General features: G+C 42.4%; 1 protein-coding gene across 1 annotated transcript; it reads left to right on the forward strand.

Moving 5' to 3' along the window:
- The first annotated feature begins 54,276 nt into the window (after positions 1–54,276).
- LOC126180409 (lazarillo protein) lies at positions 54,277–102,676 on the forward strand. Its single transcript, XM_049924691.1, has 5 exons — positions 54,277–54,411; positions 80,048–80,178; positions 94,949–95,180; positions 99,204–99,290; positions 100,202–102,676. Exons 2-5 carry the CDS (start codon positions 80,056–80,058, stop codon positions 100,402–100,404), a joined length of 645 nt encoding a protein of 214 aa, XP_049780648.1. The 5' UTR covers positions 54,277–54,411; positions 80,048–80,055; the 3' UTR covers positions 100,405–102,676.
- Positions 102,677–144,179: the final 41,503 nt, after the last annotated feature.

The following is a 144,179-nucleotide window of genomic DNA, read 5'->3' on the forward strand; positions in this document are numbered from 1 at the left end:
CTGGATATACCCTAGAGCATAACGGAGCCACCGCCAGCTTCTCTCCGTTCCTCAGTGCAACTGTAAAGAGCTATTCCCACGGAACACGAATTCCCGCCTTCCCATGGGCATGATGAAGAATGTATCGAGATTCATCAGGCCATGCAACGCTCTGGCACATCACCAACGCCCAGCGCCGATGGTCACGTGCCCATTTCAGTCGTAGTTGTCGATGTCGTGGTGTTAACAATAGCACATACCCTCCTGGAAATTGAAATAAGAACACCGTGAATTCATTGTCCCAGGAAGGGGAAACTTTATTGACACATTCCTGGGGTCAGATACATCACATGATCACACTGACAGAACCACAGGCACATAGACACAGGCAACAGAGCATGCACAATGTCGGCACTAGTACAGTGTATATCCACCTTTCGCAGCAATGCAGGCTGCTATTCTCCCATGGAGACGATCGTAGAGATGCTGGATGTAGTCCTGTGGAACGGCTTGCCATGCCATTTCCACCTGGCGCCTCAGTTGGACCAGCGTTCGTGCTGGACGTGCAGACCGCGTGAGACGACGCTTCATCCAGTCCCAAACATGCTCAATGGGGGACAGATCCGGAGATCTTGCTGGCCAGGGTAGTTGACTTACACCTTCTAGAGCACGTTGGGTGGCACGGGATACATGCGGACGTGCATTGTCCTGTTGGAACAGCAAGTTCCCTTGCCGGTCTAGGAATGGTAGAACGATGGGTTCGATGACGGTTTGGATGTACCGTGCACTATTCAGTGTCCCCTCGACGATCACCAGTGGTGTACGACCAGTGTAGGAGATCGCTCCCCACACCATGATGCCGGGTGTTGGCCCTGTGTGCCTCGGTCGTATGCAGTCCTGATTGTGGCGCTCACCTGCACGGCGCCAAACACGCATACGACCATCATTGGCACCAAGGCAGAAGCGACTCTCATCGCTGAAGACGACACGTCTCCATTCGTCCCTCCATTCACGCCTGTCGCGACACCACTCAAGGCGGGCTGCACGATGTTGGGGCGTGAGCGGAAGACGGCCTAACGGTGTGTGGGACCGTAGCCCAGCTTCATGGAGACGGTTGCGAATGGTCCTCGCCGATACCCCAGGAGCAACAGTGTCCCTAATTTTCTGGGAAGTGGCGGTGCGGTCCCCTACGGCACTGCGTAGGATCATACGGTCTTGGCGTGCATCCGTGCGTCGCTGCGGTCCGGTCCCAGGTCGACGGGCACGTGCACCTTCCGCCGACCACTGGCGACAACATCGAAGTACTGTGGAGACCTCACGCCCCACGTGTTGAGCAATTCGGCGGTACGTCCACCCGGCCTCCCGCATGCCCACTATACGCCCTCGCTCAAAGTCCGTCAACTGCACATACGGTTCACGTCCACGCTGTCGCGGCATGCTACCAGTGTTAAAGACTGCGATGGAGCTCCGTATGCCACGGCAAACTGGCTGACACTGACGGCGGCGGTGCACAAATGCTGCGCAGCTAGCGCCATTCGACGGCCAACACCGCGGTTCCTGGTGTGTCCGCTGTGCCGTGCGTGTGATCATTGCCTGTACAGCCCTCTCGCAGTGTCCGGAGCAAGTATGGTGGGTCTGACACACCGGTGTCAATGTGTTCTTTTTTCCATTTCCAGGAGTGTATATGGTTAGTCGGCTGTGGAGGCCCATCGTTATGAGTATTCGGTGCACTCTGTGTTCAGACACACCTGTATTCTGTCTAGCATTAAAGTCTGATGTTAGTTTCCCCACAGTCCGCCGCCTGTTCTGTTTTACCAGTCTGCCCAGTCTACAACGTCCGACATCAATAATGAGGGGTGCCCGCCCAACCCCACGGCGTCTGGACGTGGTTTCGCCACTTGCTGAAGCTACTCGCCACACCGCACTCCTCAAACAGCCGACAAGTCGCGCAGTTTCCAAAATGCTCATACCGAGCTTCCGTGCCATCACAGTCTGCCCTCGTTCAAACTCAGACAGATCGTGCCCCTTCCGCATTCTACACACCGACATCACGCCCGCTGATACTACACACACCCTGCGTGTGTTTGACAAAGGAATCTCACCATCGCAACTCCCTGAGATTTAGTGGTAAGATGGCCGAGAGGATAGCCCGTCAAAAACTGAACAGAGATCAGGCATGAAAACAGGAAGTAGGTGTACTGAACAGTGAGAAAAAGCAAAACAAAAACAGTGAACGGTCCACGCCTAACAAGTGCAATTATGGTTAAGTAGTCACGGTCTTAGACTAACAAGTGGTCGAGTTGTGTTCATAACTCTCTTGTGCAATTTATTTTTTATTTCACAACGTTATGCACTGTCCGTCCGGTCATTGAAATGTTTGTTCTCTTTCTGTAATCTTGCCAGTTGTCATATACTATACATTGGTTATATAATATGAATCATGTGGTAAGAATACAGTACGTTTCTGCCACATGTAAATGCGACGAATAGTGAGAGCAGTCGAGATACCAAATAAACGTCTGACAGACAGGGGCGATTCTAGAAGTCGGTCAAGGGGGGGTAAAGTGGGGGGGAGGGGGTTTGGATGAATGGAATATTGCTTAACAAAAGGAGAGTTTGGGTCCTCTGCCGGCAAACTGGTAGAATTAAGTGCTGCTTAAACTAGTTTTTGGTAACTGTTTTGGAATTCAGGGTAAAAAATGTGTATCAATAAATAATAAGGCGCCGATTTTAAGTTAAATGATATTTATTGGTTTAGGGAGTAAGATATTTTCCACTTTTATTCTTTTGTTAAAATGTGTTTGAAATACATTGTAACCTACATTGCTAAATGATTGAATCTGTTGGAGTAATATACACTCCTGGAAATGGAAAAAAGAACACATTGACACCGGTGTGTCAGACCCACCATACTTGCTCCGGACACTGCGAGAGGGCTGTACAAGCAATGATCACACGCACGGCACAGCGGACACACCAGGAACCGCGGTGTTGGCCGTCGAATGGCGCTAGCTGCGCAGCATTTGTGCACCGCCGCCGTCAGTGTCAGCCAGTTTGCCGTGGCATACGGAGCTCCATCGCAGTCTTTAACATTGGTAGCATGCCGCGACAGCGTGGACATGAACCGTATGTGCAGTTGACGGACTTTGAGCGAGGGCGTATAGTGGGCATGCGGGAGGCCGGGTGGACGTACCGCCGAATTGCTCAACACGTGGGGCGTGAGGTCTCCACAGTACTTCGATGTTGTCGCCAGTGGTCGGCGGAAGGTGCACGTGCCCGTCGACCTGGGACCGGACCGCAGCGACGCACGGATGCACGCCAAGACCGTAGGATCCTACGCAGTGCCGTAGGGGACCGCACCGCCACTTCCCAGAAAATTAGGGACACTGTTGCTCCTGGGGTATCGGCGAGGACCATTCGCAACCGTCTCCATGAAGCTGGGCTACGGTCCCGCACACCGTTAGGCCGTCTTCCGATCACGCCCCAACATCGTGCAGCCCGCCTCCAGTGGTGTCGCGACAGGCGTGAATGGAGGGACGAATGGAGACGTGTCGTCTTCAGCGATGAGAGTCGCTTCTGCCTTGGTGCCAATGATGGTCGTATGCGTGTTTGGCGCCGTGCAGGTGAGCGCCACAATCAGGACTGCATACGACCGAGGCACACAGGGCCAACACCCGGCATCATGGTGTGGGGAGCGATCTCCTACACTGGCCGTACACCACTGGTGATCGTCGAGGGAACACTGAATAGTGCACGGTACATCCAAACCGTCATCGAACCCATCGTTCTACCATTCCTAGACCGGCAAGGGAACTTGCTGTTCCAACAGGACAATGCACGTCCGCATGTATCCCGTGCCACCCAACGTGCTCTAGAAGGTGTAAGTCAACTACCCTGGCCAGCAATATCTCCGGATCTGTCCCCCATTGAGCATGTTTGGGACTGGATGAAGCGTCGTCTCACGCGGTCTGCACTTCCAGCACGAACGCTGGTCCAACTGAGGCGCCAGGTGGAAATGGCATGGCAAGCCGTTCCACAGGACTACATCCAGCATCTCTACGATCGTCTCCATGGGAGAATAGCAGCCTGCATTGCTGCGAAAGGTGGATATACACTGTACTAGTGCCGACATTGTGCATGCTCTGTTGCCTGTGTCTATGTGCCTGTGGTTCTGTCAGTGTGATCATGTGATATATCTGACCCCAGGAATGTGTCAATAACGTTTCCCCTTCCTGGGACAATGAATTCACGGTGTTCTTATTTCAATTTCCAGGAGTGTATTCGCTGATGCCTGAAGTCATTTAATCCAGTGTATTATGATACTCCAAGGGGGGGGGGGGTATAGCCCCCATAGCCCTCCCCCCCTTGCCACCGCCCCTGCTCACTGAAACGAAAACAACAAATAAACGGGTGTGAACTATGTTAAACAGTCAAAACTTCCAAAACGGAGCGCAGCTTCAAAACGGTAGTTGCGTTTGTGACAAACTATTATGTTTTCATCTTTTCCTTGGGAGTGATCACATTCTCATTCATACGAATACCTAAATCGGGCAAGGAGCCATACTCACTCACTTACCAGGGGTACAAAAAAATGTTCAAATGTATGTGAAATCTTATGGGACTTAACTGCTAATGTCATCAGCCCCTAAGCTTACACACTACTTAACCTAAATTATCCTTAGGACAAACACACACACCCATGCCCGAGGGAGGACTCGAGCCTCCGTTGGAACCAGCCTCACAGTCCATGACTGCAGCGCCTAAGACCGCTCGGCTAATCCCGCGCGGCACCGGGGGTATAAATTAGGTGCATCGGTAAGAGATACCTATCATATGACACACATCCTGCCACTAATGACGTGTATGACACATCAGACGTGTTTTCCGGTTGACATGACGCCTTGTCATCAAACGTTTGCGATTCCCATTGGAAAGCTACCTCCTTTTGGATGCTAGTACAGTAGTCATGCAGAATCAACTGTCATTATAGGTCCCTACCTTACACCTCGCTGTTGTAAACGGACTTGCACCACGACACAGACACAAGTTTGAATACAACGAACAGCGTAGAAAAAAAAAGAAAAAGAAATTTGCACCGTGACGATTCATCCACGATGCCGCCGCCGCTATTGCAGCTCTTGTCCTTGTATCGTTCACCGTTTCTACTTTACTTTTTTTCCACAGTTCAGTATGTCTTCTTCCTGTTTTCATGCTTGATCTGTGTCCACTGGCCCTCTTACCACTCAATCTAAGGGGCTGCTGTGGAGAGTTTCCTTTGTGAGTAGCAGTCAGTCTTCGCCAAGCGACGTTGCTATCGTCTGGACTCATTTGTATCGATAGTAGATCGGTGGTCACAATGATCTGCCTGATCAGTGTATATCGCTTGCAAGTGTCCTTCGAAATTACTGACTCTTTCTCGCATTTAATAGGTGAGTAATAACAGTGATTGTAATGTCATATCGCCTTCTTCTTCTGTACTTAAAAATATGGGATTACGTAGAGGTTCAATTTTGCTTGTGAAACACCGTTTTTGGTTAGTGATGGGAGCAGGGGTACGAATAGCGGTACAGTCGACCATTGGCCCGTGGGCACCGAGTGCGGACGTGCGCTCTTAAAACACAGCAGCTAGGCACGGCAAATGCTTTCAGGTGTGGCGTCATCGTACCGTGAAGCTCAGATTTTGGTAGCTAAGGGATAATATTAGTAGACTCGCCCTCCAGTAAAACGAAAATGTAGCGCGTCTTCCCAGCAAAGGAGCGACCTATTTTTTCTGCACAACCCTTCTACGAAAACGTGGTGTGCTTTTTAAGCTCTGGGGATGTCCGACGAATTCGCGAAAGACGGGAATGAGAGGACCATTTCTGTAGATGCCTATCTTTTCTATGGTCTGAAAGCAAGTAAAGCGTTCCGAAAGACGTTCTTTTGGTCGTTTCCTAGCACCAGGTGCAGATGCTGCTGGCTGGCGCCAAAACAATGGAATGGAAGGAATTTCACCATCCACAGGCAGAAAGAAGCGTCCTGAGAAGTGAAACTTCCAGTATTTCTCCATGCATGACTAAAACATATACATTAATGACGGAGGTCCTATGCCCAGAATTATCGGTACAGAGCAGGCCATCGTATACCAGACTGTATGCTACGTTTTTTGCAATCTGATAATCCGATCTCCACATGCGTAGCGATGAGGCACACTATCAACGAGGTTGCATTTGCTGCAGAGGTTAGTGTCACTTAAACCGATGGCAAAGAGACGCTCATTAGTGCTGATGATGTTATTGACTACCTTGTACCACGCTGTTCTCATGTCAGACAAAAGAATATCACTCAGCTACCGGGGGCGGACATGGCTATAAAATGATAAAGATGTACCAAACTTCAACGAAATTAATGTATTACTAGTTCAGCAACCGCTGCTTCGCTGGCGTAGACGGTATGGCCTGCACAGATTTTTTTTTTTCGTTTTCACAGATACCAATACCTTCTAAACTTTTCACGCTGTTTTTAGAATGTGCTTCTGACCAAAAAGCAAATCTGATACCTGAAGTACAAGTTTTTTTGTTAATCATGCCTTTTGCGTTCTTATGGTGATATTTCCGTAGAAACTTCCATCTCCTAACACATATTTCTTTATACCTAACTGGGAAGTGAAATACTAAAACAATACACTCTCATTACTGCTTTAATCAATTGTGTTTCAGATCGAAATTCCGCGCCACATGACTCTGTTTAGGTAGAATGAAATCAGGACGGTAGCGGCAGCTGACGTCATCGCTGTGATAAAGTTCCCGCGTTTGGTGCTGCGTCGAGACCGTGGCTCCGAATAAAAGAGGAGTAACTTCCTGAAGAAAACTTCTCGCTGCTGCCTTAGACTGCGCTATTTCTGCGCGTAACAGGTTCTTCAAGGAGATAGGCCGGCCTCCCCAGCAACTTTTCCAGTAAAGCGACGCAGGATTCCAGCGCTCTGGTGCGCATTACATACAGCACCTGCGACCCGTATGTTTCTTGGCATTCTCTCAAACATAAATATATGTGATGCTTTGGAAACGTAGGATCATTACATTTTTTCGAGAGAAAAGTCCTGTAAGCATGATTCGACAAGTGAGGAGGACAGAACTTGCATTTAAAAATTTACTTTTCTGCCAAATACGTCTCGATTTCTCAAACATAACTAATATTAATTGCAGCAGAGATTTGTTTAGAACGCTGCTAAGACATGAACTTGAAGTAACTACTTGAAAAGATGACTCAGTTGTGTGTTACTATACATGTCCATTCTTTCATTCATTCACACATCGTATTCCACAAATATTCTCACGAAAGCGAGTATTCAGCGATGCGAAGCGACTCCACCAGTTGGCCAAAGTAAGCGCTGTAGACTACTTATAATAAGTAACCAACAACCAATTACAGCTAGCGTCAACCTACTCACATTGCTAATGATGTGAAAAAAGTTACAAGTCTTCCTCTTACGCTACGATAAACATATAATACTTCGAACCACGCACGTATATAAATTTGTGCAGAAAGCTGTAAGTTTCTGTATATTCGTAATATTGGCATTAGCTTTAGCCGAAATTTACATCTCCACGTTCTGGTATTCTGATAAATTAAAGTACTGGCCAATAAGGTACTCTTTTATTTCAGTTTTAAACATCTTCAGATTGCCAGTTAGATGTCTGATATCTGCCGGCCACCAACTAAAGACTGTTGCACTAGAGAATAGAACTGCATTCTCTACATATGTTTTATGCAAGTTAGTTTTAATTCTAGTGTTGTGACAGTAAATTTCACAGTTCATCCTAAATTCATTCTTATTGTCTGTTGTTCAGAACCACAGAACACATAATAGAGTAAATATACAGGCACATAAGTAAAATAATCTTAAGGCTGCTAAACAGGGTCCTGTAAAATGCTCGGTTATCAACTTCATATAATATTCTTAATGTTTCTTTCCGTAAAATAATTCTTTTGACCTCGGCTGTATTGCCCCAGGAGGTTACGCTAGGTCTATTAGCAATTCAGAGTAGTGAGAGAGGTTTCTAAATGTAAAGCAGGCAGAACTGTGGTTTCTGGTTAAAATTATCCGTGTGTGCTGATGCCGCCTCAGTTATCCGTCTAGATACCTAGAAATGTCACACACGAAGTTTCATGCAGTGTGCTAATCCACAAATAATGCGTGCGTTGTTAACACGTGACAGGTGAATACATCAAAGACTAACGCGACAGTGCATACATATTGCATGCAGATGATCAGCGGTACATGTTAAATGTTTCAGGGTTGTCAATTCATAATCAGATTATCTTCGTTGCAACCCGGTCTGTTCTTTTGTAAGTTATAGTGTGCATGATAAAGCGCACACATGCATACACATAGACAGAAGCACTTTCCTGACTATGTAACCAAGTTTATTATAAAATGTTACTCATGAGTCGTTCAAAACCCGTAATCGGTGTTAGTGAAATCCTTAAATTAATTAAATTGAGATGCAAACTTTAAGCGCTGCGTCAATCCAAAAATTTCTGAGACTGGATTAATAAATTTGATCATTTAATAACATAGAAAAGTTAAGATGGTGGTTTTAAACTTTCAAGTGTTCTATACAGTCTCCCTCCACTCGAATACAACGCACAGGACGTTCACAACAAAAGTGAAACTGTCAGAGAAGCCCTTCTTAGGGATGTTGCCCGACTCGCGCGTCAAACTGGTTTTAATGTCGATTATGTCATCAAAGCGCTGACTCTTCACGTGAATTTCCACGCTTTTTCAGTTTGTGTTAGGTTCGTTTTCGAAACACTCAATCCCTTCCACCGTGATGATGTTTTTCAGGAAAGAGGTGTCCGCGTTTTGCCTTTCATTCAAGTCGTGGCAAGTTTCCATGAGTAGCGTTCGTTTAGTAGTCGAGGCGAGCTGGATAAACTTCTTGAAAACATTCTGGGGAATGTCTGGAACGCTTGGTTTAGAGATGCTGCTTCGTTGCGACATGTACTACACACTACTGCCGCACGTTCACTGCTTAACACTAACAGCACACAACTAACAGACCGAATGCACGGCTGTTGTTTGCAGGTTCAGACTGCTATCGTATTGCTGCTCTGACTTCGAATATGCCCCAAGAAAAAACTCAATCTCGCAGCCTTTTGTTACGGGCTGTGTGAGTATGCAAGATATAGAAAGGGAAATGTTTTCTGAGGGTTTCAAACGCCGATGAATGTGCAATTAAGAAATGAACATTAGGATATAAACAAACATGTAGCCAACAAAAAGTCAGTGTGGGGACTACAAGACCCTCCCTCACCACATTCAATATGGGTTGCTGCTTTCCAATTCCTTAAGCGAGATGTGCACTTGTAGGCTACTGGATTCACGTTCGGGACGGTGGTTTTTAAAGCCCCCTGTCCATCCAGATTTACGACAGGCAGCCTTAAGAGAAATTACAGGTAACAACCGTGATGGCTTGTTATAAAGTTTTAATTATCACCTCTAAAACAAGTTGATAAAATCGATATGGGCTGCGCCATTTTGTTTTGACCAGTCTAGCGGCGTCCTGCGGTGCTATAACGCAGACATTTCAGTGTGTCCCATGACTCCCGAAGTGTACCTGGAAACAAGCAAAAAATTAATTACGTGACTTTATTTTTTCGATGTGATGATTAAAAGTTTATGACAAGCAAACGGGAGTTTCCTCGTAGTTTCGCTTAAGGCGATGAAGGGCATCGAAAAAGTTCAAAGAAAGTTAGCCCGCTTAGTACTATTGCGAAGTAGAGGTGAGAGAGCTTCACGGATATGATACCATACAAAGGCGAGAACTTTTCACGGAATTTCAACACGTAACTTTCTCAACCGAATGCAAAAATATTATACTGATGCCCAACTACATAGGGAGAAATGATCACCGTCATAAAATAAGAGAAATAATATCTCACACGGAAAGATTTAAATTTTGGTCTTTCCCGCGCGCTGCTTGAGAGTGGAGCGGTAGAGAAATAGAGTGAAAGTGGATCGGTCAATGTGCTGTCAGGCACTTGAATGCGAATTTCATAGTAGTCATGTAAATGTAGATGTGTATGTAAGCCAGAATGATCTCTTTGAAAAGACCACGACCGACTTGCATCTTGCAAATTCTTTAGAATTCTATAATCCTGGGCTCGACATATATTCGCTTTGCGTGTTTGTCATAAGCGTGACAAAAAAGGTTTCTTGAGTAGTGACCGCTAATTCTCACTGGTAACGTCGAGGTCATGCAGTAAGTCGGAAAGGAGATGGCTGATTGCCTGGCAAATATGCGGACTATAGTTTTACTGTGGTCAACAGACAGTCTATCGCTTAAAGGCGGAAAATGACGCGTTGGTAGAAGATAGTACGAAGGAGGCTGGAAAAAATTTGATGTCCCGTAAATGATCATGAGAGACGCAGTATAAGTTCAGATCGGGAATAGACGGGGATGTAATTCATCCGTGTCCTTTTCGTAGGAATTATCCCGACAGTAACATATAAGATGTCTGGAAATCAGTATTGATTCTCAGTTGATGTGGTGTGAAGATAAAAGATAGTTACAAACAGCATATCATCAGAATGTTACGTCCTTAGGGCCTATTCGTCATTGTGTAATAGCCAATGCCTTGTAGCTAAACACTATCCATATCTACACATAATTCTTAGGTTCGTAGTTCATCTTGGGGAACAAATGCACAGTTTTCAAACTACAGAAAATGTTCACAAGAATAATAACCGAAAAAAGCACGCGGGCTCATCATAAAGATCTTTTCAAGTCATCGGAATTTTACCGTATCCTGTGAACACACCTACTATTCAGTTATGCACATAAATAATAGCTTCCATAGGATTAGCCGCTCGGTCTAAGGCGCTGCAGTCATGGACTGTGCGGCTGATCCTGGCGGAGGTTCGAGTCCTCCCTCGGGCATGGGTGCGTGTGTTTGTCCATAGGATAATTTAGTTTAAGTAGTGTGTAAGCTTAGGGACTGGTGACATTAGCAGTTAAGTCTTATAAGATTTCACACACATTTGAACAAAATAGCTTCCATAATTAACGCACAAGTATTTCTGTCCATGATCATGCAACAAGATTTAAACTAAACCTATGTTTACCAACTAGAAAAACATAAAAGTCAAAACAGCATTTTCTACCAAGGAAGAAAATTGGACAATTAAAACAGTCAGTTAAAAGTATCTGATAAGAAATGCGTAATTCATAGTGTAGAATTACTGAAATAACAAAGTTTAGAAGTTTGATGAAAATGTTGCACAAGTAAATAATAGCCGAAATCTCTGTTATTTCACAATACTCTTTTGCACCACAGCATTTTTTTTTGTTTTTTTTTTTTTTGTTTTCTGGAAAACTTCATACCAAAGCTACTTATCTTTTCTGTAAAGTAAATGAGAAGTTACGGTACACAGTATGGATTAAAACATCACCGTTTTGATCCTGGTACCAGCTAACTATGAAATAGTGTACATGTAGTGTGTTTAGTCCTTGCAGTGATCGGTGTAGAGAAATGAATGATCAATGTCCATTAGCCATTTACGCTATTAATTAACTTCTGAACAAAAATGTGTATAACCAGAACAGCACTGTAACTGTCTTACTCAAACCGACCTTATGTTATGGGGGGCGGAGGCTAGGGGCTTCAGTCTTCCTCTGGCCATCCTGATGTATGTTCTCAGTGGTTTTCTTCAAGTTCTTCAGCCAAATGCCGGGTTAGTTCCTATTACAAGGCCGCTGCCGATTGTCTGTTCCATCCTTGTCAATTTAGACCTGTAAGTGTATAAATATCTGTGTACATAAATCATGTTTTATTTCTCAGACAATAACACCACGACATAAATATCCATGTGCTAATGACCCACAAATGCATAAAAATGCAGCATCTCACTGATATGAAGGCGCGTATCTATAAGACGTTACACACTGGTTAAACGGAGACAAACATGACAAGGAAAAATTTGTGTTTGTACGTCATTAATATATATAAGAGCACACACAACTAATTATTTACTCGTATCAGGAGCCTACCTTTACAGTATACATGATGATTCAGAAATGGTTCAAATGGTTGCGCGGTTCCAGACTGTAGCGCCTAGAACCGCTCGGCCACTCCGGCCGGCGATGATTCAGAAGGAAAGGTACTTGCTTTGAGGGATGACAGTGATTCTGAACAAAAAATGTCATATGGAAGTATGTCGTATTCCAAATGGTTTCCGAGATAGAACAAATTTAATGTATGTTGTTATCTATTTTCTGTATTATTCAAACATTGTCATTGTTTACAAGGTGCCACAATAGTGCAGCGGCAATTGGACAGATTGATGCGCGTCCTTCGAATCGGGAAACTACCACAGACTAGCCTAGAAAAACTACGTAAGCTACAGCGCATGCACGTCGCGCAAGATTTTTAATATTCTCGAGGTCTCTTTGCGCAAACAGTTAGTCGCAGAGACAAAATCCTGTACACACATTTACAAAAAGGAACATTCAGAAATATGATTGACGAAATTCTCAAATCAGATGACTTTTGTCCAGAGTTGAGTCACGTCTAGAGCAGTATCGTTTGCAAGAATGAAGTCCTCCACTGAACAGGTAAATGGACAAAGAGGACACTGGCGCACGTTTTCCTCAGTTCATTCTTCTCCACACACCACTTGTTGCTATCCGATGTGAAGACTATACAGGTTAAGGGAAGGATTTCACCCTACCGAACCCAGTTCCTAAGCGGTTAAGGGACCTCCTGACACCCAGCTCAACGCTGTGGACTGCCTGAGGACGTTCTCGCGGCTTCACCCAATCTTCCTCGGATTTCCATCCAAAAAGCCTTGCTTTGGCTGGAGAAAGTGTCAAAGACTCTGTTGTCCGAAGAAAACTTTTACTTGATTTTTTCGTGATTACACGTTACAATGAGCATTGCCATTAAGTTGCCGAGACCACACACATGTATCACTTCCTGTATTTTGAAACATGTTTGCCGTGGTTCCCTAGAATAACTTCGTGTGAATAATATGCCTTCTACTGCCACCTCGCTGCTCCGTTCTGCCTCCTTCCACCCACCCACCCCCGTAACTCTTAACAACACCATGAAATGTTCATTTTCTTCTCCTATTTGCGAGATATCATGAGCTCTATACTGAATGGCCCCGAACTCTACACTGGACTCACATTTGGGAGGACGATTATTCACATCCTGTTTACGTTTTTCATAATTCCCCTAGTACACTCTGACTACTCGCCGGTGTTGCTCTTTTGGAAGAAAAAACACTGATTTGCTACAGAAAAAAATCTACATGACTCTTAGTGCTGGTAAGGACAGCTCGTTCAGAGCAATATTTCTAGTACCTGTAATATTCGATGGTAATACATGTTCGGTGTACATGCGACACTGCATGGAAGGCTTTCCGTTATATACTCTGCTGTAGAATTTCTTCTAATACGAGGTATCACGATTAATTCCCGGTATATTTTACTTGACACTTGCAAGAACCCCCCACTCCAAAAATGTCTCAGCTTAGCCGGTGAGTCCGTAGATGCGCGTACAGTATAGTTGGTCACGCTTTCCCACCCGAGTTTTGCGATAATTAAGCCAGTTCGTCCTCGAGCCAACTTAGTGAGCCGCCGCTTAGGAACTGTTCCTACCTATTACGTGAAGACAGTCTCGTAGTTTTATGTCCCATTGCAGAGCACTGTCGGTTTCTGAAAGTGCGATACTGCTGTCTGTCTTTCACATAATGAAGCGGGAAGAAGATTTTTTGCGCAAATAATTATTACACAGGATGCCATTACGGTGTATTTATTTAAGAAACATCATAAAATGAACCTATTCACACTGATTATAAGCGAACGAGAGCATGGTCTACCGCGTGACTAGATCGAAAGGCATTCTATCGACGACTGCCTACTATAGGCCACAGTCTGTAACTTGAACGTACAATTGGTATAGTTCGTACAAGACTTGACATGTTAGGTTACGGCAAAGTTATTAATTTATTTGCTAATATCAGCGTTTCCTGGCATTGTAAAGTTACTGAAAGGTAGTGTTATGAGCCGTTGACTCCTCCTAATTTCTGAGTGTCAAGAGGTAATTTTTGTTAGCAAATATTTATTAATAACAATTACTTGATCCGCGCCAAATAAATGCATTTTCCCTACGTATCTCTCTACTGATGTCAAAAGCGATTTCTGCTTCGGCATCTCATCCCACTGGCTCTGAAAACGTCAGATGAGCAACCGCCTCGCTAGCCAGTGTGGGAACCTACCGATCGCTCCTTATGGCCCCCCTAAACGTTTGACAAAATCGCTCTTATCTAGCCACGAACTTTCCAAGCAAGTCCGTACATGTTCAAACAATGTTTGTCAGTTTAATCTCACTTTGAGGCAGACGCTATTCGTATTCGCGTGTACTCTGAGAATAGTGACAACGGTCAGAAATGCGGATAAGGCAGTCCTGGCATTGACTTTGGTACTGTGTTCAAAGAAGAAGAAAACAGGACTCTGGTCCAGGAAATGGCGTAAAATGAGAGATTTACCTATGAGGATACGCGTAAGGCTCAAATGGCTCTGAGCACTATGGGACTTAACATCTGAGGTCAGCAGTCCCCTAGAACGTAGAACTACTTAAACCTAACTAACCTAAGGACATCACACACATCCATGCCCGAGGCAGGATTCGAACCTGAGACCGTAGCGGTCGCGCGGTTCCAAACTGAAACGCCTATAACCACTCGGCCACACCGGCCGGCTACGCTTAAGAAAATATCCCTCACAGAACCCGTTGATTACAGGAACTTTCTTCGAATGGACAGTGAAACTTTTAAAATTTTATCAAGTCCCTCGTAAGAAATCAAACTTGCCTGTCTAGTTCGCTCTTATCTAGCCACGGATGTGTCAAACAAGATTGTACACGTACTAAGAAAGCTTGTCAAATAAACTTACTTTTGACCAGATACTTTTGGTGTATGCTGTATTTTGGGACTAGTGAGAATGGCTAAAAATGCAGACAAAGCATTTCTAACTTTACCTCTGGCACTGTGTTTAAAGAAGAAGAAAACAAGACGCTTGTCCAGGGAATGGTTTAAAATGAGAAATATACAACTGGAAACCTGTTAATGGAAATGTTTCACTTAGAACCTGATAATTACAGCGACTTTCTGCGCATACACAGTGAAGCGTTTAATAACTTGTTTAGCGTCACTTCATCCTCGCATTGAAAAAGAAGACACAAGTAGGAAAGAATTTATTCTCTTTTACTTGGTCCTCTAACGACATGTCAGCGTGGGTATATATAGCCCACATCGTCCTTGGAAGAACCGGAGGTCTTCGATTTCCTTTATTTCATTTCATTCCCCTTATATGTCTCTGTCTCAGATTTTATTCATAACCACTTCATGCGTAATATATGGCGGTAAGGGTGTGGTACCTCAATCATTTTTAGAATTGTAATGCCACTTTGTTTTTATACTTGATCTTAGTTTTCATAGTAGTGGAAACTCAAGATGTTGGGCGAAACGTCGACGCAAACAACGTCCGCCTTCTTGTCAAACTTTCCGTCAGTCAAAATTTCTCGCAATTACGTCTAACACGATCTTTGCTTGACAAACACGTCAAATTGCACCGTACACCGTCAAATATTTGGCAAGCGTAGTTACGTTTGACAAAATGTTTGATGGTTTACGGGGACCTTTACTCCGTACGTACTGCAGCAGTGAAACATTCACTTCACGTACGTGAAATAGAACAGTTGGAAATAAAGTAAAATATGCTCTTATCTGCAAATAATTGGTACCTTCCGCACTCCACATACACTATCTGACAAAACTAGTGAAGCACCCAGAAGATGTGGTGGACGTCAATGTAACTTCGTACACGTACGCTATCGGCAAGTATAGAAGTTATCAGAGTTTCAGTTCTCTGTAACAGGTAAAATGGCAATCAAAAGTGCATTAGTGTCCATCCACAACTACATATATACTCCGCTAGCCACCATGCGGTCTGTGGCGGAGGGCACAATTCGTGCCAAAGTCATGTTTCCCCCTTCTGTTCCACTCGCGGATCGAGCGAGGGAAAAACGACTGTCTGAACGCCTCAGTACGAGCTGTAATTTCCCTTATCTTTGAATGGTGATCATTGCGCGATTTGAAAGTTGTTGGTAATAATATATGCTCTACATCCTCGGCGAAGATCGGATTTTGGAATTTAGTGAGCAGCCCCTTCCGTTTAGCGCGTCGTCTAGCTGCAAGTGTGTCCCACTTCAAGCTTTATATGAGATTTGTAACGCTCTCGCGATGGATAAATGTACCAGTCACGGATCTTGCCGCTCTTCGTTGGACCTTCTCAATCTCTGGAATCAGACCCAACTGGTAAGGGTCCCATACAGACGAACAATAATCTAAGACTGGACGAACTAACGTACTGTAAGCTATTTCCTTTGTTGAAGAGCTACATCGCTTCAGGATTCTACCAATAAACCGCAATCTAGAGTTTGCCTTACCCGTTACTTGTGTAATCTGATCGTTCCATTTGAGATCATTTCGAATAGTCACACCCAGATACTTGACAGACGTTCCGCTTCCAAAGACTAGGCATTTATTTTGTACTCGTACATTAATGGAGATTTTCGCCTTGTTATACGCGGTAGCCTACACTTACTAATATTGAGAGATAACTGCCAGTCATTACACCATGCATTTATTTTCTGCAAATCCTCATTGATTTGTTCACAACTTTCGTATGATACTACTTTCCTGTAAACTACAGCATCATCAGCAAACAGTCTAATGCCGCTCTCAATACCATCATCCAGATCGTTTATGTAAATCGTAAAAAGCAGCGGACTTATTACGCTGCCCTGGGGCACACTTGTTGTAACGCTTGTTTCTGTTGAAGTCTCCCCATTCAGGACAACATACTGCTCTCTGTCTGTTAGAAAACTTTCTATCCAACCGCATATGTCATCGGATAGACTTTTTGGAGCAGCGCGGAACTGAGTCGAACGCCTTTCTAAAGTCGAGGAATATGGTATCAACCTGGGAGCCGGTATCCAGAGACTGTTGTATATCATGCACAAAGAGGGCCAGCTGTGTCTCGCATGACCGCTGTTTCCTATAACCATGCTGGTTTCTGCAGATGAGCTGCTCAGAGTCTAGAAAGGTCATTATGCCTGAACACAAATCAAATGTTTGTGAAATCTTACGGGACTTAACTGCTAAGGTCATCAGTCCCTAAGCTTAATACTATTATCCTAAGGACAAACACGCACACCCATGCCCGAGGGAGGACTCGAACCTGCGCCGGGACCAGCCGCACAGTCCATGACTGCAGCACCTGAGACCGCTCGGCTAATCCCAAATATTCTACAACAAATCGCTGTCAGTGAAATTGGCCGGTAATTACGTGCATCCGAGTTTCTACCTTTTTTATAGATTGCTATGACCTGGGCCTTCTTCCAGTCCCGTGGAAGTTTCCGCTGTTCCAATGGTCTCTGATAGATGATGGTGCTATATTTGTAGCATAGTCAACATAAAATCTTACGGGGATACCCTCTTGGACCAGATGCCTTCCTGGCTTCTAAGGGTTTTAACTGTTTTACAATCCCAGATACACTAAACACTATGTCAGCCATCCTTGCGTTTATTCGATAATTGAAAGGGGGAATGGTGCTGCAGTCCTCTACCGTAAAAGAGGTTCTGAAAGCTAGGTCTAGAATTTCGGCCTTCTGTTTATTATCATCCGTTACATTACCCGTACTGTCAGCAAGAGAAGGTATTGAATTATTTGTAGCGTTCATAGATTTTACGTACGACCAACATTTTTTGGGATTATGTTTAGAATCTGCAGATAAAATAATTCGTTAAAAGAATCTCTTATGGATCTTTTGACAGCTGCTTTCACTTCACATAATTTCTGTTTGTCATCGGGACAGTGGCTACGTTTAAAACAACTGTGCAAAATTCTCTGCTTTCTCAGCGACTTCCTAAGATTCTGCAGGCTTTCGTGGCCGTTGTCACTGAAGTTAAAATCTTCTGGGTTATTAGGCCGCGTCATATTTCTACTAAAATGATCGACGTTTCGACCCCTGTGTTGGGATCTTCCTCAGGATATTATAGTGCCCACTAGTGCTAGAACACTATCAAAGTCGAGTGTTTCGTCCTTTTGTAAAGGGGAGTTTTTACGCGTTAGTGCTGAAGCAGTGATAATATTGGTTAAAATAAAATTCATATGGCTATCATTGGTGGGCCATAGTCATAGGCTAATATTCCCGCTCTGATGCAGAAGAAGGGGCGTTATTGGCTAGTCTCCTGTGGATACCATTGGCGGCCCATCGTCATGGGATAGAAAGACACTATTCCACACTTACACTGGAAAAGGGGTATTGGTTGAAATTCCTGCTACTGCTATTGGTTGGTCGTCACCATTTGCTAGATTCGAAACGGACAGAACAAGAGAAGGGGAATGTTTACCCAAAATATTATTGTCTGCCGAGGTGACGTGCAACGCGTTGTTTACGTCGCTCGCACATCGCGGCAGCGTATTCACGTCCTTGATGGCGGGGAGCCACGATGCCGGAAACCTATAGCCGTCCTCTCTATTGAAATTACATGCATTCTTGGGAATTTCAACCGCTTCTCCGACTTTCCTTCCATAAATGCTTGTTTCTTTAGCCAGTACACGTACATTACTAAAATCGATGTCAGAGCCACAGTTTTCATGGTGTTCCACTACTACCGATTTTGCGCTTTGTTTTAGCTGCATGTGCCGTTCGTGTTCCTTAATGCGTTCCTTAACAGTTCTTCCCGTTTCACCTACATACACTTTGCCGCAGCCACACGTCACTTGATAGACGCCTGCATTGTGGAGGCAATCAGGTGCATCCTTTTTCCGTGGGAGAAAATGTTTTATTTTGTTTTCACTAAAGAAAAATGTCTGAAAACCATTTTTCTTTAGAATTCTGCTTATTTGGCCAGTGACCCCAGAAACGAACGGTAACCTAACGGAGTGAGAAGGTGGTTACTCGTCATTCTTATTAGCGTTATAAATATTTCGCCTAAAAGTCCTGTCGATTGAATAACTATCATACCCATTTGCCTTCAACGTCCTCTTTAAAAAATTCATGTTCGATTCCAATTTGTCGTCATCGCTTATACGGAAAGCACGTGAAGACAGAGTGTTGAGTACTGCTCGCTTCTGGGTTGGGTGGTGGTGCGAAGTGGCATCTAAATATCTGTTTGTGTTAGTCGGCTTTCTGCACACTCTGTGATCAAGAGTGTTATCAGAGCTTCTGTGTACCAACACATCTAGGAACGGCAGACCGACCTCACCCTCAGCCTCCAAGGTAAATTTGATTTTGGGGTGAATTCCATTTGAGAAATTGTGGAACTCATGAAGTTCTTCTTCGCTGTGTGGCCAGATAACAAAAGTATCGTCCACATAGCGGGACCAACAAGAAGGCTTCAAAGGAGCACTACTTAATGCCTGTTGCTCAAAATGTATATGTGATTTAACCAATACTATCACTTCTCCAGCACGAACGCGAGAAAACTCCCCTTTATAAGAGGATGCGACACTGTTCTCTGACAGTGTTCTAGCAGTAGTGGACACCATAAGATCCTGAGGAAGATCCCAGCACGGGATCGAAACGTCGATCATTTTAGCAGAAATATAACGCGGCCTAATAAGCCAGAAGATTTTAACTTCAACTTCCTAATATGTTTGTCGTATCAAGGTGGATCCTTTCCCTCCCCTACAGTTTTGCTAGGCACATGTTTCTGTAGCATTTTGTCTACAATACCCTTAAATTCCGACCAAAGATGCCCAATATCTTTGTGTCCCGCGGTGAATGTTTGGAGCTGACTATGAAGATATTCATTAATGACACTTTTATTTGCTTTCCCAAACTAGAAAACCCTACGCTGGTTTTTTTTCCAACTTCCACTGACATAGAAGCCAAAACGACATTATCGTCGCTAATATCTTCTTCCAGATAAACTTTCTCAAAAAGATCAGGTCTGTTTGTCGCAAAGATATCTAATATGTTCCCATCTCGAGTTGGTTTTCTAACGATTTGCTCAAGGTTGTATGTTGAGGGCGCTCCTAGAATAACTTCACACGAGTCTTTGCTTCTGTCCCCTGTGATAAACGTGTAATTTTCCCAGTCAGAAGACGCAAGATTAAAGTCTCCACCTATAACTAATGGATAATCTGGACACTTATTTGTCGGCCGCGGTGGCCGAGCTGTTCTAGGCTCTTCAGTCCGGAACCGCGCGACTGCAACGGTCGCATGTTCGAATCCTGCCTCGGACATGGATGAGTGTGATGTCTTTAGGTTAGTTAGGTTTAAGTAGTTCTAAGTTCTGGGGGGACGGATGACCTCAGATGTTAAGTCCCATAGTGCACAGAGCAATTTTTTGATACTTATTACCTATGTACTCAAGGCTTTCCTTGAAACGTTCTGCGGCGTTTGTTGCGGATGCTGGTGGTCTATAAAAAAATTCCGAATACAATGGTCACTCTTTTTCTGATTGACACCTGTATCTAGACTATTTCACAGTCCGACCCTCTATCGATCTCAACTGCGTTTAAACAGCTTTCAACTGCAATGAACACACCACCTCCCATAGCATCATTCTCATCCTTTCTAAACATTGTCCAATCCGAGTTCAAAATTTCACTGCTATTTATGTCTGGTTTCAACGAGCTTTCGGTACGTAATACAATAATGGCATTACTACTGTTTATTTCGGAGAGTAGCTCGGGGATCTTGCTACAGTCACTTCGACTATTTGCTAACATGTCATTTAGCATATTTAAATCCTTTGGAATGACCTGTTTAGGCGAACTAACAATTTTTGCAGTTGGCACACCCACTTCAGTGACATGAACTGGTAGTTTTTCAGGCCAACGGTTTGTTTCCCGTGGGGAGGAACCTAATCAAAAAAAAAAAAAAAAAAAAAAAAAAAAAAAAAAAAAAAAAAAAACATGTGCACGCCACAATTACTGTGCTACCCATTTAACTGCTTCCTGTATGTAGTGCACTCCTGATCTTTGGAGGGGAGTCCTACAACCTTCCACCCCATAGCATAGGTCGAGCAATCTACAACCACTTTCGCCACAGAGTAGACGTAGCCTCTGGTTTAGATTCTCCCCTCGACTCCAAACCAGAGGACCCCAGTCCACTCTGGGTATGATGCTGCAAATCGTTAGCTTGGCTTCCACTCCTCGAGAGATGGAGGCCGCGTTCGCCAGTTTAGCCAGCCTTCGGAAAGATTTACTCGGAACAGTCGCATCTGAGGTCGGCTCAATGACAGAGAGCTGTGACGTCCCCCCTCCCACCCCCCTCCCCGCTGCACATCTAGTACAGCGGAGGCTGCCCCAGGCAACCCATCCCCACCGCACCTCAAGGTGGCACTCTGGAGCCTGTTGACTGTGGCTAACAAAGCTTCCAGCTGCGTTTGGACTGTGGCCAACTCCTCCTGCATCCGCACACAACACAGTCCCTACCCATCTAGCTAATATGCGATTTACTATAAGAAACTTAAGGAAATCTTCTGCCACACAAGGTTAACAGCTACACTCTAGCTGGCAGAAAGGACACTCAACAATGAAAAACAATAAAAATGTATGGTAGAAGCAAGATCTGGTGCTTATTTTCCTGCTAGGGACTATCTAGTGAGGAAAAAAAAACAGCGACCTACAGTAAACTACACCTACTGATTATCCCTCGTATTTATAATGTAAACAAACGTTTACGTACACGAGAAACTGACCTAGTAATACTATAAAAACTGCTACCTTCACTGTATAGAGTCTAAATGACGCTAATAAACGTAAATACTGAGTACTGTACACTGGTAGATGCGGGTAAAAAACAAAAACCTTTAGCTAACAATAAGAGTTCAGAATGTGAAGCACAAATACGAACTCTGCTTTATAGGAACCGACGGGCTTACAGTACACGATCACTAAAGCTCACAACAAGCTAAGAAATTTAAGCAGACGGTGAGGTGAGTTTTAGCTTTCTGCTAACTAAACCGTATGTAAGAAGGGCTCAGAAGTAGTATTATAATACTGAATTACTCAGATATTGTAGTGTAAAACTAATTTACCACGTATTTTACGTTTGCTTAACCGTTAACGCTCGCAGGTTGCGCTAGTCAAACGTATACAAATGAGGTTGGAATTCACTGTCAGTATTTCTTTTCCTAGTAAAATGTATAAAAACTGCTATCTTCAATGTACCGAGTCTATATGACACTAATAAACGTGAATACTGAGTATGGTACACTAACTTAAACTGATTAACCCTCGCATTTATAATGTCAACAAACGTTTACGTTCACGTTAAAAATGACCTAATAAAACGTATAAAAACTGCTACCTTCAATGTATCGAGTCTAAAAGACACTAATAAACGTAAATACATCTACATCTACATCTACATCCATACTCCGCTAGCCACCTGACGGTGTGTGGCGGAGGGTACCTTCAGTACCTCTATCGGTTCTCCCTTCTATTCCAGTCTCGTATCGTTCGTGGAAAGAAGGATTGTCGGTATGCCTCTGTGTGGGCTCTAATCTCTCTGATTTTATCCTCATGGTCTCTTCGCGAGATATACGTAGGAGGGAGCAATATACTGCTTGACTCTTCGGTGAATGTATGTTCTCGAAACTTTGACAAAAGCCCGTACCGAGCTACTGAGCGTCTCTCCTGCAGAGTCTTCCACTGGAGTTTATCTATCATCTCCGTAACGCTTTCGCGATTACTAAATGATCCTGTAACGAAGCGCGCTGCTCTCCGTAAATACTGAGTATTGTACACTGACTTGCAGGCCGGTGTGGCCGAGCGGTTCTAGGCGCTTCAGTCCGGAACCGCGCGACCGCTACGGTCGCAGGTTCGAATCCTGCCTCGGGCATGGATGTGTGTGATGTCCTTAGGTTAGTTAGGTTTAAGTAGTTCTAAGTTCTAGGGGACTGATGACCTCAGATTTTAAGTCCCATAGTGCTCAGAGCCATTTGAACCACTTTTTGTACACCGACTTAATTGATAATCCCTCGTATTTAACGGCAGTTAAGAATGTAAACAAACGTTTACGTACTCGCGAAACTGTCTAAACAGAAACTTCGCTTTTCATATTCAGAAGTAAATAAAAACTGAAACCTTCAATTTATCAAGTCTATCTGACACTAATGCACGTAAATAATATAGAATACACAGCAAAAACAATTAATACTAGCTAAATGACTTATCTCGTAACACAGCAAGCGAAAAGCGCTCGTAGTCGGCGCAAGGGTTGGTGTTGTTCGTGTTAATTGTTGTTACGAGGCCTCGTAGGTTATGTAAGGGGAGCGACCAGCGACAGATGTTGAGTTACCACTGAGGAACACAGAGGTGATGCATAATCATTGAGAGAGCGTAATGAGCCCCTGGCGGAGTTTGAAAGTGTCTCATTGTGGGTCTCCAGTTGACTAAATGGCCCAATCGTCCAGTATTCAGATTTGTGTGGGATTCGGACCAGACAATGGCCCAAATTTGGGCCTGCCAGCTGAGAACAAATAATACTCTGTCATTAACGGCAGAGCATAAACGGCTGCGTTTGGAATGTTACCCTGATCGAGAAGGAAGGACTGCTGATGAATGGTGTCGCGTTGTTTTCAGTGATGAAACGTGATCCTCGTCTACTCCGAATGACCATCGTCGGCTAGTATGGCGGCGCCCTGGGTAGAGGTCCCAGTCTTCCAATGTTTTGCAGAGACATAATTTTGTTATTCCTGGAGTAATGGCGTGGGGAGCCATCGGTTACGACGGGTGGTAGTTACTGAGGAAACTCTGACAGCACAATGGCAACAGGACAATGCTCGTTCACACATGAAACTAGCCTCTATGAATTGGCCGCATGGAGTTGACGTACTCCGGTGTCCAGCAACATCCCCAAATCGGTCAGCTATAGAACGTTGTTGGGTCCAGTTCAGGAGTCAGGTCCTCCCAGTTTCACTACCCAGGATATGAATGAGCATTTACAACAACTGCGGGCCAGTTTGACGCAGGTGAGGATACAATGGCTTTACGAATCTCTTCCCACCAGACTTCCCTCCCACAAAATCAGAATCAGAACATGTATCCTGGCCAGAAGGGAGGCTACGTCATACTGATAAGCGGACCAATTTCTTTATAAATTTGACTCGAATTTCTAATCATTGAGATAACAGTACATACCTTCTCAATCAGAGAAGTTTCATTTCATTTAGCCCTCCACTTCTGGTGCTTCACTTTTTTCACTAGACAGCACAGTTTCCCAGCATTGAAACATTCCATTTTACATTACTCCTTAATTTACTCCACAGATGCATTTATAAAGTACGTTGTTTCATTGTAAAAAACAAGCACACGCTATAAATAAGAGATTTAGAAGCCTTGTTTGATGCAGCTCCCAAAGCTCAGTGTATCGAATACAGGTATCTCAACCTCTCCATGACTTCTGCAGCCTAACTATCCTAACCTTCCTGCTATATTTAAGGCTTCGTCTACCTCTACAGTTTTCACCCCCATACCCTACCTCCATTACCGATGTAATCGTTTGTCACACGGCTATTTTCTCCCCTGTTTGATTCAGTCTGTCTTCTTCGATCTACATCTTCACGTTTCATCTGAAACAACACAGTTCAAAAGCCTGATTTTTTTTCTGTACAATTCATCGTTCATGTTCCGCTTCCACATAAGGCACAGACAAATACTTTCAGAGAAAGACTTCGTCATACTTATTTTTTGTATTAAGCTAACGCTCATTTCCTCATCTAGTTACCTAAGCGTTACAGGATATCTCTAATGCCTGTTCTTTATTTACTAGTTGGAATGTCATTTTCTGCAGGTTCTGACTCGTATAACTGTAGTCTGAATTAACAGCTGTTTGGTTCTGGCCTTTTGGTGTACTCTTCTGACCACCAGTTACTCGTCTACTGCTCGCAGATCACGTCCTGCATATCTACACCAGCAGGTAAGTATTTTTTTACTAGTTTAACTTTGATGACTCCTTCTCCGAGAATTAATTTTATATTGTAAACATTTTAACGTTATACAATCTTCGTAGCCAGCTGGCCTTCCACTGCGAGTGCCTTTGCACGCCTGTTCAGTTGACGAGTTACTGCTTAACATATTTAAGTGTGTGTAATTGTACGTATAAGTTAATTTGATTTCTACGTTAACTCACTCATATTTTACCATCTCCATTTTATATCTTTTTAATAGATTATATTATGAAGGCTTGTTAATAAGTTGAAACCGAAAATGTTACTATTTGTTTGACTTGAAACTGAAATAAATAAGTAATGATAATAAATACTTCAAATACTTTGTTGCTTTTAAAATCTTAAAATTTTAATTTTTTAAGATTCTCTGGTTCTGAGAAGAAGCCTTATTTTGGATACAGGACGACGAAATTAACTTCCAGAGAGTCATCGGGGAAACGGTTAAAGTAATAGATTGCGAAATGCAGGAAATCCGGATTTGAGACCCAGTGTGGAACAAATATTGTATTGTATTGTCACAAAATATTAATAAAACCTTTATGATAATGTCTTCTGATAATTTTATAAAGATCTTGCTTCCAGTTATGGTTAACAACACTAATTTAAATGGTCTATTCATTGGGTAAGTTAGAGGATATCAACCAGTTTCTCGGGGTAACTGTTGCTGTTTAACTATATGTGCTGACGTTTTAGCAATGTGTGACGCCAATTGCGTTGCCGTCAGAACTGCTGCCAGTTGGCTGCAATAACGGACAATATTGCTCGATGGCTGGGCAATATTGTCGATGAGTCGGTCTGTTGCAGGTAGTTGCCTTCAGATTGCAGAGCGGCTGCCGGTGTTATATTTCGTATTGTAGGGCAATACTTACCTCTGTACTTGTTTGCAAATTGTTCCCTCTCAGCCTTGCTTCCTCTTTGTTACTCCGACATTGCTCCAGTGCCAAGTCACGTATCCTGAGCGATCAGACAATACTGTTTCACTTCACTTGAAAGGCTGACGCTCATACGTAGAGGCTCTCGATGTGCTGGAGGCCTGCTGGAGGGTAAATGCATCAATTTTAGGTAGAAGACCCTGGTCCGGAAACGTCCTAGTTGAAAGTTATAAGTATAAATCTCTCTGATGTATCTGATAGTGCACCTCTTTTACTGCAAGCTCTTTGCTTCCCATATTTTGGCAGGAGTTAGTAAGGACAAAAACAAGAAGAAAATGTAAACGTTGGCTCTAAAGTGGTTAACAGCTTTGAGCACTCGTTCGTCGTTGGTTCAGTGAAGCATATCTTTTCTACTGAGCAAACACTCATAGCTCTAAAAGTATGCATTTTAGAGCGCGAAGTATGGAAAGCAAAGAGCTTGTAGTAGTTCAGGTCAAACGTCAGACGTATCATAAGGATTTTCAATTATGACTTTTGACTCGGTCGTTTCCGAACTAGGGTCCATTACGTCAGACTGATACATTTACCCTTCTCCGTCATCACTGAAAGTCTGTAACGTCATCACGGAATTTCTCTGTATACAAGGACCGGTTCAAATGGTTCAAATGGCACTGAGCACTATGGGACTTAACATCTGAGGTCATCAGTCCCCTGGAACTTAGAACTACTTAAACCTAACTAAACTAAGGACATCACACACATCTATGCCCGAGGAAGGGTTCGAACCTCCGACCGTAGCGGCCATGTGGTTCGAGACTGAAGCGCCTAGAACCGCTCGGCCACACCGGCCGGCACAAGGACCGGAATCTGAAGGACCATGTTCCCATTACTACCGTCGTAGTAGATCTGCAGTAGTTAGCCATAATTTTGTTTTACATTGATTCTTAAGACTTGTAAAGTTTTCTGAAGCTTCACCATGTGTGTCTCCGTGTTCAAGGGAAGCGGTTTCTTAATCGTAATTTTTTATTAGGGCATGTGTATACATTATTCTAGTCGGAGATGTAACACATTTATATAATTCTGTCAGTGTTCTGCTGAACAACAATAAAATATTATCATAAACATTTGATTGTTATTTTAAATCGGTTTAATCATTTCCTTGAGACCTTCGCCGAAGTGTTGCAAACGCTTGGCACCAAGAAATTTATCAAGTGGAGGTACATCAAACTTTGGTTATGAATCACCAGTAGCCAAAACTGAAATCTCGCCAGTCTGCTTGTAACTGGTACACGTTCTTCGATATTCGTATTGGTCTTAGTAGTTCTCGGATGAATTGCTGCTAAACAGAAACTATGAATCCACCATGAGTTCACGAGTTCAAGTTTAATAAGCAGTTCGCTTACTTAAAAAAAAAGAACGCATCGATAACGCCCTATTTATCTCCTTCATGCTAACTTTCTTTCTGCGTGGAATACAAATTCAGGAGAACCGTACTCATTCACAGTTGATCGCTTTCGTAGATTTCGCGGTCACGTGAAGTCCGGCCCGGAAACGTTATGCCGCTAACGATGCCGGTGATAGTGGGTGACAATTTGGCAAACTATGTCGTCCGCAATATTGCCAGGCAAAATTGGCGATCTACATTGTCAGCAATATGACTTTTTTTTTTTGCTATGTTAATAGGAGGGTGGTTCAACACATAGTGCAAAACATTTTTTTCTGAAAGCAGATGGTTTTTGTTCAGGATTCCAATATACCATATTATTTCACACTGTTTTGGCTACAAAACCTTGTTTTTCAATATAATCTCCATTCAACGCGACGACCTTGCGCCACCTTACTAGGAGGGCCTGTTTGCCAGCTTGATACCACTCTGCTGGTCGACGTCGGATCCAACGTCTTGCTGCATCAGTAACCTCCCCATCATCCACATATGGCTTCCCGCGGAGTGCAAACAGATGGAAGTCAGAAGTACGAAATCTGGGCTGTATGGTGGATGAGGAAGAACAGTCCAGCGAAGTTTTGTGTAGCTACTCTCGGATGCACAGACTCGTGTGACTAGCAGCTGAGCAGCGAGGTGTCTGGTTGTGATCCATCGATCACCTCGAATTCTGTTCGCACATTCCAACACTGCATGAGTCACAGCTGCATGCTGCTGGGGCGACCTTGTTGCGATGAAGACAGACGCCTCGCTCAACGACTTACCGTGCTTTTCTCGCTGACAGGTCTCTGTAGACATTCTGCAAGCGCCTATGAATATCTTCAATGCTGTGGTTTTCCGCTAAGAGAAACTCAATGACAGCTCTCTGCTTGCAACGCACCTTCGTTACAGACGCCATTTTGAAGGCTACGTAGAACGCCGCCACCTAACGGAACTTTGTAAAACTATAGGGGCTGCAGCGTGAATGATCCACAATGCCCCACAACAAATTTCACAATTTTCAGCCGAAACTGGCTGAGAACAAAAAAGTGTTGCAGTATTTATTGAACGTACTTTCGTGGGTAGGAAAGTGCACAACCACGCTAAAGTTGTCGCTTTGTTTAAGCTGACGAGCAGCTGCGAATGAAATACTTTTGCCTCAGTCGATGGTAGACGCCACTGCAAACCGTTACTGCTAATTTATGAGGGGCGCTGCGGTAGTGGAGGGGTTAGCAGAGAGATAGCAGGGAAGCAGCGGTGAGTCAACCCAGCCGCGGGAGGTGCGTGTCGGCTCAGCACAGCTGCTAGGCTAATAGCCCGCAGGTGGCGCCCACCCGCTCGTGGCACGGTCACGCGATCTGCCCAGGGCGCGAAGGGGTAGCCGCTCGCCGGCAGCAGGCTACACGAAGGAGAGTCCGTCCACACTTGTTGTTCTTGTAATGTTCAACATGAAGAAAAGAGGGATGCAGCTCCTAGTGGTACGTCTTGTGTAAGTCTTTCCATTTCTGTGTAAACTATCCCCGCGTCAGGAAGAAATGCGGTAGCTGGTAGGCAGTTCAGCTGTAGAGATCAGGAAAAGAGCGAGTACCCATCTAATGTTGAGAGCTGCACACATGAGAAATCATGGCGCCTCTTTTACGTCAGGTCTGCACTGGCTTCCGTCCTTCCCGCTATACTTTCCCCCGTCGAAGGTTCGAGTCCTCCCTCTGGAATGGGTGTGTGTCATAAAATTGAGACTAGTGATGAGTAAACGAACATGTGCACTTACAGATTATATTGTTTTACGATGTTTGAATACGTGTGCTCGCACTGTGTAACAACGTCACGAATTTATTTAACAGCATTGAAAACGGCATACAACTGTGTCAGCTTACATTACGTTGACGTAGCTTAAAGCCATAATATCAGCACTTGATAATGGTCTAACGCCGAAATTGCAATGGTGTAATAAAAACTTACAACAGGCACTCGCGTAAAAATGATGTCCTCCAAAAAAAATTTTATGACTGTAAATCCCAGCCACAAAAATTTTATGTATATTATTCCTGAGGTTGAGGTTTTAGTCAACCTCTGGAATTTTCTGGTTAATGTTATCCCCTTTTGCATGTCAACTTACGCATTCTTCAAGCCTTTTATGATACATGAACCTGATACTCTCTTCTTGAAGCAAACGTACTTTAAATTTTACGTCCACATTATCTTATTTCTGTTAGGAAGCAATCTTCCATCTTTTAAGAAGTTTTATTTTTGAGAACAGCAAGAAAGTATCTGAACAGACATCTGGACCTCTGAAGACCCTTGGTCTAGCACTAAAGACCAAACCTACTCTAGCCGACCAGTTATTTTTATGGATCTGTTTATGCCTGAAGATTGTGTTCGTTATTCTTAGATCACTATTTAATGAGAACGCCTTCAATCTGTATCAATTATTGTTTTTTGTTTCCCTTCAGAACCAATATCATTTTCCACGGTGGTGTTACCAAACACTGCATTTAAATCACCTGTTATTGCCATATAATCATTTTCTCTATATTATGTGTGGTTTCTTGCAAGATATCATAGAAGTCTTCAGGATCATCATCCTGTGCCTCTTTTGGGACACATACTTCAATTACAGAAAAAAAAACCTCGTGGTATCTTTATTCTGACCACAATGGTCCTTTCGTTGATGAAGGTGTAAGAGTATAGTTTGTTTGTTGACGTCTTCTTCCACAGAACAGCAACTCCGGTAAAGGCTCTTTCATTTTGAGGGACTGCGCTGTAGATCACGTCATAACTGTTTATTGTAGTTGTTTTCCGTTATGATCGCCATTTGAATATTTTGTGAATTTAGTTCATTTTCTAGTTCTACTTCTTTATCGTTTAGACTGCGGATATTCGAAGTAGGTAATCTGAATACACCGTTTATTCTAAGTCGTTTGTTCCTGTTGTATGCCAAGGTTGTCTTAAATTTATCCGTGCGACTTGCTTTTTCTGGAGATTCCGAGTAACACTAAGAGTTCCCCATTACAGGGTACCGGTCTGTAGCCAGGGTAGCTGTTATTGTCATTATTATTTTTATCATCATTATCATCACCGTTAATTCTCCCTTAAGGAAAGCACTAAAACACAATCAATTAACATAGCATCCTTTTCTGTCTATTTATTTTTTCTTTCCAAAAACATCTCATGTATTCACTGTATTCCTTCTTCCTTTCTTTTTTCCTCTTCTTTCCTGTTTTCTTCTGTTTGGGCGTTTACTAACATTTCTGTTTTCTGACTTTTCCGCTGTATTTTTTCCCTTCTATCATGTCATCTGTGGAGATACTTAACTTCTTGAGCTATTCCATGGTTTCCTTTAGCCAGCTGGTTTTCACTGTTTAGTTGCCACGATATTAAAAACCTTCTAAGTCAGTCTGATTTCGTTCATCCTATGTACGCGTCCGCAGAGCTTTGCCCTTCTTCTCTTGATGTTATTTGTAATCGTAATTGTCTTGTTCGTACACGTTTTTTCTGTATCTTTTTACCCATGTGACCTCCTCTGCACCGCACCTCAGACCTATTTCAGTATTTACTTCCCCTGTTTTTCCATCTCCTTGATTTTTGTTCTTCCCTTCATTACTTACTGTTGTTTCTAAAGCGTACGAGGGCCATGTTAAGACTATTATATTATAGTCTCTTGACTTGAAAACGATGAAAATTCTTCTTCTCTTGTAATGGTTCCATGCTCGTCAGTATGCTTTTCGTAGTTTTGTGATCCTTTCTTCAGTGGATGTCGAGTTCAGTCCTGTTTTCTGTATAATCTCGCCCAGGTATTTGAAACTTTCTACTCGTTTTATATTCTCATAGTTTGTTTCAGCAGGTGTCTGTTCGTGGATTTTGTGTTTATATATTGCGTTTTTTGTACGAGTCTTGTAGTCCTATTTTGGCTGAGATTTCGTGTGGTGTCTCTGGGGCTTCTTTCGCGTCTTTTCTGTTATATGTTATGATGGTTATTTCATCAGCAAAGGCCAGACATCGTATGTTGACAGTTCTATCCTTGTGTCTCCCCTCATTGTGTCCCTTGTCCCGCGTACTGATTATTTTCTACAGAACAACATTAAATAGAATCGGTGACACACCATCTCCCCGTCTCACTCGTGTCTTGGTTTCGAATGGTTCCGAGACCTCTCCCACGAGCTTCGTTGCATTAGTATATAAAAACTGTCGTGCCCAACATTTGCGTATGTAGCGGAAGAGCGCCAGTCCCCGGTACTGGTGCACAGGCTCTCCTACCCACGCTGGTACAGCACACTTGCAACTTGTGCCCAGGACCGGTTCGAGAACATTCCCCCCCCCCCCCCCCCCCCCCGCACCCCGTCCCCTTTTCCCGCATGGAGTTTCATCCGTGTCAGTTTTCGCTACTAATCGTGATGGGCACTGTATGCAAATTATGTATTTGGATGCCACTGACGCCCCTCTCACCCTAGCGCCTCAAGCGGAAGCTCTTGACTGTGATACGTTCTTCTTCTTCTTCTTCCGTCATGCATTAGGCTTTCCCTCAGCCCGTTCCAGCTACATCTGGTCCTTCCATCGCTTTGCAGGTCTTCCAATGCAACTTTTACCTAGCAGAGTATATCGCCAAAAATGTAGTGGTAATCTTGATTTGTCCATTCCTAACCGATGGGATATCCATTTTTGTCGGTGCTCGTCAACCTTACTGTTTATATCGAAAATATTTAATTCTTTCCTGATGTCTGTATTTCTTTTATAGTCTAGCTTGGTGTACTCTGCTATGTACCTGAGGAATTTCATTTCATTGGCTTGTAACCTTATTTTATCTTTTTTCGTTACCCAAGATTCACTTACATGTAGTAATGTTGGTATTGACATAACTTACTTACGTTGGAGGGCTCTTCTGATAGTGCCATTTCAGTAGTTGAATTTCTCAATTTTGTCTTTTTGATCTAGGACTCGCCTGTACGACAGCATAGTTCCTAGGAAGTTCAATCCATCTAATTGCTCTATAATCTTGTTGTCTATAATTATTTTTGTTCTTACTGGATTTTTTCCACAGAAAGCCACGGCTTTTGTTTTTTGTATTGATATTGACATATTATGTATTTGGCATGTTTGGTACAGCCCGTAGGCAGCTCCCTGCAGTCCATCTTCATTATTCGAAATTAAGACTTGGTCACCTGCGAATAAGAAAGTCATAATGTAATTTTTTTGGTTTAAGCGATATGTGTAGTTCTTCAGTTTCATTCGCCATTGCCGTATAATGTCTTCAATGTATATATTAAAAAGCAGTGGAGAGATGCTGCAACCTTGTCGAACTCCTAAATTAATAACCTTTGTTGTTTCTTCATTATCCCCAATTATTTGGATTCTTGTATTAGCATAGATCTTTTGAACTACCTGTACAATGCGTATTGATATACCTCTTCTTATTAAAATTTCCCACAATAGCTGCCTGTTTACTTTATCAAAAGTCCTTACACAATCGACGAAAAGGATGGATGTTTCTTTATTGAATTCCTTAGGTTTTTATACAATTTGATGTAGCATAACTATGTTGTCTGTAGAGCTTCTCCTGTTGTGAATCCATTTTGCTCTTCTGACAGCAGGCACTCCATTATGGGTTTTAATCTTTCGGTTATTATGCTAGCCATAGATCTTATGCGCTGTATTTAATAGCGATATGCCTCTATAATTTTCGGGTTTTGATCTGCCCCCTTTTTTAAATATTGATTTCATAAGTGAGATCTTCCATTTCTATCACTGTGATACGTTCGGAACGGAAATCTTACAGTTATGGTGCCTCTCCCGGCATGGCGCCTGAAAAAGCTGCTTGTGTCGCTTGGGCTTTAAACCGGCCCTGCTTGTATCCGACAAGAGACTCAAGTGACTACTTTTCAATTAGACGGACAGTGGCACAAAGTGCGAGCCGAGTCTCCGAGCATACGGTGACGGCGAGGTCAGAGATGAGATGAGGGAGGATCCCAATGCCGAGTACAAAGCGAGTATTCATAGCTCATTCCTCATCTCTAGCTAGCTGACGTCGACATTAACACTGTGAACGACTAATATTGGCCCACTAACCAGCCTAATAGTGGGTCGGATGACGTCTGTTGATAGAATTTAACTACTCGTGGTACGCATGCGCACAGGACACTTTGGTAATCCTATGCCCTCACCTCTCCGACAGCGGACATCTCGTTGCGCGACCGTATGGTGAATGTATCTAGCTCAGAACAACAAAGTGATCGACAGTTTAACATGGAAAGAGGAGAGGACGTTGTCATTTTGCAGTTAGGCGTAAGTACAATACGGCTCCATTAGCAACAGCAGTGGAGTTCCACACTGAGTACATTCATACGGCTGGCCGTTGTGGCCGAGCGGTTCTAGGCACTTCAGTCCGGAACCACGCTGCTGCTACGGTCGCAGGTTCGAATCCTGCTTCGGGCATGGATGTGTGTGATGTCCTTAGGTTAGTTAGGTTTAAGTAGTTCTAAGTCTAGGGGACTGATGACCTCAGATGTTAAGTCCCATGTGCTCAGAGCCATTTGAACAATTTGAACATTTATACGTTTCTTGTTAACGTGCAGTACTGACTTCGCTCTACAGGAATGTAATGGTAATGGTCTTTATACTTTCCAAAGCAATCAGCTTAACACATTTCGTAAAAAAAAAAGAAAAAAAAAAGGAAACGTGTAGCACTGAGAAAGAAAGCCCTCAAGAGCAGATCATAACAATTATGTTACTGACCACAATTGTCGTCCGTAGTCGGCATCTGAGGTAACACAGCGATACGAAAACTATTCACAAGATAGAACGTGTGAAAGAAGTACTCCTATGAAACTTTTTGGCAGATCAAAACCGTGTGCGTCTAGAGTACTTGCTCCTGAAAGGCAAAAGCCTGGAGTTCGAGTCTCGGTCCGACGCACAGTTTTAATCTGACAGGAACTTTCATACCAGCGCATGCTCCGCTGCAGAGTGAAAATTTCATTCTGGAACTCGTGCTCTGACTTTTTTGTTGCCATATACAGCTGTCCTGTAAACAACTGGATATCAGTCACTATGTTGTTCTTATCCTGGAATACACATTTATATTAGGGTCTACCAATACTGATTTTTTGCAGCCTTGAGTTAAGGTTCGCAACTCATCTGTAGTTGAAACTTCCTGGCAGATTAAAACTGTGTGCCGGACAGAGACTCGAACTCGGGACCTTTGCCTTTCGCGGGCAAGTGCTCTACCAACTGAGCTACCCAAGCACGACTCACGCCCCGTCCTCACAACTTTACTTCCGCCAGTACCTCGTCTCCTGCCTTCCAAACTCTACAGAAGCTCTCCTGCGAACCATGCAGGACTAGCACTCCTGAAAGAAAGGATATTGTGGGGACATGGCTTAGCTACAGCCTAGGGGATGTTTCCAAAATGAAATTTTCACTCTGCAGCGGAGTGTGCGCTGATATGAAACTTCCTGACAGATTAAAACTGTGTGCCGGACCGAGACTCGAACTCAGGACCTTTGCCTTTTGCGGTCAGGTGCTCTACCAACTGAGCTACCCAAGCACGACTCACACCCCCTCCTCACAGCTTTACTTCTGACAGTACATCGTCTCCTACTTTCCAAACTTTACAGAAGCTCTTCGCAGGAGCCTGCAGACTTTTCCGTACTATTTCTTCACGTCAGGTGCGGCAGTTATTGCTGCTGGAATGTTCTCCATGTAGGCTTCTGCAGTTCCGTGGGGACCTTTCACACTTTTTCTCAACTATGCTTACACCTAGTTTTTGTTTGAGATAGTTCTTTTCCCGCGAAGATGCATTTCGGCCGCTAAACTGGTCGTATCACTTCTTATGTGATATCGCAGGAAGATTACAGCGTCAAAACGTCCTTTACTGGGACTATTACGGAGTTTCTTCTTCTCTCAAAAATTCCCCCAGTATCGATGCAATATTAATACCTACAGTACTTAAAGCGTCTTATTTCCGAAACATCTGCGGCGTCATTACACATTATTCCCTTATTCGTTATCGAAATCCAAATGCGGAGTTTAGTGAAGTTATTGAATAGAACAAGGTGCACATACGAGACGAAATGCTACATTATTCTCGGTGTGTACGCACTTCAGTAATCGAATATCACGTAATCCAAAGCTCCGTCACGATGTTACAATAAAACAATAGCGAGGGCTAGCCCTTAACTCCCGACACCCTATCACTTTTCTTAATTTAATTATGATTTCTTTTTCCATTAATCTTCTGTATAGCTTCATGCGGCCCGCCACAAATTCCACTGCCGTACCAGTCTCTTCATCTCAGCCCATTATGGCTTCCTCTATTATCATAGCAGTTATTCTATGACAGTTGAACTTTTGACCTGTGACCTTTTTCTTCTGGTTAGTGATATTTACATACAAGCTCAACGAGCGAAATACAGGACGCCCCAAGTGAAATCATTACAGCCATCTTTAATGCAGTGTAATTCTGCTCCTGGGCTTGATAAAGCCCTGGATTCGGCAGTTGTGCAGGTGCATCGTATCCAGGTTAAGCCACTCGCTGAGAATTTCATCGCGCAGTTCCACCAAATTTCGGGGATGCTATGTCAGCGTTTTATCCGTTGTTCGAACATGTCCCATAGATTTTCTACGGGGTCAAGTTAGGTGAGTTTGCGGGGCATTCAAGATGTAACATGGTTGAGGAGTGTTCAGAAAACCAGTCACATATTCTTTCATCCCAACGGCCTTTGCTGTTGTCATTATGTGCCTGTGGGAGTAATGGTCTCTTGAGAGGTGACCGGCTCCATATGTCCATTGTATCCAGTTCCCGCCCAATGTTCACTCAATAACAGGTTGGGACGGACGTTCATTCATGCCTGCAGCAATTCCTGTCGGATTTGAAAGCAATTTCGATTAACAAGCCGTGAAACGCGTCTCCGGTAACTCTCTCACTCACGATATTTCTCTGACCACAATTCTGATGTGTTTCGTGGCCACGTGTAGTACACTGCTGCCTGTAGACACGCTGAACATTCCGTCACTAAATACCAACAAATCCAGCAGCTTCACACACCGTATGGCCAGCGGAGCGGCCAAACACGATGGTCCCTTTTTGCCACTCTGTCACGTCCTTGCATTTACTCATATTTAAGAGCAATATCCGCTTAAAACATAAATGTCTCACGATTCGCTAAAGCTTTATGCTCACATAGAGGCAGTGCGCGCAGTATAGCCCGTGACTCGATCGCTGCGTCATCTGTAAAGGTTTAACGATTCAACTGTGCGTACACACTGCGGTGACAACTTTTTTTTTCGGTGAGCTTATCTTTTCATACAAATTCTTTGCAGTATCTCCTCGTTTCTTATCAGTCTACTTAGTTTTTCAGCATACTTCTGTAAGACCTTATCTGAAATGTTTCGATTCTCTTGCGTTCCGATTGTCTCTCAGTTCACGAATCAATTGCGTCCAGTATTATGCTGCAGCAGGGGGTGCGGTCCGCACTGAGCACCAGCTCCGTGGTGGTGACAAAGCTTGCTGGGTCCTGTGGCAAGAGTTTTGTCGTTTCATTCCTCACACGCAGACTATAAGACGTAGCTTACAGGAAATGTGATATAATATTTATTCATGTGTACTACCTAAATAAATGGACTTATCCGTCGATATTTTTCGTATATGCTTTTATCTACTCTGTCGTTATGATGGTTGCAATGGATTTCTTTTATCTTTATAGAAAATCCTTGAAAATTCTCTGCGACGATGATGAAAAATATGAGACGTTTCTCTGAAACTGAACGTGTGTTTCAGTGGCATCAATCCAAGTAATTAAGAACTATCCTAGGTCCTATATGAATAAAGCACGACTCTTTAGTATGTCTATTTTGTCAATCGAATTTGTGTAGCTAATGATATCGATTTTGATGATGCAGTTTCAAAATTTACAGCAGGAATAGTTAGAAGGAACAGATTCTAAGTTACATATGTTAAACTCACCTATTGCTAGGAATATCTTTGGTCATTTGTTACGTGTGTCATTCATAAAAATTAGTTTTCTTATTGGTTAATATTAATAGCTAACATTCTACTTTGCTTGCTAAACCAAATGTATCAGAGCACTGATTTCCGAAAAAAGAATTATTTTATGCTTGTGTGGGGCTGGTGGGAGAAAGAGGGGGTGAGGGGTGGGGGTGGGGGGCTGGTGACAAGTTAAAGCTCAGCACCACCTGGTGCTGAAACTTAACTACGAAGCTGCCTAGCTACGCCACTGTGCTGCAGACCTATTCTGTATTTTGAGAAATTTCTTTCTCAATTTAGGGCGTATGTAGGAAGCGAGTAGACTTCTTGTAACGAGGAATGCCCTCTTTGCCTGTGCTAGTCTGCCTCTTACGTTTTCAGTGCTTCGTTCATCTTGTATTACTTTGTCTCCAATGTTCCTGAATTCCTTCACTTCGTCCATTACGTGATTTCTCAGTTTCGACACTATGTTTATAACTAATCTCATTTCTGCTGTTATTGCGTTCGTGTACACTGATGAAGCAAAACATTATGGCCACTGCCTATCACGAGACTGTATGCTGGCTGGCGGCGCCAAGTGAGCGTGACGCGGTAAGACAAGAGTATGAGCGGAGCAGAGACGAATGCGGAATCATTCTGGCCACGATAAGCGGATCAAATGCGGGAGTCCACGAGCTATTGACAAAAGCCGGTGAACCGTCATTTATTTTCAGAGAATATTCTTAAGAATTTATTTTATTTACTAGCGATTCATCAAGAACATTAACACATTTAATCACACTCTGTAAGCATGGAAGTAGTTGCCAGGGAGTAACTGATGAAATCATAACCAAATTCCTTTTAACAAATGGGAATTTTATTCACTTTAATAGTGGCTAAAAACATTTTTTAAAAGAAGCAGATTTAAAATTATAATCAGAAAGCACCCTCTAAATATCAAAGTTACAATTTATTCAGAGGCAGAAAGAAACAAGTTTTGACTGTATGAGCTTTCGGGCAGAGAACCATGCCTCTCCCTTTTGACACGGCTGTAGTTACGACCGCTCACAACAGCCTCTGAAAGACTACACTGGTGCAAATCTGCAACACACCAGATTACTTTAAACTAAGAGTTTTAACAATTTACACAAGCACACAAACTATGCACCCCCCGTAGGAGGGATGGAAATGGTACAAAACATCGAAGGTGCAACTTGATTTTAACTTCTAAGAAAAGTCTTACGGTGAAAGCGTGGCAACTTTATATACTAAAATGATCATTTAAATAAAAGCCCATGAAATGCAATCTTATATAAAATTCTACAAGGTTGGCCAAACAATAGTTAAGATGCTCTACACTACACATACAGAGATACCGCCACTCAAGATCACAGGGAATAATATCAAAATTTCCAAAGATCAAAACATATTTCAGGAATTAAGCCGTTACACTCCAAGCAATAAATTCTTTAACACACCAAATCCGACAAAGATGACAGAGGCAGCTACTAACGTACGGTAGACTGATAGGGAGATTACCGAACAACCCGAACTGCAGGTTGCTCTAACCCGCCCCTTCTCCACAAGGGAAAAACGGACCACCCTTATTTATAAACAACCACCTTACCGCGGGTGGGCAAACGGAGAAGAATGGTGGGACGACCTCAAAGCAAAACGGCTAGTGACCTCACCAAGAAAACAAGTAGAATTTAACAAGAGTAAATCAAACAACATATCACCAATCACTTAACTTCTAATAAACTGCGATTTCTCGAGAAGACCTGGCGCAGCACCCCCAAATCGCTCTCCAGAACCGTCCGCTGCCAGCCGTTTCAACGGACGCAGGAAGGCGCGCCGATCTCCCGTCTCACGGCGTCGCAGCTCGCATCCGCCAGACTGATGTCGTGGGTTGACTCCTGTTGCTCTCGTGTCGACCGCGAAGTCACTAATCCTCGGTATACGCCGCGGCCCACTGGACTCACGTGGCGACCTCACATGCGCCGACGCTCAAGACGGACAAGTCATCTTGAGTCTCAGTGCGCGACCGAGCAACCGATCGATCCAACCGCCAATGACCATTGCCTGAGCAAACTCGAGCAGACTGGCGGCCTAACGCGCAGACTCAGATGCAGGAACTAAGCCCCGACCGGGCGACCACTCGCTTAGTTCTCTTACTGGCGGAGTGGAAAGATCTCATTTTGCCTGCTTTAAAGGTTGATCCGAACGATAGACATACTAGCATTCCGAACGACAGACAGACACTAACTGCCTAACAAATGCGGACGAGAGACAGACTAGCAAGCTGGGGACGAGAGACTTACCCAGACTGAACGACTGGCGAGCTCATAGCGCCCCTTAAATGCACGTGAACAGGCAACCTTTCCCCTTTTCCAACAGAAGGAGACACCAAAGCTGCGACTGCCACAGCGGCGCCACCGCCAGAAACAGAGGGCGACTGCTTCACACTGCGCGCTGCGGCGCGCTCTTCAAATCAGCAATTTTTACCACGGTTCAGCTAGATTGTTGTGACCCAGTGCTTGGGAGAGAGGGTAAAGGAAACGGCGACGCTGTTCGGCTGTTCGCGTGCCACTGTCGCGAGCATCTATGGAAAGTGGTAGGCGACAAGAAGTTGGAGGTCCATACCTCATCACAGAACGTAGAAATCGGAGGCTGACACGCTCTCTAAAGCAGGATAGGTGGCGATCTGTGGCAGATCTGACCACAGAGCACAGTGCTGGCGGAGGTACAAGTGTTTTGGAGCACACCGTTCAGCACAAAGTGTTGAACATGGTGTTCTGCAGCGGAGGACCCCTACGGGTTACCATGTAGAGCAGACAACATCGTCAACTATTATTACAGTGGGCACGGAATCACCGGGATTGGACACCGGATGAATGGAATCGGAAGGATCCCGTTTATTGTTAAACCAGATGGGTGGTCGTGTCCAGGTACGCCGTCCTGCAGGCGAATGGCCGCTCGAAACACACAGCGCGCCTGGCCAGTGGAATCAGTATTACGTTACGGTGGACATTCACCTGAGTTTCCACGGGACCTGCGGTAGAAATCGAAGGCACCAAGACAGCTGTGGACTATGTGGACGTTATTAGGGACCACCTAAAACCCCTTGTACTTGATGTCTTCCTCAACAGCGATGGCATCTTCCAGCAGGACACTGTCCTTGTCATAAGACCAGAATCGTGCTGCAATGGTTGGAGGATCATGATAGTAAACACACGTTGATGTCTTGGCCATCAAATTCGGCATATATGAATCCGATGAAATCCAACTGGGAGCCAATCGGACGCCAGCTCCGTGTCCAAAAACCAACTACCCGTAAATTAGGGGAAGTGTGTGCGTAGACGTGTGGTGCCACAAATTCTGGAAACCTGTCAAGTACTTGTCGAACCCATGACACGCACAATCACTGCTGAACTGCGTTCCCAAAGTGGATCAACTCTCTTTCAAGTAGGTGGTTATAATGATTTGGATCATCAGTGTAGGAGGATTTTTCCATACGTCATGGTAACTATTGTATATCTTGTGATAATGCGATGACATAAGAATTCCACGATGTGCTCTGAACGAGTACGGCAGTGTGTCTCTGAATGCCAACATAAAATAGGGTTCCAATACATGAGGTCACGGTAAAGGTTGAAATAAAACGCGCGCAATGGAACTCTGTGTAAATTTATTGCACAGAGTAAGAATGGAACAATAATGAATCAAAATCAACTACTGTGCATAGAAATAGTCCACCAATGCATACAAGCAACGCTGCCAACGATGGGGAAAGTGATGAATACCATTGGCATTGCCATCAGTGTCTACCACCTGTCGCCAAAATGCCGCGAGGACATTCCTCCTGTTTGTAAAGGACCCTACACACAATGGTATGCTCAGTTGTGGAGTGAGGTCAAAATCTCATGGACTGAAGGGTGAGTGGGGGAGGATCCATCTTGTATATGGTCAACTTCACATTGAATATTTCAGGCGCTGGTAGCGAGCCATCCTCACATGCCGTAGCAATCCATCGGATAATTTTGGTAATGTTTGTAGCGGGCTTTCGAATATATTTACTGCAATTATGATGATACCACACGTTCACTCGATGTACCATAGTTGCCATGACTTATTTAGTGACCTTCTTATCTGTGTCTACTTTCTGCACTCAGTAGTTTAGTCATTCCATTCAACAAGTCCAGTGGTTCTTTCACACTTTCACAGAGAAACAGCGTGTAGTAGCGAATTTTACCAATGATATTGTTTCACTTTGAATATTAATCTCTCTTGTGAATCTTTATTTTATTTCCTTCGCTGCATCTTCGTTACACACGCTGAACAGTGAATATGATGACACCCCTGCCTTGCACCTTGTTTTAATGCGAGCACTCTTCTCATGATCTATTTTCTTCGTTACCTCTTGGTTTTTATCAGTACAATGTCTCACTCGTCTTCTCCTATAGAGTAAAACAATCTTTCTGGGAACGCAAACATATTTCTCCTTCGATAACCTGTCCATAAATATTAACAATTAGTTCTCGATTTTGTCTGTATCCATAACGCCTTGATAAACGTCAATCAACGCCTTAGGGTCTCACATATTCAGCCTGCAAGAAACGAATCATCGGTTGTAGTTAACAGGTTAAGACTGTTGTAGCCGCCGCTGATATTAACTCAGCTCGTTTCGTTCTGCAGGTGAAATGACCGGCAGTACGAGCGGTACTGGGTAATCTTACATCTTACTGAGCAGGCACAACGAATGACCCACTGTCACGACAGAGCTACCCAAGGTCTATGCGCAAACGTTCTTCTGCGAATGACGCTCGTAAATCCACCTCGTCACCTGTAAACTGTCCGCCATAGTATCCCGAGATCGCTAACGCACGCTGCTTCTTTGGTGCTTAAGATTGTGAGTTAGAATCTTGGTTTCATACCTTACGGCACCATTATTTGTCCGTCAATGGTGAGAGACCACTAGAACAAGCGTTAATGTCATAATTTAATTTACAAATTGCTTTTCGATTCCCATGAACTGGGTTCGTGACGTATCACATGTAACTGTGCATCAGAATGAGAAACGTTGTGCTGTCTTCGTCGCCATATCACCCTCATCGACACGCAAGTCGCCGAAGCGGCGTCAATTAAAAAGACTTGCACCAGGTGACTGGTCTACTCCACGGGAGGCCCTAGCCACACGACATTGCATTTCATTTACCCTCTCAAAGACGCCTTTTCCAGAACACAACGCTCGCCAATTACCTACGCTTGGGTAGAGGGTTACAGCGACTGGAACGCTGTTAATGATGTTTAAGCTCATTGGACAAAATATCACCCCCTTAAAAAGGCAGATTGGTCGCATTGCAGTGCTGGAGATGGTGTAGAACTAGACTTGCGATCTACCAAAACTACGGTTCAGTAATTTTGATACACCACATAAATGACGTACTAAACGGTAATGGCAGCTTTGGCAGGGAAATAAACAAAAATGATTGTGTAAGAGAGAAATTCGGAGCCGACGACTTCTCTTGAAGTTTTTGTTTGTTTGGGTGTTTGTTTTGCACGTAATTAGAACCGCGCGTCATTCAGTGTTAGTCCATTGTGTATTTTATGACCTTATAAGACATAAATTAAAACATAAATTCCGTCTTTTCGATAATAAAAATTAGCTGATCACGTAACTTCCGAGCTTTTATGTAAGCAAAGCAATTACTTTTGATGCAAGTACAGTTTACAAACATAAAAATTATATATATATATATATATATATATATATATATATAATTATTGTTATTTTTTACTCAAATGAGAATCCAACACGATCAAAATGATAAATGAGAAAATTGTCTAATAATAATAGAAACATGTTTGATATGAATTCGATGAAGTATTGAAGCGATGTCTGATATAGGTTGAAACGGTACAATAGTTTCCGCTTCATAAGCAGCAGGTTTCGCTGCTCGCTCGCAGCGGGAAATACAAACGGATTGTATTGCACGACGCGGCCGGCCACGGGTGCAACAGAACCCATGTGGATGGGTGGAAAGAAATGTGCAGGCTTCATAATACATATTTATATGTGTCGTGTATTACGCATTTGTTGCACGTGAATGTGAATCTGCACATGAACTTTCCTAATCCTCCACACACCTTTCCATAAAGCGTGGCCAAATCGTAGTCGGGAAGTAGTTCTGTAATATAGCAGTGCCAATCTTACTCCTGGGTAGGGGATCAGAGAGACAGCACACGCAGGTAAAAGTCAAAGACGTTCCAATGTCACAAGATTTGGGATGGAGAGGTTGCTCACGGCCAAGTGGTTTGACCATCCCCTCCACCGGGGCCGTGGAAGACCTCCGGGTGCCTGCGATATTCTGGCAGTGTTACAGAAGACGGCTAAGTGAGCAGACATGCCCTCAGTGGGTCTGTCTCAATGTTCACGCGTGGAAGAGAGGTATTTTGAATATTTGTACTAATTCTTTTATTTCCAGCTTCAGATTGTGTAAGGAAATGAATGTTCTCGTTTAATTTCGGAAATTTGACCCCCTGTGTTAATGTATCTGGTCTTCAGTTTGCCGGTTATCCTCCTTACATAGTGGATGTCCCATGTAAAATATTGGGAGACTTCGGTGGTATACATTTGGCCAACTCAATTCCGTCTTGCCTGTAGAAATGTGCGTGCAGATTAGTATATAATATACCCGAGCTATAAGTTGTAAAACTGTAATATCTATAAAATGGAACAATTGCTGCAGTCGCTGTAAAGTCAAGTGATAATGTTTAAAATTAATACGCAATCACTTGTCATCAATCTTTAACATACCCTAAAAATCACAAAGGAGTCAAGTTAAAGGAATTCATTTAAAATAAAAGATATGGAATTCAGGGACCCACACATCAGCGTGTGAGCCCTCCAGCCCCTTGCCTAGTATCGTACAGGAAGGGCACGCTCTCTAGGTGGCGCTCTCAAGCTCCCCTCCCCAGTTATCCGTTGCGCAATTTTCATTCAGGGCTTGACGACATCAACGTTCATTTGGTATCCCTAGGCAAGGAGGTTTGACAGCAATCTTCCAAGGTTTGTTTTGCATTTTTTTTTATTTTACCTTTTTGTTGAGGAACTTGCGTTTTCTAGCGCCGTATAATAAGTCTATATTATTGTCTTCATTTTTCCTGCAACATCCTTCTGTTTCGTTACAAATCAACAATTTTAGAATAATACCTGAATTAAACACTGACAGTTTCAATTTTGTTATAAATACTGTTTGGTTGTAAGTAAGAGACAGGAGGATAACTATTAGATAAAAAGATTTCCGTAGGTTGCACGGCTCTTTATATATCCTCTCAGTTCCTAAATGGTTCACAGCATTCGGTTTATAGGAGGAATCTGGTAAGATACTGAGCGCGTACGTAAAGAACGCGATCGTTATGAAGTAACGCCCGATAGGTATGCAGCACACCTAATGTACAGGTAACACGGACACAAGCTTAACCGACCAAAGCTGTTAGGAAAACTGTCGTAGTCTACCCTTACTTACGATAGCCTATAATAGCCTACAGCAGTTTTAAAACTCTACATATAACTGATACCAGGTGCTCATGCGATGTTTCGCCGCTGACATAAGTTATGGCAGAGCAATATTGTGTATGTGCCAGTCAGTTGCATGGATTAAGCAGAAGTCTGGTCGGCGTGAAAACAGAAAATTTTTTTTCGAAATTTGTGGTAAGTTCCTACGGGACCAAACTGCTGAGGTCATCGGTCCCTAGACTTACACACTACTTAAGATAACTTACGCTAAGGACAACACACGCAACCATACTGGAGGGAGGATCCGAACCTCCGACCTCCGACTGGGGGGGGGGGGGAGGCACCTGAGACGGCGCAGCTGTCACGCGTTATCATCGTCAGACGTTGAACGAAGTTGCACTATTTTCTGGTGTATCACCGATTACCGTGTAACAAGTCTCCAAGGAATTGTGTACCAATAGCAGCCACGTAACACAGTGCGAACAGAGGAAGTAAATAGAGCCTAGCCGACAATACATTATACTTCCCTTGTTAACATATTGCCTAATGTATAACCAGATATTTTCCTGGATTTTATAATTTTGATGCAGTTCCTGAATAACGCTGACCTACATAAAAATTATCATGTCTGGACGCTTGGCCTGTAGTTAATGTCGTTTTTAGTACCTGAGAATAGTAAGTTGCTTGTCCAAAGCTTGTGATTTTACATAATATTTAAACGTTATAAATTAACATTAAAGATCCCATTTACGGTTATGAAGCGGATGTCTACAAGAAAGTGGCAACGCCAGGAGGCTGTAGCAGTTGGTAAAAGGACCTGCAGAGGATTGGTGAATGGTGCAGGGACAGGCAATTGATCCTGAATGTTAATAAGTGTAACTGACTGAGCCATCGAGGACACAGAGTATAGTGCTACTGCAGGGATTTATCTCTGGCACGCTCCCCGTGAGACCCACGTTTCCAACTTACTGTTCGCATACTACATTTGTAGTGCCCCAGCGCACTATACTGATTACCCGCGGCAGTCAATCTACCGATTCCCGTAAGAGTTTCAGCAATGCGAATGCATCCGCACTGAAGAAGATCATTGGCCGGTAAGCCTTCTCTATATGAAGATGGTGTCTGTTCTTTCGGACACGTGGTGATCTTGCAGCGTGCGATTGGCTGACGTCTTCTCACAGCCGTCTCTTCTCTGCCGTTCCCGACTGGCGTGACGGCGCTTGACTTTATGCCGTAACACTGACTTCACGACTTTATTCAGAACATCCCCCAAGACCTACTAGAAGATGTGCCCCTGCAAACAATAAGAAACATGTAATTTATGCGTAACGCAGCTCTAGAACATTTCAGTCTCAACGTACGAGATACACCGGCTGGTATCTAGCTTCACAGATGGATTGTAGAGGACGACCAGTTCCACCGTCTGCAAGTTTTCTCCACCTCAGTTTTTCGGACTGTTATCTTGGGGCACCTAAAGCAATTGGTCCATGCAGCAAACCATCCGGATGCAGAAACTCTTGATCGGCGTGCCATGAAATCCCGCGAAACCACTCGAAACCGTCACAGAGTATTTGAAAGGGTGGAACAGCCTATGAGTCGACAAGTGCATGAGTGTTCAGAAACAAGAGGACATTTAGAGCGTTTATTATGAGTTTGTGTGTTCATGACTTCCAGTCACCTAAATGTCAGACTTTCGTTAACAAATCGGAAACGAAAGATTTTCGAAAATATGTTTCTGTGAACTTTTTTTCTTGTTTTGTTGGAAGAAATGTAAAAGTGTTTTCGAAATACCCTGTACAGGTCATCATGAATCGTCACAGATTTGTACAACTAACTGGAGAGCATCACGGAGATATTGAAAAAACTGAACTTGTAAACACTTCAAGATCGACGCAAACAGCCCCCTGACATTATTTAGAACTGCGGACGGCAGCAGCCAAATGTCCACATTTTCATAAGAAGGCCAAAAAAACTCCGCTCTAGCTGTAGAAAGTTTTTTTAAAAACCACCACCCGTTTCAAGCCAATTTATGTGCATCCTCAGGTGATCTAAACAGGGTTTAGAAAGTAACTATTTTACTATCTTACGTTTTACACTGGCTTAGTAAATATTCCTGTGTGGAATAGCATAGTCCCGTGCATTAGGTACTTACACAAATTGTGTCTACAACATTATTTTACACGATGTCCTGAAGCCTCTCCCCGTCCTTCATGCCACTGACAAAATTAAAACTCGCTGGAAGCGTTTGTCAAACTGATAAAAAGGGAGTTCCCTAAAAAAGACAGTTTTTGGTCGGAGAGAATAAAATGAGTCCTACAAAGCGATCGAAAATGTACATAAGCACAATTAAAAAACACCATATTATCGGTTATCGGCGATGCGGACGCGGAGATATTTTTGATTGAATAGGCGAATGCTTGGTTTCAGAAAACATAATTCTGGCTTATGATATTCCTATGAACAACGGCTAAAAATGTAAACACGTTGAAAGTATGCTTCGGGATAGGTTTAAGTTACCGGGTGTCTACTACATCTCATTTCAGCACCGTGACGCCAAATATATAGGCCAAGGCAATAGAAGTTTTTCAATTCGGCTTACGGAGCATACCAAGGGCGAGAATTCAGCATCAGCAACAAGTGCGCATTTACGCGGTCCATGACGTCAGATCACCGAATACTCGACAGTATGCAAATCATATTTTTGGATAATAAAGGTAACAACGTTAATATATTATATTATTACAAAAACCTCCTGAGCTCATCTTGAACATTCACAGAGAACTGAGACACAGAAATAATTTAGGAAATTTTGATTACTTAAACAGACAGCCCATTGTTCTTGTTTTTGACAACGTATTTTACTGCACATACGAGGTATAAGCTATTACTGTTTATAAATTCTTTGCTGTTTTTCAAATTGTGTGGTATAATGTCCATTATAAACCTCAGTAGTCTGCATCATACGGGAATTACGGTATTAACTCTCTGTCCACACATCGTCTATGTTTTATATCACTTGCTGATTTAAATAGTAATTTATTTTACAGAACCTTCCCCTCTTCCATGCTTCGCCGTTCGGTGCACTAGTCCCACATTCTCTAGCGCAATATCGCCGGGTTTTCGGATACCCCAGCCAATGTAATTGACCACATGGCTGCTTGCAAGGTTCTGTTCCTTATGGCAGTGCCCGCATCCCTCCGAGCCGATAAAATGTGTGTTCTTATTGGTGCTCATAAACAATTTCGTACGCTTTGTAGGGCTTATTTTATTTTCTCTGCACAAAATACTCGTTTTTTAAGGACATCCACTTTTTATCAATTTTACAAACGCTTCTACAGGATTTTAACTTATAAATGATGGGTAGGATGGGGAGAGGCTTCAGGGCAGCGTAAAATAATGTTGTACACACAATTTATGTAAGTAACTACTACACAGGTCTAGTTTACTACATATTTAACAATATTTACTGAGCCAGTAGAAAAAGAAATATTGTAAAATAGTTCCTTTCTAATCCCCGTTTAAATCACGTGAGAATGCGCACAAATTGGCGTGAAACCGAACGTGGTTTTAATAAATAAAACTTTCTACATTCAGAGCGGAGGTTTTTGCCTTCTTATGAAAATATCTCGTGAAAGCCTACTTACAAATTTTATAGAACGGGAGGAATGTGGAACTTACTTCGCCTCGCTAAGACAAAGGTGGACTAATTACCACAAAGATGTTTAAGAAATCATTCAGCCCACGCTCCATGTTGTAGTAGCTCTGAAGTAGCACGGTATCACAATGAGAGCTTGCCGCCTACACGATGCACGTGATACTGTAGGTAATTAAACTAATGAGTTTATTACATCAATATTATACAGTGTTTGTTTGCTTTTACTTGTTGCTAGTATTTTGTGGAGGTTGGCGAACGCTGAATCATGCATTTAGGGCAGCACAGGTTTATCACGACGACGGCCTTTCACCACAAAAAGTAGCCTGAAGCTACACCACAGCTCCCACGGCGATTACGATCAGTCGGCGAAATAAAAGAATGAAATTTGATTGCAGTGTATGTCTGGAAGAATGTATTCAGTCTCTCACAGGCCACTCCAGAATAAAGTTCATTTTTTAGGGAATGAGTTCCGGCTTAGTATTACGTAGTCTTCCATTGTACATCGTTGGTGAAAATAAACCCTATTTATGAAAAATAACTACTATTCGTTGAATTATGCATACCACCTTATGTATCCTAGAGGCAGATTATTGCAGTTGTGGTTAATATGGAATTTTATATAAGAAAATGTTATTTAATTTTGATAAATGATAAAAGTCAGTAGTATGGCTTTGGTTATACAATACTTCGACGATGTTATTTACAAAAAATATATTTTTGTGTTACAAGGACATAAGAGATACCAACTGAATTCTGATGAAAAGTCAAACACCTGCGAAATAATCCCATGGTACATTAATTTGTTTGGAAACAGTGCAGAAACCGATTCACTAATCTTGTCAAGTGCCTGTTTAAGCTGCATCACACACTCTCTGCACGGCGGAGAAAATCAATGACTGAATTTTACCGAAGTTTCTCGAAGTGACCAAAAAGCTAAACTAAACTCCGTCCGAACAGGCCATGAAGGCCCAACCGACCGGGCGCCGTGTCATCCTCAGCCGACGGGCGTCACTGGATGCGGAGATAGAGGGGCATGTGGTCAGCACACCGCTCTCCCGGTCCTACGTCAGTTTACGAGGCCGGAGCCGCTACTTCTCAATGAAGTAGCTCCTCAGTTTGCCTCACAAAGGCTGAGTGCACCCCGCTTGCCAACAGCGCTCGGCAGACCGGATGGTCACCCATCCAAGTGCCAGTCCTGACGGGAACCGGTGTTACCACTGCGGCAAGGTCGTCGGCTCTGGAAGTGACCGAAGAAAAGAATATTCCTTTCCTCGCCATGTTCTTCCTCAAACGAGACGAACCCGCAAGTAATCATGAAATCAACGATATACGGTCAAATTGTATGTACCAAATTATGCTGGTAACTAGACGACACACACTCAGAATATCACGAACTATACGATTTACTAGCTTCACACAGGTAGCACGAAGTATCTACGGCTGGATCACCTCTATATAATATGTAGTGAGGAGCAAGATAACGCATGACAATCTCGATCACAGTTACGTTACACCTCACTTTTGGAAGGAGTTTCCAAAGAGCCAAGCCTGATGTTCTAGAGCTGTAGCACGTCTCGCCTCATGAACTTCGCTGGATTCTTGTGGCCGCACAGTCCTCAGTCTTTTCAGGCATTGTAGGGCACTGAGGAGGACTCGACAGTTTTCTAGGCAGACTTATTCCTAAACAAAATTAAATCAAAATGTAATAAGTAGCCATCCATTTTTTTCTTTATTGTTATTTTGAAACCTGTGTACAGGCAGGCCAGCAGCAGCATACTACGCCGCTCTTGGGCCTCAGAGAACACAAAAGATACTAATGAAGACATTTAGAGAAAAAAATACGGTGGACACATAAACGGAGACAAACACTTCTTAAAATATATGGAGCCGTTCACGGGCGTAGAGTCCAAGATAAAATTTGTTCAGACACTTCGACACATACATAGACGAAAATTGTCACACGTGAACTTATGTGCACAAAACGAATAACACTGAACCACTTAAGCACAAAACGACGGCACATACAGAACACGAGGCGTTGATCTCCGGCGCGCGAATGTTCACTGACCGTGTACGAGTCCGGGGACCTGCCAAGAGAGGAGGAGGGGGGGGTGGGAGAGGGAGAAGGGAGAGCAGATGCCACGGGCAGGGGAGATGTGGGGAAGGGAGGAAGGGGGAGGGGAAGCCCGGGGGTAGAGGGGTGGGGGGAGGGGACAGGGGGAAAGGAAAGAGAAGGGAGGGAGGGTGCCTAAAGGAAAGGACACAGGAAGTGGGGGGGGGAGGATCAAAGTTGATAGGAGGGGTAGGTGGAAGTAGCCATCCAAACCAGAAATCAAAGTCAATTAATACGTTTTTTTTCTAGCCGAGAGGACAAATATAAATAAAATTTATCCAAAGTATCAAAGCAATTTTGTGAAGTCTTTAACATACAATGTGAAATCAGGAAATATGTATTTCCTAGCAAGTAGATTCAGTGTTAGTTTGTATTTGTATATGTAAGATTGCTCCGCTTAATTCTCTTACTGACGCAGAGTACAGAAAATAGTTGTCACTGAGGTTAAAAACCTAACACCGCTGTCTATTGGTTGTTTAGAGTACTACGAAACTAAAGGTGTCATCTATTGGTTCTTTAGAGTACTACGAAAGTAACAGTATCATCTATTGATTGTTTGGTGTGCTACGAATTGATGATTGTGTCAATGAGGTTACAAGGAAGAGATTCTAAGTTACATATGTTAAACTCACCTATTGCTAGGAATATCTTTGGTCATTCGTTACGTGTGTCATTCATAAAAATTTGTTTTCTTATTGGTTAATATTAATAGCTAACATTCTACTTTGCTTGCTAAACCAAATGTATCAGAGCATTGCTTTCCGAAAAAAGAATTATTTTATGCTTGTGTGGGGCTGGTGGGTGAAAGAGGGGGGGGGGGAGGGGGGCTGGTGACAAGTTAAAGCTCAGCACCACCTGGTGCTGAGACTTAACTACGAAGCTGCCTAGCTACGCCACTGTGCTGCAGACCTATTCTGTATTTTGAGAAATTTCTTTCTCAATTTAGGGCGTATGTAGGAAGTACTACGAAAGTAACAGTATCATCTATTGATTGTTTGGTGTGCTACGAATTGATGATTGTGTCAATGAGGTGAACGTTCGAACTACTAACAGGGGGAGGCCACGACGTTGGGATCACAGATTTACTTCAAACTTTGTGCACCTTTAGTAGGCCACTAAAACAACATAATATGAGTACTATTCTGGCAATTCCGAGAAAATCTCAAAAGAAATTTTACTCGTCTGTTATGTAACTGATGTACCTGTGAGTAGATAGTTAAGAGTCCCTGGTGGTCAAGCCGGCACGGTAGCTCAGCATGTTCGGTCAGAGAGCTGGCTCGTCTCTGTAATAAAAATAGCTGAGTGAACGGATCAAGAACGAACTTCAACGGATGTCATTTGGTGTCCGCTACGACCTAATACGCCGAACAATAACGAACAAAATGTAAAAAAAAAACAGGCACATTCGGTCAGAGGGTTAGCTGCCCTCTGCAATAAAAAAAAAAATGAGTGAATGGATTGACGATGTGATTGAACGGATGCCGAGGGACATCCGCCCCGAATTTTTAAGAAAGAAGTTGTTAATGTTCGCGCTACGTAGTACGAGGCGACGGTTGGACTCTTGCTCAAGCTTAGTTTTTAATCTAAACTTTTTACGGCACTGGTCATATTATTTAATTTATATAACATTTGAGAGCTAATATAATTTTAAAAAAAACACCTGCATTTGCTTGAAGTTTTAGTCAATTTTCGAAATTTGATTGCTTACTATTTTTAATTAAATTTCATTATTAGAAAAAAATTACAAGTATCGACAAGTAAATGAAGAAACGTGTAGAGTTTTCCTGAAAATGTATACCTGTCATACTCTGCTGCAGACACAGAGGCTGCCCCATTCTGGATGATACCCTGCCTAACGGTGAGACGTTGTTAATGTAGCAAGAACCAACGGTGTAGGTGCAAAAATTTTGAATAACACAGAATTTACACTTGTTCTACAAAAACGAAGGTTTGAGTGGGAGTCGAACCATCTGAAGGAACTCGAACACCAACCAACATTAAAAAAAAAAACTCGTTTTGTTCGTTATTGCTCGAACAGGCTGAGCTACTGTGCTGGCTATAAACCACTTGGCCACCATAGCTGTAACGTCCTGCCCCTATGCACGGCTACATCAGCTACAATATAAGCGCGTAACACTTCTCTTGCAAATTTTCTCGGTGTTGCCAGAGTAGTGCACTACATGCACGCTGTGTTGTTTTAGTGGCCTACTAAAGGTGTATAAAGTTTGAAGTAAATCCGTGATTCCAACATCGTGGCGTCCACCCGTAAGCTTTTAGTATTTAATTAAGATATGTTTTTCTTCGTGATCCGATTTTGATCAAATAAAGTCTGTATGTCGTCCCAAGCTACTGTATATTCAAGTAACCTGTGAAAACCCCATGAAAATTCGTCTAGTGGTTTTGGAGACTTTTTTTTAAATAGTCTTATTGTATTATGTTACACTCTGGGCATCATCTACTATCAGTTTTTGACAAATATTTTTAATGTATACACATGACAGTTTACAGTTTTATTACTAGTATGGATATATAAATCAACGTTTGATATTCAAAAGGGGTCAAAAGGGGTCAATTTCACCTTCAGCTCTTCCAGTTCCCAGATATTCTCGTATCCCACTTCTCTGGGTATTCATTCTTCCTGACTAACGTCTTAAACTTCAACCTACTCTTCATCATTACTATATTGTGATCTGAGTCTATATCTGCTCCTGGGTATGCCTTATCATCCAGTATCTCATTTCGGAATCTCTGTTTGATCATGATGTAATGTAACTGAAATCGTAGGATCACCCGGACTTTTCCAAATATACCTCCTCCTCTTGCGATTCTTGAATAGATTATTCGCTATTACTAGCTCAAATGTATTACAGAACTCTCATTCCTTGTCCCAAGCCCGCATGTAACTTTTTCTTGTACTGCTTCCCCTACAACTTCATTCAGATCCCCCATGACTATTAGATTTTCATGTCCCTTTATGGACTGCGTTACCCTTTCAATATCCTCATATACTTTCTCTGTCTCTTCATCTTCATCATGCAACGTCGGCATGTATACCTGAACTGTCTGAGCTGAAGAAGATCTGAAGATAAGTGGAAGAGCTGAAGATAAGTGGTACACTGAGAAGTACCGTCTACCATGCACTTTGCAGTGGTTTGAAAAATATGGATGCAGCAAATGGGATCAAAATACAATAAAAGTGATTTCTTTTGACGATTGTTTTATCAAAATGCGGATGACGAGGCTATGGCAGGTGCTAAGACGACGATGATGATGTTTCTGGCAAATACGGCGATGTCAGCTCCCAGTAAATCGTGTGTAGCTGGAAAGTAAGTGTGGATGCGTGTTTCGTAGTTGTAAAAGCATAAAACAAGAAGCTATTTAAGAAATGAGCAGCGATATTGACATTTAAACCGTCGAAGTTCCATCTATCCGTTAGGTTTAGAGCCGCCCGCGAACTGCACAACCTGTGGATCTAGCTTTGAGTTTCCCGTTGACAGTGATTTTTCAACCATTTGAAACCCCGTCGAGTAGTTGAAAGTTTCAGTTTTCTGTTATCGGCATATCCGACGAGGAAAGTAAAAAGCACGTGACGCGCAGTCATCCGGACTACGCACTTAGCGTCAAGACTTGGCGCCTGGTCGATGACAGGCGCCAGTCGACCAGACTTCCGACCCGAGCCGGCTCGATCCGACGCGACCCGACCTGCGCCGACGGTCGCACCTCGGCCTGCGCGCCCCGCAGTCGCGCCCCGGAAGCCACAGGTGCAGCACGTGTTGTGCAACTGGTGCCACCTCAGCGCAACCGACGCCCGCCACGCCCGCCCGCAGGAACGCTGCTAAAGCGCACAGGCCACCGACCGACTTCAGACCGCTCTGCCACCGTAAGTTTCGGAGGACTGGGCTACTTTAGCTAGTGACTAATGCAAGCTTACGTTCTGTCTGTAATAGCTTATGGTTAAAATTTTGTCTGTGCCGTTCCAGTCATTACACAGTACGTGGAAGAAACTATTTTTTGTTATAAAATATGTTAGCCTTTATTTTCCTTCCATTCAGGAATGGAAGGTGTTAAGACTGTATGCCTACATACTTTGTTATTAACGTAATTTGCACACATTTATAGTATGCAAACCACTGTGAAGTGCATGATTGAGGGTATTTCACACTGTACAACTCATTAGGGCTTTTCCCAGTTGCATTCACGTATAGAACGCGGGAAGAAAGACAGTTTAAATATTTCTGTGTGTGTATTATACTGTTTTAGCGATCCCTAAGGGAGCGATGTTTATAGGAATGCAATATATTCCTACATTCCTTATTTAAAGTAGGTTCTAGAAATTCTTTAATTAGGCCGTCACGGCATAGCTTACGTCTATCCTCAAGCGTCTGCCAGTTGACCTCTCTCAGCATCTTCGTGACACTTTCCAGTGCGTGAAACAAACGCGTGATCATTCGTACTGCACTTCTCTGTATCCTTTCGGTATACCCGGTTAGTCCTATTTGGTACGGGTCTCACACACTTGAGCAATATACTGGGACAGCTCGTGCGAATATTTCGTATGCATTCTCCTTCTTAGATTGATTGCATTTCCCTATTAATGAATGAACCGCAGCCTGACACCTGCTTTGACTGCAACTGAGCGTATGAGAGCTTTCCATTTCGTATCCCTACAAATTTTTAGCCCAAGTATTTGTATATGACAGGTATCAGTTGTGACTCGTTGATATTCTAGTCAAAGGATACTACTTTTTTCCGTCTTGTAAAGCGTTCAGTTTTGCATTTCTGAACATTTACAACGAGTTGCCAATCTTTGCACCACTCTGAATATTTATCAAGTCTTACTGATTACTTGTACAGCTTCTTTCAGACAGTGTATCATTATAAATAACTGCATCGTTTGCAAAAGTGCGAGGTTACTGGTCATTAATACAGAACACGAACAATAAGGGTTCCAGCACACTTCCCTGCAGGACACGTTTCTACACCTGTCGATGAGTCTCCATCCGAGATAACTTGCTGCCCCCTACCTACCAAAAATTCCTCAATTCAGCCTCAAATTTCGCTTGATACCCCATACAATTGTACTTTTGTTCATAAAAATGGATCTGACGTTGACTCATATTCTTTTCGGAAACCGAGTAATACTGAATCTGACTGCCTGATCCATGACTTTGTGTGTCATGTGAGAAAAATGCGAGAAAGGTTTCACTTGATCTGTGCTTTCGGAATCCATGGAGGTTGGCGTGGAGGAAGTCCTTCCGTACGAGATACCTCATTACGTTTGAGCTCAGGATGGATGTAAAGGACACTGAACGGTAGTTTTGTGCGCCACTTGTGCTACCGTTCTTTTGCGTAGACGGCCGTGACCTGTGCTTTCTTCCAGCTATTGGGCATGGTTCTTATATTCGAGATATGTACTTAATAGTTGAAATAGGGGCTAACAAAGCAGCAATTTGAGCACAGAATCTCATAGACATTCCATCACGCTCTAGAGCTTTGTTTAGTTTTCGAGAACTGCCGTAACAGCATGTAAAGGACGCTGCATGACTTCTTTGAAAAATATCAAGTAACAGGATCTCTTTACCGGGGGAATATTTCGAACAAAACTCCATTTTGAAACTTCCTATCAGATTAAAACTGTATACCAGACCGAGACTCGAACTCAGGACCTTTGCCTTTGGCGGGAAAGTGCTCTACCACCTGACGTCCGCAAGCACGACTCACGCCCCGTCCTCACAGCTTTACTCCCACCAGTACCTCGTCTCTTACCTTCTAAACTTCCCAGAAGCTCTCCTGCGAAACATGGAGAACTGGCAGACGAGGTACCGGTGGGAGTAAAGCTGTGAGGACGGGGCGTGGGTCGTGCTTGCAGACCTCAGGTGGTAGAGCACTTCCCCGCGAAAGGCAAAGGTCCCGAGTTAGGGTCTCGGTCCGGCACACAGTTTTAATCTGCAAGGAAGTTTCATATCAGGGCACACTCCGCTGCATAGTGAAAACTTCATTCTGAAAACTGCATTTTGCTTGTAATTTTTCATAAGTTAAAATTTTTGTCAAGTGGTTCGCTTACTCTAAGATTAATGGTAGTTAACTTTGTAATTTTAATTTGTGCTGTATTTTTTTTTAATTTTTTGCATGTTCATTGGCTGTAGCACCTAGAGTTGGTGCCATGAGAAGACACTGACTCACATTCGAGCGGACATTGGTTTAAACCACGCCGAGGCATCCACATTTCGTTCTTTTTTTGTTTCTTTTTGTGTTCTTAAAATCGTCAAAGCAGAAGCCGTGATGATTCGTTTGAGAAAGTTACGACGGATTTCTTTACGTTTCTAATGATCCTAGCGTCGATAGAAGGATAAATTAATTTTCGTTAATGTGGTAGTGAAGAACATGCTAGACTCGCATTTAATAGCTGGGTTCAAATTTGCGGCTGGCTATTCGGGTATAGTTTCTGGCTGGTTTCGTTGAATGCCTTGCGGGGAGTTTGAGGCAGTTTGTCCTCGGCCACGGTCGATTTCTTCCAGTTGCGATCTTTCCCAATTTAGGTCGCGTTCCATCTCCAATGAAATATCTCCGGAGATGCTGAGCTCTCAATTTCATAAATTCCTTTCGTCCTTATGAGCCGCTTCCTGCAGACACTGGGAGCGCGCAACTTTGTTACCCTTTGTTTGGTTGCGTACCTGTTATTGAAAAAAGAGAAGATAAATTGACGAAGCCATTATGAGAAGTAAACCATATGTTAGAATGTGTTCTCCGCGAAATATTTTGCTGGTGTCATTAGAAACATGTAGCGTAAGCCCACACGTGAATAAAGTGTATCTCCCATTCGTCGGTCGGACCAGCGCATCGTTGCGAATGGCGTCACAGGATGTTCTGTGTGCACTGCTCAGGAAGTAGTTCACGGTTCCCGACAACAGGCTGTTGCAACTTCGGTGGAGTACTGACTAGTCATCTAACTTCCCGTTTGGAATAAACGTACCAACCGTCCGCAACTGCACGTTTACCGAGAGAGATGGCATAATGGATAGCAAACTGGACTCTTATTCGGGAGGACGACGGTTTAAATTCGCGTCTGATCACCCCGATTTAGGAATTCCGTAATTTCCCTAAATCACTCCACGAAAATGCGGGAACGTTTCCTTTGAAAAGATACGACCAATTTTCTTCCCCATCCTTGAAACAATGCAAGTTTGTGTGCAGTCTCTAATGACCTCGATGTTGCGGGACTGTAAATCCTAATCTTGGCTACGTTCTGTAAGAGGTACCTGTGATGTTCTATAGAGACGATGCGAAAGAACTTGCTTATCTTCTAGGATCAGTTTATCGTATGTTACTGGAGCAGCGAGGGGTATCTAGCGACTGAAAATAAGCGCAACTCCTTCCCATCTTCAAGAAAGATTGTCGAGCAGGCGCGCATAATTATACGTCTCCGTCGCAGACGTTTTTAGACCTACGGAACGCGTTTTATGTGCACGGGTTATGACGTTCTTGCAGAACGAAAATCTCCTCCAGAACTTGGCCAGGTACGAGCTGGACTCGCTTACTGAGGGTTTCTTACAAACCTGATTATGTATCTAGACATTCCATCCATTCCAGGAATCGAGAATCGTGACGATGTTTGCCTGTTATCGACACTGATGCTGACAAGACATCGGTCCTAGGGATCTCAAGACTTTCGTGAATGTTTTACTTCAATGTTGGACTACAAATAACAAAAGAAGTACTTTTTGTGCGATATAATTACAAATTAACAACTTTCAGATGCTTTTCCTTTACTTGTACTGAGAAACCTTTCTTCTTGCCAAATTTTATGATTCTACGTCAAGGGGAAGTGCCCTATACGTTTTAATGAGTGAGTGTGCGAGCATCAAAATATATTATATAAATGACCTAATATTTTGACTGCATCAACTTCGACACTTTTTATGCTTCTAGAGCACTATACGCCTCAGTATGTGACATGAATTTAAACTTGATACGTCTATTCACTCCTGAGAAAAAGTGGTGTTAAAGTTGGAGGAACAGAGAGTCGGATAACAAATGACAAATATTTTTTTTTTTCGTGTGTTGTAATTAAAAGTTAACGGTTTCGGATTTTCCTTTTTACTTGCGCTGTGTAACCTTTCTTCTTGACAAATTTCATGATTATAGACGAACGGGGAGTAACTGTAGGTTTTGATGAGTGAGTTTGCGGAAATCAAACTATGACATAAGTAGCAGTATCTCTTAACTGTATTAACCCAGAGGATACAGTTATTTCGCCAAGGTACATAGACCTTAGTACGTGATACAAATTTCAACTTGATATGTCTAACTACTCCAGAGAAAAAGGCATCTTAACAGAGGGACGGCAGGCAGTCAAATAACAAACGTCAGTTCTTTTTCGCGTGATTTAAATAAAAATTAACAATTTTCGGATATTTTCCTTTGGTTTTAGTGTGAAACTTTGCTTCTTGGTAAATTCATGGTTCTAGGTCAACGGGAAGTACGCTATAGGCTTTGATGACTGAGTTTGTCTTGTCTTTTGATTGCACTAACTTAGAAGGTTTACTTCTTTACATCGCCAAGGAATCGTAGACATCAAGATGTGACGCAATTTTGAACTTAATGCGTTACCTATTCCTGAGGAAAAGGGTTCTGAACTGTCGAGCAGGCAGGCAGGCGTACGGATGGACAACAAAGTGGTTCTTTAACGGTTACGTTTTCACCGATAGAGGTACGGATCCCTAAAAACCAACATCTTACGAAAATGAGTTAGCTCTCTTCCTTCGTGGGATCCAGAGAAACGTAGACGAAGGAACTTAGTTTGATGCCCTGTTTCTTGAGTTCTGGCAGCCATTCCACAGGTCCCACACCATCGTTTAATGAAAAGAATACGAGTATACCGAGTATCGGACCTGAGATGTGACTGTAAACAAGACTTTTTTCAGCTAGAACTCAAAATGTCGTTTTTAACGGAACAAAACCGATGGATGTAACGGTAATTTAGGGAGTACCACAAGGGATTGCTGTACAGCTCTACTAACTACCACTTATATTAATAATCTGATAACCCAGTGAATAAAGTTGGAATCTCCGTGTGGCTATTCGCGAACGAATTTTCTATAAGAAGGTTGCAACGCATGCAGAGTAGGGAAATGCAGGAAGCCGTCCAGAGGATTGACGGACGATAGGTGCAGGGGTTGGAAGTTGACTCTGAACGAAAATAAATGAGACGTTTTGCACATAAATAGGCGAAGGGCTCCACTACTGTACGATTACACTGTTGGCCGCAAACCAGTGGAAACAATAACTACCGTAAAACCTAACGTAAAGTGGAATAACCACTTAAAACAAATTGTACGAATACCAGTTGCCAGCCTGCGATTCATTGGGAGAATCTTAAAGAAGTGTAAGTCATCCACGAAATAAATGAGTTAATCTGGGTGCCCTTACCCAGGTGGACTAATGGAGGAGATGGACAGATCGAACGAAGAGTGGTGCGTTTCGTCACGGCATCGTTTAGTCGGTGCGAGTGCGTTACGGAGATGCTCAACCCACCCCAGTGCATCGTGGAGTTGACTGTTGAAATTTAATCAAGAGCGTACGTCCCAACAAGAGTCGAGCACCATATTACTTCTTCCTGTATACGGCTCGCAAAATGATCACGAAGATCAAATCAGGAATTTTATGTGGTACCGAACTTTTGGCATTCGTCCCACACGTCATTAGCGAATGGAACAGGAAGTGGTGAACCAACAGCGGTACCAGAAGTACCCTCCGCCACACACCGTAAGCCAGCTTTCGGAGTTTGAAGGTGGGTGTAAATCTAAAAGTGTAAGAAACAAAGAGGAACGGTTAATTCGCAGTAACATTAGCTACATACAATGTCATATTGAAACTTTTAAATAGTCCGAAAGTGAGGAATAGTCTAGTCATGTCTGCGATTTTTTAATATCATTTCGGTGGTTCCTGTTCGCCTACATACGCTGCAGACTCGTTCCTGGTGAAAATTTTAACTTATCTGCTACTGACTAGTTATGCGGGTTTGTATAGTAACTTCCGCTCTACCGCACAGCTTACAGTAGAGTTGCCAGATCTCCCGTATTTTACGGGGTCTCCCGCATTTTACCCACGTTTTTGTCCTGTCTCCCGTTTTTTCGTCGTGCCTTTCATATTTTACTGGTTTTCCCGTATTTTACCCATCTAACGTATTTCACGTTTTTCCTCGTGTTTCATAAAGTTTTATTTATTTGTGCTAATATTTCCGTACGTATGATATATTTCGCGTAGCCATGATTCGAAGAAAGTTGTTGTAATTAAATAATTTTAAGGACCATGTACAGAGACGAATTCTTGTTAATTTTCAGTATGTTCTGTAAAAGGTGTTTCAATATGTAGAAGTTTCAGCGAACACTCATTATTCGTGTACGTTTTATGTACAGTTGCAGATAGCTGCCTCCTACAGGTAGAAATTGCTGATAATGCCACAGTCGGCCTATTCCAATTCGTCCCGTATTTTTAGCTTGAAAACCTGGCATCCCTAGTTTATACTGTAATGAAAGTTCTTTGTTCCTTCAGAAACAAAAATAATATGTAACTTTGTAGCACTTTTTTCACCGAGTGAACCATAAGAAAGCGTTTAGATTGTAGCGTTTAAAAGAATGAAAACGTTCTGGAAACAGAAAAGGAATCAATTCCAAAAATCTTTTATACAGTTTCCGCTTGAATTTCGAAATGTCAGCGGAATGACGAAAAAGGTTTAATAGCTAGTGATCATATGGATAGTATTCTGCAGTGCACTTCATGCCAGGGACATAGAACGAAAAGGAAAACCAGTCATATCTTTAGCCTCATGACAGTTCCCTCTTCGAACTATGAAGCTCACGTCACAAGCACCTGAACAGGATCAGTTGCAATTTTCTCAATCCCTTAATCTGTCCTGCTGCTTTTGTGGCTTAATGTATTCACGTCCCGTTTTTGTCGCTTGGTGTGTCCGCAGTGAGACGTTCAGTTTTGACGATGAATAGGATAAGAGTTTCTAATAAGTGGAAGAGTAAAAATATTTTCCTCGATGAAGCGTCGTTGTGAAGTCCACACGCCAAGAATCATCCACTGCGTCGTGAGTTACGTTTTAGAGTATTCGTGCTAACGCGCAAACCGTGTTCAGCTACTCAGCCTTGAGCAATTCCATGTCAGTATCTAGCAAGGTAGAAGACACGTCTTCAGATACAAGAGATGTGGTTCTCCTAACATGTGGCCATACGCCACGACTCTTTGTTTCTAATGCCTGGTCCTCTTGTTTGAGGCGTGGTACATTACAACATAGTATGAAAAACATCTGCAGGAAAAGCAGGCTCTTCTCTTTGAACCACTTAAGCGCTATCGTCTGTTTACAAAGACAACGCTGGCGTAAACTGGTACTGTAGGAAGGGAACAAAAAGAACGTAGTTTTTAATTGCCTTAATTGTCGCATGAATCTCTTAATATACACTGATGTCCAAAATCAAAGCAGCAGACCACTATTTTCCCGTCCTTTGCCTAATTCACAATATAATCATACAACCTGTCAACAGATGTCCGTATGATCTTGTTCTGTACGGAAGATGGCGTTCCTGTCAAGGGGCAACTATGCCAGCAATGACGTAAGGATACCTATCAAATTGGGTAGAACTGTCGAGCAGTCCCACATCCAGAATCACTGTGTGCACAGTCGCAGACTGTACGGTATGGCACAGAAAAGATACCTACCAGGGTGGGGCCATAGGAAGAATGGAAGCTGAACAGTCGCAAACTGATGTGGCTCCATGGCTTAATCGTTCTGTTGTTTCTCAGATGTGGAGACAGTTCACAGAGAACAAAAGACCATGTAGGGCCGACGAAGTGTGACATCAGAGAGATAGGATCGATGTTTGGCTGTAAGGGCATAGCGGAACCGACTTCGTACTGCACGGCAACTGGCATCTGCCCGTTGCAGCATCACTGGACGCGTTGTATCGTATCGAGGCAAGCGGTGTACAGAAGGCTTCGGGAGAGTGATGTTTATTGTCAGAGACCTGCTGTACGTGTACCTTTAACGCGTCTTCACAGAATGGAACGTCTAGAGTGGAGTCGTCAACAAGCCACGTGGACGGTCGCCACAATGGGCCAATTTTCTTTTCACAAATGAGTCCCGATTTGCTATGGAGAGTGATTTTCCACGGATTTGAATCTGGAGGGAACTTATAACACGATTTCGGGTCCGAACATTGTGGAAAGAGACCGATATCGAGGAAGATGCCCAATGGTGTGAACAGGCATTATGTTGACTACTCGAACACCTCTTCATGAAATTGTACTGGTGAATCGGCAGAGTTTAACTGATCTCAGGTATCTTGTTGAGACCTTGAGGCCTCGTGCGATTGCTACGAGCAGCTGTGGACCCAGATTTCGTATTCATGGATGACAGTGCTTGACCTCATAGAGCACGAGTGCTTCATGTTTTCTTGGAAACAGAAGATATCGCACACATGGCGTGACCTGATCGCTCTCCAGATTTTAACCCCATAGAGGGTGTCTGGGATGCACAAGGGAGACGGGTTGCATCACGTCAGCATCCACCAACCACTCTACAAGACTTGCGAGCAGCTCTGCAAGAAGAACGGGCGTTACTGCCTCAGCATGAGATTGACGACATCATTCGCAGCATGGCCCGTCTATGCTACCAGAGGTGGTTACAGCCCATGCTGAGTACTTTAACCAGTTGTCGGAATGTGTGTGCAAATCCGTTGGAGAAAACGAACAACATTTTTGTCTACCGTTATGCACGTTGCAGTTGTCTATTCTTTATTTTTTACGTTGTTTCTACTTTACAGTTACCTGTTTATAATGTTTTGTGGTAAAATTAACACAACTTTGCAAAATTTCCGTTTGTTGCTTTAATTTTGGACATCAGTGTATGTGGCTGTAAGTAGTGGGACCTGCATGGTTCCATCCAGTCACTGGACTGTCACATCCGACAAATGTCGAATCATCTTTAGGTGCAAAAAGAATACAAAGCTCGTTGTGCGAAAGGTAATTTCAGACCAGAGTCGCCACTTGCCAAATTGGATTGACCAAGGTGAATGTGTCTGAGTAGACTGTACTGCAATATATGCACACAATTCTTCGCAAAACCTCAAGTGAAAGGAATCGAAAAAGTATTTTCCATTTTCCACGCAAACCAAAATTTAGAGTCATCGCTACTTTTCCGTCCCTCACAAGCACGTCAGTACATAAAGCAGCTTGTAAAGTGGTCACAATATGCAGATTTTATGGGAGAGCTAAATGTCAACGAAGCACATGGCACGCGAAATGCACGAAGTGAAAGAGGATTGTAAATCTGCAAACATGGTAATTCGTCCGAATTTGACCAGCAGGACTCCAATAGGGACATCAGTTCGCTGTCACAGGCGTACTTGTCAAATGTAAAGAGAATCTGGCATGTTGTCCCTTGTACGTATCTGCGGCGTATTGTCAACACGAACCGGGAAGTCCTCAGTGTGGTTCTATGTTCTGTTTCCAAAGATCGTTTGCATAAAAAACATACCATTGGTGAAACAGAACAAATACGGATAAGAAATGTTTATCTGCAGATTCTATACTTTCTAGAAGCGATACTCCAAAAAAAAAAAAAAAATACATGGTGACTTTTTGACGCTTACAGAAACGTACGCGCGGGGGTGTGTGTCTGTTTAATGGTAAAATAAGAGAAACTGAGAGGTTCCTTGTGTCTCTACTCTAGTAGCAAACCGTTGGTTAATGTGCTCAGTATGGGGATGTGACGACCTCAGGCAGCAGTACGGACCTGACAACGACGGGGCATGCTGTGAATGATGTCATCAATCTCCTGTTGAGGCAATAAGGCCCATTCTTCTTCCAGAGCTGCTCTATAGTCTTGTAGAGTGGTCGGTGGATGCTCACGTTATGCAACCCGTTTTCCTACTGCATTCCAGACATGCTCTACGGTATTAAAATCGGGAGAGCGATCGGGTCACGTCATGAGTGCAATATCTTATGTTTCCAAGAAAACATCAAGCACCCGTGTTCTATGTGGTCGAGCATTGTCGTCCATGAATACGAGACCTGGCTCCACAGTATACATTGTCACACCGAAAAGAATGTTTGATACGTTGTCTGATAACCATTTCTATCTACTAATGTGAAGCAACTGGGAAAGAAGTCGCCAGTGTACCGGTGATAACACAGCGGTCAGTGAAGGGGAAGGTACGTCCGTATGACTGTTCAGTGTCCCGTAGCATCTAGCGGCCGAAGATCGTTGTGACAGTACTGAAGTTCATTTTCTCTGCTAAGGCTGTAGCTTGTAAAACTCTTACTCGACTCTAAGTCGTGATAGATTCTCTACGAAAACAAGCACATACAGAACAACTGTTTGATTAATGAAAGCTATGAATATTCACTACTGGTGTGTGGAGCTCATTAAAATTTAGTCAGGTCTGAATTATTGCTATAAACATTTGGAGAACGTGCTCAGTAAATTCTAAGAACCACGTGCGTAAAACGCAGAGGTCATAGTATGTAAAGAGTAGCACAGCCCATTTAGATGGCAGAAAGATTCAAAGTTAAACGTCGAGTAACATTAAGCTCCTTTTGAAAGGAGATAGTTCAGGCTTTTCCTTAAGCGTTTTGGGGTTGGTCGGACCACTTCCCGAAGACGGGTTCCAGAGTAGTATTAGTGCCTCATTATGCTAGGTCTTTCTTAAGATGCTGCAATCGCGAATCGAAGGGATTAATACTGGTTTGGAAGGTACCACCTGAGTACACCACGGATTTCTTGCAGAACTTGAATTTACTAACAGATCGGCTTGAGTTCCACAGAAAAGCTGGTATACATTACATAATATGGGCACCACCCTTTCGTACGAGTTTATTTCTTCTGTGCTGGGTATTCGCTGCCTGGTTGCTGAACATACATTATCAAAGAACTACGAAAACTCAAAGTGAGTCGGTCTGGAACTTTGTAACAATTCTACAAATGCAACGTTGGAGAGAGCTAATGCCACGCTATCAGACAAGTAATTAGGTACGAGGGAGTAGCTTAAAACAGCACCGTTACTCACAGGCTTGAGTCAGAACTAGTGAGTCAGATACACAGGCTTAACAACGGCAGAAGCGGGTGCTAAAGGGGTTACACGTCGCAAAAAGGATTAGTCATCACATTAACACGCACATTTACCCAGCATTCGCCGAATTTTCGAGGAATATTCGTTGAAGTCATCACAATGCTTCGATTGAGCCCTTTCCCCGAGTCCTATTTGTAAAATTGTATTCTGTCTGCCCGATAACATCTTATAGCGCACCTGTGTTTAAATAATATTCTTAGACCAGAAAATAGGGGTGAGAACTATCTGCTGTGGTAGCTGTTGAAGTGTCTGAGAATACTAATGCTTGTAATCTGCATCTATATCACATGGGATTTGTGGTTAGTAACATGGACTCGGTCAAAAGGAACTCCAGCGTGAACGAGACAGGAAATCGAGTAGCGTTTTTCTAACAGTTCCGTAAGCGCAATATGGGCAGGCATTCTGCTCTATCGACACCAGTGGTTAACGTTACGTTTAGAATTTAGTCAAAGCTTCCTTGAGACTCACTCTTTGTATTCCGTGAAAGAGTCAACCGTGTGTTACATCCAACTACAAAATACAGTTTTCACTTGAGGTTTTCTTAACCGTTTCAAGTAAACACCTTGTCTAATAAAACCAGGAGCGTTCGTTTTCCATTCTTGTCGCTGTGGTACATGTTTAGTTTCTAATAAGTTACATTCAAATCCTTTACTTTGCCTGATAGAAAAGTGAAACGCCCAGAGAGGGAGGAGAAGACGAAATGGAGCACCACGGCTTGATAGGGTTGGGTTACTGCAGTGATTACAAAATCGGGTCACATTCACAAACAACTTGGCAGTATGAGTCCACTCATACGAGGCCCACGAGGAAGACAGGCCGCGGCGCGTACATCACGAAGGTAGTCCTGAACTCGATCGCTCGCTCAGCTCAGCAGACAAAATGCGTTTCTAAATCTGTTAACTGGCAGCTGGGCGTGTACGTACTAACGAGAATTGCATCCTCCACTGGAATCTGCTATTAGGAAGTCTTACTGATTAACAGTACTACAGCAAAATTTTATTTAAGATCAATACTCGATGAAATGGTATAACGGCGTGTTTATAGCATTTAGTCTCTTCTGCTTAACAGTAATCATTACATGCTGGAAGTGGTGCCTTATGCAACTGATAAACATTAAAGCTTGATTTTATTTTATTGTACGCCAGTACAGCCGTAACAAATTATAAGTAGGCCCATGGACTTCCCTTCATTATAGGACTAATAACAGTAAGATTCCATAATAACGGATTCCAGTAGATGATTCAGTTTGCGTTTGTACGGACACGCCTAGTTACGAGTTAACAGGTATTGGTAGGGAAAGAAACATAAATGAATGTAATTAGAATTATATTAATACCTTCAGCTGCTGACGGGCGTTGATATATACCAGTGGGGACAGGTGAAAATCTGTGCCCCAACCGGGACTCGAACCCGGGATCTCCTGCTTACATGGCAGACGCTCTATCCATTTTTATTTTTTTTGTCTCATTTGTTTGTTCTCTATATTGTTTGTTGAATTTGTTCGTGGCGGACGTCCGATGATACTTGTTCGGGTTGTTCGTTGATCCGTTTTTTGTATTACAGAGGGTAACTAAACCCTCTGACCGAACACGCTGAGCTACCGTGCCTGCATCCATCTGAGCCACCGAGGACACGGAGGATAGCGCGACTGTAGGAACTATCTCGCACACCCCCCCGCGAGACCCACATTCTCACGTTGTATGTCCACACACTACATTCGTAGTGTCCCACCCCAACACACTCATTACTCGTGGAAGACATTCTTACCAAGCCCGTAAGAGTTCGGGGAATATGTGTGCATCCGCACAGAAGAAGGAGGCCATGGCCGGTATTGCCAGAACTATATATCTGTATGGATGTGGTGTCTGTTCTTTCGGACATGTCCGAAAGAACAGAGACCATTGATGACCTGCAACCGTCTAGAACGAAATTAGACTTATATTAAGCAGTTCCGATCGGGGCACACATTTTCACCTGGCCCCGTCAACAGCTGAAGGCATTAACATAGTTCTAATTTCGTTCTAGACGCATGCTAGACGGCTAGACCTGTTCGGACAGGTCCGAAAGAACAGACATAATATCAATGTAAGTAAATAAATGAATGTGTAAGAGAGAAACTGGAATCGACTACTTCTCTTTTCTTTTTGTCTGTTTTATTTATTTATTTATTTATTTTGCGCATAACTGGAACCGTATATCATTCAGTGGTAGTTCAGTGTGTTTTATATTCTTACAGAATATACTGAATTTTATAAGTAATAAACATTAGTTGACCACACAACTTCTGCGCTTTTATGCAACCAAAGCAATTACTTTTGATACAAGTACAGGTATGCGCACAACCATAACACGTAAAGCGGGACTTATCACTGAAGATAATGCTAGTCCAGTCAATGAGATTCCAGGCCGAAGACGAGTCTCGAGAATCTGCGGACAACGATGGGACACCAACGCGGCCGTCGTCCGCTATATGGCCCGACAGCAAGGTGTGATGGTGTGGCGCCATTTCGTAGCGGGACACGTTTGGTTGTCACCCACGACAAGCTAACAGCACAGTGGTACGTCGAACATATCCTACGCCCCTTTTTATTGCCCTCCGTGGCAAGTCATCCTGGGCTTACATTTCAGCGAGATAATACTCGTCAGCAGTCGGCGAGAGTTTCTACTGCTTGTCTTCGTGTTTGTCAGACCCTGCCTTGGCCAGCAAGATCGTCTGATCTCTCTCCAGTGGAGAACGTTTGAAACATTACGGGTAGGGCCCTCCAACCATCCCGCAATTTTGACGATCTAACAAGCCAGTTGGACAGAATTTGGCACGGTATCCCTCAGGACATTCAACAACACTGTCAATCAATGATAGCTCGTATAACTGCTTCCATAAGGGCCAGAGGTGGACCAAACTTTCTCAGTTTGTGAAGTTCTTTCTCTTTAACTAATCATCCTATTTTTATGAAATTGTTATTATATGCTTGTCTGTACATGAACATCATATCTGCACACCGTCCCATTCGGATAATTCCTTCGAGATACGTCGGTTTTTTTTTCTTTGAGTGTATATTAATACCTTGAGGTACGTCTTACGCTAACTTCGTTTTTTAAGATGATTCTCCTTTAATAACGACGTACTGATTGCTCCTAACTCGGAAGTCTTATACTGTTGCCCTTTTATAATACGGACATAGATACCGTTTCAAACGTTAGCTAGATATTTTAATGTAACTCTACATCACTTTTCAGCGCGTATATACATTTATCGCGGCAGATCTACAGATCTGTTTGTGGTATGGCCCGCCCGCTATATGGTTGTCACCCACGACAAGCTAACAGCACAGTGGTACGTCGAACATATCCTACTAGTGTTCTAAATATTTCAGTACAAAAATCATATTGAAGGCCTAAAACATGCGATCTGAAGGCGTTTTGGTGATGCAGTTTTCTACGGCAATTAAGTTTCGCCGCTCCAGGCATGAAACTTTCTGCTTCTCATCTGATGTCACGCGGTTGTCATACGTCTTTCGGACCTCATAATCGCACAAAACTCTGAGGAATTCTACTGGCCTCGATCACAGAAATTGAGTTGTTGGCTAGCTTCCCTAACCATAGTGCTGTCTGTAAGACTTTTGGCTCTTTGCTCGGCAACGCAAACGAAGCACTTTTGAAAACACAGCTCCACGTTTTCTCATTGAAAAGGCGTGGAATACCAGACAAGGAAGTATTGCAGTAGACCTCTGAGGTCGGTTTCCGCTTCGTATGTGAATGCGGTCGCTGAAGTTACGTAAAGTGGCCAGCCGTTTTACCGGATTTTCCTGCTGCCGTGCGCTTCTGACGGCCGCGTGTTTCCTTTGTATCGGCTCGGCGCAATGTTACTTCTGTTAGCAGCTGCTTACCTAACCTAGTCGCGGCCCGACCTCAATTGTATTCCCAAAGTCTCAAGTATCGAGTGCCCGGCAGCCTGCTTGTTTCTCCATAGTGCTGTCTGTAAGACTTTTGGCTCTTTGCTCTGCAACGCAAACGAATTTTGGTAGTCATCTCTGGGAGCCTATGACTTGGAAAGCCGGCAAGTGACTGTGCTTTGAAATCAATTAGGTAGCTTGCGTGTTGCATCATCTTTTGCCACAGCTACTTCTCATTTGATGTCACGCGGTTGTCATTCGTCTTTCGGACCTCATAATCGCACAAAACTCTGAGGAATTCTACTGGCCTCGATCACAGATATTGAGTTGTTGGCTAGCATCCCTAACCAGCTTTCTGTATGTGTGTCACTGCAAATGTGGTTTTACAATACGGTATGTTCAAATACAACACAGCATTTGAGTACACAAAAGAGCGGATGCTGTAAATTATAGCCCAATATTGGTAGTAAACATTTTTCATAGATGAGTGTTAACAGCCGGGAAGTAATTCATGAAATGTATATTGGAGCGTCAGCTGTTTTATTGAAACCCTTCAGCATCAACCGGTTTCGGTGTTAGATCATCATCAAGCGATGCAAGGTTAAAAACAGTCAGAGTAAATACAGCTCTTTGACAGTGGATACATAACTGTGTTATATGTGATGAATTTCAGTATAGTAAGTTCTGCGCAGGACATTTATGGTGCACTCAATAGTGATATCAGATGATATCAGTTAACATGACAATATATATACTAATGAGAAGGCTAGAAAAGTAAGTACTATCATGGTACAAACACTGAACTGTATTTGGGAACCTCTCCCCTAGTGTTCTAAATGTTTCAGTACAAAAATCATATTGAGGGCCTAAAATATGCGAACTGAAGGCGTTTTAGTGATGCTGTTTTCTACGGCAATTAAGTTTCGCAGCTCCAGGCATGAAACTTTCACAAGTAGCAGTCCGTCACAATCAAGAAAAAATTCAATATTAAAAAAATATTCAGACATGCATTGAATGGAAAACAAACTTCACGTAGTCATTCATCAGCCCAATGTATGTAAAAGCAAAACTTTGAACTGCTGAACACAAATAGTCATCTCTATATACAAAAGGCAATGTCCCGACCGACTAACTCACTCACTGCCTCATCATCTGACAGCCCAAACCACTAAGGATAGAAACTTGAAATTTGCCGAGGGTGTTGATCTTATACTGTAGGCGCCGTTTAAGAAAGGATTTTTCAATACTCCATACCAAAGGGGGTGAAACAGAGGATGAAAGCTTTTTTGACATATTTGTTACTATTAAAGCAATTTTAAGCTCAACCTACGAAGATTGTTATCTGGTTTCTCTGTCAGAAATAAAGAAATAACTTTTTCGGCATTTTTGGAAACTTAACTACTGTAGGGTGAAAGTTTGTTTTGAAAATAAATCATTATTCAACAGCTCCTTAGGTATTTTTAAAGCTACATCTATGAAAATTGGCATTTGACTTCTCAGTTGCAAACAAAAAATACGTGTTTCAGTGTTTTTGGAAATTCAGCGAGTAGGAGGGTAAAATAGTATGTGAAAGTAAACCATTATTAAAAATGTCTAAAGCATTTTAAAGCTACATCTTTGAAAATTGGTATTTGAGTTCTTGGTTGGAAATGAAAAAAAAAACGTTTCAGTGTTTTTGGAAATTTAACCCCCCCAAAGGGAGAGAGACTGGGAATGGGAAGTTTTATAAAATTATTTCATTATGAGAGCATTTCCAAAGCTAAATCTATGAAAAAGTACATTAGACTTCTGTGCTGGAAATAAAAAAATATGTGTTTCATTGTTTTTGGAAATTCAACCCCAAGGGGTGAAATAGGGGATGGAAACGTTTACGAAAATATTTCGTTAAAAAAATTAAAGCTAAATGTATAAGAAGTTGTATTTCACTTAGATATAAAGAAATGTGTGCTAGGGGATGAAAGTTTCTAAATATCACCACAAGAGCGCAAAAGGCACGAATAAAAAAACTTTGGACTCCAGCTACCAGAAATGCTTTTTGGCCAGAATTACATCCGGAGAATACCATTCTTCTACGGCCTTAATTAGCGTAAAAAGTTTGGAAGATGTTGCAATATGCGGACAATATAAAAATTCGAGTAAAGGAAAACAGAAATATCTGTGTAGACCATACATTTTACACGAGTGAAGCAGCGGGCTCTAAGCTAGTTTGCGTATATTCTGCAAAAACATTTACAGTCACCGAGCCTCGTAATACCCGATCGCTATTTGGACATCAAGTGAAATCATGTAACATTATTAGTAATAATTCTGGCACTGGGCAAGTGAAATAATACGTCAGTCAGGAATGTATACGGGACAAAAGCTTAAAGACTTGTGTGCGCTTAAGTTTGAGTCAGCTCTTGTGGCACGACAACAGCGTCTGCAGACTCCACACTGTCCGGCTCATTGGCGCTCGCCTCCCATCGTCCGTCTAGGCACGGCATTCCCTGGAGTCTGCATCTTTTCTCCCACATGTCGCCCTCATCGCACCACTCAGCAAACGTTTACAGTACAGCATTCTACCTTTACGTTTAGGTGAGGGTAATAATTCGAATGTAATAGGACCTTTATATGCCTAAGTTCATTTACAGGTGTAACCAGGTCTGTGTAAAGAGAAACATTGGGCAATGTTGCCAGACAAGTCGATGCGACTGAAAATTTGGTGCTACAGGACTCGAGAGTTTTCTCACCTGTCATGTACCAACGACACGAAAAGAAGTGAAACGAGTGTTTTATTACTTATATTGCTTTTTTTAGTGAATCAGTCTTTGACTTAAATGCTATCCACTACCACAAATGCCCAGTGTCGGAAACCACCAAGTTAACCTTTGATGTTGACTCGTACAGATAACATAGTACCAGTCAGATAACTGCACGCAGACAGAATGTTATTATTTTCGAAAAAGGAAACAAACTGTGCTAACTTTTAACGTACTGTAATTGTGAGCACTTTATTTTGCTGTTTCTCTAAACAGATGACTATGCTGTTCCTCTGACGTCCTCGCTAAGACATTGCTGGTCTACTTACTTCAAACATCGACTGTGGGAAGTAGTCAACTTTCCAACTGTACAATGAAATACCGATCTGACGAGATGCTGTGTGTCTACATTGGGAGAATTAAATTTTTATGGTAGATGTTACCTTTGTTTATAATGTCCAGTAGGTCAGGACAACAAATTTCGAGTACAGTTTTGAACATATTTGTCCCTTATTTACTTTCGTTAGTGTTTTGGCATAGTTCAGGATCGCAGTACTGCTAACAAGGAGTATAGTCATTTTGAAGTCATAAAATCAAGGGCCTTTTAAGCATTGGGAACTCTGTTGTGTATTGGAGTTTTGGCTGAGGACATTCCTGTCAACACCTTCTAGCTTAAATTGAAAATAACAAACCACAGTGGAAAAATAAAAGTTTGCATCTGGTATGTAAATATAACAATGGAATGCACAATGTAAAAGGACATATTTGTAGATTTTGCTAATTCGCAATCAACCTGTGATCATCCAAACTAACTTATACTTCGGGCTGCGCTAAATAACATGTACCATAATTTACATGCGCTGCTTCCTGGACTCGGGTAAGCGCGCCGGCCACAGATCGAATCCGCCTGGCGGATTAACGACGAGGGCCGGTATGCCGGCCAGCCTGGATGTGGTTTTTAGGCGTTTTCCACATCCCACTAGGTGAATACCGGGCTGGTCCCCACATTTCACATCAGTTGACACTACTGGCATACATCTGGAAAACGTGTGCACTATTCCACGGTGTACACTAGACACAGTCAGCTGGGGTACACTAATTCCGTCTGGGGGGGGGGGGGGGGGTTCGGGGTGGTGGCAGGAAGGGCATCTGGCCACCCTCTGCCACTAACACTGCCAAATCAAGAGTAACACGGCCGACCCCGCGTTGAAGTGGGACAAAGGCCCCAAGAAACAAAGAAAGAAAATAATTTTTGGTGCACCAGACTCTTTGATTATTTTGTATCGTATCCATATGCTTCCGCAATAGTTTTGCAGTATTTCATGAAGTCTCTTGATAAAAAAAAGCTGTAGTCCAGTCCGATGTCGCTGCCTCCATGTCGTAGGGTCACTGTAGGTCGCGTGATCCGTGACATGGTGCCTCAAACTGCGCGGCCACTTCGCGCGGCTCATAAGAGTTGACGAACTACCGTTGTAGAAATTCTCAAAGGGTAAAGGCAGATACTGGAAGCGATCTACGCACAGATGCACATACCGAAGCGGCCCTGATTTATTTGAAGTTCGAACACATCAGGTATTGTGTGGCCCCTTTTTTATGGCTTATTTGGCCCCTCTTCCTGATTATACGTACTTTCTACATCATTTTATGGGAAGATGTTGACCTGCACTCTGCATCATAGTCAGTAGCAAAGAAATCGCATAGCTTTGTGCTATGCGATAGCGGATGACGCATGTACACTACACGATACCTAATCTGCAAGCGAAATGACGCTTTGAGACTCAGTGGCAACTGTGTGCCCGTGTGTGTGACGTCAAGCGCTCTTATTGGAGTGATTAAGTTCCAATGTGTGAAGTGTCCACTAACAGTTTAATCTGAGACGTTGATAACCTCTCTCGCTGATAGCCGTAAGGCGTAAACAAGCAAATCTGGGTGAAATAAGGGTAGTACTAAACTAGTCTGTCAAAACACGTGTTGTTATTCGGAGTTTAGTATTAGTTTAATACTTTTGCACTACACAGCTGTTTACTCTGCTGGATCTAGTATGGACCTGACACTGTGAATCTCTGAGCCCATATGCCTTGCCAATGTTTAATGCCATCTGTTACCAGCGGTATGTGCCGTCCTGCAGCATCTTTTCTATAAACGATTGTTGTGTTGAGATAGAGAGACCGCGCTGTAAAAATGAAGTAACGTACTTTCCATGTTAATAACGACTATATCCTTGAAACCTATATCCGAACTTGGTGCTTCATTTGATTGGGGCTTTGGTCCTCAATAGACACGTATTCAGGTCGAACGCAAATAATCGGGACCTTTACAGTGCCGGTCTGTTGAGAATTCGGTGTACCTCTCGGCAAAAGCGATCAGGTACAGCACAGCTCAAAACAGTGCTGAGATACCCCATTTGTAGCCAAGCTGTACTCTAGACACTATTGTGAGACAGGGCGGCAAAAAGGATACTTTTTCCTCACCGAATATGTCCTCTTCCCTTGCGTGATTCGAATGGCCACACCTCTAGAGTGCATATCCGAAAGAAGCCGTTTAAACAGTTCGATTTGCCTTACGTGACACTATGCAATACCTAGAGGTCTGGAAAAACGCACAGTGCAAACTGCAGATTTTCGCCATACGAGTACTACTACCGGTTCTGCGTAGGCTTTCACCTTAGTGCCTTACCAAAAATGTCTTACAATCTACGAAGCACCTCGTTCGGTTATACTTCTCCTCAGTAGGGCCTATACAAGCTTCAGCATCTCTTCTACGTTGTAGTTCTTACTCTATTAAACTGTTTACGTCTCTGACATCAACATTATATTTCTGAGTGATATCGCAGGGAAAACAACCAGAAACCTCCAGCTTTGTACAGAGATTTGTGTAGCAACGGTGTACTATTCGGAAATGCATGCGGGCTGCCTACATCGCGATAGTTACGAATCGGAACGTACCTCACGAATCCTATTAAGCCGACTTTCGTATCTCGACGCTATGCACAAATTAGTGCGTGTCTGCACTTTATACCTCACCTATTTTTCTATACTATGCATAGTATTTCAGTGTCAACTGAGTAGCAATGTTAGGTCGTCGACCAGGAGTAGTCAGTCAGTTCTGTAGTATTTGTGACTACCTGGGGATACGAGCTCCAGAGTGCGACATTTTGCACCTATGTACGGCACAGTCGTTAACGTTTTCCACTCAACAGACAAATGGTGTAGAAAGTCACTCCACAACACATTACGTGGAATTTGGATTTCTTCAAGGATATCAAGTGGACTCATAATAAATATTCCCTGCAGTACCAACGGTGAAAAGAGTGTGGGAAACACTAAGTGGGAGTGACGGAATGATACTACATTTTGGAAATACTAACTGGGAGAGACGGGATGATACTATATTTTTAATGGAAATAAATTTCATGGTGTTAGAACGAACGGAGAGTTAAAAATTATACAAACAACACATAATGTAGGACGTTCAGTATAAGTGCTACGGTAAGATCAAGAGATTGCCATAGCATAGGAAATGGTGACGACAACATCAAACCAATCAGAAGATTAACGGCACAAAAGCATATTGATGCGCCTGGGCCGGCCAGTGTGGCCGAGCGGTTCTAGGCGCTTCAGTCTGGAACCGCGCGAGCGCTGCGGTCGCAGGTTCGAATTCTGCCTCGGGCATGGATGTGAGTGATGTCCTTAGGTTAGTTAGGTTTTATGTAGTTCTAAGTTCTAGGGGACTGATGACCGCAGATGTTAAGTCCCATAGTGCTCAGAGCCATTTGAACCATTTTTTTATGCGCCTGGTGACCAGGAACTTTGTCATAACTTCACCTTCCTCTGCTAACCACATGACAATGAATTATTCCACCGTGACGTAAATTATCTTGGAGCCATGCGCATTAACGATATTGGTTCGGAAGACAGGTTTTAAATGTACGTAGTGATACTTGTCACCCTTCGTCTGTCCAAACGTTTGTCGTTCACTGTTGCACTGTAGCCTAATGGCCTATTGCAGTAAGCAGAACCAATAAGTGCGGATAGTGGAACATATGGTAAATGGTAAGTGTCACGCGAGAGCGTCTTCACGGGTCAGTAGTAAAACATTGTCAGATTTTACATCACAGTGGTTTTTCACTGTTTTGCACTACTTCTGTATTTAAATTTTGTTCTCTTTGCTCGTCTAAATAAATTCCGAAATATTCAGAATTCTTTTCAGTAGTCTCTCCTTCGGTCTCCTATTCTGTTACAGTGTAACACCCAGTGCTGCGTATGTGATACACCTCGAAACGGTCTAAATGTGTGTGAATTCCTAAGGGACCAAACTGCTTACGCCATCGGTCCCTAGACTTACACACTACTTAAACTAACTTAAACCAACCTACGCTAAGAACAACACACACACCCATGCCCGATGGAGGACTCGAGCCTCCGGCGGAAGTGTTCGCGCAGTCCGTGACATGACGCCTCAAACCGCACGGCTACTCCGCGCGGCTAAAGGGTGTAATTTCGATTTATAGCCGAGAGACCGCGAGATTCTATAATGTATGACCTGGTTAATTTCTTACGAGGGTCTTTACTTATTATCCACTAGCATATTACCTCTGGTTGACTGGTATTAACACCTGTTATTTCACATGAGATAAGGAAAGGAAATCTGTAAATAGTACAGACACGTGAGTAAATACGGTATACAAATTACGAAATTAAATGTTAGCAGTTAATTGTAATATTAATGTAACAACAAACATTCGACTCTACATAATATTTCCGGTTTTCCCTCAAAGTTCAAGAATAAATATATCTTGGGCGAATCCATTTTTGAGCAAGCAAGACGCATTACTATGCATTAGAGAATAATATTGTATATATTCGATTATTCTTACGTGTTGGTTACACTTCGCCTATAGAGTGTGCAAGAGGTGCCTTGCCCAAAGAGTGAGTATTTACAGGTAATATATACGTATACGTACCAAGTTTAAACTTACTTGAGTTACATAGCTATGCTGGAACACGGAATCTAAGGAACCCATGGTCAGAAATTTACCGTTTGGATGTAAAACATGTTTGAGGATCAATATCTCCCACTCCGCTGTGCACACACAAACAGAGAAGAGAGCGCCGTCGGTAAGTCCTTGTTGTAATTAAGACATCACGTACCGATTTCGTCCGACAACACCGGCAGTGACAAACGGGTACGTTTGCAACTAGGATGGTTGATTGGCGATCCGTGGGTGCACCCCACTCTGAAGTGGGCGACGACAAGGACTCGAGACATTGCCCATTCCCTGTATGAAGTTGCGCCTAAAGCACATAAGTCACCAGTTACTTGCAATACGCCTTCATTAGTTATCCAAACTACACAGTTTGCCTGTGCGTACTTGCATACCTACTTGTCTTTACAAGAGCACTTGTTCGACACGTGTGGGCAATGAAAAATAGGTGGACACACAGAAATAGTTAACATAGTGCATGGGCGTCCTGTAGTTATCTTCGGTAGTCAGCTACAGGAATTTGCGTTTTTCAGATGGTTCGCATCGCTCGCGCCTATTTATTCACCTCAATCTGATGTGGCCCTCGGGTTACGGTTTTGTGCCAACCGTCATCAAAATAGCGTTGGTATTTCAAAGTCATTACGAATTTTTTGAACAGTCGCTCAATAGCACTACTTATATAGTGTAATAAAACGACACTGACACGCTTAGAGAGGTTGTAGGGGGTATTTTGAGGCGCAAATTGAAACCATGTCCGGCCATCGACCTGCGCTACAGAGAGTCGACGTCTTTTGACCAACATTTCGAGGGCAAATACGAGTCTGTGCACTGCCAGCAGCCAGCGGAACTCTTCGAATGGTCTGACAGCATTCAAGGTTGGATGGCGTCATAACGCGTCCACTCCTGTCACACCACGATTCAGAGCGTGCAAACTCAAGTTTCTGCCGAAGGGATGGTCTAGTAACAGGTGATACTGCTTATATGGTGCAGGAGACGGTGGAAGTGGGCGTATATCCTAAAGAATCAATGTAAATATAATGTTCGTTTATTCAAAATCGTCCATCTCCGAAAGTTCTTCACCCATTTCTTTGAAACTTTGACGCAACGTTGCATTCGAATACGGGCCTGAATTTGTATACCTACTGGACCACCATACGCTATGTAAATAAATATGTAGATTAATAAAAAGGATACGTTGTTAGTAAAAGAGTTCATGTCGTTTGTACAAACGTTCCCTTGGAAATGTTGACACAATGTTGCATTCGAATACGCACATGTTTTATATACCTGTATTTAAACATATAATATATATGAATACATATGTTGAGTGTAAAGAGGAAACGTTATTCCCTAAAATCTCTAAAACTTCTCTACCAGTTTACTTCAAATTTTTATACAGTGCTCTAATTCGGACGGATTTAGGATATATATTTTTAATATACACAATACATAAATACATATGTTACCAAAAATCTCGAATAGTACTCTACCAGTTTAATTCAAATTTTTGCATGTTTGTTTGAACGTTTTTCTAAATATAGGTCATAATTTTTTTATATAATCGAGAAATGTTGTTAGCAAACCGAAAAGTGGTATTTATGCTTATCGGCTTACGATTGGGATACTACTACAGAATTCGCCATAATAACATACAAGGGTCAGGATCAGACAATGGGGGTAAGAGGAGACGGAGAGAGGGATGGGCCAAAATGGACATAGAAAGCGAAAAGGAGGAGATCGGTAGGTAGGGGGCACGAGGAGATGGAGAGAGAGGTCGGAGGAGAAGATGGAGATGACTAGGGGGAGGTGATGGACAGAGAGAGAGGAAGAGACAGGGGCAGAAGGATGTGTAGAAACATGTGTTTTCCTCTTTTCTTTCTCTTCCATTCTAGCAGACTGAGACACAATAATGCGTGAACGGTAGCAGCTAGTTTTTAAATGTATTTGTTAATCAAATTTAATAATTCCGAGCCCATAAACAAGGTGAACTTAAGTAAGGAATTGAGCACTCAAATTATTGAAATGCAAAAGTTAATATCTACACGACAGAGCTCACGGTAAAATCAACTTTTATGCTGACAGCGGTACCCCCTGCTGTCGTACACGAGCTGCTGTGTCCAGCAAAGTAAAAGATGCGCGTAACCCCTGCCACAGCAGGAATGCTTAACCAGCAGTGAAGACAACTGCTAGGCGGTGCACAAATGTAACTGTGCCACGAGTTGCAATTACACTGCACACGACGGCATCGAACGTCGTTAGAATAAAGTTCCCACCCTCAATTTATTCTTCTCCACAATTAAGTGGCATAAACCTACAGTACTCCATATTTAGTGTTCCATAATTTTCCAGGAACTACATTTTTAATTCATAAAATATTAACTGGAATATTAGGGGTATACATGCTACAGGGGCACTTCATTTATCACAAGAATAGAATCATTAGTCACATACCCCTGCAAAGACCTTTTTGTTTCCTCCTCAGTGCTGTAACTGTACTTTACCGCTTTTCGTACTGCACACATTGCCTGTTAACGGTTTCGATTGCTATTGATTTCCATTACCTGAACCAACCAATCGAGTGATAAGACGATACAGCTAAAATTGTCAGTCACACAGGTCGGTTGTAACCCATGCGCCACTATCCTGTGGAATGAATTCAATAGTTCCTTCATGATCTATACAGCTCTGATTAAAACTTTTCTTCATGCTCTATATAGGTTTTGCTAAATTACTGCGAACTGTGTTGACGCTGTTGGTTTGCCGGCAGGAGGAACCATGATTCGCCGGAGCCTTCTGTCTGTGACCGCTGCATTGGTGCTGCTGTCTGGAAGCTGCACGGCGCAGGAAACCATGGGGTGCGCCGACAGGAGCGCCATTAATGACTTCAACGCCACGCTGGTAAGGCTGATCGCACACAACTCGCAAAGAATGCATTGCTACGTAACTTATTTCTACCAAAAATCCCCCCTCCCCATAGGTATACACAGAATTTAAATTTAATGATAACAACCTTCGGCGTACCGTACACTCAGTCTATCGTGACGGTTTAAGGTGGTTACTGTATACGTGACGTCTTAACTGGTAATCTTAAATGATTCCAGTCCAACTTCATGACTGTGGATTGTTTAGTCCTCTACTTTCGATCATACTGTAGTGTTCTTTCAACCATAGCAAAAAAAGAAGAAATGTACAATGCTAACATTAGGAATATCTCGGAATTATCTGCTAAGTACTTTCATATAAATTAATGTGTGAAAGTTAAAAAAGGCTCAAGTTTTTCAGATGTGGGAACGAACCGTTCGAGCTGTGTCACTTCCAATAGACCCCATCACAACCTGAACAGCCTCCTTTAGTGTCACAGCTCATCATTATCTCCCTCTCTCCCTCTCTCTCCCTCTCTCTCCCCCTCCCTCTCCCTCTCCCCCTCTCTCTCCCACTGTCTCTCCCCCACTCTCTCCCTCTCTCCCCCTCTTTCCCCTCTCTCTGTCTCTCTATCTATCTATCTCTCTCTCTATCTCTCTCTCTCTCTCTCTCTCTCTCTTCCTATCTCTCTCTCTCTTTCTCTCTCTCTCTTTCTTTCTATCTCTCTCTCTTTCCATCTCTCTCTCTCTCTCTCTCTCTCTCTATCTATCTATCTATCTATCTACCTCTCTCTCTCTCCCTCTCTCTCTCTCTCTCTCTCTCTTTCTTTTTCTCTTTCTCTATCTCTGTGTGTGTTTGTGTGTGTGTGTGTGTGTGTGTGTGTGTGTGTGTTCCTGTCTCGTCTTCAGGTTAGCGTCTTCTACACAGTCTTTCCCTCATCTCCTCCCCCTCCTCCCCTCATCGTGGACCAAAAGGGCTCGTGATTCTTTTGTATACTATGCACGAAGACTGCCATGCCATGACATGTAGTAAAGAGACAAAAAAAGAGAGGGCTGGAGGTGTCCTGGTCGGCTGGCGATAGCCAACTGAGGCCGCCACCTCTTCGGAACGAAAAGGTGGATTCGCCCAGTGCCAAGGACAAGAAACTTAATTTTAACGAGCTGCACCGCAAATTACGTTTACGACTTGAATAGTTGGTACAGCTTCCAGTCTGGAGCCATAGCCCAACAACAGTTCTAATGATCTACACGGATGGGCTTCTATTGTGCACTCTGCCAAGCCTTCCTAGTTTGTTGCGCTCAAACACGAGCCATACACGTCGTTGCACCACGGTTCAACCAGAGCTCTTGAGGTAGTCATACAGTCAAGTTGTTTCGGGTTTCCTCTTCGACAGTGAACTGCTGGTTGCCCTGTATCCGTCAGCTCAAAAACGATTACTTGGGGAAGTTTGAAGCCCTTAGCAGTTTTAGACATACTTCTTGGGGTGCAAATTGCTCGTACAGGTTATCCGTTACTAGTCTTCTCATGGAAAGCAACTGGTACTAAGTATATGGTTCACTAGCACTGTCATCTTCAAGGCTGTTAACCACAGTTCGTCATTTTGAGGCCTCTCACATGACTCGCATTGAGCATTCTCGTGAAAACCAGGATACTACCTCTGCTATTTCGACGGCACATTTGGTACTGAATTACGCAATTACCATCCAGCAGTGTCCTAGCAATTCAAATTACCATTATTTTTCAACTCTGAGAATGGTTACACCATGCCCCTCCCCGTCTCCCCGACAATCGCCACGGAGTAGACGTCCAAATGACTACTGATGGAAGATCAAGTGGACAAGCCTCACGTTTTCTCAGAGAGTGCCTTTTACACTAGCTTCAACGATGCGATCATAGGTTGGTTAGGAGTGACATACTCGTCAAACCGATTGCCGCATATTGATGTTGAGCCCTGAAAAGGGGAGGGGGCGGAGGGAGATGGAGAGCTTGACTATTTGTGGCCCACTTACGCCTCGCCCTACTTCTAGCGACCCAATTATTTCAGGGACAGACCGGGTGGACAGGTTGAAATACACGAAGAAAACATTTAAAATTTCGAATATTGAAAATGAGAACCTTACACATTGCTGTTAGCAGCCCCCAGAACCTATAGTTACTACAACGAAATGGCGGCAGAAAATGTCATGCAAAACATTGGTAAACACGGGGGCAAGGGGGTGGGGAGGCATTATTGGTGAGCTTCTAAACAGGAGGTAGTAACAAAGCGGCAGGCAACGTGCCGTTACACTAGAGTTCTACCTCTGCACTGGTAATACTATGCAGGAAAAATTTAGAGATAAATAGCAGTTCGGAGAATTGAAGACACGATAAAGCAGGCGCGGTGACAAAGAGAGAGGGTGGGGAGGAGCCAAAGTCTTCTTATTAGATGGTGAAGCTGATGGTGGTTTGCAGCAGTCGATATCCAGCAGGCTGAAACAACGCTCCTGCGCGAAGTTGCTCTCTCAGAGTTAAGTGGCGCTTTACTGTGGGCGTCATTAATGTCTGTGACTAACGTAATGAACGGCGGTGCCATAACGAGACTCTAGGCGGCAGGCGCCTGGAGCCGATCGCACCAGGTACCTGCGACGGCATAGATCCGAAGAGAAAATGGGCTGAGGCGGCCGTACTTCTCGCTTTTATGACCTCACAATGACCAGTCCCCAGAACTTTTTCTTTTTAAAGGACATTTCTTTTTAAAGGGCATCATATTCGCCATTGAATGTACGAATTATTTATTTCACTATAGGATTGCAATTTCGGCCTGAAGATCATTACCAAGTGGTACTGCAGAAGATTTTGTTACAGCAAATGTGAAAACTTTATAATACATACCTACATGCCATCATCAGCGGATATCGGAGGATTATAAAGTTTGATATGTGCAGAAGCAAAATCTTTATCAATACCACTTGATACTGGCCGTAAGGCCGAAATTCCAACGGCGAAATAAATAATTTTCACATTCTATGGCAAATGTGATGTCCTTTAAAAAGTTCTGCATGACTTGGAACCCCAACCATGAGGAGTTAATGACATCTCAGTAACCTTCTGATCTCAAAAAACAGCTCTCCTGCCAACTCCCGAAAGCGGCAGTGACATTGTTCAGTCAGTTCAGATACAGAAATCAGGTCTCGATGTCAACCAACACCATGCCAGACTTTTTTTCCTAACAAAGCATCTCTTTGAAGGAGAAAGGGTCCGTTCAGATTTTTAGACTATTTTAACGGATGTCGTATGTATAAAACACGATCTTTCGTTTTCCAGCATGAGTTGAATAAAAGTTGCTTTTCAGAACATTATTTTAATTGTTTCAGAATAACACGCTTCTAACAACCCTACCATAGCAAAGGTCAAAATTTAATAATGATTGTGGTGTTGCTCACGCTGCTGAATACTGAATTTTCGGGCAACAACAAAGTTATTATGTGGCAGGTGTCATTAGAGCACAGTTAATAAAGACATTTCATGTAATAATGAACAAACTAGGCACTCATCTTTTCGTGTTTCCCACTCTGGTCTCGTTGTAAAATCAAGGCTCAGTCGTCGAAAATCTAGGTGGTAATGATTCCAAGCTCGGATGCAAAGAGGCCTAGGTTTTTATTCTGCTATATTCAAAAGTTTTATAGACGTATTTCACAAACCATTCTTGAAGATTACACTTTTGCAGGACAATGGTGATGTAAAAAAAGTAATCAGCACTCCAAACTTAAATTACACTTCCTTTTTATTGCTTTTATTGCAATATCACGTAACACACAAAACATCACTTCACAATACAAAACATACTTGAAAATATCTTCCTCACTGTTAAAGTTCACATTTTATAAGCTGACTACAATATGTGTATTTTCATCATGACGTCCAAGACTTGACTTTCCCAAGGTCCGACACTCTAACTAATAATCGTTTACGCGCCCAAAAATCAGAGTTACAAGTACGTCAAAGATCATAGTGACAAAAGAAAGAATACACACAAGATTAATATCATTGCAATATAAACATATCGATGAATCAAAGTACTTCTACATTAATGAAATCAAATCTGAATGTTGTCTCAGAAATATGTCAACTACTTTACAGAAACACAGTAGAATATTACTGGAATCGAGAGGTTCAGGTGAGCTGCCGTAATGGTTACGTAATTCAAGTACCATTACACGCTGTATCTTCCTTTGTATGATATGTTGAAGAATTTTGACTATGGTAGCAGTTATATGGTGCAGGGTAGCGGTAAGTACTGGTTCCCGTGGAGTAAAGTTTTAAATACAATAATTACATTTTATTTTCCAATGGTCTCCACAAAAGAAATTCAGCACAGCCATTTAAAAGACACATTTCAGTTGATTAAACGCAGAGTGAACAGAACACTCTGAACCAGCCAAAGTATAATTAAATAATAAGAACTTTTTTGTTGAAGCCAGCAATCAATTAAAATTAATAAAAATAATTATAAAAATACTGCCCACTGAGGTTACAATCTCAAGTAAGCAATTACGAGTACAATTACCAAAACTTTTGAACCAAAAAAAAGAACACAGTAACACACTTTAATTACAACTTTAGTGATCTGATTATTAGCAAGACTGATAGATGGGCAAGTTTCAAATGAAATACCTCATTCGCGAATCCTCTGTAGTAAGGAAACACATCAATTAAACTTGTCTTGGTACAGGTGGTGTGCGTGTCTTACAAGTTGCGGACACCACTAGCAGCAGTGGGCAACTTGACTACAATATACAGAAAGCAAAGTTACACAAAAGCCATACTATTAAATGTATAAGAAATATAACCACAATAAAAGATTAAATGAATGCCGAGAATAATAACTGATTAAGCTGGGCTTGGCTGTACACTGAACGCGGTAAATCACAAGCGCACAACTATCAGTGCCTGGTCGGTTTTTACTTTAAGTTAACGAGCTTCTGGTAACCAACCAGAATGTAAACTGGTTCCACAAGGAGAACATGCACTTAATAAAATGTTCAACAGAAATAAACCCCTTATCATCAAAGCACTTCCAGGGACAGTGAACTGAAAAGGGGCCTCTCACAGAAAAAGACGCACTGTCTCAGATTAACAAATAAGTGCTCGCCAAATAGAACACAATCCTCCCTCGCAGATGGGGAGGCCATAAATCATCAGTGCATATGGCTCAGCAAGCTGCAGCCAAATTTAAACCTTGCCTGGTAGAAAACTTCAGTGCAAGCCACGCAACATGCTGCCGTACGACATTGTTCGATAACATCGTTCCTCGCGGTGCATCACACCATCTCTGCACTTTTCCATACCGAGCGTCGTACCAAACAAGCGCTGCAGCAACACGGTCTTTGATTGCTCTCGTCTGGTATCGAAAGAAGACGAGACGACGCACGGCTCAGTTTACTTCTCATAAAATTTTCGAATTACTCAAATTGGTCCCTCACGAAATCTATTCTCCTATTATGGTCTTTGGCGGTTATCGATCCTCAGTTTTGGTAGCAAAATAAGGGATAATTTGTTAATGTGGTTTCAAAATTCGTAACCGGATTTGTTACATGGATCTCAAAAGAGTCTTAGAATCAGCAAGTAAGCGTCAACGTTTTACTATTGCCATAAATGTTTGTAAGTAAGAAAAAAAGTGAATTGAATTGACTTGATTTAAATTTTGGTTATGGTCAAAACGTTTGTTGTTTGGTGTCACAGTCTACTTTGGTTCGATAATCGATCATGTTGTTGCATCTCAGTGGTTCCCAGTTGTCATAAGTTTGACACTAATCTCTTTTCTGCTGCTTTGCTACGCTTGCGTCTTTCTTACTTCCAATCGATATTTTGTGCTCACCAAACTGTTCACTTTCCTTAACATCTAGTTAACAATTCCTATAATTCTGCCTGTCGCCGGCACGGTAACTCAGCGTGTTCGGTCTGAGGGTTACCTACCCTCTGTAATAAAAAAAACTGAGTTAATGGATCAACAACGAACTGAAACGGGTGTTTTGCGACGTCCGCCCCGAGCACATACAACGAACGAAATCGAACAAAATGAGATTAAAAAAAAAAGATAGCTGAGTGGTCAGCGCGGCGGTCTGTCACGCCAGGGACCTGGGTTCAATTCCCGGCTCGGTCGGAGATTTTCTCCGCTCAGGGACTGGGTGTTGTATTGTCCTCATTATCATTTCCTTATCATCAGTGGAAGGCAACCTGAAACCACCGCTGGAATCACTTGCCTAGACGCTCATGCCGTGGATCACTCTGACGAGGCTTCCCCCATGATAAGACCTGCCATAAGGCAGAACACAGTTTTTTTTTATCATGAAATTTTATTCTGTTTCTAAACTTTTCTTTTATTTGTTTAATTGCTTCTCCGGTATACGGACTGAACAGTAGACACATTTACTCCAGTCCTTACGTCCTTTTCAATCTGAGATTGGTTACCATGGTGGAAACCTACTGGAACAAGACACAGACTACCTAGTCAATGACCGTGAAGGTGTCATGTACGTTACTTCCATCTCTGTACTGTCCTTCAAAAGGTGTTGCCATGCCACAGAGACAGTGGAGTTGTATGTTGTTTTCCCTGATGCACTGGGTTCTGACTTCTTTCGTGGATAACATTGTGCTTCCTCGAAGTATCTAGTATTTTGCCCAACATGGCGGAAATAGGGTATCTGCAACTGTACTTGTCAATGGCATTTGATAAAGTACCCTACATTGCCTAGATAATGAAGAGTGAATTGCGTAGTATGTGCATGAAGCTCTTTAGACTTGTTGCCTATGTTACCATCGTCTTCACGACTACCCTTTGGCTTTATAGGTACGGTACGTAAACTGATGTAGGTACATAAACTGAACACACGAAATGTATTCGCAGTTGCGAATATGGACAACTATCAGCTGTATAACGGAATGACAATGAAAATTTGTGTCGCACCAGGCCTCGAACCAGGATTTCCCGCTTAGCGCCAGCGGTCGTCATACAGTAGGCCATCAGAGCGCACGTCTCACGGCCAGACACAAACGTCCATATGTCGTCAACCATGTGTCAACAAACTGTTTTCGTATTTGCATCATATTTCTGAACAACGTAGGCGCTGCACTATCGCAAATGTCGTATAAACTGCCTGCCGGAGTGACCGAGCGGTTCTAGGCGCTACAGTCTGGAACCGCGCGACCGATACGCTCGTAGGTTCGAATCCTGCCTCGGGCATGGATGTGTGTGATGTCCGTAGGTTAGTTAGGTTTAAATAGTTCTAAGTTCTAGGGGACTGATGACCTCAGAAGTTAAGTCCCATAGTGCTCAGAGCCATTTGAACCATTTCATATAAACTGACCAAGCTCGTGGAGTACGTCTCAAATGTAAATGGTGCACTACGTCGCCTTTGGAAATGCACTGATGAGTCAAAACATTATGACTACTTGCGTAATTGCTTGTTTGTCCGTCCTCATAACGAAATGTATGATTGATTCTGCGTATCAGGGTTCCGATAGTTTGTTGGTAGGTTTGTGGAGATAAGTAGCGTTAGATTTCTACGCATACGTCATGTAACTCGCGTGAATAACGAACTGCTGATTTGTATACGCGGTGATGGTCACCCATAGCGATCCAGGTAGTTCCATAGGATTAACATCAGGCGAATATGGTCACCAAGACATCAACGTAAGTTCACTGTAATGCTCCTCAAACCACTGTAATACCGTTCTGGCTCAGAGATACGGACAATTATACTGCTGAAAGATGACATCGCCGTCGGATAAGAGATCAAGCATGAAGGGAAATACAAAGAGTACTCTACGGCATTGGCCCCTGTATTTATCGCGAATCTCTCGCCCAGCACAAATTCCCAAGCGACTGCAAAATAAGCGCTGCTGACTCCAGTATATATGAAGGGTAAGAACACGAACCCCCAAAATTAGACTAATATCCCTGTAACGTCTTTTAAAAATATATTTTGTTTGTTACAAGTGTAATGTTTTTTAAAAATAACTTTGTGCTATCCAAATTTACTGCGTGATGTGTTGTTGAGCAAATGGTGTGCTTAATCATTTTTACTGTAATCCAAAGGAAAATTAAACAACTTAATCGGGAAAACCAGTATGTAACGCCTATAAACAAATCAGTCCTTCTGAAATTTACTCAATGTCTTGAGCACCGAGTTCTACGCCGCTGTGCAATAAACTAGTAAAATTCCCTATGCAAATAAACAATGAAATGCATTTTTCTTAGCTCCTGAGTCGCAACGGATGTAATCTTGGTATTTTGTTCACTCCACAGTAGGCATACAAAATATTCAATCTTAGCTCAGCGAAGTGCAATGCCGGCCGTAAAACAGCTTCATGCAAAGAATGTCACACGAGATGGCAGAGGATGAGGTACTGATAACAGGATATGCTACGACCTAATTCTTCAGTTCGAAAATTGTATTCAAAACAAAGTTCCTCCTTCACAAAATTTAATATGAAACATTTTACATTAACTTCAAAACCAGTGAACTTCTCAATTGTTCTACAATTCTCACTTATTGACGTAATTAAAGGCACTTGGATTGTTACACAACAAAAAGTCTAACAACGTTTAACAAAATAGATTCCAAACTTTAACTTGTCTTTATCAGGATTACCAAACACTCAATATTACAAATCGGGTATACCTAATAAACCTATACATTAAATCTGATGGCAAATACCTGGTTCCTACATTCAAGGGTCAGTACTGTTAGAATTAGTAAAATCCACATTGCATTGCTGCATACTTTAAACTAAATATACAAAATTTCATTACCTTACAAAACTGTATTATGCTGCGTCCATAGGCCAACAGCTAAATTCTCACAGCTAGCCCCTAGCTTAAAGTCTTGCATCCTGCCTTTAACAGAGAGCAACAGCAACTGCTACTGCGCTTAGCGCACCCCTACTTACGATCGATTCTGCCACTCAGACAGCATCTTTGGTTCAGTGGTGTCAAAGATACAATCTCTTCTCCATGTGATAGCCATTTCATTTCATTTTTCATGAAATATATTACAAAATCGGGTTCCACGTACAAGTGGACCCCTCACATCACTAAATTCTGTTTGTTAAAGAATCCCTGAACATTTTCTCAGTTCGAATACAACAAACTCGGGGCCGAACTCCACAATAACCATGGGTTTGGTATGGGGCGCTTCGTCGTTTCTAGGTCCCCAGTTCAGAACACAATACACACAATCCTTGTAGGTGCAGTGGCCAGATTAGATTAAAATAATCACTGACAGGTTGAAAAAACCGATCAACCATACATGGCTAGGTCTGTCGTGACATCGAAACAGAACCACTCATTCTCAGTTTTAGAACATGTCATAGTTTACCGCAGAAGCGGTGGCCATCGCGCAACTTCACCAGTTTGGAACGGCTCTTGATTATATCTAACTCGTTAAGTATACTATCAGCTATCAACGTCTGGCACTACGGAAGAATCTCAACATACACTTTACGAAACCAATCCAAATGGCGGCTGATGTGCAGCGGAATCCTATTGCGCGGAACATTTTCTGTATTCTGTCGCACCAAAGGTTCCATCAAAATGTAGGGACTTCAGAAAGTAATTTATACATACCACCTCACGCTAAGCCCTTTGTGCAACAAGGGTGGAGCATTGTCAAAGAGAGTACATGTTCTGCGTTCCCTGCGGACACAGGTCCTCAGAGCTACTGCTAGTCGTCTCATCAAAGGAACTTCACAGCAAACATAAACATAGCCAAAGCCTTACAGACAAACAAAAATTACGCGAAACGAAATGTAGTGTGAGGAGGGATATGCGGGAGGCGTTCTATGAATTCGAAAGTAAAGTTCTGTGTACTGACTTGGCAGAAAATCCTAAGAAATTTTGGTCTTATGTGAAAGCGGTAGGTGGATCAAAGCAAAATGTCCAAACACTCAGTGACCAAAATGGTACTGAAACAGAAGATGACAGACTAAAGGCCGAAATACTAAATGTCTTTTTCCAAAGCTGTTTCGCAGAGGAAGACTACACTGTAGTTCCTTCTCTAGATTGTCGCACAGATGACAAAATGGTAGATATCGAAATAGACGACAGAGGGATAGAGAAACAAATTAAAATCGCTCAAAAGAGGAAAGGCCGCTGGACCTGATGGGGTACCAGTTCGATTTTACACTGAGAACGCGAAGGGACTTGCCCCCCTTCTTGCAGCGGTGTACCGTAGGTCTCTAGAAGAGTGTAGCGTTCCAAAGGATTGGAAACGGGCACAGGTCATCCCCGTTTTCAAGAATGGACGTCGAACAGATGTACAGAATTATAGACCTATATCTCTAACGTCGATCAGTTGTAGAATTTTGGAACACATATTATGTTCGAGTATAATGACTTTTCTGGAGAATAGAAATCTACTCTGTAGGAATCAGTATGGGTTTCGAAAAGGACGGTCGTGTGAAACCCAGCTCGCGCTATTCGTCCACGAGACTCAGAGGGCCATAGACACGGGTTCACAGGTAGATGCCGTGTTTCTTGACTTCCGCAAGGCGTTCGATGCAGTTCCCCACAGTCGTTTAATGAACAAAGTAAGAGCATATGGACTATCAGACCAATTGTGTGATTGGATTGAAGAATTCCTAGATAACAGAACGCAGCATGTCATTCTCAATGGAGAGAAGTCTTCCGAAGTAAGAGTGATTTCAGGTGTGCCGCAGGGGAGTGTCGTAGGACCGTTGCTATTCACAATATACATAAATGACCTTATGGATGACATAGGAAGTTCACTGAGGCTGTTTGCGGATGATGCTGTGGTATATCGAGAGGTTGTAACATTGGAAAATTGTACTCAAATGCAGCGAATTGACGGATGGTGCAGGGAATGGCAATTGAATCTCAATGTAGATAAGTGTAATGTGCTGCGAATACATAGAAAGAAAGATCCCATATCATTTAGCAACAACATAGCAGGTCAGCAACTGGAAACAGTTAATTCCATAAATTATCTGGAAGTACCCATTAGGAGCGATTTGAAATGGAATGATCATATAAAGTTGATCGTCGGTAAAGCAGATGCCAGACTGAGACTCATTGGAAGATCCTAAGGAGATGCAATCCGAAAACAAAGGAAGTAGGTTACAGTACGCTTGTTCGCCCACTGCTTGAATACTGCTCACCAGTGTGGAATCCGTACAGGTAGGGTTGATAGAAGAGATAGAGAAGATCCAACGGAGAGCAGTGCGCTTTATTAGAGGATCATTTAGTAATCGCGAAAGCGTTACGGAGATGATAGATAAACTCCAGTGGAAGACTCTGCAGGAGAGACGCTCAGTAGCTCGGTACGGGCTTTTGTTGAAGTTTCGAGAACATACCTTCACCGAAGAGTCAAGCAGTATATTGCTCCCTCCTACGTATATCTCGCGAAGAGACCATGAGGATAAAATCAGAGAGATTAGAACCCACACAGAAGCATACCGACAATCCTTCTTTCCACGAACAATACGAGACTGGAATAGAGGGGAGAACCGATAGAGGTACTCACGGTACCCTCCGCCACACCGTCAGGTGGCTTGCGGAGTATGGATGTAGATGTAGATGTAGCTCTTAAGATACACTTACATATTTACTGGACGTTTTTCTTGCTTTGGTCCATACCACTACTCCCAAAATAAGGAATCCGGAGAGCTTGCAGTAGAAGAGATATTTTTCTCAGTTTCGATGATGAAGCGCTCTTAGCTCTTAAGGTACACATGTTACAGCCCACATTTACTAGAGTCTCGAATGATAGTTCCTGTCATATCCTTGAATATTGCCCATTCCTCCTGGGATACCCTGTATGTACCACATACAATGTCGCATCCAGCCATAACGAAATGATGCCTATAATTTCAGCATGGCTGCACAGATGTCAGTGGATGCTAATCGCTGCACTGTCCATATCTTGCTCTACGCGGTTTCAATCTTTTAGGCACATTGGAAGAACATCTATTTTGCTATGATGACAACGACGACGACGACGACGATCACGCAGTGGCTCTTGAATGTTCAAATGGTTCAAATGGCTCTGAGCACTATGAGACTTAACATCTGAGGTCATCAGTCCCCTAGAACGTAGAACTACTTAAACCTAACTAACCTAAGGACATCACACACATCAATGCCCGAGGCATGATTCGAACCTGCGACCGTAGCGGTCGCGCGGTTCCAGACTGTAGCGCCTAGAAGCGCTCGGCCACCCTGGCCGGCGCTCTTGAATGTCTCCGTGACCAAGGAGCGTATTTTTGTCATTGAGGAATGGAACGAGTGGTAGAAAGTTCAGACTTCTCAACACAGATTTAATGACTGTTTGGAAGGCAGAGTCTCGCAATTGTTACACTTCGTAGTGCAGCATTCAATATAGCTACCTTTATCTGTCATAGTATTGTGTAACTTACTTTCCAGGTCGGTTCATACCTCCTCACAATGGATGAGTTGCACACTACAGATACTTGTACCAAACTACAGTTAACAGGTCGAAAGAAGAATGAGGTGTGCAGCCTCCTTCCCACCCCCAACCCGCCACTCCCCTTTCGCGTCCCCCTTTTACGTCGCCCCCTTCGGGTCGCCCCTTTCACCTCAAAGATAGTGGTTTAAAAGCTAAACATGTGACACTGTACCTAAAGTTCATATGAATGTGTTTCCATCATGGGAAGTTTGCAACCATCTACACAGGACAGCAATCGGACTCACAAGCTCGTTCGCGCCACTCGCTATGTGAGGATAATTCAAATCAAACTTTTTTCGTGGTAGCGTCGTTTTATATTAAACGAACTAAAACAGCAACTCCCCTCTTGTATCAACACTACCTTACATCGAAAAATACAACGTACAAAATAATCACCCACTTTTCAAGTCATTGCTTGATGTACACACAAAGTCTGATCCCACTGACTGTGAGAGCTTCTGGACAATACCGTCTGTACGCCAGGTGCCGTATCTGTGGGTTCCTTAATTTTTACTTTGCAGTAACCTGTGTAAAAACAGAAGATAATGACCCAATATCACATCAGGTCAATTGTGCTTGTACTTTTACGTAAATTTTTTCTTAAATCTGAAGTAAGTGTTTAGCGTTTTAATACCACCTAATATGTACACTGTTTGAGCTTAGATAAATTTGGTTTAGTAATCGCATGTATTACTTTTCTAATTTGGTTCTGGCTGTCTGATATGTAAACTAAATGATAAAAATAAAAGTAAAACAGTCCAGACATTGTTATGGGTGGGCCCTGCTCCAGTGTCTATGTTTGCTCCTTAATAATTGCAATGCAATGTAAAAATTGTAATATGTAAATGGAGTACTTCGTACTTTAATTTTTTGTACGATAAGTACAAGGAGCGCAAACTATTTTTACAACCATGCAGCTATTGTAACTCTGGATATTTATTTGTCAGACATTATATTCCAGTTCATAGCAACCATCTTCAAAGTATGAGGGAAAACCATGCGTATTTCGTGTTATGAGGCATCATTAAAAGAACTGATACTTGTAATCAAAGGTCGATACTTTTTGGTCGGATCTAGCATAAATGAATATTTAGACAGTAATCAATCACGGCCTATTTCTCGCTGACTTGAAGTCGGATTTGGAACCTTTTTCTGGTGCCATTCTCCAACAACTAATAGTTGAAACTTACAGTTTAAGTTCGCTTTCTGTGTTAGGCATAGGACAGCAGCGAGCACAATTTATTGTTAAAAAGTTAGTTACTATTTAAAATTATGTAGATAGTACTTTCTTTCCGGATTTCGACTTGAGTCATCTTGCATGGACTAAAGACCATCACTGTTAAGTCGAAAGTAGATATACAAATATAAAATGGTGTCTCAAGATATTAACATGTTTTACGTGAGTGGATGGTAAATATACTAATGAGTCTACTATTGGAGGTACGAAAATTCCATTGCGTGGTTGTCGAACACACACATTTTTCGTACAAAACTCACAAAGGCTCTTCTGGACCAATTTAAATTTACATTTTGGAACAACTGCGCTTGCACCTGCAGTGTCTTTATACGATACTATACATGTATTGAGTAAAAACTGGAGTAGTTTTGCTTTATGACGCAGTAATCAGCTCCGACTGTGTCACAATAAATTTACATAAAGTAGCAAAGTTCTTATTGAAGCATTCGGAGTAACGAAAATCACTTGGTTCTTGCAACACTTGCTGCATATAACACTAAAATTGGAAGTACATCCACAAAATCTTACATTGAATCTTTATCATCCCATTGCGCGCTGAAGGTCTTAAAGTATTACTAATAAGTTAGTCTATACAGGGTCATTCAGCTGCCCCTATTCTTGCTTTTAAGCAATCCATGAAGCATTCACATAGCACGTGCAAGATTTTCTTATTCTCTCGCACGCTATGTGTGAACTGTTAGTCCTACGAAAAATGAGCAGGACGTTTTTGTAGGAAATTTAGTTAAATCGTGTACTGAGATAAGTTTTCACTGGAGACCGTAGTTCTCGAATTATTCAAGAGAATCACACTTGAAGATCACCCTTGTAGGTTTTTCTTGAGTAATTCGAAAACTACAGCATTTAGCGAAAACGTATCCCAGTACAAAATTCAACTACATAAATTTCCTACAAAAAGGTCCTGCTCATTTTTTTTTCTATAGGACTAATAGTTTGCACATAGTGAGCGAGAGAATACGAAAATCATCTATGTGGTATTTGAAGACGTCGCAGGTAGCATAATACCCAGAGGTAGGGGCAGCTGAATCAACCTGTTCATGAATAAAAATTGTGTGGCTAAAGATGGTGTTTGTGGTTGATTTCGCAGTACATGGGGAAGTGGTACGAGTACGCTAAGATGGGCAGCATGCCCTACGAAGAGGGCGGCGTTTGTGTAACGGCAGAGTACTCCATGTCGAGTAACAACATCACAGTCGTCAACTCCATGAAGGACAACACGACTCACGAGGTGAACACCACCACGGGCTGGGCAGAGTTCGCGAGCGAGCTGCACACCGACGGGAAGCTCAACGTACACTTCCCGAATTCTCCCAGTGTTGGTGAGTTTACCCTTCCCTCCACACTGTAAACTGTCTCAAGCAAAATCTGAAATTATTTTTTTAATGTTTGATACTTTAGTGTTAAAATACGCAATGCTCCCATAAATTCGGTATGGCTACTTGTACAGGTTTCGACGAGCTACTTCACCAAGCAATAGCCACTCCACGATCTGTGTAGTCGGCAAAACGATCGGGAGAGCGGTGTGTTGGCCACTATGGCCCTGCATACCGCATCTGCATGACGCAGCAGGGCAGAGAACGACACAACGACCGGTAGACATTTTGGGCCATCACGGCTTGGCGAGAAGATCCTTATTTCTACATTTCATGGCGGAAAACAAATCAATGCATAGTCCGAATGGGTCTCATCTGTCCCTCCTGCGGCAGACAAATAACGCAGTGGTGAAGGCATTCTATTCGCATTCAGGAGAACCGCTGTTCCAATCATTGCCCCGCTATCCAGATTTGGATCTTCCCTAGTGTCCCTAAGTCTATTACTTACCACTTCATCTGGTCCTTCTCACCCCAGCATGCCACCTTCATAGACGTTGAACTCCTCCTCTGATGGCTCAATATGCACCTCTGACCACATTAAACCCCAACAACAGTACCTTCATTTCGAAAACTGTCACACTTTTCACGCCAAAAAATGCCTCCCACATAGCCTAGCCCCCAGCGATGGTGTATCTGCAGTGACAAAAACTCCCTTCCTCAGTATGCTGAAGGCTTCACTATTGCCTTCACAGACAGACACTACAGCTCAAACCAAGTCTGCAAACAGGTCTCCTATGCCATTTCCCCTCACACCCCATCCTCCTACCACCTCCAAGAACTGGCCACTGAAGAGTGCCCCCTTTGTCACCCAGTACCAGCTTGGACTGGAACAACTGAATCATATCCTTTGCCAGGGCTTTGATTACCTATCATCATGCCATGACACAAGGGATATTCTACTCAAGATCCTTACCACCCCTCCTAAATTTATGTTCCATTGCCCAGCCAACCTCCACAACATCCTAGTCCATCCCTAGGCCACTCCCAATCCCAATCCCTTGCCGCCAGGATCATATGCCTGTGGAAGACCAGGTGAAAGACCTGCCCAATCCACCCACCCAGCGCTTCCATTACTGTCACCCCTTTATTCTATCCCATCAGGGGTCAGGTCACCTGTGAAAGCAGCCATGTCATTATGAGCTCTGCTGGAACCATTTTACAGCTTTTTATATTTGTATGACCACCAATCAGCTGTCCACCAGAATGAATGGGCACCACCAAACTGTGGGCAAGAACAAAGTAGACCACCCAGTGGCACAACATGCAGCTGAGCATGACATGCTTGATTTCAATGGCTACTTCACTACCCAAGCTATATGGATCCTCTCCTCCACCACCAGCTTTTCTGAACTGCACAGATTGAAGTTATGTTTACAACGAATTCTCTGATCCCGTAATTATCCCGGCCTCAACCTTTGGTAATATAATATCTCCAAACCCTTCACCTAACAGTTTCCAACCCTTCTGTCTATCATCTCCTCCCCATTCTCATCTCCCAGCCTCTTTGTTTGCCGCCGTCTGCCAACGCACCCGCCCATTTATCCCTGATCCTCTTTCTTTCACTCCTTTTTTTCCCCAACCTACCTGCCTCACTATCTCCTGATACTGCGCCTGTTTGCATTCTAGTCCCTGAAAACTTTGCCAGACAGTGTCTCCCCATCCATATCCTACTATTCATTCCCTTTTCCCGCCCCCTCCGGATTTCTATTGCCATCCTACATGGTAGTAGCATTGTAGACTGAGCTGCTGGAGTTGGTGTCACGTGTGCATGAGGTGTGTTTGCTTGTTTGTATGATTGGTGTTGGTTTCCTTTTTGCTGATGAAGGCTGTGGCTGAAAGCTTTGCGTAAGTGCGTTTTAATCTTGTCTGTCTGAAACTTAACGAGTCTTCTTTATCGTGTGTAGCTGACTATCTTTTCCTAAATTATTGAAATTCCTCCATGGAGTTTCCGTCGTTCAACATAACACACGGAAAAGCGGGGAAGTGTGCTTTTTAATAAAGGAATTTTATGCCCTTCGATTTCATAGTGTGATTTGCGAGCCAGATGGCTGACAAATGCCGCTGGGGCGTGCTGCGATAAGCTTTACCACGTTGAGAGGCGCGTACCGTACGGAAAGTCGTATCGTTTCTGGGCATATAGCATCACGCTGAACTCGCCACACTCAACGTTGATGTTCAGAAGCATGGTCCGTATGCCGATGGATTTAGGCTCATCTCTCGAAAGTTCTGGACGCTGCTGCTTGCCTAGCTGACTATCTATGTTAATTCTTGAGGACGACTGCCGTGGCGGCTGTCGAAAGCTCGAATGTTTTATCTCATTAGGCGTCGCATAAGAAAAGGTCTCTTTATTTAATTATGCCGCCACGTAAGACTTGAAACACACAAGCAATTAGTATGATTTCCTTACTATCTCTGGCTGATGGGAACATTTTTATTTCCTTGGAGCAGGTTCACCAGAAGCAACCTGTAGCTTTCATTGTCACTTGGTTTCCGGATGTAATGTCTCACTGACGGTGACTACTCACTACAAAGTGTCCTACGCATCTCACTTAAATGTCTCCAAACACAGGTTTGGACTTGAAAGCCATATCCAACTGTTCATTTGTACTCACGTCATCTGTAGAACCGAAAATTTTTTCATCGCCAACTTGTTGTGTAAAATATTTTCGTTTCCCTCGATACACATGTTGCCTGCTTCTACGCGCTCTCCTGTTAAACGAGCAGTGAGAATCATGTCGTGGACTTGATGATTCCACCAGTAACCAGATATGCCGATGACCTGTGTGATTATCACCACAAAAGGATTGGCGACCACGTTTAAATTCGTTGAAGCAATATCTGTCATTGATGGCGAAGGTCCACCGTATACAGCATTCAATTTAGCTTTTAGCTCGTCATAAGTTTCCATCCAAAAGCGAATGGTTTCACTTATTCGGTGAAACAGACTGCAAATTTACACTCAGTGAAAATTATGTAACAAAATTTGAAATGGCCTTTTAAATTCAAATCGTGCCTTTTTGTGTTAATAAAAAATGGAGGCACACATTATTAACCTCCACTTGGCTTAAGAATATCTGTCACCGAACAGGGGTATGTATTGAACCGACCTCGTACATATGGGGTGAACATTAAGGAGGACAAACTTGATGAGTATTCCTGACGGGAAAATGAATATGAATGTTGAGACTATTATATATGATTCAGTCGTGACATCAACAATAATTTAATTTCAGTGTTCAGGTAGGTATTTTGACTTCCATCCACTTCGACCGTTTGCTTTGCCATAACGTCATAAAGGACATAAGTATGAGGTCACCTCGATCATCAGACCTACAGCTCCCCAATTTTTACTGTGAGGGCATCTGTAAAGGGTATTGTAAGCTCAACCAGTTGCTGATGTGCAGTCCCTTCAATTGTGGTATAGCCTATGACACTATTCGATTACAGCCTGGAACATTCGAAAGCGGCAATCCATTATGTGGCATGTGAAGGCTTGCATTGCTTGCCATGGAGATCACTTTCAAGGTCTTTTGTAACAAGCAAGAAATTACTGCTCTGTTATGTACTGGTATTGTTAACTGCTTTACTGCGACTCGACATCCATTTCTAGAGGGATGCTGATATCAACGTTTGTTCCTTTTCCTGTTAGGAACAGTCTTCTTCACTTTACTTTTATTCACCCGCGTATAAACAAAGGCAAAGCTGCTTATTTTCGTGATACTCTATCAATAGGCTTGTTTTTTGACTGAAATTGCCATGATTTATAGTGGACTCCAAAATCTAATCTTACTTCTTTCAAGCTAGAAAGTAAGACCACCAGTGGAGTTTTTAGGCAAATACTACCAAGCAATAAGGACAAATACTGGTGGGACATCTGTCTCTCTTAGTAGTGAGATTATGTATTGGAAGGTGGTATACTATTCATGAAGTTGACAATGTTGACTACAGGAGGTAATGGTAATGTTGCAGGTAACTACTGGATTCTGAGTACAGACTACGACAACTACTCCATTGTGTGGTCCTGCGTTAAGCGCCCGGACAACGCAGCTTCTTCAGGTCAGTCAGATAGCTTTATTGTTGTTCAGCACAGTCATGTTTCTTTCTCCATGAATCTCCTGGCATGATTCGTTTATTAAATGAAGTCATTTTTCCAGTATAAGTCATCCTAGTTTACAACTGCACATACATAAACCACCATTCTCGTTAAAACACACACGCCACTTTAACCGAATTAATCCCTCTCTCGAGTGGATAATTATTGTTTAAAATCATATTTTCTGTTTACATTGTGTGGTCATCTGATACTGTACACACAGTGTGACTTGCCACTTCATACGAGTGATGCTGGAAGTGGAGTAACAGGCACAATTTCTGAGACACTCTCAACAGTTCTTTCACAAAGTGTAAAACTACATTACATATATACCACATTTAATTATGCAATGTAAACAATCTGGTGGGTTATTCAAGAAGCTGTAATAATCATCTAGAAAAAATTTAATTTTTGTGGATGCAGGTATATGTGTACAGTTTTGGTACCTGTTGAAATCACTGCACCACAGTGTCGTGTCATTCTGCTACAACAATCCTAAACAAAATGGCACAGCCCATCTCCATTTAATAATTTATTTTGCCTCTTGAAGTGGTGTGCTACGGTACTGTGGCCAGGGGATTTCACTGGGTACCAGGATGCAAACAGAACAAAGAACTGTATTACGTACCATAATCTCGAAATATTTAAATTGAGGTTATGAATTTATAAGTTATCTTGCATTACTTATATAGTGTAGCAGCTCACATACAACACACATAATGTTTGAGATTTGCTAGCACAATAAAGTTGGAGTAATTTCCTCAAAATAGTTGTGTGTGTAAATGACAGCCTCATATGTTTGTGCTAAAAACAAAACCAAGACTTTTTTTGTTCTGTGACTCAAGAGAATCAAACCTCTTCTTTCTCTGTGCAGAAATCTCATGGATCCTTTTACGATCACGGAACTCTTCGAATATGACGCTGGAGAGAGTGGAGGATGAGCTGAAGAATCTGCAGCTAGACTTGAACAAGTACACGAAAACGGAACAAAGTGCAAAGTATTGCGCTGGCGCAGAGCATGTGGTGGGGGCAATGCTCAGCGTTGCGATTGCGTCGCTGTTCGCTCTCCTGCACTAGAGCCAGTATGGTCAGCGAGTCATGACTCAGGTCAGCGATGCTGGCTCATCGCTCCTGGACAAATACTGCACACGTCAAAGATAAACTACTGTGCAGCACAGAGTTACAATCTCCACTGTTCATGGTCTAGGGTTGCGACACATTCTGCATTCCAAAGCTCATATTGTTTTCCAGGTGAACAACACTGCACTCTTGTGAGATTTTCGGTCCACATTACCTGGGATAGAACAACAGGGACCATAAAGTGTATCAGACCATCAAACTTGTGATTTGAACGAGTGGCCCGTGGGTTTTCTCACTTTATTGTCCACATTGTTTCAGAAATGAACATACACTGATAACATTTTCATTAAATAAAACACACAATTACTTCACTGTAATGTAGCACCATTCAACACAAATATTTGATGACTTTTTTCTTATTTTTGCTACAGAATGTGTCAAACTGATGTTTCCTCTTCTTCATGATAAAGCATTGTGAAAGGTTCCAGTTTATTGTCTACTTACAGAAAATGTTTAGAAACAGGTTATGAGTTATGTAATCAACAAGGTGACATTGACCTGAAAATGTTCATGCATAATGTTGTCAATAAGTGTAATATCTAGTCCTTAGTATTGTATATTGCTCTTGCTTTCCTTCTCAAGATGCCCTACTATTTCCAATGAAATGTTTCTCATTTTCTTTTTATGATGTTTGGCTGTGGGTGAATATTTGTTCCGACAGTTTTGTAATTCAAATTAATTTTCTGGGGCTGGTATTAAATCTAGTACTCGTCAACATCTTATCAAATGTGACATCACAGACGTTAATAACTGAATAGCACAGCTCCTTACTTAAATAACAGGTGGCAGTCTGCCCTACTGTGGAGAACTCTTGATGTACTGAATAATCAGGCCTTCAGAGATGTTATGATTCACTTGGAAAATTTTATAACTTTAAACCTTATAAATGTTATCTGCAGTGTAAATAATATACTCCTTTTCTGAAAAATTTCTTTAATTTAAGGATTACATTCTACATAATCTTATACTTTGCAAGAAGCTTATGAGGGTAATAGTTCATTTGGGAAGAATCGTCCAAATACGAACCTCAAGGGTGATGGTGCTTTGTAGGCACATTTAGTATCTCTCGTTTCCAAACTGATTCATCAACATTGCTCATGCTTCCTAATCTCAAATACACTTACTGTTAATTTGACTGCTTTTTGCAGGCCTTTCTTAATCTCTTGAATTTGGCGAACTTTACCTTTAGAGGATTTGGAAATTATGATCGAAACTTATATGCTATAGTATTACTGCTTTTCTGCCGTCCTGTTTTGCTGTAATGTGCTTCTAAAAGAATTGTGTGGTTAATAGTTTACATCACAAAACCAAAGAAAGTAAATGGGATCATGTAAATGTATAATGGAAATTGAGGCACGTTGAGTGATTACATAGCTATTTGACTGCTATCATTTTCATGAAGTGCGTCAAGAATTATCTGGCTACACTAAAACAAGTTATAAAATCTTTAGAGAAGGGACCAAAAAGAAGTCACATTAATCCATAATGTGGCTTTAATTTTACTGTAAAGCTGTCAACCCCATAATAGAACCAGAGCTCCAAAAGAGGATATGACTAAATTGTTAGAAGAGAACTGTGGCAGTCAAGAACCTGTGCAATCGCAGGGGAAAAATTGTTCATTGATGCTTCTAGTATCCCATCGACTATTACTTTCTGGGAAAAAACTAAAAATAGTAGTTTTTTATTCATAGTACATGAAAGAAATGATCATTTGGATGACGATAGTTCTGTTAATTACATTCTCTTGCATCTATTGTTGCAGCCACATATAAATTGCCATGGAAATAATTGAAATTGGCTAAAGACTTAAAATCATTTTCTGTTCCATCTTTTTTCAATGCATAAATTACAATGTTTAAATAGTTAAATATTTCAACACTATATTAATCATTATTTATTATGGGTAGGATTGTAAGGTTATCGTCAACAAACAGCTGCAGATTTTACAAGTGTTTTGTGTCAAAAATGTAAATATTTCTTTATCTTCAAAGTTCTTGTCGATTCCTTGTGTTATAGTTGTGCATTAGCAAGTGTTCTTCAGCTAATGCAGGTGTAATCGAATTTGTCTATATAGATTCTATTATTTTATTCAGTCATTTCAGTCCACATGTGATTACAGTGTATTTTGCACAAAGAGGAGATACATAATGCGTTAATTTATCTTTCGTGTACAGAAATATAATAAAGTTTAATGTGTAGTTCACTAAAATTTCTTCTACAAAAAATGTATTGCTTTTTCATATGATACATCCAGAACCCGTACATGCATCATCTTTCATTTGCATGAAGGTACAAAAAATCTCGAAATCTTGAGAGAGAGAGAGAGAGAGAGAGAGAGAGAGAGAGAGAGAGAGAGTATTAAGAGGATTTTAAAAACTTAAGAACAATTCATTATAACTGTTATTTACAGGTTTACATATATGTTCTACACAAATGTATGTAATTCATCGAACTATTATTAAAGTTAAGTAATCAGCAATCCAAAGTCTTGTTTGTCACGGTATCACAATGCGCTCAGCTTCTTGAAATAAAACTGTTCGGCATTGTCATCTGGGAATAGAAAGTTAAAGTGCATGTCTCGAGATGCTTGGTACATTTCTAGTAAATCATGAATCAAGAGACCAAGGAATATAAGCAAGGTTCTGTCGTCAGTTTTCCGCGGCCCTCTGACAGTCAAAGGGTAATAATAGACTCGGATGTCGTACTGTATGGACCAATAGGCTGAGTCATAAACAGAGGTGTGGTTTCCAGTCACAGCAAAAAACATTCGTGTGATGCGGTAGCTTCACAAGTTCAAACACACCAGGAATATTTGTTCAATTCATTTGATCTGTGTCATTCGTCTGGGGTCAGTAGGTAAGAGATGTACTAAATTCAGTACTTTTAGTGCATACTGAAGAAAATGGAGAGGAAATGTGCCTCGCGGAGTGGCCGCGCCGTTTGAGGCGCCATGTCACGGCTTAACCACGATATTTAATGTTACTTATAATCCGTCTTGATTGCAAAATGTTTATTCACATGACCGGTTTCGGTTCCTCTAGAACCATCTTCAAAATGGTTCAAATGGCTCTGAGCACTATGGGACTCAACTGCTGTGGCCATAAGTCCCCTAGAACTTAGAACTACTTAAACCTAACTAACCTAAGGACAGCACACAACACCCAGCCATCACGAGGCAGAGAAAATCCCTGACCCCGCCGGGAATCGAACCCGGGAACCCGGGCGTGGGAAGCGAGAACGCTACCGCACGACCACGAGATGCGGGCACCATCTTCAGATCTGCAATTTCGGTTACAGGAGTAACCCGTCCACACAGAGCAACTTTCACATACAGCGACGCACCACATGTGAATAAACATTTTGCTATCAAGACGGATTATAAGTAACATTGTATAACCAGTTATTGCGGTATCTCATCAGACATTATGTCTGTTTTTGCAAATGTGCGATATTTCTTGATGGCACGGTGACTACCGAATGGTACGTGAAGATTTTGGAAGATGATTTCATCCCCATTATCCAAAGTTAACCTGATTTCTACAAGATCTGGTTCATGCAACACGGATCTCGACCCAATCGAATCAGGAGAGTGTTTGATGTCCTGGAGGAGCTCTTTGGGGATCGCATTCTGGCTCTGGGATACCCAGATACTGGCATGGGCCTCTATTGGCCATATATTCTCCGGATCTGAACACATGCAACTCCTTTTTAATGGGGATATATTAAAGAAAAGATGTACAGGAATAACGCCAACACCATTGCTGAGCTGAAAACAGCCATTCAGGAAGTCGTCGACAGCATCGATGTCCCGATACTTCATCGGGTCATACAGAATCTCGCAGTTCGTCAGTGCCATATCATCGCCAGTCATAGCTTTCGAACATGTCATAACCTAAATCCGAATTTCTGTAGTAACATTTACATGTTGAATAAAGTAATTAATTTCCTTTTTTTCATATAGTTCAATAACTGTCACCATGTGTCAGCATGACAGGGCACCCTGCCATAAAGCAGCGTCTGTGAGGTAATGGTTTGTAGACAGTAACGTTCCTGTAATGGACTGGTCTGCCTGCAGTCCCGATTTGAGCCCCGTGGAATCCTTTGAGGACTGAGTCGGAATGTCGGCTTGACTCCATACCCCAACGTCCAGCCTGCCTTCTCTGGATTCGGCAATGAACTGCCATTCATCAACAAACATTCAGACACTTGAACGGAAGTGTTCCCAGCAGAGTACAAGCATTCATGAAGCCTCCGTAACTCCACTAATAGGTCTCTGGATACCTTTGATCAGATAGTCATTACATTGTCAAATCATTGGGAATGCTCAGACAGCAAAATTTTTGGTATGGAGGCAAAGTGAGCTTCCACATGCGACTCTTTCCTCGCGTAGGTCAACACAGGAAACACTCTTTGATCCTTCGCATATACGCAGTGAACGGAAATTACACACACCAAAGAAGTGTGCTCGATCACACTGCGAAGAAGGAACGACACACACACACACACACACACACACACACACACACACGCACACGCACACACATTTAACCGACACACCACCGGCCTCGTTGTCCGAACGACGGGACACAACTCCACGCAGTGATTTTCAAGGTACTCTCTCCCGCGCAATGCCATTTACAGTGCTTGCGCCTTACGGCAGTTATCTGTAGATTAGTACTAACTGTGGTCACGTCACGTTTTGCACACGGTATCCACTTAAACCACCGAATGTCCCTGCAAAATCATATCATTGCAGGAAACATAGTCCAGGACAAAAAAAGTTCAAATGGCTCTGAGCACTATGGGACTTAACTTCTGAGGTTATCAGTCCCCTAGACCTAGAACTACTTAAACCTAACTAACCTAAGGACATCACACACATCCATGCCCGAGGCAGGATTCGAACCTGCGACCGTAGCAGCAGCACGGTTCCGGACTGAAACGCCTAGAAACGCTCGGCCACCACGGCCGGCATAGTCCAGGACATATGACATCATAAACATGTTTGAAAAACAAGCGTTTGCTAAAACGGAGTGCAAATTTGCCAGTCTATAGTGACAGCACTTAGCGATTTACAGCAAATTTTAAACATGATTTCAAACCTCTTCCAAATTTTTTCTAGGTTACATGCTTAACATCATGTATTCATCAGATTAACTCATCTGTAAAGCAACCAAATGTTTCCAGTTGTTTTAAACATGGAAGTTCGATGCATCAAAGAGCAGGAGGTTTACTTTTCAAATATATTTTAAGAAATGGAAGAAGTTGTTTGTCTCACAAGACTGATCGAGGAATCCATCAGAAAAAATGTGAACACGGGAGGCCTTTCTCCAGTCTATAAAAAGGCCAAGCTGCTTTAGAATGGTCACGGAGTAGTTGATAAAAGACATAAATATTTAGAAATTGTTAAGGACTTTTATCGAAAGCTCTACAGTCAGTCTGTGACAATCCAAAGCCTGCATACTGTATCACGAATATCTATTAGGAATGTGAGATTAGTATAAGTGGAACCTAAAGATAAAAATGAAATGGAAAGAGCTCAAAACAACTCAAGAAGTGTATGGCGCTCAGAGGAGATCAGGTCACGAGCGAGATGCTAAAATTGGAGGAGAGATATATGAAGAAACACTCCTAATTCTGTTATATAAATGTGTCAAGGAGGAGAAGAATCCAGAATCACCTCTTCAGAAAAAAATGACAACACGATATATCGAGAATTAGAGCCCTATTAGTTTCAACAAAAACATTACAAACAGCGAGCCAGAAATTTGACTTTTACCAGACAGTCGAAAAGGTGGGATTCAGAAAAGGTTTCAGTACAACTGACTGATACAAAAATGTGCGGATTGTAATATCCCACCTCACATGGCCTTCATAGACTACTAGAAGGCGTTCGACACGATCGAAACCTGTTCAGTAATGAGGGCGATGAACGGAGCCCGCATTGACTACATATATACCAACATATCCCACTACATTTACGAAAGCATTATTCGCAAATACCATTCTTCCTGTGAGAAGAGACGCAATCTCATCTAAGTTGTGGAAGATGTCTTCAGAATTCTATCCTGCTGACAGAAAAGTAGCAACATAGATGTAAAACGTCTCAAACATTTCCGCTTTGCAGACTAAATACATTCTCCGCAAACCCACTAAACTTGTACGCTTCTATGGGAAGGTTTATGACCCTTGAATTCTGCCAGTAACAACATAATGGGTCGAAACAATAACACTTTCAACAACAAGCGCAAATCGACTCCGGAGCTGAGCAGAGAGAGCAATGCTTGGATTGAGTCTGAGAAACTGGATCGAGAAACGAGAGATAAGAAGAATAACGGAGGTCTTTGACGTTGTTGAGCGGACTGCGAGACTGAGGTGCCACGGAGCAGGACACGAGGCCAGGAGCAACTTCAAATGGTCCAAACACTCCTGCAGTGGTGTCCGGGGGACTCCAAGCGAAGCGTCGGAGTCCTCTGGTGACATGGGGAATACAACAACCAACAACACGCAGAAAAAAACTGGCCCATACCGCCCAGCAAAGATCAAAATGGAAATCTTTCTAAGAGGCCTACGTCCAGGAATGGAAATCTAGAGACTGAAGAAGAAAAATGAAAAGAAAGAGTTTGGCACTAAGTGCAGCACTTCGGTACCGTATTACCTCAACATAAAAAAGTGTGTGTGTCAGACTTAAAATCTAAACGTTTAGGGTTCAATCTCCAGTCGGTCCTAGGAAGTTTTTGGTATTGGTTCTTCCTTTCACCTGTGGCAACGATACAATAATCTCAAAAAGGAGAAGTTACACATTGGTTAAGAGACCCCATTAAACTTTGTAACCGTGTAATCGGTTGGGTAAGTCAGTTATGTCGAAGAAAGACAAAGGCATACCACTGTACGTAGGAAAGCTATGTGGTGTTCAAGGTAATCTTAGATAAGAAGACAGCTTTAGTTGTTCACTGCATCATATGGGAGTTGAAGAAAACAAGAATGCAGATGAAGCTGTTGAGAATGCGTGCATGAGACACAGTGATCGTCAATGTCCCTTCCCACTACATTTTGTCGTCTCACGGATGAGGTGTGGCACCATAACTCGACTGAAGGGAGAATGGAACTTAGCGACAACACACCAGAATTAGTTAAATAAATGACTTGACCACTGATCTCTTGGTAAGTGCAAAACTATTATGTAGTCTTAACACTCCTCCAAAGGCACTATGACACGTAAGTTACAAGTCGGGCAGGAAGAAAACCCGTTACTGTGAGTTTGCATATTCCACGTTATAACACATTCTGATTAGCAGCAGAACAACCTGTAACACAGCTGACAATGAAGCAGATAGGAAATGTTAGCGTATTTTGGTTCTTTCTTTTTGCGTTTGATGGATATCTGGTGAGTAACAAAACATGTGAGAACGTACGTAGCTGACAACGGATCGTAGCAGTACGGAATGGTAACTGACAAATAATGCAATTCTTACAGATCTTTGAGAGAGAATAGTTAAACTAAGGTGCAGATAGATCTGCAGTAAAATTGCAACAGAATCTCCTAATTGGATGATGGTTTCCACAAGGTAAGCATTAAGCAATTGATATTGTTATTATTATCATACGTATCAATTATAACAAATCCAATACACATTAAAACAAAAATACACATATGTAACTACACTCCTAGAAATGGAAAAAGAACACATTGACACCGGTGTGTCAGACCCACCATACTTACTCCGGACACTGCGAGAGGGCTGTACAAGCAATGATCACACGCACGGCACAGCGGACACACCAGGAACCGCGGTGTTGGCCGTCGAATGGCGCTAGCTGCGCAGCATTTGTGCACCGCCGCCGTCAGTGTCAGCCAGTTTGCCGTGGCATACGGAGCTCCATCGCAGTCTTTAACACTGGTAACATGCCGCGACAGCGTGGACGTGAACCGTATGTGCAGTTGACGGACTTTGAGCGAGGGCGTATAGTGGGCATGCGGGAGGCCGGGTGGACGTACCGCCAAATTGCTCAACACGTGGGGCGTGAGGTCTCCACAGTACATCGATGTTGTCGCCAGTGGTCGGCGGAAGGTGCACGTGCCCGTCGACCTGGGACCGGACCGCAGCGACGCACGGATGCACGCCAACACCGTAGGATCCTACGCAGTGCCGTAGAGGACCGCACCGCCACTTCCCAGCAAATTAGGGACACTGTTGCTCCTGGGGTATCGGCGAGGACCATTTGCAACCGTCTCCATGAAGCTGGGCTACGGTCCCGCACACCGTTAGGCCGTCTTCCGCTCACGCCCCAACATCGTGCAGTCCGCCTCCAGTGGTATCGCGACAGGCGTGAATGGAGGGACGAATGGAGACGTGTCGTCTTCAGCGATGAGAGTCGCTTCTGCCTTGGTGCCAATGATGGTCGTATGCGTGTTTGGCGCCGTGCAGGTGAGCGCCACAATCAGGACTGCATACGACCGAGGCACACAGGGCCAACACCCGGCATCATGGTGTGGGGAGCGATCTCCTACACTGGCCGTACACCACTGGTGATCGTCGAGGGGACACTGAATAGTGCACGGTACATCCAAACCGTCATCGAACCCATCGTTCTACCATTCCTAGACCGGCAAGGGAACTTGCTGTTCCAACAGGACAATGCACGTCCGCATGTATCCCGTGCCACCCAACGTGCTCTAGAAGGTGTAAGTCAACTACCCTGGCCAGCAAGATCTCCGGATCTGTCCCCCATTGAGCATGTTTGGGACTGGATGAAGCGTCGTCTCACGCGGTCTGCACGTCCAGCACGAACGCTGGTCCAACTGAGGCGCCAGGTGGAAATGGCATGGCAAGCCGTTCCACAGGACTACATCCAGCATCTCTACGATCGTCTCCATGGGAGAATAGCAGCCTGCATTACTGCGAAAGGTGGATATACACTGTACTAGTGCCGACATTGTGCATGCTCTGTTGCCTGTGTCTATGTGCCTGTGATTCTGTCAGTGTGATCATGTGATGTATCTGACCCCAGGAATGTATCAATAAAGTTTCCCCTTCCTGGGACAATGAATTCACGGTGTTCTTATTTCAATTTCCAGGAGTGTATTTACGCTATATAACTATCAAACGGCCCAGACGACACACCTCTGTCGGAAGACTGAATCCAGTGTAGCGTCTCGGATGCTTCGTGTAGACTCTTGATGCTACCAGGGTAACGTCTGCTAGGACACTCGTTTGCGATGTGGTTTATTGTACAAATGTCACCACAGTCACACGTACCGTCAGTGCAAATACCCCACTCACGCCTGTTGCATTTGCGCATACCTTCTTCAGTTAGTTACCTGCTAAGCTGTATCCACACCTCTCTCGGATGATGAGAGCAAGGAATCTTAATAGTTGGTTTGTCAACAAGTTCGTGGTTCCGGTTTCCCTGGTTTGCCACTCACTTTTCCAATCAGCATCGGGTTGAAGCCAGTGAAGAGCATTTGGACTCCTTCTCATAGGCTGGACTTCTGAATTTGAAGCGTTTTCTAGGCTGCGAGAATAAACCTACCTGAAGAGCGAGTGGTTCATTTCAAAAATTGTGTGTGAAATCTTATTGGACTTAACTGCTAAGATCATCAGTCCCTAAGCTTACACACTACTTAACCTAAATTATCCTAAGGACAAAGACACTCACACACATGACCGAGGGAGGACTCGAACCTCCGCCGGGACCAACCGCACAGTGCATGACTGCACCCTAGGCCGCTCGGCTAATCCCGCGCGGCAGTGGTTCATTTTTATAAACTTGTTGGCAAAGGTTGTACAGAGCCACCTTTCGACGAAGATGAGCTGGACAGATGCTCGATAATATTGGCTGCCAACATGTAGGTGTAGATGTGACTGTGCCACTAATGGTTCTTAGAGCTGCGTTCAAATAAACCTCAGCTTTCTTCACAGGAGCGCGGCGGAGCGAAACTGGCGCGCAATTTTCTGCTGAAGAGTGTATCGATACAGGGGATGCTCCACGAATAACTGATGTACCGGTATTTGCTCTGCAAGTGCAACCTGCCGCCTTTTCACCTTGTTCATTTGTGTTTGTTCCTTCTTAGCTGTGTTGGAGAGGTATTCATGATGTGTCATCTTTAAGCAGTATATGGGCGCAACACCACCACCTGTCCAGTAGAGAGTACAGAAGTTCTCTTTAGGGATATGCAATCCATGATGATTCTGTGAGACGTATCTTGTGAATGGACAGTGGAAACACTATTGGCAAATTTTTGTTTCAGCTTGCGTAGTCTTTTTCATAGAGTAACTTACTGGTCGTGGTTCCCTTCACACGAAAAAATGGACACTTGGGATCATCCAATAATGATGACCCATATAATGAAGTTGGGAAGTCTCCGAGGCTTGTTCTGAAGAGGTGACAGGTGAAGTGCGCCTGACGGATACGCATTGTGTTTGTGTTCAACCAGCCAAATTGTAGTTAACTATCCTTTTAAAATCTGTTTTGGCGTGATGTGTTAACACACTCATTTAAGACAAAGATTACATTTATATCAGTTTCATATGTTTTGTGGTAGACAAACGCATAAACGTGAGAGAGACTAGGAGCGAAGTGGCGGGTACTTAACAATTGTAATGATGATCGCATCTTCTACTTATATTGTCATAAGATGCATATTTCGTCCTTTTTCAAATGAGAGAAGTACAGCAATAAACAGTTTGACCAGGTCCTTTACTGCAGAGACAGGATATCACAAAAGAATAGTTCGATATAAACGGGATATCATTAAATATTGGCAAGGCTCAATAGGATATTTTACGATTCAGAACGTGTCATTAGACTCCACGAGCTATGAAACAGTCTACTAAAGTAATGACTTAAAGAGTTAAAAGGCGTTACGGTTTTAGGACTTAGAATTTTCCCTTGGTTGAAATTGTTTCCGCTTTTCCTCTTGATAACAATATACTTCTTACCTCTTCCCATAACTTGGTTTGGTTCATTTTCGATTTGAGAATCTGGATGTAATATAAATTGAATGGGAATATATAATGAAAACAATTCCAAATGGTTCTCTTAAGTCATCTCATTATCTATTTCTGCACAATTATCTCATAAATGTTACACTGATTATTGTAAATGCTCACAGTGGTGTCGGACTTGTTGTTAGTTCGACACTAACCCGAGAGTAGTTCAATTCTCTCATTGCTTTCAAATCTTATTTCTGATAAATGAAAGGAAAGTGAGCTGGTATCAGACGAACAAACAATCAAGTGATTTTCTGATTGACAGCGAAATATAGCAAGACAAAAACACATAATCACACCTGTCAATTACAAAACTATACAGATTAATTTCCATCGCTACCAGGGGAGGTGTGAGATTTTCACTCTGCTGTGGCTAAGCCATGTCTCCACAATATCCTTTCTTTCAGGAGTGCTAGTTTTGCAAGGTTCGCAGGAGAGCTTCTGTAAAGTTTGGAAGGTAGGAGACGACGTACTGCCAGAAGTAGAGCTGTGCGGACGGGGCGTGAGTCGTGCTTGGGTAGTTCAGTTGGTAGAACACTTACCCGCGAAAGGCAAAGATCCCGAGTTCGAGTCTCGACCCGGCACACAGTTTTAATCTGCCAGGAAGTTTCAGGGGAGGTGTAATATGTCAAGGCCCGGCGGTGTTGTAAATCAGACGCAATAGTCCAGTTACACTTTCGTCTTCACATAATAGTTTGTTTGTTTTCTAAGTTCTTTGTTAAACAGAATTAAATTCGTTCCTTAACATTTGTCTGATGAACAGCAATATCCCTTTCTGATCTTTCAATACACAACATCAATAGGAACTCTTTAATGGAAACACAGTAAAAAAACGTAATAGTGATTCTCAGTCTCAATTAATTATGGTAAACGTGTGGAGACTGTGTGGAAATAATTTTTATATATTTCCCACGAGTTATAATTGTAGTCATCATTCTCTTTAAAATATTGAAAGGAACAGAGGTGTAATACTACAAGAAGTGTAACAATAATTTAATTTACACAATTTTTCATTAATTTTCATGGGTCAGAATATTTTTTGCAGTTAATTACGACGACTTCAGTGTCTCTTTCTTCCCAACATTTACCACTGCTAGCGACATGAAAGAAACCTCCAGAAACTATATCGCAGGATGTCATCTATCTGAGGAGATTATCTGAACTTATAGGTTTGTACACATTTCAATCGTGGACAGTTACAGATCCTATGAATACATACTAAAGAAGTGAAAGAAAAACAAAGGAAATTACTTAGAAAAATTTTGGAGCCACAAAACAACTAAGGTAACAACCGGACAATGAGGTGGAATGAATATCTATACAGAAACATAAAAACAATCACAAACGCAATAAGGAAGAGGAGATTAAAATCTTACGGTCTTAGTGGCAGAATGAATGACAACAGGCTAACCAAGATAATTTTTGGTTTCATTTTCAAATTAAAAAAACTCCTCGGGATGGATGAAAGAGACAAGAAGAAACTTAAGAAGACTTCAAAATCACAGAAGACTCCATACAGGACAGGGAAAATTTTACGCTACTGATCAATACTGCGAAGTTTCCTGTCCAACAACAAAAGCACAACCTAGGAGAGTGAAATCAACTGAGCAAAGGCAGCCAACGCATGATGTAGTTCTAGGGAAGTAAGAATATAGAAACTGTAGCAAATTCTGTCTACAATTGGCCAAATTCCGTAATTAAAAAATAATCATATAGCATTAATGACAGTCTGTTTTCTTCGTGCCATACAGTAAAAATTCTCTTCTCATCATAGTTCATCATCCAAGGAAATCTACAGAAATTAGAACCATCACATTAAATAATAAGCACGATTTCATGAGAGATAAAATATCTACTTAGACACACAACCTAAATCATTCATGTTAGGAGGACAGTCAGAACACGCTTCCAGAACGTAAACAAAAGTCCTAGCCACCTTTTGTGAAGAAACACACTCCATTTGCACGTCGAGTTCACAGGCCGGTCGTCTATCATTTGTTGCCATTAGTGCCACCGAGTGGATTATGCTGCTTAAAATCTCGCGTCGCACTAGTAGTTGTGGGGAAATATACGAGAAACTGGTCAAAAATGTTGAAATTTTTTGATTCCATATAGTTCTGTAGCATGTCAAAAACATTGTCAGCAATTTTGAGATTTTAATACGTGCTACAAGTCATGTAAAAGCCATCTTGTTTCAATCAATGCGCAGTGCCATGCCCCACTTTTCCGTACAACTGTGTCCTTGTTTGCGATATTTTATTATTTCCTGCCATCAAAGAACACATTTGTAGAGTATAAAAGGCTGTGAGACCATTTATAATGCGATTAACTACGATTTATTAAAGAAATGCACACTTGGTTGAACACAAAACCCGAACAAAAGCTTCAATAACCTCATTCGTAAAATACGCTAAAGACAATATTTTATCCAATTACTATTGTCAAAATTTCATCGTACGACGCTTGTATAGTGTTTAATTATGGTAACAGTGGAATATTAGGGACCCTTACGACAGGTATTTCATCGAGGTTGCTACACTGAAATCTTATTGAAGAAGATTGATGATGTACAAATTACTAGTTCTGAAGTGTCAGTGAAAGACATTGAGAAAAGGACAAGCGAGAAGGAACAAACTAGAAGAAAAGAGCTAATAAAAAGAAAAAAAAGAACGTATGGTCATGGCCAACATTAAGGTACTTGCTCCTAGCATAATTATTAATAAAATCTTTTTCCTGCCTCTTCCACAACTTTCATTTTTCAGCGTGTAAGGAACATTTTCTGCTGAAGTATTACAGATAAAAAGGTGAAAGTTGCTACAGACTTTGTCATTACAAACTTCCTATGTTTATAAGATACGCTCAAATTTTTCAAAGTGTATTACTGTCTACTTATTTAAATTTTTGTGAGAGAAAAATTGCTACATATCATACACATAAATTTAAAACACTGTTACGGGAGTCCCAAGAGTGGTATTTAGAAACTGGTACACAGATTTGTTTATCTAATTACTAAGAATAGCTTTTCACATAGCGATAGTGATGTAATGCCTCCTGGAAGTACCTAGCAACGTCCTGAAGAAATTATTTGACAGAAAAAATTGAAAAAAAGTCCAGATTATAGCCAATAACATAATGACAGCATGTACAAAATTCGGTTCATTTACCTCTCAAACAGTACAAGTTATATGTAACCGTGTATTTTCTCATACGCCACCACTTAATACACAAGGACCACGAGAAAGACAGGCCGCGGCGCCTACCTCACGGTGGTAGGCCTGAGCTCGCTCGCTCGCTCAGCTCAGCAGACAAAATGCGTTTCTAGACCTGTTAACTCGCAAGTGGGTGTGTGCGCACTAACCAGAATAGCAGCATCTTCTACTGGAATCTGTTATTATGAAGTCTTACTGATTAACAGTTGTTGTTGTTGTGGTCTTCAGTCCTGAGACTGGTTTGATGCAGCTCTCCATGCTACTCTATCCTGTGCAAGGTTCTTCATCTCCCAGTACCTACTGCAACCTACATCCTTCAGAATCTGCTTAGTGTATTCATCTCTTGGTCTCCCCCTACGATTTTTACCCTCCACGCTGCCCTCCAATACTAAATTGGTGATCCCTTGATGCCTCAGAACATGTCCTACCAACCGATCCCTTCTTCTGGTCAATGTGTGCCACAAACTTCTCTTCTCCCCAATCCTATTCAATACTTCCTCATTAGTTATGTGATCTACCCATCTAATCTTCAGCATTCTTCTGTAGCACCACATTTCGAAAGCTTCTATTCTCTTCTTGTCCAAACTATTTACCGTCCATGTTTCACTTCCATACATGGCTACACTCCATACAAATACTTTCAGAAATGACTTCCTGATACTTAAATCCATACTCGATGTTAACAAATTTTTCTTCTTCAGAAACGCTTTCCTTGCCATTGCCAGTCTACATTTTATATCCTCTCTACTTCGACCATCATCAGTTATTTTGCTCCCCAAATAGCAAAACTCCTTTACTACTTCAAGTGTCTCATTTCCTAATCTAATTCCCTCAGCATCACCCGACTTAATTAGACTACATTCCATTATCCTCGTTTTGCTTTTGTTGATGTTCATCTTACATCCCCCCTTACAGTAACAGTACTACAACAAAATTTAAGATCATTTATCGAAATAAATGGTGTAAAGGCTTGTTTGTAGCATTTAGTCTCTTCCGCTTAACAGATCTCATTTCATACAAGATATGGTGCTTTATGCAAATGACAATCGTTTTGACAAGATTTTAATTTTATTATACCCCAGTACAGCCGTAACAAATTATTAGTATGCCTATCCGCTTTCTATCATTGTGGTACTATTAACAGTAAGATTCCATAATAATGGATTCAAGTAGAAGATGGAATTCTCGTTTGTACACACACATCCAGTTACGAGTTTCCAGCTGTAGAAAGACAATTTCTCGGCTGAGTAGAGCGAGCGAGAGAGCTCGGCCTACCATCGTGACGTACACGCCGCGACCCCTCTTTCTCGTAGGCCTCGTTAAGACAGCACCACGATACAATTCGCCTTGTACAGCAGCTTGTACACGGGTGCGCGCCTACTCGTCATAACGGTTTTCGTCCAAATTTTTGTTACATGCAGAGCTTGACCGGAAATGAAAGTAACAGAAGTGAGAGAAGCAGATGGCCAAGCGCTTTTGGAAAAAAATAAAAATAAATGAAGAATATCTGGGGCAGGATGGGCACGGCTTTAGCCCTGTATGTTAGCGCAGCGACTGGCCCAGCAGAATGAGTACTGAACGGTAATACGAGGCTCATGGGAGCATATCTCTGTGCAGATTTTATTTTCAAGTTTTATGTACTTTTACTGCAAATAAACTGAAATAATATTCAATATTTTACGTTATTAATATTTTCCTAAAAGGAATATAACGGATTCGAAAGCTAGCAATGGAATGAGCTTCGTAGTCGTAGCTAACGTTGTCCCCAGCGGCCAACGGGCCTATTTTACCTTCACCTGAAAGCTACTGTTTGTGTGCAGATGCCGAGGCTGTTCGAAGGTCGAAATGAAACTAACAGTCTCGTGGACGCTGGAAGTATCCTTGGAAATTTATTTGTAATCTCCAATTTTCCTTTGCCTTTCTTTTTCCTGTCTTTTATAAAAATATTAATAAATACAATACATTTAGCATTATTTCGAGATACAATGCGTATTACGAAAAGAAGGTCTGATCGGTTGTGAAACGGAAACCACGGTGAAAATAAAAAGTGTTTTATTTGCAACAGTTAGCTATAGCTTCCAGTAACGTCTCTACATAGTCGCCGCTCCGTCCGAGACATTCGTCGTACCGTTGTGCCAACTTTACAATATCCTCGTCATACAAGGCAGCCACCTGCGCTTTTCGCCAGTTCTCTACGATGATCTGCAGTTCATAGTCTGTGCCAAAACGTCGATTACATAGCCAGCGGTTCATGTCAGCAGAAATGAAAATCAGAGGGAGCAAAGTCCGGGCTGTACGGAGGGCAATCAAACACTTCCCATCGAAAACGCTGTAGGGGTGTCTCATTGCCCCTGCAGAATGTGGCCCAGAACTCTCTTGGAGAAGGAAATGCATGAAAGTTGTGTTGCGTGGGCTGCATCTAATCAGGCGAAATCTCTCACGGGCACTTATACTTGGCGGGAGGCACAGTTTTCTAGCCATCTTCATGTGCTCACTATGCGCTCAGAACTGAAAAGACAGACGTGACGCGATCAACGGGCATACTAGAGACACTGTCCAACACACCTATGCAAAGCTTTGTCGGATTTTCCCTGTGGTTTTCATTTCACCATCGATCGGACTTTACTTCCGGAATACGTCTCGTATTTGCAGTATAAAAGTAACGTAATAATTGAAAATAAATAAAGATCGGCAGTGGGATTCGCCCCATGATCCTCGGATTACCGTTCTGTACTCGTTTCGCTGCGCCAGCCGCTGCCTGGAAATTACGCTAACTAAATGCCTCATGCCTCCCCTGGTCTGCACCAAAAGTGGTTGATTGGTTGATGTGGAGGGAGGGACCAAACAGCGAGGTCATCGGTCCCATCGGATTAGGCAAGGTTGGGAAAGGGAGTCAGCCGTGCCCTTTCAAAGGAACCACCCTCGCATTTGCCTGAAGCGATTAAAGGAAGTCACGGAAAACCTAAATCAGGATGGTTGAACGCAGTTTTGAACCGTCGTTATCCGGAATACGAGTCCAGTGCGCTAACTATTAAGCCACTTTCCTTTGACCCTAAAAATGCTACACTCCTGGAAATGGAAAAAAGAACACATTGACACCGGTGTGTCAGACCCACCATACTTGCTCCGGACACTGCGAGAGGGCTGTACAAGCAATGATCACACGCACGGCACAGCGGACACACCAGGAACCGCGGTGTTGGCCGTCGAATAGCGTTAGCTGCGCAGCATTTGTGCACCTCCGCCGTCAGTGTCAGCCAGTTTGCCGTGGCATACGGAGCTCCATCGCAGTCTTTAACACTGGTAGCATGGCGCGACAGCGTGGACGTGAACCGTATGTGCAGTTGACGGACTTTGAGCGAGGGCGTATAGTGGGCATGCGGGAGGCCGGGTGGACGTACCGCCGAATTGCTCAACACGTGGGGCGTGAGGTCTCCACAGTACATCGATGTTGTCGCCAGTGGTCGGCGGAAGGTACACGTGCCCGTCGACCTGGGACCGGACCGCAGCGACGCACGGATGCACGCCAAGACCGTACGATCCTACGCAGTGCCGTAGGGGACCGCACCGCCACTTCCCAGCAAATTAGGGACACTGTTGCTCCTGGGGTATCGGCGAGGACCATTCGCAACCGTCTCCATGAAGCTGAGCTACGGTCCCGCACACCGTTAGGCCGTCTTCCGCTCACGCCCCAACATCGTGCAGCCCGCCTCCAGTGGTGTCGCGACAGGCGTGAATGGAGGGGCGAATGGAGACGTGTCGTCTTCAGCGACGAGAGTCGCTTCTGCCTTGGTGCCAATGATGGTCGTATGCGTGTTTGGCGCCGTGCAGGTGAGCACCACAATCAGGACTGCATACGACCGAGGCACACAGGGCCAACACCCGGCATCATGGTGTGGGGAGCGATCTCCTACACTGGCCGTACACCACTGGTGATCGTCGAGGGGACACAGAATAGTGCACGGTACATCCAAACCGTCATCGAACCCATCGTTCTACCATTCCTAGACCGGCAAGGGAACTTGCTGTTCCAACAGGACAATGCACGTCCGCATGTATCCCGTGCCACCCAACGTGCTCTAGAAGGTGTAAGTCAACTACCCTGGCCAGCAAGATCTCCGGATTTGTCCCCCATTGAGCATGTTTGGGACTGGATGAAGCGTCGTCTCACGCGGTCTGCACGTCCAGCACGAACGCTGGTCCAACTGAGGCGCCAGGTGGAAATGGCATGGCAAGCCGTTCCACAGGACTACATCCAGCATCTCTACGATCGTCTCCATGGGAGAATAGCAGCCTGCATTGCTGCGAAAGGTGGATATACACTGTACTAGTGCCGACATTGTGCATGCTCTGTTGCCTGTGTCTATGTGCCTGTGGTTCTGTCAGTGTGATCATGTGATGTATCTGACCCCAGGAATGTGTCAATAAAGTTTCCCCTTCCTGGGACAATGAATTCACGGTGTTCTTATTTCAATTTCCAGGAGTGTATTTTTTTTCTAATCACGTGGCCATCTGGAGTTCTCACTTCAGTTACACTGGTTACTGGCCAAACTCTGCACGTACAATAAATTTGGAGGAAATAGGTGACGATCAGCAGTTGCGATCCCCTTGTCAGTTTAATAACATTCAGTATGCTGCAGTTCAACTGTTCACTGCATAGCGTTTACGTGTGGTGCTGTGTTTGTCGTCGTTTAATATAAAGCGTTACTGCTTTCCGTGCGAAACTACTCGCCTTCCCTAGGACAGCGTCGTCAGTGTGCTGCAACATTCTGCTCCGTGTGCACCTTATTTCACTGCTGTTCACCCAGGTAAGTAGTTTGCACTGCACTGCTATTGCAATGATCTTGCAATTGTTCACTGCGAATCAGCGATTAATCGTTCTGCAAAAATCATCACCAACTCCTCAATAGTAACAGCAGAACACAAATACTAGATAAGATGTCATTAAATTTATAGCAGAATTTAATTTTGCTTCTTCAAGCAAATACTGCGCTTGTAATGCAAAAAAACTGAAATAGTAATTTTCTGACCTTAAGCATCTTCTGCTACATATAATCATATTTTACATTCATATCATAGTTGATCTTTACATTGCTAACTATACTTGAACATGCTTAGTCAATCTCTAAATTACCCTTGGCACTTCAATTCTACCTCAGGAAATCATAAAAGCGTAACTAAAAGACGTCTCCTTTATGCTTCTAATTGTACCACACATTTTCCCTAAGAAAAGTCTTAAATAAAATTCCAGTGAGTTACATGAACTATGTACACATTGCAAAGGAAAACAAATTACCTATGTGTGATTGCGTGTTTTTCCATCAACCTAAAAAGAAATGCATTATGGAACACATATACTTTAATTCTTTGCAGCCCGACGCTTTAGACGAAAAGGTTGCAGTCAAGTCGCGTCTGGATACTGTGACACATTTCCGAAAGCCACAGAAAACGGACAGGTTTTCAAGTGTTCTGATCCGGTCTGAAAGGGGTATCTCATTTAAAGTATGACTGCTCAAGGACGCCGCCGAGTTCTTAGGACCTGAGACACTTGAAAGACGGTGTAAAGGCCTTCCAGCAATGAACAAACTGGATTGTGTTAAGCTGCCGTCTTCTTTGCGGCTCCAGCGGCGTTCTCAATTTTTTTTTTCTTCAAGAAAATGTGGCATTTAAACTGCTAGGAAACTAGCCATAAACGCTAGCAGTTGCCGCAGCGGGAGACGGCGTGAGAACGTCACTTAAATTCTAATGATACACGGTAGCCGCCGTCCAGGGTTAACAAAATCGGAAACGTTGTCACCTTGTACCGTTTCAGAAAGGACGTGGTATATAAGCCCATCATTCACTGGATGACTTAGCATTTGAGCACACTAGTGATAAGACAATGTAATAAAAAATTCAGCACCCATAAGGACAGATGGACGAAAAGAAAAAAAATTGCATAGCAGGTGCAATTTGGGGTCTTTCAAAGTAGATTGAAAAGTCGTTCGAAGGCCATTCATAGTTCACAGTGCGGTCATGTGGGGTACATTGTGAGTTCACACACCGAGTCTAAGTGAAGAGCATTCTAAATGAAAGAATATTCTGAGGCGTCTGGGAATTCATTTACTACTGGTTCAACAGTCGCACTGCGGGCCCTTCCCATAGATTTTCAAGCGTCATGCTAAGTGATTCAAATGCTTTTTCGCAAAGCGCATTCTAACTTTGTCTTCTGGGGGTATGTCAGCCTTTTTTCTACTCAGTTTTCAAGGTTTGCCTTTGATCCCTGTGTTCATTCTCGTGTCCTCTATCACTTGTGTCGTTCTCATCTACCATTCCATTTTGGATGGCCTTTCTGCTGCTTCCATGCATGAGTAAACATGTGACTTTATTCCCACAATCGTATCCCAAATTCCTTGGACACTGCCTCTGCAGTGTGATTACTGCAGACAGCAGACGTTGCATGTGTACTGGGAACTGGCGAGTAATTTAAGGTAATATAAAAGTTTTTTACTTTTTTGTTTTTTTTATAATTTTTTCTTTGTTTTTTTTTCTTTTTTTCTTAATTTATATCTAAAAATTCCTCTCTGGAGTAGAGGGAGTTGTCATTCAGAAATTCTTTTAATTTCTTCTTAAATACTTGTTGGTTATCTGTCAGACTTTTGATACTATTTGGTAAGTGACCAAAGACTTTCGTGGCAGTATAATTCACCCCTTTCTGTGCCAAAGTTAGATTTAATCTTGAATAGTGATGATCATCCTTTCTCCTAGTATTGTAGTTATGCACACTGCTATTACTTTTGAATTGGGTTTGGTTGTTAATAACAAATTTCATAAGAGAGTATATATACTGAGAAGCTACTGTGAGTATCCCTAGATCCTTAAATAAATGTCTGCAGGATGATCTTGGGTGGACTCCAGCTATTGTTCTGATTACACGTTTTTGTACAATAAATACTTTATTCCTCAATGATGAATTACCTCAAAATATGATGCCATATGCAAGCAATGAGTGAAAATAGGCGTAGTAAGCTAATTTACTAAGATGTTTATCACCAAAATTTGCAATGACCCTTATTGCATAAACAGCTGAACTCAAACGTTTCAGCAGATCATCAATGTGTTTCTTCCAATTTAATCTCTCATCAATGGACACACCTAAAATTTTTGAATATTCTACCTTACCTATATGCTTCTGATTTAGGTCTGTATTTATTAATGGCGTCATACTATTTACTGTACGGAACTGTATGTACTGTGTCTTATCAAAATTCAGTGAGAGTCCGTTTACAAGGAACCACTTAGTAATTTTCTGAAAGACATTATTGACAATTTCATCAGTTAATTCTTGTTTGTCAGGTGTGATTACTATACTTGTATCATCAGAAAAGAGAACTAACTTTGCCTCTTCATGAATATAGAATGGCAAGTCATTAATATATATTAAGAACAACAAAGGGCCGGCCGCAGTGGCCATGCGGTTCTAGGCGCTTCAGTCTGGAACCACGCGACCGCTACGGTCGCAGGTTCGAATCCTGCCTCGGGCATGGATGTGTGTGATGTCTTTAAAGTTAGTTAGGGTTAATTAGTTCTAAGTTCTAGGGGATTGATGACCTCAGAAGTTAAGTCCCATAGTGCTCAGAGCCATTTGAACAACAAAGGACCCAAGACCGACCCTTGTGCAACCCCATTCTTGATAGTTCCCCAGTTTGAGGAATGTGCTGATCTTTGCATATTATGAGAATTGCTTATTTCAACTTTCTGCACTCTTCCAGTTAGGTACGAATTAAACCATTTGTGCACTGTCCCACTCATGCCACAGTACTTGAGCTTGTCTAGCAGAATTTCATGATTTACACAATCAAAAGCCTTTGAGAGATCACAAAAAATCCCAATGGGTGGTGTTCGGTTATTCAGATCATTCAAAATTTGATTGGTGAAAGCATATGTGGCATTTTCTGTTGAAAAACCTTTCTGGAAACCAAACTGACATTTTGTTAGTACTTCATTTTTACAGATATGCGAAGCTACTCTTGAGTACATTACTTTCTCAAAAATTTTGGATAAAGCTGTTAGAAGGGAGATTGGACGGTAATTGCTGACATCAGATCTATCTCCTTTTTTATGCAAAGGTATAACAACAGCATATTTCAGTCTATCAGGGAAAATGCCCTGTTCCAGAGAGCTGTTACACAGGTGGCTGAGAATCTTACTTATCTGTTGAGAACAAGCTTTTAGTATTTTGCTGGAAATGCCATCAGTTCCATGTGAGTTTTTGCTTTTAAGCAAGTTTATTATTTTCCTAATTTCAGAGGGAGAAGTTGGTGAGATTTCTATTGTATCAAATTGTATGGTAAGTATGGTAAGTACCTCTGTCAAGATATATAGCACCATATGCACAACAGTGCGGTTTTTACTGACATAGTTACCGTACAATTCATTACAGTGTTGCCAGAATGCCAATATTTACTGCCCGAAATATGAGCAGGACGAAATTTTGTGACAGACATTTTTGTATTGAGGAATCGCACTGCGAAGTCCGCGTGCGCGAATTTTTCTTCACCCTGTATAGGGTGGCCCACTTAAACGTTTCAGCGAACGATTATAGATATTGAAAACCGATTTTCACAGTTATGAATGTAGGGCAGGGGCTCATGAAAGTAAATATTATGAGACATTCTAAAATGTAAGCAAATATTATTTTCAACACAAACTTACGTTTTCATTGAATGGACACCCCATAATATTTCTTATGCAATCACCAACGTCAAACATCACAAAAAATAGTTGGTTTCATCGCAATACATCAATTACATACCGACATGCTGCAAAACGAAGTTGACGCTCTAAATAAACGTAACTCGTCACTATTGCACATCCTGAGACGCAAGCGCGAACCCTACGTTGCTCGCAATAGCGATGTGATTGACCTACTACTATGCAACAAACGTTGTACTTATTGCTGTTTACACTGTTACTCTGTGGACTGGGAACAATACTTCTACCCACTTACACACAATGAAAAATGAGGAAAGGGTTTACTCATTCGTTATTGATCTTTACTATAGTACTACAGTGGACATAACGGTAACGAAAATCCGAATATCACCGCCCAGGGTAAACGTAAGTAATGGCTGACCAAGGATGTAACAGAGGGGTAAATGGTAGTTATATGCAGTTGTGTGACTGGACTTCTACACTGATTCCAGTCAACTGAATAACAGCGTTTGTTGCATCGTAGTATGTAAATCACATCGCGATTAAGAGCAACGTGGGGTTCACACTTTCATCTCGGGATGTGTAATAGCGTTTCGATTATTTCAAAAGGCAACTTCACTTTACAATTTCTCGGGATATAATTTCCGTACTGCAATGCAACCGACGCCATTCTTTTTCTGATTTTTCATGTTACTGATTGCGTAAGAAATAATACGTGTGTCCATTTACAAAAAACATAAGTTTGTGTTGAAAACAGTTTTTGCTTACATTTTAGAATGGCTCATAATATTTATTTTCATGAGATCCTGCCTTACATTCATACCGATGAAAGCCGTTTTTCAATGTCTATTGTTGTTCCAGAGACATCTGCGCTGAAAGGTTTAAGAGTACCACCCAGTCCTGAATAGCAGCACCCGTAGCACGCTGGAGCGGCCAGGTGTCACCACTGGGAGGCAATGACTTCATTTGTCCCAGTTTTCTTTTTACATCACCTCCTCCAGAAGTCCCGTCCTGTCTGTAATATCCCAGAACCTCCCCTTCCAGAGGGGCTAGCTGGCGTCTCTCGCTTTGTCAGGGTCCTGAATGAGTGATTTTGCATTCTCAACACATGTTCCTGCTCAATGGTGCTTGGCCTTCAGACTGATTGCCCCTTCTCCCTCTCTGACGTTGCCACACTGACCGACACACTAACAGTTTATCACCACAATGTATGTGACGTCTCCTGGAAAGCCCATAGATATTAAACTAAACCTATAGCGGACGTGTAAATGTGAAGCGCAAAGAAAGCACTAAACTGAGTATGTTTCTGTCGATAAAAACCGTAGCTAATAAGACAGATAGCTATAAAAGCTACAACACCTTAATACGATGTGTTTGGTGTTAAAAATAATAATGAAATGTCTATTTTAGTATCAGAGAGTAACTATACAATGCTAAGACATTCTTTGTAACCGTGGAAATCCTATCTCGTTAAGGTTATAAAAAGACTTGATTCAAAGATGGAATTCTACTTTTTGTCTCTACTGTTGAAGAATTAAATCGCTTAGCTGTTCTGGCGCACTAAGTATTTTATGTACTTATTTTCTGTTACAATATACGGTAAAAAGAGAATTTCTCCTATTCTTATTCAAAACCTCGCCCTCTCTGTGGAAAAATTTAAGTGAAAAATAATTATTTAAACTGAGCTGTGTAGGAGATTGCTCATCTGGCTTTCTTTTGTCGTAATGGCGCACAGGCGGCCCTTAAGTGGAATTTAATTAAATATTAAATATTGGGCTTCACCCTCAAGTTAACATAAAAAATACTTTGAATATTGATAATAATTTTCAAGCCTTAATATTTGCAAAGTTCAATTCATCAGAATTTTTACGGAATTGCATGGATATATTTAGTTGCAAGAGGCAACAAGGCTTAGGTTTACTTCACGATGCCTCTGAGTTTGCAATTAAATTTCTATCAAAGAATGCTTAACCCAAAATGAAACCAGTGTGATTCAATGAAATTATTTATCGTGCGTATAAATCCTTATGTTACATAGGGGGTTATATCGCTTCTCCCTTCGCAGCATTTAATTTAACGGGCAATAACAGTAATTGTTTCATGCTGCTTCTGATTGTCCGTGAGCCATCCACGAGTTTAGATAACGTAATAAAACCATTACAAGCAAAACCGTCGCCATTTTTACTAATACTTGTACCTGTGTTGCAACCCTGATAATCGTCGGCGTATGTGTAAGCCGCATTTACGAGCGTGCAGAATATACGCGACCCCAATAGTTTATTACATATGCTTTATCTTTTTCCCACCAGTCACGACCACATCTTATATTAATATCAAAACCTTTTAGTACTAAAGAAGAGGGAGGGACGATAAAGTGGTGCACTAACGCGCGGCTCGAATCTATGCAAAACACAACGTTTAGTAGAAACCATTATTTTATTACATTGTACTTTTCTTGTATCTGTAACTAATTGATGAATATTTCTTGATTGGATAATTAAAATCTCAAAACTTTCCTTGCATTGACAGGAAATTATAACGACAAGGAATTATATACTAGGACAAGAATCATAAGGTACAACCTGGACCTTTCGCTAAATTAACTAATAGCCATTAGTATCTCCTTCGGTTTTCTTTACTGATAGGTCAGGAAAGCACTTCGATACCGCATGGTACATTTTATTATTGTTGAGTCAGGTATTATTTTGTACATGTGTTACTTATATAACAGCAAGAGGCTGTTTTCGTGTGGAGTTTTTGTTCAGTTTTTACTGATTTTGTAGCGGGTAACACCTACAGCCGAAATAACAGCTGGCGCAACAATTGGCTGTTGAGTCGCCAGCCTCAACTAGCACGAAAAATACTGTGTTTATATATACTGTTCATCGTGCCAGAACTAGACATCAATCGACAAAGGAATCAGTATACTACGATTCCGAATCTCTTGACAATATACAAGAACTACCAAGCGAAAGTGGTGAGTTAACTGAACCCCTGTCACAAGAAACTATGATAGGATCAGAATCAGAGCAACTGATACCCAGTGAATCCGATATTAATATATTGGCTGACGATTGCAAGTCGGCGGCATCGAACTCTGCAGAAGAAAGGTGAAACTCTTCAGTAATGAAACCATCACCGACAGGAATGCCCGGTGATGATTAATTACAATTTTCTTTCAGAAGTTACAAGGAAAAGAGAAAGAACGAGATAAAGCGATGCTCGAACAGTTTAATGAATTGCTTGAGGCCAAAGAAAGAGAACGCGAAGAACAGTGAGCTCTCAGAGAAAAAGAACGTGAAGAGAGTGAGGAGGCCAGAGAGAAAGTACGGGATGAGAACATCACGCGTCAGTTAAATAAAATTCTAACAAAGCGTGACGAAGCTCTGTTAACAAAACCTAGATGAGCAGCTAGAAGCTCTTAAAACCGAAGTGACTGCTATGAATGAAGTATATAGTGGCTCACCTGAAGCAGTACCTAAGGTTCTTAAGGACGTTAAGAGCCGGCCGGAGTGGCCGAGCGGTTCTAGGCGCTGCAGTCTGGAACCGCGCGACCGCTACAGTCGCAGGTTCGAATCCTGCCTCGGGCATGAATGTGTGTGATGTCCTTAGGTTAGTTAGGTTTAAATAGTTCTAAGTTCTAGGGGACTGATGACCTCAGAAGTTAAGTCCCATAGTGCTCAGAGCCATTTGAACCATTTGACGTTAAGAAGTGACGGGATGCACAAAACGCCATGGACACCAAAGTAAAAGAAGTGAGAAACAAATTCGACCAGCTTTGTTCAGAACTAACTGAGCAGATCGAAGACTAATTGAAGGCACAATCGGAAAAGACTGAAATCTGAATAACCCAATGGCTCAAAAATGGCTCTGAGCATTATGCGACTTAACTTCTGAGGTCATCAGTCGCCTAAAACTTAGAACTAATTAAACCTAACTAACTTAAGGACATCACACACATCCATGCCCGAGGCAGGATTCGAACCTGCGATTGTAGCGGTCGCTCGGCTCCAGACTGTAGCGCCTAGAGCCGCAAGGCCATTCCGGCCGGCGAATAACTCAGTGGTGGGAGCAAAAGGATGTAGAGATTAAGGAGCAAGTGACCACTGAGTTACAAAATGTGATGCAAACAATTACAAACGAAATTGCATATGATAGTGGCGAACCCGCAAATGAATACCGAAACGAACTAAGCCACATTCAATAAACCTCGGTGGAGGCACTTCCGCATTGGCAAAGAGAAATACACGATAGAACTGCACTACTAGAAAGTAGTGAGTCTAGTGTGCAAGATACCGAGTGAAATTTGATTCCAGGTCATAGGTGTTACGAAACGAAGGTTGTTATCAGCGCATCGTTGTTATCAATGCATCCGATCATTTTCATCAAAACTTTTTGACACGTTCTGCTCAAGATTTCGACCGCGCCACAATAATAGTTTATGACTTTGCATATTATAGGTGAAGCCTCACTATGGGCAGCGAACAGCTATCAAACACTCGAAGAATTTGAGAAAATGTACTTAGCAAAATATTGGTGTACTTGTACCCAAGAACGTCTAAGACAAGAGGTGTACAATCCTACTATGTACAAACCGAAGTCAGGTAGCGCGAGAAAATACATAGAGAGTTATATTAGTAAAACCTGTTACAGGAGTGAACCCATGAAAACGATATAGGTCTTAAGAATGGAGTGCTAGATATGGCGCATTCACTAGGTTTGACCCACGAAGATAGAAGAAAGGTTAGCTCCAGTAACGGCAATCACCCTCCGCAGAACGGCGGAAATAATAATAATAAAAACGGCAATAGTAACGGAATCAGAAAAACGAACGATTACCATAACAACAGTGACCATAGTAACGGTGGTTGCAAGGAACTACAATAGAATGCGAAGTACATGAACTCAAATAGGAACGGGTACGTCAATAATCAGCAAGGAAATAATAAGAAGAGACGCGGAGACATCATGGGGGACAACTATCCCAAACTCCAACAGCCTAAAAATAGTCGATATAAGACCGACACGTGGGGTGGGCTAACCATCAGGCGGCTCAACCGAGTCGAAACTGGGGCCCACCTGGCGGAAACACTCAACACAGAAATAATTCCGAGCACAATAATGAGCAGGAACAAAAAGTCGTATGATACAGCAGCATCACGATGAACGAGCTGGGATAGCAGGGATTGTGGGCGAAAGCCAACCTGGCCCGTGCATTCCGGTAGTGGCCAAGAAGAAAAGTGATGGCACCTGTATAAACTCTGTCAACGTGTTGCGTTACAACCACTGCGTAGCAACTATAATTATCGTCGGCGTATGTGTAAGCCGCATTTACGAGCGTGCAGAATGTACGTGACATCAACAGTCTAATAAATATCCATTATCCTTTTCCCCTCAATTAAACACGATACATTAAAATCAAAACATTTTAGTACCAAAGAAGAGAGGGCGACGATATTGAATAGCTGTGCAACAGCCCTGTGATTGTTCTATTAACGATTGTGCATAATCATGATAAATGAAAATGTTCCCCTGCTTTTTTGGATTGAATTTGTTTCATTTACTTACCAGTTACAAGTCACTTCCAACTCAATTTCCAATTTGTTACTTCAATACAAAGTTATTGTCTCTGCTTGGAAACTTTCTGTCTCTTCTTCTTAAATGTAAAAACATTCCAAAATTGATAAAGAAATCGTCGTTTAATACAACCTGAAGTTGATTAACATACTTAATATGGGCCAGCGTATGAAATGCAAGCAATCCTATGCGGCACATTTACAACATTTCCCTTTTTTTATAAGCCTCGCTATGAGTGGTGGCTTAAGTAATTCTGTATACGAACTAGATCTCCAACTGTACTTGTATAATATTTTCCTGTCATAATGCTCCTTTCCTACCTTCGCCAACGAAATATATATTGGATTTCATTACTTATATCCGACCACTCGGCCCAAGTTATAAGTAGGGAGGTAGTAACGTTCTTATGGCTTCATTTTAAGATGACATCAATAACACAAGTCATTCTGCAAATTCATCCGAACAGCTATACCGGGCATCTTAAGTTCTTACTTGAATCCGAAAGCCGGCCGGAGTGGCCGAGCGGTGCTAGGCGCTACAGTCTGGGACCGCACGACCGCTACGGTCGCAGGTCCGAATCCTGCCTCGGGCATGGATGTGTGTGATGTCCTTAGGTTCGTTAGGTTTAAGTAGTTCTAAGTTCTAGGGGAGTCATGACCTCAGAAGTTAAGTCCCATAGTGCTCAGAGCCAGTCGAACCACTTGAATCCGAAATTTAAACAAGCTGGTTCATTCTTGTCCGTTTTTGTGAGTTCCTTTCCATTCAATTACTCGTTTTATTCCTGGTGCACATCTTGTAGTGGTCCATTTTTACTATCTGGTACTTGTACTTAAATCTGATCACACAACACTGCTGGTCATTGTTAGGTCTTAGTAAATCGACATCTGTTTCTTCTCCCTCAACGTACAATTTTAACTTTCCGTCCTGAAGTCGATCTATGCATCCTTCTTCCTTGAAAAAACGAATCAGAAAATCCAGTCACCTTTTAAAACGGGATGTTCCATTATGTTGCTATTCAGTTCCAATTCCATACGGGCTTCCATCTTAAGTAACATCGCGTTGTGATTAACGGATGCAATTAATTTAAAGCTGCATCTAAAAGGTCATTATTTCCTCTTTTCCCTGTATTCTGCTTAAATAAATCAATAGAAAGAATACTAAAATCCTCCCTTGTGTTGATAATCGCTACCAGCATTATTCCTTTTACGGTGTTGTCTGTAGCTGACTGCTTCGTCTTTTTCACTATACATTTATTCGATCCTTTCTTAGTTCACGTTAGTTCTTGTTCCCTGCTATTATAGAGCAATAGTTCTCTTCCTTTGATCATGCCTGTAGCTCCAGTTATTGTTTCAGCGCTAAGACTGACTCCCCTAGTTTTCCAGTCCGTTAACGTCAGTCCTCTTTCCTGTTTTCATTTTTCTGATCCTATTCTTGTTGGTTGTGAGGCTCACTGTTCCACGGTCTTATTTTTTGTTCATTCCTCCTTGATTTCCATTTATATGCCCTGGGTGTAACTGTTGTATTACCACGACTTACCAGTGACACCTAGTGTTATCTGAATTGTGAACTTGCCTAGAGAGTAAGTATAGAGAAAATGACCAATGGTGATACAGACACTGATTAGCTTAGAGCTCAGAAACCCGTATGTTTACCTCTGTTGTGTTTACTGTGGCTGTAGTTGCTATTGTAGACCAATTATAACGTTTCCAACACCTATTCCGAGGCATAATTATTTGCAGGAAGAAATACGGTAGGTCCTGCTGCACTTAAATGAACGGTCTTCGTTGGTTCATTTTACGTAAGCTCTCATCTATAAAAGAATCGTGTGTACAGTCGAATCAGCGACGTTGATTGTCGTATTAGATTCTGTCACCATTTTTGTAGACTAAATTTTGATGAATGTAACTAATAGGTAAAGGCGCTACAGTCTGGAACCGCGCGGCCGCTACGGTCGCAGGTTCGAATCCTGCCTCGGGCATGGATGTGTGTGATGTCCTTAGGTTAGTTAGGTTTAAGTAGTTCTAAGTTCTAGGGGACTGATGACCTTAGAAGTTAAGTCCCATAGTGCTCAGAGCCATTTTTTTTTAGCTAATAGGGATCACGCAGTGTTTAAGGACAGTACAGAATTATTCCACGCTGCTTCGCCTTCGACTGTGTTAAATCTAGTGAAAGTGACTTCACGTCGCTAGCATTTCCGATAAATGAAGTAAGACGCAAACAATGGGCAGATATAACTAACCCGGAAAAGTTCGTTTCTATGTAAAATACGTATTATGTGCTGTGATATGCCGTTAGTGATGCCTCCCCGTTTACATTTCTTTGTGTTTACTACAGCTACAACGCCATTAGGTGTTCTAGGGTATAATGTCTGTGTTGCTTGCACAACAACGAACATAAAAGCCATGCTTTACTGCTAAAGAGTTGTCATACCATGACTTTAGTAGTTGTTTACAATTATACTTAGAACTATTCATTTAGTTCATAGCACACCGCGACTAACAAGTGTTTGACGTCATACATTGGTGTGTGTCTTGATGGCTAAGTGGCATAGTGTCTACTTAGTAATTCAAAGACCTTGGGGTCAGTCCTTTGTTAATTCCACAGCTCCATTCATGTCTGGCAGTGAGTTAATGATGTAAGAAATTTGATTTGACCCATATGAGGCATACTTGTAATAATACATACAATTTACAGGCTGGACATCTCTTTTTGTTTATTAACATACACAGAGGAAATTATTTTTTCTGGTAAATAAAATGCAAGGAATATAAACCTGACAAAGCGTATTTTGCTAGTGTGTATAACGCTGATAAGCAAATCCTTATTAGGTCCAGAATGACTCACTGAAAATATATTACGCGGGGACGAAAAAAGATATTCAGATAACTTCAACAATGAAAATCGCAACAAGAAAAACTGAATGGCTTCAAAACATATGAAATAAAACAAATGGAACTTTCCTGGCCGATTTTCATTGTTCCCAGAATGTCAGTAAAACTGTAACAAATGGCTTAAATATCACCACTCTTGGCGTTCGTTCGTATTGTTCAGTATACCCCATTTTAAATGCATAACCATTCGGAACGATATTCATCTTAGTCACGTACCAAATAACAGGATAGAAGTGCCGCTTTGGTGTTTTTATTACTGCTGACAGGCGACTGAACTTCAACTTGCGACGCTGCCCAGTTGCTTTATTCCTGCAAGCATTCTCCAGCCGTTCTCACGTCGTCTGTCACTACGTTTCAACTTCGCGATTCTCGCACTTCTACTGTTCCCATCGTCTATGACGTCATTTCACGTCACTCGGAAATTCTAGCGATTTGCTGCTCTTCGATTCTTCACTGTCACATCTATGTTATCGAGAACTACCAAAAAATCATATTATTAATACTTATCACGAGAACTGAAGTACCGATTTTTAACCTTCGAACTGGCGCGCCGTGTTTTATAACACGAGCGGGCGCGCGGTGCACTTCGTACACATATATAGAATAGGTTTCCTTATGTTGCCAAGGTAAGTCACGAATCATCAAAATCACAGTTTAATCTTAGTTTGGAAGGAGAGTCAGCATTGGTCGTATTATTTTTTTTTTTTTTGTTTTATTATCCGCAAAATCGATTTTCGGTCACTTAGTGACCATCCTCAGTGCTGTAATATACAATTAAAAATTGGTGGGCACTAGTATCAACACATAAATGTGATCGCTCTAAGCTTGTTGATACCAGTGCCTACCAATTTTAATTGTATATTACAGCACTGAGGATGGTCACTAAGTGATCGAAAATCGATTTTGCGGATAATAAAACAAAGAAATACGACCATTGCTGATTCTCCTTCCAATTATATCCATTATCTGGTCGTGGTGCACAGAACACTCCATGGAGTCGCCACTCAATAATCTTAGTTTATTTCAACAAGGAGAAAATAAACTTGCATAATATGAGCTAAACTACTGTTTTATTAAACAATAATGAAATAAATTTTCACTCCAACTCTCTGTTGCCTAGGACAGGTGTTAAAGAGACAGTAATGACGCATTCGAAGTATTAAGCAGTGCAATTGCATCAGATCTCGGTCAGCTGCTTATTCGATCACTAATTATCTCGTAGACAACTGCCTCAAGTTGGGATTATGTTGCTAGTTCGTAACTGGGGTCATTTTTTTGAACTGATCGTACATGTTCTTCTCTCCTAGCTCGCTTTGTATTATGTATTACTGCTGCTCACTTGGACGTACGACAACACAATTTATCGCTGTGTTACCTGAAGCAATACTGAAGGAATAGGTATAGGTTTGCAGTTGTGAAACAAAAACATTTTATTTTTGCTTGGCGCACTTTATATACAGGTGCGCCCGCTCGAGGGTTAATATTAATTGTACAAGGAGGCCAATGGAACTTATATAATTCGAAAAGTACTTTGCCATAGTTGTGCACAAAGAAAAAATCATGTGTGTATGTAGCCGTGAAGAGAGATAAAAGGACGTAGACGCTTCTGTATTTGTAACTCTGATGATACCTTCTCTATCACGCATTAAAATCGCCCGACACACGTAAGTAACAAAGTTTCGTGGATCGCAATCTAGGGATGTTCATGTTTATTTGGTTCATTTGCAGTAACACAACCATACCGGGCAGCTACAATGTGACAACTGCTAGGTCGACTGATGTCAGCAGTGGAAATTAGATATCGTAGTAACGACGTCTGCAAATAAAGTTGTATATAGACGTCGTTATTTCGCTTCCTTTTACTCGTATGTAAGAGTAACTTTGTGGTCATTTGCCACCTTAACCACAAAATTTGAAGTAAGTAACTGATTTTTATCTTATTCATTTTAAATAACAATGACTTCCAACTTCCCTTATTATACGGAAACTATGTTTGTTTTAGACTATGGCTAGAAGAAAGATGCTGACAGTTCGGAGTAAAAACCGCAGAGCTAGTCTGACAATTTTTGCGCAGAGAAAGGAAGAGTAATGTGGACACTTATAATGACAGTGCATCTAGTTTATTGAACGATCACAATATTAATACGTGAACATCAGAAATTGAAGAACTGATTTTTAAACTTAGTTATACAAGGAGGCCAATGAAACTTATATAATTCAAAAGGTACTTTGCCATGTGCACAAAAAATTATGTGTGTACATGAACATTAAGACAGGCAAAAGGAAAAGTTTTCCTCTGTCTCCCACATTGCTACCGGTTTCTACCAAACGTACCAATCAGGTTTTGAAGGGTTACTACTTTCCTTATAACATGGAACTGTACGTATTTGTTCTAGGGTACGCCTCGAAGAAAAACACTAACGAGCCGGAATGGAGGACAATTTCTGTGTAGACAAAGTAACAGGAATAATGTGGACGTTGGTAATGATAATCCTATAGTTGCTTTTACAGATACATTTAAATGTGCATTGAACGTAACTTCAAATAATTTTGAGTTTTGTATTTTCGGTCTGATGAATTTGTAGTCCAGATAAAGTAATGCATATCATTTCGCGTCTGATGTTACTTTGCGCGACTACAACAGCATTCACATTGTGCTGTCGTAAGTTTTGTTGCCGCCATTAACACAAACTCTACTTTTCAATGCACTGTATCAAGGACTCACTTCGAATGATCAAACAATTAGAGAGAAATCAAAGAATTATTTCAAGAATACTCATAGCTAAAATGCAGCATTTGCTATGGGTTATTTATGATAGTGAAGTTTCAGAGATCTCGATGGAATATATCACTGTAAGATAAACGATGTTTTTTTTTTTTTTTGTATCTCGAATGAGGCGCACTGACTTAGTTGGTCGAATTTCGAGCGTAGGCGATACTAGTCATAGCACTTCTAAATCATTGTCCGGAAAGGTTCATAATTTTTCCTGAATTTCAAACAGTTTCAGTTTGCCTTTCAGAATCAACATATTTTCGTCTCAGCTCTTTTCTTTATTCAAATATTTCTCAAAGTAGCAACGAAACCTGTCTTGCTCCGTGTTGTACGTTTCTGGACTGGAGACCTACTGCACTCCGCGTGACCAATATGTCTATAGGTATGCATTGCCGAATTCGTCATGTGTCTGTCTTGTGTCGACGGCTGTTATTACCCACAATGCAGAATCTCTTTGCATACACTATCCGATCAAAAGCAGCCAGTCATCTATTAGCGGACATTAATACGGGCTGTGTTCAAACCTTCGCCTTCACGACTTCTTGAACTCTGCTGGACACACTTACACTGCACAACAAATCTGTTGTTTTGAAATTCTGCCCCATACTTCAGCAGTATGCCATAGAAAGATTTTTAGGAAACCGCTGGAACTACTTGAAATTTTCCTAATACTAATGTGCAAATTCTGACGATAACGCAATGTACTGCCTTATAAGACGTCCGCCTTCACAACTGGTTCTTGAAAATTTTCCTCCATTGTTTTGTGAGACTTCCTTAACTACAATCTCAGCTGCATACTCAACAGATACAGGATTTCTATGGTATAAATGGGTAATTCAGACTAGATACATCTTATGTTGTCGAATCATCGACTTTTGACGTCTGGGAACTTATTTCTTTCACTTGGACTTTAATTCCACTAACACCCTGGTTTACATTGTCCATGTCATCAAATTGGAAAGCTTTGCCTTACCGGACAGAGTCAGGATTTTGTTTGTAACACAATACATGATAAAATATAGAAATTAGAAACCAAGATTAATTTTCGAGCGAATATATGAGAGCCGATTAAATAAACAAGTGATTCAATCCCATCCAAAGAGCAGAAGAAGGGGATACAGTCCAAGAAGTCCTGAGAATGGTTAACAGTGATTTTTCCATCGCATTAATCATCGGCGGAGAGGTGTCAAATAAAGTTTTCAGCAAGCACTTATCAGAACACAACATCGCACGTTTTTCGAATGGATCTAATCACAGTGTGACACAGCTAATTATAGGCAGACTTAACTGCGTCGTTAGCAGTGGTGGGCACCTGGAGGGCGTGGTGCGCGTGAGGTTCAGATCGCGTGCCGCCCTCGGCGGATTTCGTTACGCTGTCCCTACATGGCAGGCACATCTTCCATCACCACGCGCTATGCACGCCAGCTCGTGCGCGTCAGCTGTTAAGCCTCTTACCTCCAGAGCCGGTTTTGGTTCATTAGCGACTGATTAGCCTGGCATTATTCAATTAATGGACACGACCTCCAGTGCCACGCATCACTAAAATGTAAAATATTCTTGAACCATGAAGCTTAATGCAAACATGTGCGAATGGAGATATAATGACGAAGACCTAGGAAGGAATCCAGTGGCGTCTTGTGGAATTCTTTATATTCTTATTTCTTCATTTATTTCGTGATATCATTAAATTTGGTTTCCTGTAACACTGTCTTTGTCTCATACAACGCCATGTTGTGGGAACTAACACTTTCACAGCAGCTGTTAAAATTCTGAGGATTGCGAAGTTTTACTTTTATCACTGACAACTTACAAAACAATTTTAGTGATAATTAAAAAATTTTCAGGGATACATCACTATTTCACTTTCTTTATGGCGTGCAAACTCATTTCGCGAAAATATCTTAGATATAGTCGATATACACTCAAGAACAACTTACTTATGCATCTGTATCTAAGCTCCAGACGCCACCTTATTGTATGTGGCCAAGGATAATTTTGTGACCACTTAAATATCCCTGCTTTCCTGTTCCAATGGTCAGTGGTTGTTTTTTTGTTGTGATCTTCAGTCCGAAGACTAATTTAATCCAGCTCTCCAGCCTACTCTATCCTGTGTGAGGCTCTTCAACTCTCCACTGCTGCTACAGCCTACAGCCGCTTGAACCTGCTTACCGTATTCAGTCTTTGATCTTCCTCCACAGTTTCTTCCCGATCGACAATTCCTAGACGCCGCATGTCGTGTAAACCAACGGGCTAGATGTCCTGTCAATGAGTTATGCCAAATAGTTCTTGTTTCCCCAATTCTGTCCAGTGCCTCCTCATTAATTACTCGATTGTCCATACAATATTCAACATTCTTTTGCAGTACTACATTTAAAAAACTTCTATTCTCTTCTTTCCTGAACTGTTTATCGTCGACATTTCCCCGTACGCGACTACATTCCTGACAAATACCTTCAGAAAAGACTTCCTAGCCTTAAATGTATATGAGATCTTAACAATTCCTTTTTTTCATAAATGCTTTTCTTGCTGTAGACAATCTGTGTATATTAGATCCCCTGTACTTGGGCCGTAATGTTATCTTGCTGCTTAAGTAGAAAAACTCATATACTAATTTCGGAACCTCATATACTAATCTAATTCTCTCAGCATTGCTTCATTAAATCCGACTACGTTCTACTAAACGTATTTTGCTTTCGTTGACGCTCATCTTATAGCCTCATTTCAAAACACTCCGTTCAGTTCCTCTTCCGAGCTGTTTGCTGTCTCCTACGTGATTAGAAAAAAAACGCAATGGATTACGGGTCCTCGTCTAACATAAAGTCATCCACTTGTACACTTTCACACACACGCAGCCGCGTAGCACGCCGTGCCTTCTTCTTCAGCTGTGGGTAACAAGCATGTCCACTTGATGCTTCTCCTGGTATCCAGAGGTAGTTGCGAACTGCTATGACCGAGGTACCACTGTGCATTCTCAGCTTGCGAATCAGTTACTATTAACGTGGTTAAGAACAAATAATTATTCCTGACTCGTACAATATTCGCTATCTTTCATCCGGAAAATTGGTGATATTCAACGTAGAAACGTAGAAAATTAGCTAAAATCACTCAAGAGTGGAATAGAAATTAACATGTAATCCGCAAACGGAGATCTTGCAAAATCCAACCGTCTCTATTAGTCTATCAGATTCAAAGCACCGAAAACAATGGCGCCCAGGCTGAGGCCGTGTTCTTTGATTCCACAAGATATTGTTTACAGTATCGCAATGTACTTTGGCGCTAGAACTGAAAACGTGGATATTAATGCAACGAAATCGACGAATGCAAAAGGTAATTCGGGAGTGTTATAGGGCCGTCACTGTTTACAATACACTCTAAGACACAAAAAACGACGAACCACGAAGGAATTATCCGAACGGGACGGCTATCGATAGATGTAGTGGACATGTACACACAAACAAATGATTACAACTTCAGAAAACTCGTATGACTTATTCAAAAGAAAGAGCTTCACAAATTGAGTAAGTCAATATCTTCTGCAAGCAGTTATTCGGCTTTGCATTGACTGATAGTGTTGTTGGTATCCTCATGAGGGATCTCGTGCAACATTTGTTTGTTAGATCGTTAAAATCACGAACTGGTCGGAGAGTGCTGCTCGTAATGCTCCAAACGTTCTCAATTAGGGAGGGATCCGGCCACCTCGCTGGCCAAGGCAGGGTCTGGCGAGCACGGAGACGAGCAGTAGAAGCTCTCGCCGTGTGCGTGCGGGCATTATCGTGCTGAACGGATTGTCATAAAGGGCAACAAAACGGGGCGTAGAAAATCGTCGACGTACGGCTGTGCTGTAAGGTTGCCGTGGATGACAACCAAAGACGTCCTGTTATGAAAAAGAAATGGCACCCCAGACCGTCACCCGAGGACGTCGGGCCGTATGGCGGGCGTACGGCGCTCTCCGGGACATCTCCAGACATGTCTTCGACCTGAAATCTCACTGACTGGAGTACAGTTGTCTTCAGTGACGAGTCCCACTTCGAATTGAGCCCCGATAACCAGAGTTCATTTTTTTATTTTTACCAACACTATTTCTTCTAAGAAAATCGGGCTCTTTCTTCCAAACACCCGGTGTAAACATGTGTTTCGTATGAAGTTTTGCCATTGCAACAATTAATTGGAAAGCCTCTTTAATTACGAACAACTTTTATTTTATTTAACTCTGTGGCTGAAAAGATGCATCTGTATGCTTCTGTATGACTATTAAAAACTCATATGTCAACCAGCAAATGTTCAGGGAATGTATATATGCGTTAGACTATGGATACGAAAGTGAATACAGTTATTATAGAAGGCGAGGAGGAATTGAATGAAGATGAAACGGGAGTCATGATACCGTGAGAAGTATTTGACACATCACTGAAGAATCTAAGTCGAAACAAGATCCCTGAAGTAGACGACATTTTCTCAGAATTATCGTGATTCCTGGAATAGCCTACCATGATTCAGGATTTGTGAGAGAAGCGAAGTAGCTTTGGGCTTCAAGAAGAATGTCACAAGTACAGTTTTTCCAGTTTCGAAAAAGGCAGTTGCTGACAGTTGTGAATATTACTGAACTATAAGTTTAAAAACCTGTGATCTCAAAATACTGACACGAATTAATTACTGAAAAATGTAGGTTCCATATATATGTGGGAACATTTGAGGCAATACATATCCTATAACATATGGGATGAACAAAGTCAAACCTACGTTTATAACACTTTTGGATTTAGAGAAATCTTTGACACGGTTGACTGGAATACACTCTTTGAAATACGGTAGGTATCAAAAATAAAATACGGGGCCGAAAGGTTATTTATAATATGTACATACACCAGACAGCAGCTATAAGAAGTTGACATAAAAGGGAAACAATAGTTGAGAAGGGAGTGAGACAGTGATATAGCCGGTCCCAAGTGCTATTCAATCTGTACAGAGAGTAAACTGTATCGGAAACATAAGAGAAATTTGGGTTGGGGTTTCAAGTTCATACGGAATAAGTTAAAACTCTGAGGTTTGCCGAACGCGTACTAATACTGACAGAGGCGGCAACGAACTAGGAAGAGCACTTGAACGGAACACATAGGGTCTTGGAAAGAGCTTATAAGGTGAAGAACAGAACAAACAAAACTGGAAAAATGGGATGTAGTCGAATTAAAAGATTCAACGTCGAGAATACGAGATTAGGGAATGATACGCTAAAAATGAGATGCGTTTTATTATTTGGCCCGAAGAAACTGACGATGGTCGAAGAAAAGACGATACGAAATTCATACTGGCGATAGCTAGGAAAGAATTTCGGAAGAAGAGGAATTTGTTATCATCAAATATAAATTTAAATGTTGGGAAGCTTTTTCCGAGGATTTTCTGAAAGTCTGGGAAGTAACCTTGAACGGAAACGAAACGGAAATGAAAACGGTAATCAGTTTAGACAAAAAAGAACAGAAACTTATAAAATGAGGTGCTACACGAGTATGTTGAAGATTAGACAGATAGACCGAATAATTAATGAGGGATGATTGATTCTAACTGGGAAGAAAAGGAATTCTGTTGATACGAAACATCCTGAGCTATCAAGAAGTTGTAGTAAAGGAGGAAAGTGGTTGGAAGTAGAAGCTGTAGGTGCAAATCATAGCTTGAAGGTAAGCAAGTTCAAATGGATGTAAATTGCAGTAGTCATTGGAAGATGAAGAGGGTGCACAAGATAGAGTAGCGTGGCGAGCTGCATCAAACAGATCTTTGGACTGGAGACCACAGTATCATCAACAAATAATTACTCCTCAAAATATTTCGGGTAAACCATTTAGTAATATTACCTACCTTAAAAACTGATCACATAAAAAAGTTTTGATGTGATCAACTTTTAAGGTGATTAATACTGCAGTAGTGATTGAGCCGAAATATTCTCTTAAACTGTTTAATTAGTGCCCTCACTTCCATCTAGTTATGGATAAAAAGGAAGTACAAACCAGTACTGTTTACGACGCTAAACCGTCCGTGACTGTTAATGTTTTCACTAGTAGGTAGCCACGCAGTTATATAATGTCGTACGTGACTCTCTGATATTCTGTCCTGACGAAAAGATTTCCGACTGTTCACGTGTCGAGATTCATGCATTATGGAACGCGTGCAAATTTTGGAGAGCAAGTTCGGGCGCCTGCATATCGTGCCTTTGCCTTTATATTGACCGGACGCGTTTGCTGCTTTGCGTGATGGTATTCCAGGAACTTGATCTGAATACGTCAGATTATTTTGTGCATGGGCTGCTGAAAGCGTACATATCTTCCATTATTCACTTGACCATATCAAGCTTGCCACCATATGATAGCATTGGCACATAGCACATCAACTTCGAACTAACCCGCTGTTCTTTAGTCAGTATTTTCTGTTTACTCCATGCTTATATTTTAATTATCCATACTAATATGAAATCCTCGGTAATAACTGTCAACCATTATATCTTCATGTTATGGAATACAAGATACAGCAGCGCGCGGTTTTTATCTTAACTACATGACGAAAAGGAGACAGCACCAGTACCATGCCGGAAACGTAGCAACAGGCTCTCAAAATTAGAAACAATCAGACATGGTCGACCAGAGGTCTCTATGCTGAGACGTCTGTTGTTTCTTATATACGAAACTGGTCTTCGGCATGAATTGTCGGAAGAACCAATTTTGTCACGTACGGTGTATGAGTAGATATAAAAAGGTGCACCACTCCTCTCACTGGAAAGGAAGCTAGTGAAATATTCGAAAACATCAACAAGCGTTTCAAATTAAATGGAGTAACATTAAATTTTGATAAGGCTCCACACACACAATCCAGCAGGTGTTACTGAAATCCTCTGCCTAGAAAAATTCTATTGAAGCAATGAAATACAGCAAGTATTTTTGGGACTACAGACAGATCTCACAACCTGAATTCGAAAACGTATCCCTAGAATTAGTCAAGCGCTTAAGATGAGATTTATTTGGAGTTACGTATGATTCATGCTACAGGTTATTTAGGAATGAAGAAAGTAGTTTCTTCCGCATATTTCAAGTCACTATTGAGTTAAATAACATTTCTTTTTTATGTGAAACTCATCTTACAAGAATGGTATTTTCAGAATACAGAAGCATATTTTATTATAAGATTTATATTTTGTGTTAGTTACAGAAAACCCTGTGAGATGACAAAGGCGCGGGACATAGACGTGTTTCAATTACGTCGATTGTGCGCCGGATGCGACAACCAGCTTTTAAGATAATTACATTCGAGAAATTGTGATGGGTGATAAAGGTTTCACTGAAGTGTTGAATAATCAACGGGCTTAATTATCGAACTTCTTCAGATGCCTACTGTCGACAACTAACCTGCTGTACTCAGTAATGCGGTTTCTCCGCAGTCTGCACCGACTCAGAGCATTAAGAAAATTGCAAATCTTTTGTTACTGATATCTGTGAAGGCGTCTTAACGGCATGCTGATTAATACAACCAAAGAATATACGTACCTTCATAACATTTCGTGACTAAAGCGGTGATCAGCAGTGTTTAAAACCAGTGAAAGAAGGCTACACAAACACGCTCACATCTAAGACAAACATTACTTTGTGAAATGTAAGCGTATTGTATTGTATTAAACCGGGGACCTAGAAACAACGGAGAGGTTCGTCCCGCCATATCCCTCTGTGGTTCACAACAGGCCACAGCAGTCCACCCACCCCGCTGCCGCCCCACACCGAACCCAGGGCTATTGTGCGGTTCGGCCCCTAGTGGACCAACCGGAAACGTCTCATACCAGACGAGTGTAACCCTAAATGTTTGCGTGGAGAGTTGGAGACACTGTTTGCGCCACAATCGCCAACACAGTGTAAATGAGGAGGAATAAGGGGAACCAGCTCTCATTCGCCGAGGCACATCGATAACTTCCTTAAAAACAATCCACAGGCTGGCCGGAACTCCGGACCTCGACACTAATCCGCCAGGCGTATTCGTGCCAGGAACCGGGACGCCTTCCTGCTCGGGAAGCAGAACGTTAGACCGCGCGGCTAGCCGGGCGGGCTAATGTAAGCGTAGGTTATCGCTGTCGCCATTACTGTCAATAAAATTCTTCAAAGTATGTGACCGCATTATCAGTATGTAAAATTCTCCAACGTTTCGGCCACTGTTGCAAGTGGCCTACCTTAGGGTGTTATCCTGACTGCTGAATGAGAGAAACTTAAGTTTTTGTTTACTTTCGAAACAACCTGTTTTCGTACTCTGATAGGCTATTGAGGAAGAGAAGGAGGGTGTTATACGTCCCAGTATTAACGGGGCTACTGGACGACAGCCTTCGCAAAGCAATCCGCACAGGCGCGCATAAGACCGCAGCGTCTGTAGGTACACTGTGTACTGGCACGCCTCTGCTACGGTCTCAGGTTCGATTCCTGCCTCGGGCATGGATGAGTGTGATGTCCTTAAGTTAGTTCGGTTTAAGTAGTTCTAAGTCTAGGGGACTGATCAAAAAAATGGTTCAAATGGCTCTAAGCACTATGGGACTTAACATCTGAGGTCATCAGTCCCCTAGACTTAGAACTACTTAAACCTAACTAACCTAAGGACATCACACACATGCATGACCGAGGTAGGATTCGAACCTGCGACCGTTCCAGACTGAAGCGCCTAAAACCGCTCGGCCACAGCGACCGGTGGGACTGTTCACCTCAGATGTTAAGTCCCATAGTGCTCAGAGCCGTATGAACCATTTGGCACGCCTCAGCCGGCACTAGGCAGCAAGTAAACAGCGATACGTCACTGTTTTCACCAGTGGCCAGAAATAAAGCAAACACCAATAAAGGTTGTCTAGCACTCGACACTGCTACAGTGGCCTAAAGGCTGAAGAATTTTATATATTGACAGTGCGGTCACATACCCTCAAAAATTTATTGATATTAATTCGTTTATTCCAAGGCATCGAGAACATCGGCATAAAAAAAAAAAAAAACCAAGCTGTCAGCAATAGCACATTGGCATTCGTATGAGATCTAATTAAGTTTATCTGAAATGGCAGCAATGTGGATCTCCACTAATAACGTAGAATCCCAGTTTCACTACTCATGCGGATGTACTTATTTGGTGGCCGCTGGCTATCTAGGGCTACAGGCCCAAAGATCCACTTCATGTTTACCATTTACTTTATAACAAGTAAACAAAAACCTTGCGTAATGTTTTGCCTCGTTCATACTAGACAAAAGCAATATCGAGCTATCTTGCCATACACGCACGCCTGTAGTTGTCAAAGCATGTGCTTGCTGCTACTGTCGATAGCGTGCCAAGACTGTCACCATAACTGGCTGATTATCCAGGTTCAGATGAGCCTGCTGCTTTTATTCTAGTGGCATGTGACGTCATTCCCAAGGTGTTAAACAGGTCCTATGTCAGAATTACGACGTGACTTATGAATGAAATTAAGTTTCATGTAACTTGAAGCTATGCTGATGGTCAGTTACATGGATAATTCTCTAAGTGACATTCAGGCTCCCTAACAAGCTGCCAGTTCTGTTCACATGTAAATCCTGTT

Source organism: Schistocerca cancellata, chromosome 1 (assembly GCF_023864275.1).
Source record: "Schistocerca cancellata isolate TAMUIC-IGC-003103 chromosome 1, iqSchCanc2.1, whole genome shotgun sequence".
Lineage (NCBI taxonomy): Eukaryota > Metazoa > Arthropoda > Insecta > Orthoptera > Acrididae > Schistocerca > Schistocerca cancellata.

Excerpts from the sequence above, each read along its gene's own strand:
- LOC126180409 (XM_049924691.1), top strand. The coding sequence starts at position 80,056 with ATGATTCGCCGGAGCCTTCTGTCTGTGACCGCTGCATTGGTGCTGCTG. Across the intron at positions 95,181-99,203 it reads CCCGAATTCTCCCAGTGTTG|GTAACTACTGGATTCTGAGT; the intron begins GTGAGTTTACCC and ends GTAATGTTGCAG. Across the intron at positions 99,291-100,201 it reads GGACAACGCAGCTTCTTCAG|AAATCTCATGGATCCTTTTA; the intron begins GTCAGTCAGATA and ends TTCTCTGTGCAG.